The 144,179-nt window shown below is 41.2% G+C and overlaps 1 protein-coding gene and 3 long non-coding RNA genes across 10 annotated transcripts; 1 reads left to right on the top strand and 3 right to left on the bottom strand.

Annotated features, from left to right (window-relative positions):
- Positions 1-514: 514 nt before the first annotated feature.
- On the bottom strand, positions 515-14,412 carry LOC145548280 (uncharacterized). Of its 2 annotated transcripts, XR_014084474.1 has the most exons (5): positions 14,322-14,412; positions 7,877-7,967; positions 5,554-5,680; positions 1,035-1,120; positions 515-729 (listed from the first exon to the last, which is right to left on the bottom strand). It is a non-coding gene; the product is annotated as an uncharacterized LOC145548280 (long non-coding RNA). The 2 variants fall into 2 exon arrangements; XR_014084473.1 differs by lacking the exon at positions 5,554-5,680.
- Positions 14,323-87,720, top strand: satb2 (SATB homeobox 2). Of its 6 annotated transcripts, XR_014084472.1 has the most exons (15): positions 23,765-23,878; positions 40,141-40,356; positions 44,915-45,100; positions 56,187-56,313; positions 58,174-58,297; positions 58,742-58,844; positions 59,864-59,917; positions 59,999-60,591; positions 64,502-64,714; positions 64,831-64,917; positions 66,845-66,997; positions 69,129-69,323; positions 83,028-83,234; positions 86,100-87,470; positions 87,506-87,720. XR_014084472.1 is itself a non-coding variant. In XM_081598896.1 (14 exons), the coding sequence occupies exons 2-14, from the start codon at positions 40,185-40,187 to the stop codon at positions 86,595-86,597; spliced, it is 2,712 nt and encodes a 903-aa protein (XP_081455022.1). In that variant the 5' UTR covers positions 14,323-14,407; positions 40,141-40,184; the 3' UTR covers positions 86,598-87,720. The 6 variants fall into 6 exon arrangements, 5 of the variants coding, with proteins under 5 accessions (XP_081455022.1, XP_081455025.1, XP_081455021.1 ...); XM_081598896.1 differs by lacking the exon at positions 23,765-23,878 and adding an exon at positions 14,323-14,407 and having other exon boundaries at positions 86,100-87,720; XM_081598899.1 differs by having other exon boundaries at positions 23,649-23,878; positions 59,867-59,917; positions 83,049-83,234; positions 86,100-87,720.
- Positions 87,721-93,229: 5,509 nt separating this feature from the next.
- On the bottom strand, positions 93,230-99,392 carry LOC145548295 (uncharacterized). Its single transcript, XR_014084475.1, has 3 exons — positions 97,847-99,392; positions 96,122-96,377; positions 93,230-93,630 (listed from the first exon to the last, which is right to left on the bottom strand). It is a non-coding gene; the product is annotated as an uncharacterized LOC145548295 (long non-coding RNA).
- A 22,710-nt stretch (positions 99,393-122,102) lies between these two features.
- On the bottom strand, positions 122,103-142,823 carry LOC103481944 (uncharacterized). The gene is made up of 3 exons (XR_536365.3): positions 142,386-142,823; positions 125,280-125,340; positions 122,103-124,792 (listed from the first exon to the last, which is right to left on the bottom strand). It is a non-coding gene; the product is annotated as an uncharacterized LOC103481944 (long non-coding RNA).
- Between the last annotated feature and the right edge of the window lie 1,356 nt (positions 142,824-144,179).

Here is a 144,179-nt window from a genome sequence, read left to right on the forward strand (position 1 = left end):
TAGCGTTAGCATTGGTGGCAGGCTATGTTGTGGGGAACCAGCTGTAGCGTAACAGAGAGCACCGGGGAGCAGGTGAGCACGAGAGTGATTGACAGCGCTAAGACCCTGTTCCTGTCTCTGATTGGTTGTTTCTGACTGAGTGGTGTATCTCTGCAGTTTGTACTGGGAGCACTGGGAGAAGCCAACGTAGTTCGATCTTTTCCACAGATTGTCTAAATACTGTCACGACATGGTGGTCATTTTAACAAATATGTAAAAAAAACAAAACAAAAAATACTTATTTTTTTCTTTTAGAAAACTTACATTTTGCAGCTTTAACAGAGAATCAGTCATTCAGATTGCAATTTAAAATTGATTGTTTGAAAACTGATTCTTGAAACATTTGGCAGATTAAGAGAATTATCACTTTCCACAAAAAAATGTTGCATTCCCTTTGACTTTTCCAAAAGTCACACTGAATGAAATATAATGTAATATATTAAATACTATCAGTCTGGGAAAGGCTACAGCAGTCTGACGTTCAACATTCTTTAGTGACAATTATTCACAAGTTTCAGCCAATCTAGACAGTTTCCTCTTCATCAGTGATGGCAGCAATGAGGATGATGCTTCAATCTGTTCTGGCAAAGAAGGAGCTGAGTCAATCCAAGGCAAAGTTCCTGGATTGACAGTTCTTGGATTTCTCTTTTTACGTTTTTTCCTGCATTTTCCACTTGCAAGAGGGCTGTGCTGATGGGCAGGGAAATAAACATTTTGAAGAAAGTCAAGCAAAGGAGCACTATACCTCACACAAACCAAAGTGATGGAGAAGTGATGATCTGGGCTTGTTTTACTATCAAGTATTTTCATCTAGCTATAGTACAAATATCTTAGTATGCTAAAATAGGGCAAAGCTTTCTTGTAACTTATCAGCAAGACACATGAGTTCATTTTATGTCATTAATTCTTGAACATTAATAAAACGTACTAGTTCCACTGGTAGATTATTTCACAAGGGGAAAAAACATCTTGTTTTCTATATATATTTTTTTTACCTGTTTTGAGAAGGATGTGTAGATTGGTTGAAGGACACAAAGCAGCAGGCGAAGACATCGAGTTGGCTTTGTAGTTTTAATTCAAACTGAAGGATCAAAAAGTACAAAAAAATCACAGGGAAGGCAGGGAGCCAGAGAGCAACAAAAAAAAACAAACAGAAACTGGGAATAAAAAGCCAGCAGGATGAAACTGGGAAGTGATGGGAGTTAAAGGAGGATCCAACCAGGAGTGACAGCAGAGGAAGTGTTTAAAAGGTGGGAGAGTGAATGTAGGACAAATGACCTGACTGATTAGTTAACGGGTTGCAGGTGTGAAGGGAGAGAGAGAAAAAGTGACACAGGGGGCGAGAGGGAGAGTATATTGGGGACTAGGAAATTAATACAACATTAAAGAATAACTAAACTAAACTAGAGTAACAAGCAATAACTAGACACAAAAGTTAATGTTCAGGGACAACAGCTGAAAAATAGCCCTGGGCTATTTAGCTAATCCTGGCGCATTTACAGAAATGTCAGTTGATATGCCTTGTTCCTACCAAATAAATAAAAATGACAGCAGGAGAGGGAGAATGGTTAGTTGATGGCAGCATTAGCTCCACTGATGTCCTCTTCCTGGAGGGAACCACAGCCAAACAGAACACCAGAAAAAACAAACGTTAACGGTTGAAATAACAGCAAAAGAAAAAAACGAAGTTGGAGAACAGTAGGAGAAGAACGTCAGGAAAAGTGGCCTGTTTGTCCTCCAGTGGCCGAAGCCTGAAGCAGTTTACTACAGTGATAGTTGAGGATAACCTGAGCTCCTAGAATGAGGCCTGAGAGCCGTTCCCAGACTGGTCTGACCTTACTGGAGTTTTTATCCTTCCAGCTGTTCTAACAGGTCACAGCTAGGCTTCCGCAGAGAGGAACCGAAACAGGGTTTTCAGTGTGTTTGTCACATCAATAAATGCCAAGGTCAGTAAAGGACAGGAAAAAAAACGAGGACAGATTGTGACTGAAATAAAACACGCTGATGGACGAAGCCTACAATTTGTGGGATCTGGGCATAAAGCAAACAAAGGGCAGCTTTTGTAGGGAATAATGCATGTCAGCCGTATCATTGTCCCGCCGCAGCTTTGAACACTGCTGGGGACGTCCGCCGCTCCGCTGTGTCTGTCCTCTTTCTATATTAAAGCCAGTCACCTCAAAGGGAACGGCCTCAAATATTCAACAACTGAATGGCGGTACTGTCATTATGGCCGATGTGGGCAGAAAAAAAAAAAAAAAACAGGTTTTGGGGGTTTTCGTCGCAGCGACTCGCAGCCCTCCGGTTAGCCGGGACGAGCTGCTGTTTATCTCAGAGCCTTTCTGTGGCTAAACTTAGTCAGCTGTCATTATGGATCTCACTCTCTCTCCCTCATCCGCCCTCCCCCTTTCTGCTCCAGAATTTATTTATTTCTCTCCCAATTTTGCCTTCTAATGACCCGTGTTGTGTTGTTGTTTGATGGCTCGCTGGTCGCCCACATCCTGTGAGGAGGAGAAGGGGTGGCTGGGGACGCAGGAGGCCGAGCGCGGGACAAACAGCACAGCAGACCACCTATATGGATAAAAGCCACGAGCGATGGGGACGACATTCCATAAGGGGACACGGAGACTGAAGGTATGAGCAGCAGTGGTGTGCACACACTTCGTACGAACCACTTTGTGACGGCGACACCTTCACAGATGTTCTTATGAAAGCATCAAATTCTTCCCGGCAGGGAGAGGAAATGTTAGCAGGGCAGCTAAAAGTGTGTGATTCATATATGAAATCATGTAAATATGTATTAGTGAGTGCTGAGGGGTCAGGAAGGTATGCAAAGGTGAAAGCGGTCTTTGTGTTTGGAGCCGAGCCCTCTGGTGGACCCTGTTCAGGCCCGGTAGAGGGGGATCACAGTTAATAACTGTGCGGTGGGCTGTCAGAGGCACTTAGCCTGACGCTGGGCAGGCTGGGCCAGGCTGCCGTCTCCGACTCCTCAGCCTGGACTCTGGAACTCAGCGTTGAGGGAAATGGAGGGAGGGGGACAGACAAAGATGAGCACACCAACGAGCAAAACACAGAAAACACTCTGTGAGAAAACCTTTCACTGTCATTTCCATTACAAACAAGCAAAACAAAAGTTTGTCAGTATTCCTCTAATGTAAAAAAAACAACAAAAAAAAAACACATTTTCACAATTATTAAATAAGAAACAGAATTAAAATCAGTTTGAATAAATTTGTACATGTGATAGGTCACTCAGAAACATGATCCTCAAACTACTTGATGTCCTCTTCTTTGTGGTTTTTGTCAGTGGCAAAACCTGGCTGTTGATCATCATCATGTGACTCGTGTGATGCAAAAATGTGTGTCCATTGTAGTTTTGTGAAATAAACCAATTTTGATACAGCCAAAAGAATTACCTCATCCTAGAGCAAACATTTTTTTTATTTCAAAACAAGAGCTTTTTAAAAATTGGCTTGTTTTCATTAAGCAAATTTATTTTTGAAATGTCAAATTCAAGGAAGAGTTTTTGTTCATCGGTGCGTGGAGTGAATGTCTGGAATGGATTGAATGATGAGTTTTAAAAAAAGTACAAACATAAACCAGCTTAAAAACTGATTAAAACTGAGCTTATTTCAAAATATGTAATATAAGATGACTGTTTTATAGTCCATAAATGCTATTGATTATATAAAAAGTTTTTAAATAATTGTACATATTTAAATCTCATGTAAAATGGAAAAAAGTTGTCTCTTTTTGATGTTCTGACAGTTAATTGATTATAAATTGATAAGTTTGAAAGGGGCAGGACATTATAAGATATTGTATCTTCTACCTGCTCCTTTTCAAACAGAAAATATAAAATTTGCATGTCACTCGGGCAAAATAATTAGTTTTACCTTTTATTTCTTAAGTTTGTTTCATTGTATTTTATTTTGGGGTTTTTTCTTTCTTGATTGTCTTTTCTGTCTGTTTGAAAAAATATAAAAATAAATAAATAAATTGCTCAATTATGTGGTCAATGGAAATGCAGCTACTGTCTATTCAACATGAATTAAACTGAGCTTAGAAAACTGACTTAGTGTTTCCACAGCATAGCCTGCATTTCCATTGACCATAAAATTGCACAATTTGACATTTCTAAAATAAATTTGCTTAATGGAAACATGGCAATTCTGAAAAAAAACTTGTTTTTTGATAAAAAAAAAAAAAGATTTTGCCACGTGGGTGAAGGAGGTTTTATAAAAAATGGTTTATTTTACAAAATTGCAATGGAAACATTGTTTTTTGCATCATAATTCACAAGATCAACAACCGAATGTTTCCACGAAGAACCTGAAGACAGGAAGTAGTAGGCATGTTCCTTAATGACTCATCACGTGAATAAGCTTATTCACATGTGCATTTCTTATTTAATGGAAACACCACAATTGAGAAATTGTATGTAATTAACATTAGTGGAATATTGACAAAGCTTTGTGGACATTTGCAACAGAAATGCAGCTTGTGTGACCAGTGGTCTGATACAACTGGTTGGTATCTGCTGGTTTGAAATGTGTTTAGTTGCTCCTTGATAATTTACTTAAATGTACAATCTCATGTTATTATTTAATAAATTATTTATTGGGTTTTAATTTTGTTCCTCAATTGCAGAAGATTAATTTTTATTAACTGAATGATGTTTGGGGGGACCTCCTGCTGGGGGCGCCACTGTTACCTCCGCAGCGAACAAAAGCTTAATGCGGAAGAGACCTTCACAAATTTTTGTCAATCTGTTCTACAAATTTTTATCTTCAGTTTACTGATTTTCATAAAACTGAAAAAATAAAAATACACCAGTACCCAAACACCCATCAACAGCAGTCACATACACACTCACGCACACACACACACACGCACACACACACACACACACACACACACACACACACACACACACACACACACACACACACACACACACACACACACACACACACACACACACACACACACACACATCTTCAGAACAGCAACAGTTCACACAATCAGATTCCAGTGTGTTCGTCATCACAGTTTGGAGCTACTGTCACTGTATCTCCTCTAAGGATGCCATAAAAAAAATCAGTTTTCTTTAATTGTTTGTTGGAGGATCTGGTGCTGAAGTTCAGCCCACACAGTCAGGAAAACATTTCTTTACTGTCAGTGTGAATGTTTTTACTCTCAGGAAGAATTTCATTCAATAAAATCTCTTGTTTTAAAAGCCTGTTTTATTCTGGTTTTATTGGTCCTTGACCTTCACTGAGTTAAATATCACCTCCGCTTCTTTCAATAAAACAACAGTCGGAATTAAATTGTCTGCAATTCATAAATCAGGAAATCATTTGCTCGAGTCACTTAAAATATTAAAGGGAATATTGTTTGTTGGTCTTTGAATGATGTTGTTCTTTACACACATATCAGTGTGTTGGGCAACAGTCTTCAAACAGGTTTGACACTTTACCTGTCTGATGTGCCAGTCACAGAGTCGAGAACACTCACCTCCCATTCACATAAAGTCACAAGGGCCAAATTATAAATATTTGACCAGTTTTCTCCTGACAGAAGGTTGTTTTCTCAGGTGCTGTCAATGTGGGAAATGACATCTGTTCCTTTTCTTTACAGATTTCTAGATTTTGACAAAACGATTTAAAAAGAAATTCAATCCATTCCATCCATTATCTGTACACTGCAAAAACACAGAATCTTACCAGGTGTTTTTCTTTTTGTCTAGTTTCTAGTTCTAATATCTCAGTACACTTGAAATGAGACAAAACTAACTTAAAAGTATGCTTTCGGCAAGACACAGCAGCTTGTTTCAAGTCAGTAATTCCTTAATATTGATGGACAAATACTAGTTCAAGATTATTTAAATGAGGAGAGGCATTAAGTATTTGGGTTTCTGTCAGATCATTAACGTCAAATTTAACTCGTGGAAATGACATAATCAGTCAGACAAAAGATAAATGTACTCAATGATTCTGATACTTTAGTAAAATAACAAAAATAATAAAAGCAAATTGCATCATCACAAATATACAAACTCAAGTAGAATAATAATAATTGTTTTATAATTTAAGTTTTTTTTAAACCAATATTCATAAGGGATAAAATTAAACAGAACATAACACAATAATTCCAGTGATAATATCTACCGTTTATGTTCACTTGACCCCCAAATTGCTCCAACAGGCTCACTAGAGAAAAACATCTGCAGTTCAGGTTCTGACTAAAGCCAGGAGGACAGAGATCATCACTCAATGCTAGAGTCCTTCACTGCAGCTCCGAGAATAGACTTCAAAATACTGTTGACTCTAAATCACTGAACGGCTTAGCACCACGAGACATTAAAGATCTGCTGTTGTTGTATCAACCTTCCAGACCCTTCAGGTCTTCTGGTTCTGGTTCCAAAATGAGGAGAAGCAGGATTCAGCTTCTATGCACCACTAATCTGGAACAAACTTCCAGAAAACTGCAAAAATACTGCAATACGGAGTTCTTCTAAATGACAGCTAAATTTTCCCCCTTTTTTTTAAAATGACATTTTCATTGACAACTAAAACATCATTAATTATATCTTTATGTTTTATGTTTTTATCACGTGAATCACTTTGGATTGATAATTGCTCCATGCATGTTAACTTGCTCTCTCAGCTAGAAAGCAAATTGTAAATTTGACGATCCATTTATCCATACAGTGAGTGAAGATGGGCAAAAACGGAACCTGCTTTTAGACGGGAAGGGAAAAATCGACAAAGCCAACCCTGTTTAATCCCATATAGCATCTCATCTGTTTGGTCACGGCTCCTCAAGGCCTTTAACACAACCTGAGGCCGAACGCATTGAAACGAGGCTCCATCTCCAGTCATCAGCATCAGATGTTATCAGCTCCACAGCAAAGAACCACCCAGACCTCTTATCTGATCTCCCACCCCCCCCTCGTAAAGCGCCATGGACCAATGGAGACCCGTCACATCTTGAGTGGCATTTCCTTCTAAACAATGCTGACGAACAGACTGGCCTTCCTGTCTGTGAACTCCAAAGTCCAGCTCATCCCAGTTTACAAGATTAGATAACTCGCCGTTAAAGGCAGGGTGACTGTTTGCTCAGTGACTCCTCTCTGCCCTAATAGCATCTGATCTAATGGGAGATTGCTGGCTGCTTGTTGACTGTGGAGACCCGCACAGTGTCATGGCAATGGCCAAACAACACAGGGAAAACAAAGCAGGGCTGAGCTTTAGTGCCCATAATCACTGGATAAATATCAGCCTCTTTGCTTAAAGCTGCCAGCAATAAATACTGTATATAGCTCTAATTACAACCGCAATATCGTGTGTAACATTAAAACATAAGCTAACCTGACATGAGATGCTAATAGCATTCAGCACTGATTGCACAACAGTTTCTTCGGCAGCCATATTTAGTTAGAACACACTGTCTGTCCCCTTATGGATTTAATCATGTAAATGTTTCAGATAATCCAGCTAATTTTAATTTCAGGAAGATGAAATATGCTGTTTTCAAATCAGGATTGTATTTATTAGACAAAAATAAGAATAAAAATCTCTTCAACCCAACCTGCCCTGTGTAAAAAAAAAAAGAATTGCCCCTGAAAACCTATTACCTGGTTGCGCCGCCCTTGGTGATAATAATTGATATCAAAGGTTTGTGATAACTGGCAGTGAGTCTTGGACCTAGTTGTAGATGATTTTTGACCCACTCCTCTATGCAGAATTATTTTAATTCAATCACATTAGTGGATTTTACATTATTAAATGCATGCTTGATCACAGAACCATAATCTAATTTCAGTCTGAATCCTCACAATTTTATGATTCTTGGGGGGGATAAGTGACAAACTTATCTGTGGCCGGTGGTCAGTCACATTCCCTCAGGTTGTCTTTCTACAGAATGATCTGAAATAAAGAAAAAAAAAACATAATTTTAATCTAAAGATCTATAATCTTACATTCAGAAGCTCTAACTATTTTCATCAGCAGGTTGGTGCAATCGTACCTAACTTCTTTGCTTAATGGTTTAGCTTAAAGAGCGCTGTGGTCAATGCGCTCGTTGTCCTGACAGGCAGAGCGAGAAGAGGTCAGTACAAAAACCAGCAGCCAAAACTTTTTCAGCGCTGAGAACCGTCGATATGTTTATTTGTTTCAGGAGTGGCGGCCATCGAAAGAAGTTCTGGTCAAAATCAACTCTAACATTTGTGGACATGATAAAATAATCAGGAGAAGCGGTGAACATTCTTTGCAGACACGGTCACGCAGCGGAGGTTTTCATTATGGCCAAAGTTCAGACAGCCAGGAGTTAACTGTAACTTGCTCCCTTTCTAAAAAAAATATATAATAAAAAAATGACAGTTTTGACAAATACTGCATTGCTGTGTTTAGTTAGCTTTGCTTTCTGTTAACTTCACCTAAATCTGTCAGTCATTATCTTTATGGATTCCTGTGTTGTTGGTCATATCCTCGTCTCTGTTTTCTCTTCATGCAGTTGGTTTCTATCATTTCTTTGAAATATGTCCTAAAAAAACCTTCAGGAATGAGTTCTTAGCTAATCAGGTTTGTTTGCATCTCTTCCACATCCATTCTGGTTTACAGCCTGAATTTTCTGGGTTTTAGCCTCCAGAGATGAGAGAATAAAATCTCACTATATGCATAGAATTTAACTCGGCTCATAACATAATTAGTAGGAAGCGATTTCTCAGAATCAAATAGTGTTATTGTAGCAATTGGATGCAGCATAAATAATTGTAATCAGATTGGAATCACCCGTGGATCAGCATAGTGTTGTAAACCTCTATTAGCCAAATTCACACGTAACACGATCATTAGCAAAAACCTGCTAATTAAAAGAAAAATCTTTTGTCACGCTAGAAGAAATTACTTAGAAATTCATCACTAAATGACGATATCAATAAAAGCCATTTTGAGTTTCAATGAATAGTAAATGACAATGAATGAATGTTGTTCCCAAAGACACAGCAGCAGAGTGAAGGTTTGAACCACAGAGGTCACAGAACGACCCCCGACCTTCATTTGTTCCTTGGAAATTCAAAGGTGGGCTCATAGAGTCCACAACATCCAGAATGTTTTGAGCAACAGGTTTAAATTGTTTATTTAATTTTGCTTTTTATTCTACTAATTTAGCTTAAACGTGAATTAAAAAGTCGTCATCATAGCAAGCTTAGTGAAAACCGTGTTGGATTCAACTGTTAGTTGTGTTCAGAAATGAGGATGGTTTTACTTAGACATCCGTTTGCATGGACGTGGAGATATTTAAACATTAAACATTCCATGTAAAGACATAGTAAGACATTGGACTGTTATTGAATATAATATTAGGTTCAATTGAAAGGTTATTGTTATTAAATTATTTGCTGTTTTATGGAAGTAATTCCTTTGAATTCATGCAGTCATGTGATCTAATGGAGATAGAAATAAGCTTTTTCTAATCAGTTAACCTGAGCATCAAAGCCTGGCTGAACTCTACAGTGTCTGTATTTTTATAGGACAGAAAGGTTTGTGTTGCTGCCGTCTGTTTAAAACAATCACTTCCTGCTCACAATCCCCTCATCTGCTTATCCATCATTTCATAAGCATGTGCATGTTGACATGCTTGTTGGGGTCCTGTTGCAGCAGCCACAGCCTCCCGGGAGCTGCGGGGTTTATAGACGGTGGGCAGAAACGTTGGCCGTTCCCTCAAGACAGCCCTCAAATTAAGAACTAATCAGTTAGCCCCTGGAGCAGGGCTTTCCACAGAGCCCAGACATGCAGACGAATGGGCAGGCAGACCCCCAGGCTTGCAGCAGATTCATCTTACCATCCTCCCCTCTGCTCTCCTCTCCTTTCTCCCTTCTCCTCACCGCAGTGACGAGCCTGGCCTTGTCCCCTCGAAGACCCCGCTTCCTCTTTCTCTCCTCCCTCTGAGATAAAACAGGCCCGGCTGGGGTCGGAGGAAAGTGTTGGCCCTCACTTCTCTCCTTTTCCACTCTACCTGGCTCTGTCACCTCGCGCTCCCCTCCTTTCTCTGACAGATGACCAAATTTATTTCTAAATTTCCTCAAACTTGAAGCATTTCATACCTTTATCTTGCATCTTCAAAAGTTTTGTTGTATTTTCAAGCCTCATCGTGCCTTTTTATAACACAGTCAAGTAACTGTTACCTTCAGTTGTAATAAAAACTGAAAATCGTTTGTATTTCATACTTTTTCTTGTATCTTCAACAGCTTAGTTTTTTAAAGAGGCGGTATTATGTATTTTCTAGCCACATAGTGCCGATTTATAATACAGTCAAGTAACTGAGTTACCTTCAGTTGTTATAAAAGTGCATTATACCCCAAACATGACTTAAAAGAAATAAGTCTTTGGAAATGAATGCCTTCAAATTGGGCCTCTGTCTCTTTAAAAACTCCTCTTCCTGAAGCGCTGCCTTCAGGAAGTCATCCCAACACGGCTCCTCTATTAACCCTTTAACAAATGTTTTTACCAGCGTTTCACTGAGAAGAAGCTCCTCCAATGAGACCAGGTGTTGCTGATTTCTGCTGGCTAGTCTGAAGGAGCTGAGTGGGGGATGACTGCTCCGTGAGGGGGAGAAGTTTTGTGAAAATAGCCGGAGCTTTGTGAGAGCAAGCTGTTGTGCCACTCTGCTTTTCAGGAGCTTTCAACCCATAGCTTTTACTCCAGAGGAGACAATACAAAGAGATAAGATTGACAATTTGATGAGTAAAAATCAGAGAATCAGCCGTTGCTTGGCAGCACTGGACTTCTGCTTAGTTCAACTTAAGAATGAGACCAAGAGAAGCAAAGAAACCCACTCTAAGGGGTCTTATCCTGCTTGTATATTCATACTTTCAACATCATGTGTGACCAAACTGACCTTAACTTGTTTAAGCAGCAAGATAAAAATAAAAAAAATCTCCAGATAAAACGATCAAAGAGGACTCCAGATAAAGTGGTGGAGAACGGTTACAGACAGATTCAGCTGAGAGTTTCATCTCCACCCTGAGAAGATAATGAACCATATGCTCTCAGTGAACATTATTCATTACACTATTAAAGAGAGTTGAGGCACCCCAGAATGGTTGCCAGGGGTGATTCAAGGATTTCCCAAACATGAACTAAAGAATCAAATACTGCAGGTGTGTTTTTGATGAAAGAATAACATTACAACCTGATATGAAGTTCAAAAACAATGATTTTACATGGTACTTACTCCCCCTGTAAAGCTGTAGCATGTAACTTTTATAGAAAACTATCTTCTTACATTTTTGTTGAAAAATATGAGACAGGTAATATGTGAAAAAAAATGGAGCTCCTCTGCCTTCTCCCAGTGCTAACTAGAAACAACCAATCAGAGCCAGGAGGCCGGTCTTAGAGCTGTCCATCACCTTTCCATGAGATGATGCTCATCCCTCCTATCCCCTTCCCACCTTACTCTGTGCTACTCTGCAGCTAGCACAGACTGTCATAAATGCTAAGGCTAGTTAGCATGGCCACTGATGATAGTGCATAAACAGTTTTCCTTTAGCAATAAGTTGTTTCTCTGCGATTAGCACATTTAGCAGCGAGTACATGAGATTGATTGACAGTGCTAAGTCCCTCCTCCTGGCTGTGTTTGGTGCAGTTTTACAGATGGAAGTAGCAGCTCAGCGAGGAGCTGAGCTGCTACTTCAGAGAGACAGAGAGTTAGACAGATTATCTGTCTAACTCTCTGTCACCACATGGGGAGAGTTTCAGCAAATATGTAAAAAATATGTTTATTTTTATTTCTTAACAAACGTTACATACAGCACCTTTAAGTAATAAGTTAAAGTTTGTAGAGAACCAAATAATGCAAAAAAAGCGTTGTGAAATGTTTTTTAGATTAAGTTGTTTTTGATTAAACTCTTACTTTTTTACTTAGTTTCACCTGACTGGATTTCAAGAAAAAAACAAAAAACCCCCCAAAAAACCAAAAAGAAAAAAAAACACATTGCCTTTCCAGTGTAAAAACCATCAGTTTCACTAGAACGTCTAAACTACTGCTGCCCTGCACTTTGCTTCTAATACCTGCTGAATTCCCAAAACGTCTCACCCAGCCATTTGGTATGTGTTGCCATGGCACTCGATATTCTCAGGGCAATAAAAGACAAGCAGCAGTGTGAGAAATAAACAATGTCACGATATGACTTTGGAACTTCACTTAATGTGAACAAGGATCTGGCTTTCCCGTCACACACACACACTGAATGTTTTGGATCTGTGGAGCTAATGTGATGCTTTGGCAACTAAATCATTGTAACTGAACTCGGCTAATAGATGACACATGGCAGGTTCTGGCAACATCAGATCTTCACTGACTCCATCCCACCTCTCTTCATCTGCTTCATCATTCCTACACACGCACACACACCCCGACGCACACACACACGCACACACACACAGACAGAGCCCATGTGCCAAACCAGACCACTCACCATACACACTAATGCTTCTGTTCCCCACACAGAGCTCCATCAGTCATGTTCACCTCACTTAAGATCCCCATTTGTTTTCATTTCATTCAAGCATTTGCAGAAACGCCACACACACACACACACACGCACACAAACACACACACACATGCGCAGACTGATATCCGCACATGTGTGTGTGCGCGCACAGATATAAAACCACATGTAGACTGTCTGACTGAGGATGTGGAAGAGTGTCACAACCTGGATCCGGATTTTAGCAAGCTGAAACATCAGGTGAGAAGTGGAGGACTGCGGTGGAGGAAGAATTTTTATGATGTTTATCTGGTATCTGTGCTGCGATTATTTGAACAGCAGTTTTGAGGCCGCAGGGCTCGCTTTGGAATCCTGAACATGTTGATTTTAACCTTCCACAGACAATAAATACCGGCTGATTAAGAGGATACAGTCCGCTTTTTTCCAGCACACACACCTTCCCTGGCATCCTCTGTGTTACAGGGGATTAGAGTGTTTGAAATCTGAACTTTAAGGAGGTGGGTGGGCAGCGACCGCCACACTCAGAGGAGGTGTGTGACGCACAGAGAACCGTCCTCTGTCTGCGCTACCATACCTCTTCTGGCGCTGCTGCAGTCGGCGCGGCTCTCAGATGTGGCTGTGATTGTATTCATGTGGCGGCTGCATCACAGAAACATTTGGAAGTCTGTCTGTGTGAAGCAAATCCTGAAAGATCTGAGTGTGTGCTGTCAGAACGAGCAGCTAATCAAGGGCTGAATCTTAAATAACATCTTGCTGAAAGCTGACTGTTTAACAGTGGAGCTATCATGTTTCCCGGTGGAGTCCTTATTAGTAAAAAGACAAACAGCGGTTATTTTATTTGACCTTATGGAAAATATAAAAACCCAACATGATAATTCAATTTACATCAATAGTGCCAATTCACAAAAAATATCATCTCAAAGCATCTCCCCCCCCAAAAAATAAAGACAATTCAATCACACTTACATTCCTATTGATCCTAGTTATCAAACAGTTCAGTAAGCTCAATTAATTTGATATTTAAAATGATTTTTCTGTTTTTCATTTGCAGTTTCAAATAGAGAATCATAAAACATTTTCTATTAACAATACAGTGAAGTCTTTAAGTGGTTGAAACTAAAGGTCACATCATGAATTAGTCTTAAAGTCAATACACCTGGACAGAAAAGAGTAATATCTTATAAGTAGCTTTACTATTCAGGATCAGTTATCAGTAATCCACAGGATTGGATAACACCACAGATTTGACCCGATTTGTGACCCACCAGTAGGACCTGCAGCTGTACGGCTGAACACTGTGCGTAAATTTTCCTTTACATTTTAGTTTTTAAAATTTATTATTATTATTATTATTATTATTATTATTATTATTATTATTATTATTATTATTTAACCCCCTTTACTATTAACAACATTGTGGTGGAAAAAGGGTATAAAACTAAATGTTATTGGTCAGTTTACATTTGTTTATTTGACGGCTTGGGGCTCTTATTGTTATCTAAATGTGACTGTGCAGTTAAGCTAGCTAAAAATAAACAACCCTTCTGCAGTTCTGAGGCCTGACATTTTCACCACGTGCGTAGTAGAGGCGGGCTCGCCGGTTTAACAGTTGTTTTTTTTTGTTTTTGTTTGTTTTTTTCCGCGAACGGAAGAGCTAATTCACCCGGTTGTTCTACCGTGACATTTGCCAGCTCATCCAGAGCGTCGAGCTAAGACGCTCACAATTGGCTAAACAGTCAAATCTAGTCGCCAGAAAGAGTAGAGCTCTTACCACTTCACCTCCTGCTCCTGTGGAAGTCTCAGAAACACCACCTGAAGCTGGAAATATCCATCCTCCTCCTCCCAGGGATCACACAGGTAGGATTTGCTTTCCTGTCTTTGTTATTTAATGAAATATGTAAAAAAACAAAAACAAACAAAAAAAAACGCGATGAAAAAGAGTCATCTGCACGCTCCAAGGCAACTAAAACTGTGACGTTTTGAATGCTCTTGCTGCTGTGAATGCTAAGGCTAGTTAGCATGGCTACATTGATGACAGTGAGTTGTTTTTTGGCTGTTTTTGGTAGACAGCTGTGCATTTGTTCAGTCGGTAATAGTATCTCATGAAGGAGGCAGGGGAGCTCAATATTTTCACAGATTATGTCTCATATTATACTGTCAACATAGTGCCAGGTTTAACAAATATAACTACGGCTAATACATATGTATAAAAGAACTGTACTGCTGTGAATTTTGTCAAAAATATAGTTAGACATTTCATTTTACCATCCAAGCATTGGTGGTTTTCCTTTCACAAGGCCCTTTTCCAAAAATACAATCGTAAAAGGCACCTGGTATACAAACAGTTAGGAAAAATGTAACCAAATGTATTGGTAAAATTTCCAATTCATCACACAAGTCGATTTGATATTTTTTTTATTGTTATATTTGACCTTTGTGTGAATCTATGCTTCCATTGACCTGTCTATTATATTCTCTGATAACATTAAAACAGATAGAGCCTAGACTGAGCAGAATGTGAGAACAGATTGAAATTTAAGTCACAGTTCTGATATATTTTTAAGGTTCAGTACTGATAGTACCTCCGACTGTGTCATGGGGGTGAGGGTAAGTATTTGGGGTCCACTTATAGCGAAACTCATTATCTTTTTATTTTTAAGAAAAATAACACTTGTTTAGTTATCTCTGACAAACTGATGCAGGCAGGGGAGAGTTGTCCCGTCAGACGGTCAATTCCCAAAACCACACACACACACACTCACACAAAAAGACTTGGAAATGCGCTTTGCTGCTGCAGTCTGGCGGTGTTGCTCTGACTCCACACAGAATAAAACACCTGTGGATTCCAGACGACCCCCTCTCTTAAAACCACGGGACGGTGGAAAGGGCTTGAGCTTTACATCACGTTACAATTGTATTCCTTCATCAAAAACATACCTGGAGTGTTGCTTTGATTCCTTCATGCATGTTTGAGAAATCCTTTAATTTCAACATGTTAAATTACAAAGTCAAATTTCTTTTAAGTCATATTTGACGTGTACAGCATTTTTACAACAACTGAAGGTAAGACGGTGATCTAAAATGGCACAAAGTGCCTGGTAAACACATAATACTGCCCCTTTTAAGTGCGACGGGATTTTTGTGCATCCGATCCTGAAGCAGTGAAGTGTCAAACATGCTGGTCGCGACTCCAGTCTGAACACAATGAACCGGCAGCTCCTGCCCGCCCTGCGCTGGGATATAACATTTCACCAGTTTAGATTAACTCACTCTGACCCATCAACACATGTGGAAGTGACCCTCAGACGCCTCTCACAGACCCATTGGCTGAGCAGCGTATGTGTGGGTTTGTGTGTGTGTGTGTGTGTGTGACAGAGGAAGTGCGTGGAGCAGCTGATGCAGTGTGTGCTATGTTAACCCGTCCAAGGGCAGCAAAGCAATAACAAACACAAGATCACAGCACTGAGGTGACCTCTGACCCTGCACCCTCCACACAGCCGGCCAGATCACTATCACTCTGACAGTCGCTGAACAGTATCACACACACACACACACACACACACACACACACACACACACACACACAGCCACTCTAAATACTTGCCATCATGGGTGTCCCTCAATTCGTGTTTTCAATCATTGACTTCCCCTGGAGAAATCAGAGGGTCTGCTCGGCGCTGCCCCACAGTAAATGATTGACGTGTATTTTGAATGGAGGGCTCCGCCCAATCAGACAGGAAGTGTGAAGCGGAATCGTCTCCTGCGGGCGGCCGCGGCAGGACACGAGGAGCTGGACACGAGACGAGACGTGACCCAGCGAGCGTCAAGGTAGGACCTGCAGGATGACCTCTGACCTCAAACTGGAAACGCACACACACCCTCTTTGTTGCTTTCCATCTTCACGCTTCGCCCGGCGGTTTCGCAGACGCATCGGTTGCGGCTCTGCGGTAAGCCGCCGTTCAGAGGGAGGATGAAGGCTCTCAGAGGTTTTTTTCTTTGATTTGCCGGCGAATCCTGCTGGACCAACGGTTGGAGATGTTTGGGTTTCTAGTTTAGCACTTTTTTTTTTGTCCCTCTTTGCTTCCCATCAGCCTGTGGAGGCCGCAGCTCCGCTCAGCGTCTGGCTCAGTTGAGTAAACCCTGAGCTCCAAACACTGAACACACACTCCAGACTTCATCACAGAGACCTCCACTGTTTTGTAGATCGTGCCCCCCCCCTGCTCCATCCCCCCCACCTCCACCAAATGAGAATTGAATTTCTTTTTCTTTTTGTTTATGTTATCATTTTGTCGATCTTACCAGAAGTGGACCATGGAGGGAAGTAAACGGGAGGCAGAGGGGGGCTCACACACACTTTAATGAAGTATTTACAGATAATTCCAGCTGTCAAATACTTGAGCTGGATGACATAGTGCAGAGTGCTGACGTTTAGAAGTGCCCCCCCCCCCAACCCCCCCTCACCGGCCCCCTCCTCCTCGTTAAGCAGGCGGATTTGATTTCAGGTAAGAACTTGTTGCTGGGTGGAAAAGCGAGCGGCGGGGGCTTTTACTGAAAGGAAAACAATCGTTGGTGTTGCGGATTGGAGCTGGAAGCAGGAGGCCGGGCGCAGAGAGCTGCTGTCTGCCCAGGAACCCGGCCGCCCTGATGGGTTCTGGACCCAGAGAGCCCAGAACCTCCCCGGCTCTGAGCGCGGCTTTTTACTCAAAGGCCATGAAGTCATCAGGAGTCGCTGCTGATCATTTGAGTTGAGCAGAAATGTTGACATGAAGTACGAAACCCGAAGACAGGCTCTGTTTTTTTTTGTTTTTTTTAAACTTCACATTTATTTTTGTGGATATGGGAAAAATACTCTTCAAGGCTTTAAGGGTCAGCTCAGCCTCACAGCTACTGGCTGCTTAAGGAAACACGAATAACAGAATACTGATAAATATTAAAAGTTTCTGATCAGATTAATAACCTGCTGCATTTCCACCTGTTGAAATAATGATTTAATGCCTTTTAGGAATACATGAATGAATAGTAATAATATATACATAACTACACTGAGCACATGTAATAATAAATGGACACAATTGAGTACACACATTTAAATTCAGGTTATAATATTAACGAACATTATTAATAAAACCTTTATAAGTTCCTAAAAGTAAAAAAAAAAAACCAAACAAAACAAAATAGACAACAATTATTTATCCAATATCTAAATAATTATTAAATAATTAAACACATAGATATGCTTTTAATAATAATATCTGAAATATATTTTATTTCATTATTGATATAAATTATGCTAATAATTTTTTTAAATAAATAATTTATTTGTTCCTAAATCTGAAGTGACACAAAATATTTAATAAGAAATACAAAGGAATAATAATAATGATAATAATGATATTAATAATTAATAATAAAGTACTTAATTTAGGAAAGCTGTATTTTGCTGACGACGGCTGGTTTAAAGCTGCGGGTTTAAAGCTGCGGGTTTAAAGCTGCGTGTTCGCCGCCTCTCAGTGAAAAATGGAGCGGAGCAGCAATAATGGATCCGTGATCCGTGACCTGAGCATGGAAGCAATTAGCGGGCGGCCCGAAAGTGACAAATTAAAGACAAATTAATGTTCCGCGGAAACGAGATCCAACCTTTAAAAACAAGCCATTTGGGCCGTTTGGGGCCATCAGCTCCTCTTTAGTGCCGCGGCGCAGCCACGCAGAACCCGCGCAGCTCCCGGGCCCCCAGGAGCCCCGAACAATCAGACAGACACTCAACCTCCTCTGATACTTTCAGTTCCTCTGAAGAAACACGCAACTGCACTCTTTTTCCTTTTCTTTCTTTTCTTTTGTTTTCTGTTCTTTTCATTCTTTTTTCTTTTCCTTTTTCTCAATCCCGTGCTTTTCCCCAAACGACTATATTTATATATTTATTTTAAATTGAAACTTTAGTCATTATAACCCTGACAAAAACAATATCATTTGACGCAAAATTATTATTATTATTATTATTATTATTATTATTATTATTATTATTATTATTATTATTATTATTAAGTTAATATAACTATTATTTCCTTAACAATTATATAATATTAGTTTGGTTTGAATGTTTTTTCTTTTTTCTTTTTATTTTACAATTGTCAGTAACACATTTCCTATTTTCTTGTTTGATGGATAATTTTTCTTGAAACATTTTTTGCACCACATCCTTTCTCTTTTTTCTGGCTATCTCTCTCTCTCTCTCTCTCTGTGTGTGTGTGTGTGTGTGTGTGTGTGTGTGTGTGTGTGTGTGTGTGTGTGTGTGTGTGTGTGTGTGTGTGTGTGTGTGTGTGTGTGGAGACATAGCCCACTTCGTCAGATTGTGACCAACCGTGTTTTAAATGGACAGGAATGATCCCCGCAGCAGATCTGAGGCTCTGAGGATTTTTTTTCCCAGATCTGACTTTAGATTTTTATCTCGTCATCTCCCACTTTCATTTCTTTTCTTGGTTTCAGAGGAAATGATGAAAGTTTGAGCTGAACAACAAAAGGCCTCAGAAGAACTCAGACCGCCCTAACAATAAGTGACCTGTTGTTCTGATGATGTTAGTAAAACAAATAAAAAAATCTTTCCTTGTTTTTTATATTTCATAAAATAAAATAAAAAACAATTCCGTCTTTATTTATTTCTCTCTCTCTCTCTCTCTCTCTCTCTCTTTCTCTTTCCTTCCTTCTTTCCATCCACTCTCCGGAACAAACTTCTCCTCCTTCTCCCGCGTTGCTTTGCGCCACTTTGGCCTGCCTCCTGCGCAGCTGCAGCCTCTTCCTGCTCGCCACACCGCCGCGCTGTTCGCACAGAGTGATGCCACCGGCTCCATGTGACCAGGTGACCGGGAGACTCTAACCAGAGGAGCTGAGGAACAGAACGGCCCCTGAAAATGAAAAGCGCCGTCATTAATAGTTGAAGAAATGATTTATTGCGCATCAGCTGCGCTGCGGGCTGCAGCCAGAGGAGCGCTTCCTTCTTCACGCTTCATTTTGCCTGATCCGAGCCAGGCGCGTTCTTCTCCATATGATCCCGCTGACTTGTTGAATTTTAGATGAGCTTCGTGCTCTGCACAAAATCATACTCGTTCTTTCTATGAATCTGCTCTTAAGATAATAATCTTGTTATCGCTCTGCTTTTCCTCCCCGGCGGCGGCTGCAGCAGTGATGGGGCTGCAGGCAGCCCGGCGGAGGCCTTGTACCTGCGCCGCCCTGCGTCTTCCTCCGCGCACTCGAAGAACTCTGGGGTTTTATTTGATTTATTTATTTTTGGTCCCAGAATCAGCCTGTTTATTTCAGGGATCAATATTTCATCTCGGGCTCACCGCGCTGTGGGAATTTGCACGCTTGTTTGAGTTGATCTGTAGATCCACAAGAAGTGGGAAAATTAGACGGAGGGAGAGAGAGAGAGAGGATGGAGGCTTCAATAATTTACTGCCGAGTGTTTCTGGGAGGATTTCTGTTCTTTGTTTTGCGCAAATAAAAGAAGAAGAAAAAAACAGTTTCTAAATAAAACTCAGCAAACTAGAACTCTGCGGTGATTTTTTTTTGTGTGTGTGTGTATTTTTCAGTATTTTAATTCATGAGTTCTGTTCATGTTAAAACCTGAGACTCGCTGGCTGCAGACAGTCAGAGTCGGTTTTTTGCCTGATCTGGAGCTGCTAATAAATAATTAATCAAATAACGAGATATTTAAATGCAATAATAATAATAATAATAATAATAATAATAATAATAATTAATTTGTTGGAGGAAAGAAATACTCATAAAAATGAAACACAAACTTAATTTTCCGACTTGGTAAACAACAAAAATAGTTTTTTTTTCTTAACAGCCCAGTTGTTTTATGAAAATAAAACCACGAATATTTTACGTGTAGCGTCAAGTTATTCTGTTCCAGATGTTATTGTCGCTCTGCAGCGGCGCGAGGAGCTCCGTGATGACGTTTCTACAAAAATATAATAATTTTAGAAACGTCTGAAGGAGGCGCAGATCTCCGTCAGCATTGTATTCGTCGCACATTTGTCACATTAAATCATAATAATAGTGGCGCCGCAGCTTCTCTGACAGGTCTGTGCATCTTCTGCGCGCGCGGCGACCCCCGCTCGCGCGCCGTCGTGCATTGCGCGGCCCTTTGTGGATAGTTTTTTTTCCTTTTCCTTTTATTTTTATTTTTTTAATCTCAACACTAAATCATATTGGGATGGTGTGAATATTCAGTTTCTATTGGCTAAAAAAAAAATCATCTCCTCATCTTTAATCCTTACAGATTCTAAATCTTAAAATGCTGAAACATTCATTAAGTAAATGAAGAACAAAACTTTTTTTAAATTTGCTCCAATGTTTTGGGAATCAAAAATGATTTCATATACTTGTTTGGTTTTCAAATCTCATTTTGCTTCAGAGATTTAATAACTGAGTTGTTTTACATCCCAGCTCAGGAAACCATTTATGAATTGATGCATCAAGTGGAATCCCTCCTGATGTCTCACTCCAGGCATCCTGTAACTGATCCTAAATACATCTTAAAAACAAACATTTTCCCCACAATTTAAATGTTGTTCATTTGCTGCCATAGGCTTAAAAACGTGCTATTCCAAATTCTATTGATGTATTAAATAACTCAGTGAGCCGATGTGAGATGTAAACTTGTTTATGTATTTATTTAGTCGCTGTCCTTCAGTCAGTCTGTTTGTTCAGTCTAGGCCCCGCCCATCTCCACCTGGTCGCCCCCACATCAAACTCTCTGGATGCGCCCCTCTTAAGCACCAACAGAGTTATTTGCGATGCTGTTGTTTGTTTGTCTTTGGCCCCAACATCAAATTCGGATCAGGGCCCTAAACAGCCTAGAGCCGGCCCTGCCTATTCGTTAACATGAACCATTAAAAACTCCCAACAATGCGCTCCGTGTTGCCAGAAAATGCTGGTTTCCAACATGTGCAACATTTATTCCTGCTAAAGTCAGCCTACTCTACGTGCAACAATCACAACAAAAGATGAAATGTGATATTTTTTATTTTATTTTATTTTTTGTGCTGGGAGGGAAAACTCCCCTGCAGCAGCCCTCGGTGGCATTTGACCTTCTCAGGCTTCCTTATCTATTAGACACGGCGCTGTGACATCTGTCTATCACCCCACAGGTTTATGATTAACGCTGCAGCGCATCTGATGTGGACACAGTGGAGGGAGGGAGAGAGGGAGCTCATCCTGGACTTATTATTAGGCTACTTATTAACACACATCAGAACATGGACTTCAGTTTGTGGCTGTTGGATGAGACGGAGAGAAGCTGCAGATATCAGCCTGATAAGTTCATGCTGCGAAGCAGAAAACACTCCGACAAGTTTATTTCCTCTCTAACCTCAAGGTTTCTGCATGTTTGGTTACAAAAATAGTTCAGTGAGCAGAACTCAGAGCAGATCCTACGAAGAGTTTGATATGGGGAGCTAAACTCCAGTTCACATTTTCTTTCTAGAACCAGCAGAAAATAAATCGCGGAGTCACCCGGTCAGAAGCAGCTCTGTGTTTAAGAGCAGAAACCCATCAGTTACTAATAATCAGCAAAACGGGACTCAGGTATCAGCAGAAATGATTAGAGCAACAGCAGAAAATGATTACTGCCAGCATTTCACTTGTAAAACGTGTTAAATTATTTCAAAGAAAAGAAAAGTCACTCACTCACTCACTCACTCACTCACTCACTCACTCACTCACTCACTCACTCACTCACTCACTCACTCACTCACTCACTCACTCACTCACTCACTCACTCACTCACTCACTCACTCACTCACTCACTCACTCACTCACTCAAACTTTATTTCTACCATTAGGTGTGGTCAGTGAAGTGGTTCAGTTTTCTTTCCAAACAGGAAACTTTACAAAGACACACAATAAATATTAATATAACGTGACTCAAAATGGTCTGGTTCTCAGTACTTTGAAATATTTTAAAGAATAAGAAAGAAAAAAAAAAAACACAAATACAGTATCAACATTTGGATAAGATTACAAAGTAAAAAACAAAAGAAAACAATGTTAAAACTATGCTGAATCAAAGTTTTGGAAGCTTATGGCAACAGGAACAAAACTGGCTTCACAGCACTTATTCTGGTAGTTATGCTAAAAACACAGACAAAAATAAATAAAATACATATCATGTTTCTTGCGTTAGCTATGTCGATATCTCAATCAGTCATGCAGTCTAATTACTGCGAGGATGACAGCTGGCCCCTACTTCCTGCTTCCTACTTCCTGCTTCCTCTGCACTGATGGTCTGATCTCCAGGCTGCAGTCGGAGGAATCGCTTTGTCTCCTCCATCTTTAAGAAGTGGGTTGAATCTCAGAACGGCTCTGAACTTCAAGCTGTGTCAAAGATCAAGCGCTCTTGAGGGCCCCCTGCTGGCCTTAAACAGCAGCTGAGTTCGCTTATGCCTCGGGCCGAGTTGTGCCCCGCAGGGTGTCCCTCCGCCGCCGGGTCACGACCCTCTCCTGATCCGGATCAGCAGAGTTCCTCCCTGGTCACTTCCAGTAGAGATCCGGCCCACCGAGCCCCTCCGCGGCGGCTCCTCTCCTCCCCCTGGCCGTCTCTCCTCCCCTCTCTCCACCCTCTATCAGGCGCTGCAGCCGTCAGCGCAGTGGACGATTGAAAGTGACAGTGTGATTCCAAAGCGCTCTGCGCCCGCTGCACAACTGGAACTCAGACGCTGCTGTTTTAGTTTTTTTTTTTTCCCTTTTTCTTCTTTCTTTCTTTCTAATTTTTTTTTTTTTTTTACTTTTCGCTCAGGTTTTTTTTTTCTTTTTCATCTCGGACTGACCCGCGCTTTTTTTTCTTCTCCTTCTTCTTCTCCTCTCTTTTTTTTGCGCCTCCTGCCTCTTTCTCTCCCTCTTTTCGAGGATGAAGACGTGAATCCAGTCGGGCTCAGCCTGGAGACGCACAGAGAGAGCCGGCCGGAGGACAGAGAAAGTCAGAGGAACTCACCCAGAGCCGGTGCCGCGCAGTCCGGTCCGCAGACCGTCTCAGCAAGCCGCTCTTCAGCGCCCATCATCCGGCCACCGCTCCACTCTGACCGCGCCGCTCTGCGCACAAACCGCACAGATTCACACACACGTACAGACACACACGCGAGCGAGCGAGCGAGCGCGCGCTCTCGGAGAACTTTTTCTTTCTCTCCGGATCTTCTGCTCCGAGTTCAGATCTGGTCCGACAACAGAAGGACCCGGACCCGAACCAAGGTCCAGCCCTGGATTCACTACTGCTGATCAATGGACAGAGCCTCTTCGGCGGGCAGCAGCGCTACAGACACGCCGTGAACAGTGAGTGCAGAACACACACACACTCTCTCTCTCTCACACACACACACACACGCACACACACACACTGAACGATTCAGGACACATGGAAGTAAACTATAGCTGTAAATAAGAGAACAGAAGTGGATCTTCTTCGCCTTCTCCATTACTAGTGGTCTAATTAAGGTTGATAATGTAGAGACAGTTGGCTAATTCTAATTATGATCAATCTGAATCATGAGTAAAAATTGGAAATTATTTGTGGGATGATTTTCTTTTCGGAAAACCTCAAGCGATTTCGTTTAAGCCATGTAACCATAATTACATAATAAGAGTAGCTAACCAGTGATAAACGTTAACCATCCTTATTTAAAAGTGTTCATTATATATGAACCTCCGCAGCAGCATATATATTATATGTGTACATATAAATATATGTAGCCTATAGATATATGTATCTATAATGTATCTTTCTAGTGACAGATTAAATGCGTTTTAAAATGCGTCACTTCGTCACATTTTAACTCCTGCAAGAAAAACAATTAATGACCAATTATCGCGAGAGCCGTCAATCATTACAGTGCGCGTGTTTTTTAATCATTTTGTCGCTTTTTCATTGGGTCAGCGCTGGAAGTTGGGCTGAATAAATCGAATAATTTGCAGGTAACAGACGCAGATGAAGGCCTTGTGACTGAGCAGCGGTGCGTTCAGGGAAAAAAAAAAAAAAGCCCCAAAAAGCATGAGGAATGTGAAGAGAGGCGGCGGAGTGAGAGGCTGGGAGGCCACAAATGAGAAGCAGCCCCGCAGCGAGCGGACCGTCCTGTCAGGAGCAATACTCCATCCTGCTGCTTGACAAAAAAAAGGAAAAAACATAAAGAAATCATCTCTGTTATTTCTGTATTTCAATCTTTTTATTTTGTAAGCTTGCGCAGAACCCAGATGTTTTGGATCGGAGGTTAAATCAAGATGCATTTTTTTTCCTGGTTTTGTAGCGTTTAATTTTTAAAGCGCACCTGATCAGGTAAAGTGCGGACGCGAAGCTTCTTGTGAATCACGATTATTATTATTATTATTATTATTATTATTATTATTATTATTATTATTATTATTATTATTATTGTTGTTATTCGCAGGTCGTGAGACGCGCATTGAATTATTCTAAAAATACGTCCCTCCCGCCAGGCAGAATTCCTCTAAATGTTGTCACTTATTCTTACGTTTATTTATTTATTAATTATTATTATTTTTAATAATAATAATAATAATTTTATCGTCTGCTTTGGTGTTAAAAGCAGAATTCCGCTCGAACCGCGTGGAGAACCGGATTGGTCTCGGTCGGTGTGAGGGGAGGCGTCGGTCCAACTTTCCTGGCCTGCATGGCGCAGGCGAAGCGTCCAACAGAACAGGAGAAGCTTAAGCTTTTCTTTGGCTCCGAGTAGACAGCAAAGGCCTCGTGTGTGCGCGCGCCTGTGTGTGTGGGGGGTCAGTTTAGTCCTGCGCACTCAAAGTCTGATGTGAGTGTTTCTGCTATGCGATCTGTTAGAGCCCAGATTTCTGCAACCGACACAAACCCCTTTTTTTTAATCCAGCAGGTAATACTGCAGAACATTAGAGATGCGCTCCATGTGGTCACTCGGAGTCAATGTGTGTGTGTGTGTGTGTGTGTGTGTGTGTGTGTGTGTGCGTGTGTGTGTGTGTGTGTGTGTGTGTGTGTGTGTGTGTGTGTGTGTGTGTGGGTGTGTGTGTGTGTGTGTGCTGCATAGTGCTCCCAAAAATGAATCAAACCCATCGACAGTAACAGTTTAAAAAAAAAAAATCTACTACAATACGAGGCTTAATTCCTGGGTTGGGTGTCAAACTGTTTCATCAGAATGAAACTGCACCTTAAACTGCTGTTTCTATATTGGTGAGTTTTTATTTCATTTTATTTTTTAAACGATTGTAACAAAAAGCAGCGCTGTGTTGACAGCAGCCTCACGCTGACCAAACAGTTACAGAACATATTTTATTCAGCTGGATTTTCATCTGTTATTTCTGGGTGTGATGTAACCTGAGCAGCCAAAAGAAACATGAAAAAGTTCATTTTGAACTAATTGTCATTTTTAAATGCAGCTGCTCATCCAGGTGAGTTCAGTTCTGACTGATCAGGATGACTGGAGCTCCATGTTCAGAGCAACTAGTCCCGGGTTGTCAACCTTAGTCAAATAAGTAACGCATTTAAAATGCAGTCTTACATTTTACTGCATAAGCATTGCTCACATGGTTGGGACTCAGCTTAGCATGCTAGACTTTAGCATTAGCTCTGCTGCTAAACAAGCTAAATCTGCATCCAAACTGTAAACTTTAGCTGACTGATGCAGTTTTTCATAAAACCATCCAGACAGCAAACCACCAACTGCAGCTTCATTCTAACTGAAATGTTCTTTATTAATTGTTTAACTTAAAGTGATTATGCTTGATTAAAAGTGAAATACTTAGCAATATTTAACATCTTCCAAAGTCTATTTTTACAGTGCACAGAGACGTCGCTGTAGTTGTTAGTGGGAATTCAGTTAAAAACTGAAAACCTGTTTATTCATTTCTGATAGAGACGCCCATGTTTAGAAATGCATCTTGACTACTCCGATTAGGATTTTCAACTTGTGTGTTTTGGAAATGATGTGAAATTACTCAGCAGTAGAGTAGAATTGTATGAATTTATTAAATGAACAGCCGCTTTTAGCAAGCGGAGAACAGACGCCACGCTCTGCAGAAGCCGCTTGGTTTTGGCCCATAGCAAAGACGAACGTTTAATGCAAAAACATAAACATGAAAAATGAGCCTTATTGCTCTGGGTTGCAGCGAAACATAACTGAGTGTTTCCTCAGCTCAGAGTTTTATGCATTTCCCATAAAACCACGTGTAAAACAGCCAAACCTTCAGGATAACAGCAGGATTCACAGCAGCCAATCAGCAGCTCCATACGTTCCCCTCCAGGAAACCAAACTGATAGTTTCTTTTTCTTTTTTTTTTTTTTTTTGATAATCATTTTCTTTGCGCGTAGATTGTGATTCTCTCTGCTGTTTGGCTCTCAGCTGAACTTCTCTGCTCACTTTGTGTAAAACAGTCATTACAACCTGCTTAGACACCAAAACTGGAGATGAAGCGTTCAACCAGTTTAAAGTCTGTATTTTTTTAATTATTGTTAAAAATATATATATATATATATTTCATGAACTTATTAGTTTTCCTGTAGTTGAAGGGAAAGTTGAATGAAACAGTGAAAGGTGTGTACCGTAATTAATCACAGGTTTATGGCTGGCAAATGAAATTATTGGAGCACGCCTTTTTATCGCTGGCGAAGAACAGAGCCGCTGTAAACGCCGCTTGGTATGCATCAAGGTCAGGGAGAGGTCAATCCAGCTGGGCTGCAGAGAATGAAGAAAATAACAACAGTCCAGAATATTAAAATCCTCCTGTGTGATTGTAATATTGTTGATAATATGATATTGTGACGCTGTGCAGCCGCAGAAGAACCCGTCTCTCTGTCGGCTGGGCCGTTCAGAGCTGATGGAAGGCCGGACCTCCTGCAGCAGAACAGTTTGCAGATGATGTTTGATTTAGGAGTGAAATCGTTTTTTTTTTGTTTTTACGTTTACCATGATAAAATAATGACAGTTAGTGGAACAGCATCGAAATGGGAAATTACAGTTAAAACCATGTGTGATGACAGCGATAGTAAAAGAAAAAAAAAAATCCAGACCGTCTAAGACGGTTACACCACCTGAGGGAAGGAGCACTGAAACATTGGACACTTATCAAATTTGTTAATATGTAATATTCTACCTGAATATGACTATCAATAACAAAATCCTGATGGAAACCTTGATAAATCAGTTTTTCCTGCCGTCTTCCCTCGTAGCGGATGACTGGTAATTTTAACAAAATTCTGACGACCTTGATAATCGTCGTATTTTTGCTCACAGATCATGATGCAAGTCTGACTAGAAAGTTGATTATGTGGTTTGTAAACTTTGATCTGTGGAGGACAGGAAACCGGCTGGACGAGTTCATCTGACCCTTCAGGTCTGCTTAAAGCGGCCGACTCCTCCAGTTGCTGCACTGCAAAAACACAAAGTCTCAAAAACGATTTTTGGTCAAGTTTCTAGTAGATATACTTACTAAACTTGACATAAGGCAAAACTAAATCACAAGGAACTTTTAAGCATCAAATAGAATCTGGTTCAGAGTCAATAATTTTTTAATATTGATGAAAAAGTTCTAGTTCCACTTGCAGATTATTTTACTTGTAACCTGACATTTCCCCCATGGAAATGGAGCTGGTACTTTTTCATCAGTATTAAGGAATTATTGACTCCAAACATAATCCTATATCTTGCTAAAAAGTTACATATGAGTTAGTTTTATGTTATTTCAAGTACTGAGACATTTGCTCTAGAAACGAGACCAAAATGTCTCGCGAAGTTTTCGTGTTTTTACAGTGTAAGGTCGTAGAATTTGCGCTCTTTGTGTGTGTGACCAAGGACGCCTGCTCACGCTGGAGGTCGAGGCCGCCCGCCTTCCTCTCCGCCTTATCAAGCAGGACGTTTACACGAGAGCCTTTAAGGTTTCGCTTTACATCGGCAGTTCCACAACAGCCGGCCATAAACCGAGGAACAGCTTCCTTCTAATTTCACCATGTAAAATAAAACCCCTCTTCTCGTTGGTTCAGGCGGTGAAAGAGCAGAGTCCTGCCTGTTGGTGGATGTGTGAATAATGCGAAGCATCCCCCTGGAAATAAACCAGCTCTCATCGAAACGAGCTAGTAAACCAGATCCAGAGCCAGGAAATAGTCTGATCTCCACATAGTCTAAGTGAGATGCAATATCTCCGCATCTAAGTGCAAAATGTACAAAAATACAACAACAAAAAAAAACTCAGTATCTTCAGTCAGAAGCTTTGTGAAATTTTCTGTATTACAGACTGCTACAGGAGGTCCTCCTGCCCACAGCCACCAGTATCTACAACAACTCTTAAATTCTCTTTTGGATCAATAACATATTTTTGAATTTGAATTGAATTCATTTTGTTTTTATGCCTTTAAAATCTGCAGTAAATCTCTTTTGAATGTATGTGAAATATGTTTGTCAGGTAAAATCATTTTATTTCATTTGACTTTTTTAGACTTTACTGCACTGTAAAAACACTAAATCTTACCAAGTATTTTTTTTGTGAGTGTCTAGGTGCAAATATCCCAGTATCCACTGAATAGGACAGAATTAACTGACAAGTAAGTTTTCAGTCAGAAATATAATTGTTTTCATAAATATTAAGGCCCTTAATATTGATGAAAAAGCAGATTTTTTCACTGATAACAAGACGTTTTCTCTGTGTTATAAGTGAAATATTGTTGTAATGTGTTTTTGCAGTGTAGAATAGAGCGAATCACTTGCCATTCCCCTGTGCACACACACACACCCACACACACACGCACGCACACACACACACACACACACGCACACATGCACGCTCTGCATGCGTGATCATTAGACAGCAGGACTCTTAATATCTCTGCCATTCTTTTATCTGCTGTGCAGAGCTGCGCATTAACCAATAGCCTGATAGCCCTGCTATAAAAGCTGATGTGGAACAGGGAAGAGCGTCCGTATCTCAGGACATTTCCCTGGAGGCGACGCCTCCCCCTCCTCCCCCGCTAACGGCGCTAATAATGCCCTGGCAGCTCGCTCCGTCTCTGCCTGGTTTGCATTTGGACGGCAGCAGAGTCCGGCAGCGAGACGCTGGAGAGGAGAGGCGGTTCAGCCGGGGGTCAGAGGTCAGTTCTTCCTCAAACCTTCACTAGTATTCTACCTGTGTAAGGTCCCAGCTTCACCTTAGAGTGTGTGTGTGTGCGTGTGTGCGCGTGGGCGTATGCTTCCTGTCTGCCTCTCAGTGGGACTCTGTTTGAGGACATCTTCTGGATGTTTGGTTTTTTAGCCGTAGTCTGACGTTTCCTGCAATCAGAGAAGAGTTTTGTTTTTTTTTTATAAACTTGGGGTTGAGCTAAAAACAGTAAGCAGAGTCTGCCTCTGAATTACACGTCGTCCTCTGTGTGTGTGTGTGTGTGTGTGTCTGAGCACAACACATTGTTTATAGGTGTGTTTGTTGATGTGTCCTTCGGGTGTGTCCACAATCTTTTCTTTTTTCTCCATCCATCCATCCATCCATCCATCCATCCATCCATCCATCCATCCATCCATCCATCCATCCATCCATCCATCCATCCATCCATCCATCCATTTTCTGCCGCTTATCTGGGGTCGGGTCGCGGGGGCAGCAGCTTCAGAAGGGAGGCCCAGACTTCCCTCTCCCCAGCCACTTCTTCCAGCTCCTCTGCGGAAACCCCAAGGCGTTCCCAGGCCAGCCAAGAGACATAGTCCCTCCAGCGTGTCCTGGGTCTTCCCCGGGTCCTCCTCCTGGTGGGACGTGACCGGAACACCTCACCAGGGAGGCGTCCAGGAGGCATCCTGACCAGATGCCCGAGCCACCTCAACTGGCTCCTCTTGACATGGAGGAGTAGCGGCTCTACTCTGAGTCCCTCCCGGATGACCGACCTTCTCACCCTATCTCTAAGGGAGAGCCCAGCCACCCTGCGGAGGAAACCCATTTCGGCCGCTTGTATCCGTGATCTCGTTCTTTCGGTCATGACCCAAAGCTCATGACCATAGATGAGGGTGGGAACGTAGATCAACCGGTAAACCGAGAGCTTCGCTTTTTGACTCAGCTCTCTCTTCACCACGACGGACCGGTACAGCGCCCGCTTCATGGTAGACGCTGCCCCAATCCGCCTGTCGATCTCCCGCTTCCTTCTTCCCTCATTCGTGAACAAGATCCCCAGATAATAATAATAATAATACATTTTATTTGTAGGCGCCTTTCTGGACACCCAAGGTCACCTTGACATAAAAACAAGCAAATTATAAAATACATACTGGTAATAAAAAACATAAAAACACAAACAAGATTTATATATACTTTGTGGACACACCCGAAGGACACATCAACAAACACACCTATAAACAAAGTGTTGTGCTCAGATACTTAAACTCCTCCACTTTTTCTCGTACTTTATAATCTCATCTTCGGCTCCTGGTGTGTCGGTTCTTGTCATGGAAGTATAAACCCAGATTGAGGGACGGACGACTTCCCGGTAGCAGAAGGGGCCCTTCTACAGAGTTTTATCTACATACATCAAGGGCAATTATTGATGTGAGATTATTGGGAAATTTAGGGAGGAAGCCCACTACGACGAGGCATAAGGTGGTTATTAGTATCAAACTACACTGCAAAAACACAAAATATTACCACATATTTGTGTTGAGTTTTCAGTACAATAGTACTTAATAAAAGAGTCCTAGTTCCACCAGCAGATTATTTCACCTATAACAACCCATTTTCCCGTGTTATAAGTGAAATAATCTGCCAGTGGAAGTAGGACTTTTTTTAATCAAATGACAGTATTACGTAACATGAACTTTTTGAGCTTTACATCGTGTTATAATGTTATTCCATCATCAAAACATACCTGGAGTGTTGCTGTTGTTCTTTCATGCATGAAAAATCCTTTAATCTTCATGGCAACCATTCAGCTGTACAAAACGCAAGGGTGGACATAGCCCCGCCTTCAAAACGCAGTTTCCTACCAAGCGTCAGCCTCACTCAGCACTCCTCCCTCTTCACTCTCCCAATCAGCTCCTTCAGACTAGCCAGCAGCAATTAGCAAACATCTGGTGGAACATCTGCTGAGCTCATTACAGGAGCTGCTTCTCAGAACAATCCTGATAAGATTTTTTAAAGGGTTAATAGAGGAGCCATGTTGTCATGACTTCCTGGAGGCGGAGTTTCAGAAAGAGCAGGAGTTTTTAAAGAGACAGAGGCCCAATTTCAATGTGTTAAATAACAAAGTCAAATTTCTTTTAAATCATGTTTTACATACAAAGCATTTTCATAACAATTGAAGGTAACATAGCTCCTTGATTGTGCTATAAAATTTGCCTGGAAAACATGTATTACTTCCCCTTTACGTTGGTTAAAAGGGAAAAAGAAATGTCAGTGTATGGCAGCATCCCTCTGTTTCAAACCAATCAGGACTATCTAATTGAACAAATCTCCTTCACAAAAAACAACACAGAGTTCGAAAGTTCAGGTTTCCCCTCTAACTTGTCACAGGTCTTTGTTGTTTCTGTTACCGCAGCTAATCCCTTTATTACCGCTGGGTCTTTAGCTCTTATCTCTACTACAATTATGAAGTCAAATTTCTTTTAAGTCAATACTTCAAATACATTATATTACAAAATTACACACAATGTAATTAGTAAAATGGCACTTTGTGTTTGGAAAGTACATAATATTGCAGAATTATCTACTTAAAACCAACGCCTATATTTTAGTTACTTGTGAGTTTTGTCTTATTGATTTTGTGTTTTTGCAATGTATGTCAATGCTTGAATCATCTGCGGTTTCAACGTTGCCATAGTTACGCTTTATACTGTTCGTACCATTACCAGTCAATTTAAAGAGACAACCAGACGAGTGCATTGCTGTCCTTCCCCCACGTGTTGCTGATCTTAACTCAGCGACTTATAATTACACTTGGCTGTTTACTGGAAACACAGCGGGTCAAACCTAATTACACATATCCTCCGAAGTCAAGTTCATTTCAGCCCAAACTTTGTAAAGTTTGATTATTGCTCTGGCCGGCTAGGTCTGACGGTGCCTTCCGGAGCGATAAACTAGGTTATGTGTTGTGAGCCGTTCCTTATCAAACCCACGCTACGCGCAGCCCCATGTCTCCATAGCAGACGTGCAACAGCTCCTCTTATCGCCTGTTTATTAACTGCCCTCACTGTCACACACCTTGTGATTATTATGGACTCGATAGCCATCTCAGTATCTGAGTCGTGTTGCTGAACGATCAGTTTTAATAGGCGCGTGAGGTATTTACATGTGATGCACCACATACTGTCCGCCAAAGACGATCTCTGGAACAAAGACTCATTATTGCTCAACACACCAATAATAGATAAAGCAGGTTGGCATTTATCAGGCTGAGGAGGGATACGCTTATGCCATGTTTCCTCACGCCCAGTTATTAGTCCGTTCCCAGTGTTTAGAAACCATCTTATCTTTGTGAAGATTACCTACTTGATTGCTTTTAAATGTATCATGAAATATATTATGGGAATTTACATAAAAGGGTGGCTCTTCCAACATAACAGCTTTATTGAATTTTATAAACAGTAACTGGCTAATAAGTCTGGGGTCTTTCTTACGTAACATGTGATGAGCGATCCGTACAGAACTGTTAAAGTACATTTAAATGGCTGTGAAATACAGTCCACAAAATTTCATTGTGGTTCAATTCCAGATGTTTTAGAAGCTTATTCTTTTCCTGTTTAATATTTTTGCTATTCTCTAAATAAATAAAATAGGATAATTTTTTGTAACAATCCCATAAGTGTTCAAGTTTCAACCATTTTTGAGCCAAAGCTCAACAATTTGGAGGAAGTCCTGTGTTGTGCAACATATAGGTTTGGTTTGGCTATGAATAGCTATTAATAATTAATAAATGCCAAAGACAATTATTAACAAAGTTAATAACTGAGATCAAAATCACCAAGTCGGGACGGCGCCTGATTATCAGGAATTAATAACCAAACAGCTTGAGTTCTTGTTTCATTGACAGCCTGCTGGTTTGATGATATGGAACTACAGACGTAAGAATTTATTCACAAAAATAACTCAACCCACAGTTATGGTACCTCAGTCAACAAACTGTTTAGCTGGCTGCTAACTTTCAACTAAACTACGAAATAAAATGAAAAAAAAAACAAAAAAACAAATAAAACTACAAACAGAAGTAAACGTTTATTTTGAGGAACTGAGATGGAGGCCAAATTAGCAAGGCATTAAAATAATCTTCCAGTGGAACTCGTATTTTTTCCTCTCAGAAGCTCCCATGTCCTGCTGAAACGTTACTTGTAAGGTTTTTTTTTGTCTTATTTGAAATGAGATAAGATATTTGCAGTAGAAACTAGACCAAATTTACTTGTAAAGAATTGGAGCTTTTGCAGTGTTAAGAAATAAGAAAGAAGGAAATGACGTAAACGATCAACAACAACAACAAATCTGGTAAATTCATACATCACAGAATAATGTAGCTAATCATTATTAATGCTTTTAATTCATCAAGTTTTATAAGGTTTTAGATGCGACACCTAGTGATCTGCTGGTCTGTTGGATTTCCAATTGTGCAAAAATGATTACTGAGCAGACCGTGATAAAAAAAAAAAGGCAGAGTCATTCTGACCTTTGACCTGGAGGCTTTCAGCATCCAGACAGTGGATGTGCACACACATCCTTTTATATACTACTTCCAGGCAGCCGGTCCGTGTCCCAGTTTAATTTATTTAACTAATAAATTTGACAATTTATTATTGAATAAATGTAATGTCTGGAAACAACCTGGTATCAGCTAATGAATAAGTCCAGGTAGACAATAAAGCCAGGTGTCTGCAGCCACTACAGAACAGTGTCATTATTTGTAACGTTCACATATTGAGCCGTTTCATTTCTGATTAGGAAGTCGTTTAGATTTTTAATGTTTCCTGTTTGTCACTTAGTTTCTGGTAACTGATTCACCGGTGCAGACAACCAAACCTCTTCACGTTTAACCAGCTGAGACAAAACAAAATTCAAACGCGAATCAAATAAGAATCAAATGCTGCAAAAACACAAAGTCTAACAAAAGTATTTGTTTTTTTGTATTATTTCTTGTGCAGATATCTTAATGCACTTGAAATATGGCTAGACTAACTTACAAGTAGCTTTTCAGTAACATATAAGTCAATTATTCCTTAATGCTGATCAAAAGCATTATTTCTATTGGCACATTGGGAAAAATGTGGATAATAAAATCAATGAAACAATCTGTCAATCTGCCTCTTCTCACTCTGAACTATAGAAGAACCTGTTGGCCAAAGAACTGATTTCTTCATAAATTCCCATAAATCACTGAATATGTTTTGACTGAAAGCAGTTCTGGTTTATTCTCCACACGTTCCCTCCTACAGCTTCAGTTTGCAGGTGAACATTTGAGCTAAAATGATGTCTGAGTAACAGAATGAATTTGAAAATACATCAAAATACCAGTAGCGTAAAAAGGTTCCTCGGGTCTCATCAAAGTGTTCTTGAACAATTTTAATGCGTTGCATGGTGTAGATTGACACCAGAGTGGAAATGAAAACAAACCTCAGCACAAATCACATCTGTCTACATCTGGACAGGAGAAACTCCCAGCGTCCAGAGCTGTCGGATTGATCGAAAATACATCCTGAAAATCTGTAACTAATCCGTCCTCACCAACTAAAATCTCTGCAAAGCAGCAAGCAGACCGTCCACCTCCAGCTGTAGGTCATACTGCCACCTGCTGGACTCAATAAGCCTCCTAATGTAAACAGAAAGGAAACAATGCACAAAAGCTTTTGTTTTGTCTCTGCACAACACAGAGCTGCATGCTGGAGGGGGCATCTCCTCACTGGGAGGACTGTGTGTGTGTGTGTGTGCGTGCGTGTCGGAGAGCAGAACAAAGGATCTAAGAGACAAATTTAGTCGGCAATGTGTTAAAAACTAAAAGTTTTTAACATATTGTGTGGAATAACATCACAAAACCTACAGATGTAACTAAGAGCGAAGGTTTAAACGATAGGTTTAAGGTCCGCCTCGTAAATTCCTAATTCAGAACAAGTAAGAAATTATTGACCCAAAGCAAGCTCCTATTTCTTAGTTTTGTGTTTTTGTTTTTTCAACTGTGCTAAGATATTGGCAGTAGAAACAAGACCAAAATGACTTGGTAAGATTTTGTGTTTTTGTAGTGTTCAAGTCCTGGTAATGCTGTTTAAAGTGACAACAAGGTATTTTCTGTAAAGGTTGGACCACAGCAGCATGAGAAATACCAAGAAAAAGGAAAATAACAGAATTTGTAGCAGTAATCGCTGCAGAGTTGACCACAGGCCTGGCCTTCCCTCTACACTGTACAGACATAAAATGCAGCGACTTTAACGATGTGATGAACTCTTCAGAAGGTCGATAGAAAAACACCCGTGTGTCTTCTCCTGACCTTGTGACTTGGTAACGTCCGCCGGCATTCAGGCAGGACATCTTATCTGTTAGATTAGATGCCCCCAAAAAAGAAAAAAAAAATATCAACAAAATATGCAGCTTGACTCTGTATCTGCTGTATCAAATACCAGAAGAAGTGTAATAGAAGCAGGATGTGCGTAGAGATGAGGAAGATGCTGGGGATGTGTGTGTGTGTGTGTGTGTGTGTGTGCGCGTGCGTGCGTGCGTGCGTGCGTGTGTGTGTGTGTGTGTGTGTGTGTGTGTGTGTGTGTGTGTGTGTGTGTGTGTGTGTGTGTGAGTGAGTGAGTGAGTTCCAGGGAGATGAGAAGATGTCGACGCAGCCTGGTTCTGATGGCTATCATGAGCAGCTGGAGCAGGACTGGACCTGCTGCTGATACCGTCGGATTCTTTGCGGGGTTATTTGAAAATATGAAGGAGAATCAGAACGTTACATCAAGTTTGAATTTGAGCGCGAGCCTCTGGTTTCCCCTTAACATGCTATCGTAGCTAGCTGCTCTTTATTGCAGCTACGACGTTGTTAGCGGTTGGATTTATTTGCGGCGCCTCCCCTTTTTCTCAGCGAGCCTCACGCTGTGAATTAGAGCCACCGCTGTAGTCGCATGTAAACCCTCTGCTCCCTCGCTCTACTCAGCTCTTTGAACTTGTTTTCTCTTTTATTAAACTTTGCCGCCCGCATTTTTGGCCTCTTTGGCCTCCCACACTTTTTAATCACGCCGGAGCTAATGTCTTTAATTTATTGTTCATTTGGACATTTTCCCCAGGCTCCAAGCGCCTCTAAGATCATGAGTTTGTTTACTTTTTTTGTGGTGTTTTTCAGCTTTGCTGTTGTGGAAGAATGTATCTGTGTGTGTGTGTGTGTGTGTGTGTGTGTGTGTGTGTGTGTGTGTGTGTGTGTGTGTGTGTGTGTGCGTGTGTGTGTGTGTGTGCGTGTGTGTGTGTGTGTGTGTGTGGAAGGTGGAGGGACAAAAGAGGAGAATAGAGAGGAAGAGGAGTGAGAACTTTGCAAATCTTTCTACAAAGATAACTGAGGGCCGTGTGACTAACATGTTAACTTTACTGTAAAACATTCATAGCTTGTTGTATGATTAAAAAAAAACCCTCATTTTATATAAACAGGTTCTCATTTGCTGTTAGGAACTGCGAATTTCACATGAAGTGAAAGTCATCTTATCTTTGTAACATTTTTATGTAAAGTTCAATAGAAGCACCTCGGCTGTGAACACATGGTTTCACTTTAAGGTCAAAATCGTTTACATGATTCTTTAAAAAGGCATTCATTGAATAAAAGGGCAGAAATAAAACTCCTAATGTTGTCACACTCTGTTAGTGTTTACTGTCAGATTTTAGCATCAGAAAGCGGCAATGGAGACAACAAAGTGCTTATTTGAATTTTGTTCCATGATATAAAATAATAAACTGCAACACAAGCTGTTTTTCTTTATTGTGGTAAAAATTACGATCTTGGTTTTCATACAAAATGTATTTTAGAACAAGAATAATGGAAGCAATTATTTTTTTCTTTTCTTTTTGGAGGTTTTTCAGTTCTGGTTTCTAATCGAATGTAGTTGGAGAAACACGCTAAGACTGAGGTGTAATGGCAGCACTGAGTTCTCCAGGTTCAATTCCACCTTCTGCTTCATCTGAGAAATAAGTATGTAAACAAGAGCGGCTTGAATCAGTTCTAGAAGCAGTAAATCTATCTATGTTTTCGATTTGTATGTCTCTATTTAGGGCCTGACCCCACATTTAAGTGGAGAGACCTGATGCTTTTTTGAGAACTGCAAATCAGTGAGTCGGTCCCACAGCTTCCGGATTTTTTTATTTTATTTACAGAGTGTCAGATATTGCCGGGGAGCTTTTGTTTGAACAACAGCTGCTCATTTGGCCCATGTGTGCTGGCACCAAGCCGCCGCTCAGGCCTGGCAGCGCTGCTAATGGCATTACACATATTAGACGTTTGGCTGACACTTCCCAATCAGGAAACACCGAGCCTGGAGTTGACTTCTGCAGGCTCCCTGGCTGTTTACGTCAGGCGAGTTGCGACACATTTTGCCACGCCGTGGAACATGATCTGAATTCTGGAAATCCACTTTACATGTGTAGGTTTAACATATAAAATCCAAGTAATGATGAAGTTTGTGGATTTAGCATGACAAAATGTGGAAAGGTTTGAGAGGAATGGATAACTTCGGAGGCAAACGGAACCTGTACCAGTTATTCATCTTTGAATTCATAAAAAAAAAATAAAAAAATACTTTCGTAGCTTGCAATATTGTCACCTTCCAAAAATACTGTCATTTTTTAGAAAAAGTTATTATTTTTGTCTAAATCCATCTTTCGGCAATAAAAAGCTGTCTTTTTTTTTTTGGCAAAATATGTTTCTAAACACACATATTTAGAAATGTGTGTGTTTCCAAATCAGCCTGGTTACTCCTCGTTAAAGATGCCAAACTAGTCTGAAAGCTTAACGCAAGTGAAACTTCTTTTTCAAATTCGCGTTTTTATTTAAGAGTGACCTTTGTGTTTGAACAGTGGCATCTTGTGATGATGTTTGCTCTGCTGGTGGGAGCTGGGAGAGACTGATGGCCGGGGGTGGAGCTGACGGGGAGCTGATGGGGACGGGGCAGGAGGCGGGAGGCGGGGTCAGGGAGGAGTTGTTGGTTCGGGCTTGGAACCCGATGATAACGGCTAGCAGTTCTGGTTTAAACGTAGTTAACGCTGAAAAGATTTCAGAGTGTTAACTTGGGTAGCAACATGAATGTAACATTTTCATTCGTTCATTTTTTTCCCCACATTCATAATGTGTAAGGTACTGTGGGACGGCTGTCGGTCTGCAGCAACCACTGGGCGAGATGAAGGGTACAAACTGTTTATCAAAGCATAAAAACTAATTCCTTGTGCGTTTGTAACTATTTGTTCTTTGATAAGTGAAGAAAATATAAGATTAAATAATCATTCCAAATGGAGTGGATTTAACTGGACTGGACTTTGCAACGTTATTGTTGATTTATATTAACAGAGTGAACTGAGCTTGTCAATCAGCCTCATAATTACAAGGAGAGCAAAACATTCGTAGAAGTTTATGTTGACTTTTTCTTCCCTGTAATTCCCACTAATGTCAGCTTGTGAGAGATATAATATATTGGTAGGTCTTCTCAAATAAAAGATGAATGTTAAAACTATGTTTGATTCATATTATTAAAAAAATGACTAAAAGTGAGAGCTGTGTTGCTTTTTTCTGAGGAAAACCTGAAATATTAACATAATCTCTAAAGGAATAGACACATTTCACCTGCAGGTCAGATTGGAGGTCTTGTTTGTGCTTTTATCATATTGGAATATCGTTACTTTGACAAAGCTGGTAAGCAGATATTTAAGTTGATTATATTTTTGAGCTATTTTTATGGCCACTGCCACACTGTTCCTCATCTTGCTGTGGACGGTGGCATATCTCAAACATGATTAGGGTTTCAACATGACATATGTGTCTTTTTGTAGTGTGTGTACATTAGGATGAAGGATGTAAAAACAGTGTGCTACTGTCTCACAACAGAGTAAGTTACTTTTACTGATGTTACCATATCATTTGATTTATTTTTCCATAATTATCATTGCCAGCGCTGCTTAAATAATCTTCTCAAGTGGTCAAATGATTATAATTATAATTTGAAATAGGTGAGGTTATTGTCAGTTAGAGCATTTGGCATTCTGAGGTGATGAAATCCTCGTCAGTGCAGATAGAGTGTCTGCATACAGCAGCATGAGAATTAGTGATGTTATTTTGGGACAAAAGCTGTGTTCCCATTACAAGTGTGTGTAAAGCTTTGTTGATATTCCAGTAATGTTGGAAAAAAAACCATCATTTTGCAATTTCTGTTTCCATTAAATGCAATTAAAATCACACGTGAATAAGTTGTTCACGTGATAAGTCATTAAAAATTATGCCCCGTTATCATCGTCCTACCACTTCCTGTTGTCCCTCTTTGTCTTTTCCACCAGTAACATCATCATGTGATGCGAAAAAAGTGTTTCCATTGTAGTTCTACGAAATACATAAAAAAAATCCACTGGATTTCTAATTCCTTGGCTTTTCTGTTGAATCCCTTCAGACTCTTTGTCTCTGACTGGAGCTCCGTTGGGGGTGTGGAGGAGGATGGAGCGAGGAGGGGAGAGTCCCGTCGCCCAGGGCAGTCCCGAGCGGAGGGGCGGCAGTCCGGACCTTAGCGGGCTCCCACCGCCAGGAAAGAAAAGCCGACTGGAGCTGAACGGGAGCCCCACCGGGCCACGAACCCGCCACAATGGAGCCCCGCCGCGGCCCCTTGGAGGTAACCATAGAGCTGACAGAGAAATCTGATGGAGAGGTCTTCATTGTAGAGATTGAAGTAACAGTGAAGGCACTTGGTATTAGTTATCTTCTACAAATGAAATCTGCAGCATGGTGAGAAGAACTGTCATAAATGAATGAAATACGATGATTGTTTTTCATGCTTTCCTTCTGCCAGAAGGTTTTTAGCAGCGTTGTACTCCAAACCCACAGACAGCCGCTGGCTGGCTGCGCTGCGAGCCACATGGGTTGAGTTTGGCTCCGTGTTCCACGCTGTAGTGCTATGAGAGCCGTGAGCTGTTAATCTATAAGTCAGGGGGGAACTGTATAACACAGGCTTACCAAATAAAGGAGATTGCTCCATATAAACAAGATTTATACAAGTCACTCTGGGTTATCGATCCCAGCATTAACTGCGAAAGTTGTTTCCTCCTTGTGTGCAGTTGTTCATGTGAGTGCCTCCGTGTCGGTGCTGTCATGCTTTTGCAGAAATGTCTCGGTCTTTACCTGTCCTTTCACTTTATGAATAAATGTTGCATCATGAATACTTTCCTGTTCTTTTCCACTCTTTACCAGCTCTACAGAAAAAAGAGAGAGAAAGTGACATTGCTATCCCAGATTCAAGTTTGTTTTCAGTGGCCTTTAGGAAGGTCACGTCCACATTTAATCAAAATGTAAAACATTACAAAATAAGGAATTTGGCTGAGAGACACATAAATACAGTCACTGATATGTGTGTGAGATGTGAGCTTGTCCAGCGATGCCTTTAGCATACAGCTTAGCTTTGCTTATATTCACTAAGGAACAACCAGCACAGCTGTGTTGTTGGAAGCATGATCACAGCCTGTGGTATCCAGCAATCTGGCTGGAAAACGCATCACGATATAATGATTTATTTTTTATTTTTAAGCACGGTAGCAAAACATTGAAACTGCTCCCATGTACTGAGGGGTACTGTGTGTAACCTGTGACCCCTGTGCTGTCCAGGACGGTTGAGATTTCATAGTATATTGCTTACATTTCTCTTCACAAGTTCCTTGTTTCCCACGGTGGGACAGAATGCTAGCTAGCGGGTGGCTAGCCCCGTTTCCTCTCCACCTACCTGTCAGTGGCTGCTTATGGTGACTCTCAACACTCTTGGCTGCTGCATCTTGATGGGATCACAGCTTCCTGCTGAGAAGTTTCTTCTGAAAGTCTGCCTTGTGTACACGTTGAAGCCAAAGCAGATTTTAATATCAGAACAGAGCATCTCTACTTTGGATGATATCATTAACATGTGCATGTTGTCTTATGTGTTTGGTTTTTTTTCTGGTTGTGATGTTTGTATTTTGATGCATTCACACAAATAATAGTTTATTTAGTGCCAACAATGCACATCTATGATATTTAAATTTATTCAAGCTGTTTGACTCAGTTTTGAACTTTTAGCACATTAAAATGCTTCACTATCCAGTCCAATAGTTAGACTTTGTGTTCTAATAGGAAATAAATCACGGGTTTTCAAGCATCTGTGAGAGCATTAAAATCTAAGTTTGTCCATTGTGATGCATTAAAAAACACAGAAATATTGTGTAATATCCTGGAGTGTGCCCCAGTATAGGAAAAGATGTAATATTTTAGTGTCTCTGTTGGCAGCTTTGTCTTTAAACGCTGGAAAAAGGGAGACAGAAGGGTTTCTTTTATAGGCGTGTTATAAATCCTACAGCATGGAAATTCTGACTAAAGACCTTGGAGAGCACAATAATGAAAATCGATCAATTTATTTTGACGTTATGCGGTCCATTTGATGTAAATATATTTTAGAATTTATGTCGGAATAATTCTCGGACGTCGGATCTGTTTTTTTTTTCTTTTCTTTTTTTTTCCTCCATCAAAACAAAACCGTTTTCTGTGGGGTTTGAAGAGTTTGTGAAGATAATCCATCTGTGGTTAGGCAGAGTTAACAAATCGGCATGGAGGGTCGGTGACCGGGATACAGCAGAAAGAACGAGAAGACGGAGGAGGAGGAGGAGAAGAAACCATGTGGAGAGAGAGAGAGAGGCAGGAGAAGGACGGGGTTTCCTGCGCTCGGTGGAAGCCACGGCTTGTAATAATGACGGGTTGACTTTGAACACAGGAAACTCCATGTGTCGCCCCCAAAACCACACGGCTGCTGCGAGGATGGGGGCCAAACGCGCACATGTAGGCCGCGCCACACAGCAGATACCCCCGCGCGCGGAGTTACAAGCTCACACACCAGCCGCCGTACGCGGCAACACTGCGAACCTGCCAAGACACACACATATCTTATTTTAATATCTCCACTCACTCATCCCTCAACATATTAGAGGGATTAGAGGTTTTGAGGCAACATCGCATCATCCAAACCAGATCATCCAGTCTCAAGATGCCGGAGACGACGGGCGGAGCTGGAGCTGGAGATGGAGAGAGACGGAGGGAGAGGAGCGCGGGTCGGAGGGAGCTGCTCCGTGTTGACAGTTATATTTCCCTGTTGGGGGAAATTCACTTACTTCAATTGGCACGGTCCTCCAGTGTGTAATTCACTCCATGAGAGCCTGGAGGATTGGGAGCCGAGTGATTAATGAGGAGGAAATAGAAATATCGGAATTGACTGATTAAAACAATGGAGGAGATGGATCGGGGTCTCTCTCTCTCTCTCTGTGTGTGTGTGTACGTGTGTGTGTGGACTTGAACCGTTTACCATTTACTTGAGAGAACCGGGTGTGTGTGTGGGTTTGCTTGGCCATACGGTAAAACACCAGCGCCTGTATTATTAGAGCTGGGACGCTGCCTAATGCTCCAGTCCATCATTTCTTCAGGGGACTTTAAATAACGGCCGGTTGACAGGTGGCCCAAAACCAAAAGCCTTTCAGGAAAAAAGCTCCAGATTGGAGCAGAGGCATTAGTGTGAGAGCAGAGAGCCGAGGAGAGGAATTTTGGGAATTAGACTCTTCCTGAAGAGCAGGTTTCTCCACTGTTATTGACAATATGTTGCCATGGTAATCGATCCCCTTAAGCTGTTTCACTTTTGCGTCGAGATGCAAAACATCCGTGTGGTAGACCAACAGTAGCTGAGTTTTCATTACAAAAGTGCGCAAAACTTTCTCCATATTCCGCCAATGCCTAAAAATGTTATTAAATAACAAACACAATTAAAATTCCACATAAATAAACTTATTCACGCAACAAGTCTTCAAAAAATATGCCGCCCCAGCAACCTCTAACTATTTCCTGTCGTCTTCTTCCTGGTTTGCACTAGTGGCAACGTCTGGTTGTTGATCATGTGACTGGGATGATGGGGGTGTTTCCGTTGCAGTTTTTCGGAATAAATCAATTTTGATTTGGCCAAAAATCCACCTGACGATCCCATTTTTAATTTTTTTTCGAAAAATGATTTCTTTTCACGCGATAAATCATTTAAACAAATCATAATTTTCCTACCACTTCTTTTCTTCTTCATCTTTTCTGCCAGCATCAACATCCAGTTGTTGATCACACGACTCAGACGATGCAAAAAAAAGAAAAAAAGAAGTGTTTCCATTCATTTTTACCAAATACACTAATTTACAAAAACAGCCTCATTTTAGCAGCAAAGCTTTTAATCAAAAACCTTTTTTTTAATTCCTGCTTTTCCATTAAGCAAATTTATTTTTGTACTTCCAATTTCCGCGATACTGTGGTCCATGGAAATGCAGCTAATTAGAACCTGCTAGCTAAAATGCAAAGCGCCACGTGTGGTGGCGTGGACCAGCCTGTGGACGCCCAGTGACTGCAGACCATTCTTCACGGAGAAAAGCAACAATTAAGCTGTTAGGCATTCTGTTAAAAGTTTACAACAAGCCATGTTGGGGACACAGCAGACGTGAGGACTGAACCGCTTTGGTTAGATGAGACCAGCGTTGCTCTTTGACATGCTCTGGATGGATGAAAGCTTTAGCGTAGCCTAGGCTGAACCCTGTTTTGTGCACCGATAAATGAAAATGACTCAGACTGGAAGGGCATTAAGTTGTCAGTAGCCCATTCGCTCCAGTTCCAGTAAACCTTTGCGAGGCACCCGGGTGTCTGAACAGTCTCACTTGGACTCGATGTGGTCCACCTGGAGGCCGGTGGCAGCTGGGTAAAATATGTGACCTGCATGGAGAGCATTAGAGGACATTTAGCATCGTAACGGTTATTAATGCCCTAATGAGGGCAGCTGCTGTTATCACAGTGACTGTTTTGTGTATTGGCTTTGCATATCTGTGAGAGGAGTCATTCCTATGAATGCCTATCTAGTATTCCGTTAAGCAGCTGGACGGTGCTTTCTAAAACTGCTCTGTCTTATTTATCTGACGTTACTGCCTTGACTAAAGGGGGTCTAAGGTGTTCTAATACATTACAAGTGAAACCAAGAAGAAAGAAAAAAAAGCAAGTGATCTCAAGCTTCACCGACACCAGATGCGCTCCACATGTTTCTCATCTGAGGAGACCAATTTGTGCCGGGAAGATCGTCAATTAATGCCAGGCTTTTAAAGAGAAGTCCTCGTTGTTCTCTTTAACTTGTTGTCGTCTCTCCACAGGTCTGATGATTCCCGTCTTCTGCGTGGTGGAGCAGTCGGACGCGGGGCTTCAGGGCGACGGGTGTGAGGGAAGGGAGGAGCACGCCGAGTTTGTGCTGGTCAGGAAGGACATCCTCTTCTCCCAGCTGGTGGAGACGGCCCTGCTGGCGCTGGGCTACTCCCACAGCTCGGCCGCGCAGGCCCACGGTCAGTCACACACACACACACACACGCCCCGCCCCCCGCGCGCACACACACACACATCCACATCAGCTTCATTCAGGGTTTTATAATCGCAAAGTCTGTTTTATGAGCTTATGCCGTTTGGTACAGTTCATACAAGACATTTAAATTCGCGGTATGAAAAAATAGATCTTTTCTTTTGTCACTGCCTGACTTTATTCCAGGCACAGTTTGTCGGGTCTTACTTAAAGTTGCTATAGGTCCAAATTTCAGATTCTTAAAGATGCCGCATTCATCTATGCAAAGGAAAAGCTCTGGTGAAGATCGGAATGAAAGCTGGTGAGGGAGCGTCTGCAGCTGCGTTTCCATTGACCAAATAATTGATCGATTTGACATTTTGAAAATAAATTTGCTTAATGGAAACACGGTAGTCTCGCTTTTTGATAAGACGTTTTGATGCTAAGATGCGGTGAGGTTTTGTGGCCATATCGAAATTGGTTTATTTAAACGCTTTGCGTCACAGGGCAGCTGATGTTGCCACTGGCACAAAGCCATGAAGAAGAAGATGACAGGAAGTGCATCGGAGGATGATACAGGCGTGATTTTTAGTAACTTATTGCTCATTCTTGTCTGATTTTAATTATGTTTCTTATTTCATTGAAACATCCCAATTACAAAATTATTTCTTTTGCAACATCAATTTGTTTTATTTAATTGATTTTCTTTTTCGACGTTAGCGGAAAATTGACGAAATTTTGCGCACATCTGTAATGCAAACACAGCTGCTGCTAGTGGTTACTAGTGGTGTCCCAATATGGGCTGAAAGGCCACCCAGTATTATGACATTAATATAAAATGATGAGTTACTGTTTACAAATACTCTAAGGGACAAAAACCTTCATTTCTGGACTAAAAAGCTGTGAAGTGTGGTGGAAGCAGCATCGTTGTGTGTGAGTGTTTGACTGCAGGAGGGACTGGTGCACTTCACAAAAAACAGACATCAGGAAGACAGAAAACATTGATTTCAAAACAGCAGCCAGACCGAATGGGAGTCTTTCAAATTACCAATGACACTAGGCTTATTTATGAATCGGTTACTAAGGTGCTTTACAGACAACAATTATTTTTGGATAGGCCATCAAACAGCTTCAAACTCATCGAATGCACTAATAACATGCAATTTTCCTGTGTTATAAGTGAAATAATCTACCAGTGGAATCAGGACTTTTTCATCAATATTAAGGCATTATTGACTTAAAATGAGCTCCTATTTCTTTCTAAAAATTACTTTTTTGTCTTATTTCACATGTACTAACCCATTTGCACTAGAAACTAGAACAAAAATACTTGGTAAGGTTTTGTATTTTTGAAGTGTACCCTCCCGATTCCTATTGCCGCCCTGGGAAACTCCCCATCTTTGCTTTCCAGTTAGCATAAAGTGCTTTCTAACCCATTTATCCTTGATGTAAAGCATACGCTTACTCACCAGGAGAGTCAATAAACACGGTAAATGCTTGCTTTTGTTCCTTTTTTCTCCTAGAACAGTAAAATGACAGAAAACGTCTGAAAGAAGCTTCTTTTAATGAGATAAAGCTGAATAGAAACTGCATTACATATTCAGCCTCTCTGTGCTCGTCTCTCTGTGAGCTACAGTAGTCACAACTCAGCATTCAAGGCAGGACAGCGCCCCTCTCATCAACGATCTGAGGGGAGTGTGTGATGTGAAGTGGTGTGTACAGAGAGCAGACATTGTTACAGTGGCAACAAGCACGAAAAAGCTTGAAAAACACACCAGAGACACAGACAGGGGCTGTGAAAGTCATTAAAGAGTCAACAAAGAGCTGGACAGGAATGTCCTTGCAAGACAAAAATACACTGTGTGCGGGGTACGTGTGAGAATGTTTATGAAGCAGAGAAAAAGAAAAACGCTGTAATTTATTGTCGCACACATGGTAGTCATTGCAGCAGGACAGTGTCATTTACTGCTGTCTTCTCTCAAGTATGCAGAATATTCCATCTGGAGAAGTTGCCTCACAACGTTATAAAACGGGACAGCAGAGTGATGGGGGGCAGCAGAGCTGCTGGAGCTGGCTGAGGACGCTGGGAGATCCCCATCTGTTTGAAATCTCCTAACATTGCGTGTGTGTGTGTGTGTGGGTTCATGTTGTCCCTTCTAATTCTTGTTTCAGCGTGCAGACATATTTATATGCACAGATTTTGTAAACTGCAAAAAAAAGTGTCTTTCAGATACTAATTTGTTATAGCTTATCTTATTTGTAGCTGAAGCTATATTTTTGATTAGAATAATCCTCAAATCAGAATTGTAGCTTTTGCAAAACTAATAAATTGCCTGTAACTCATTAGTCTTGTTTTAAAGATCCAGTGTTATTTAAAATCAATTTTTAATTTTGTTTTTTAATTCCTTCATCAAAAAACATTCCTGTGTTTTTTGATGAACAAGGGAGTTTACAAATTCTCCCTTAAAGTATTTGTAAACAGTAATTCATCATGTTTGAGAAATCATTGAATCTCCAGGACAACCATTAAGCTGTGTAAAACACCTGAGTGGACCTAGCTCTGTCTTTGCGACGCAGCTCCTCCTCAGAACTGCAGTTTCCAAGCTTCCCCACTCGGCTCCTTCAGACTAGCCAGCAGCATTTAGCAAACAGCTGGTAGAACATCTGCTGAGCTCGTTATAGGAGCTACTTCTCAGTGAAACGCTGGTAAAATGTTGTTAAAGGGTTAATAGAGGAGCCATGTTGTGATGACTTCCTCAAGGCAGAGCTTCATTTAGGGCAGGAGTTTTTAAAGAGACAGAGACCCAATTTAGCATTAAATTACAAAGTCAAATTTCTTTTAAGTCAAATTAGATGTATGGCATTTTCATAACAGCTGAAGGTTTCTGTTTTGGCAGCTAATCCCTTTCTTAACACTGGGTCTTTAGCTCTTATTTCTTCTCCATCCATCCTGAAACAGGCTCAGCACACACACAGCCTCCACCTCTGATGTATCTTGAAATTCACCCTAACGTGTGTGTATAACCATATCGCTCTCTAAAGACTTCAGTTATTCTTTAATCCAGATTTCCAGGTCAAAAGTTGAAACTAATACAGCGGAGTTATTTTGTTGCATCCTGCATAGTTTTGCTGTTACCTGCTGAAAGTCTTGCTCTCTCTCGCTCTCATGCAGCCTAAATGTCATTCAGACACATCTCAACATGTCTAGAATGTATAATTTTGCAATACAGATTTAAGTATAGTTTCTCGGACCGTAAAGCTATAAATAATGTCCGTCCCTGGATCAAAACATCAGAACAGATATGATTTAATATAGAATGGAAAGAATGACATTTTCAGATAGACTGAAGCTGCAAAATTTGAAAAGATCTGGATTAGTGGGAAAAAAATATTTTGGTAAATTGTCCAGACTCTCTGTTCTAGTTGTATCATAATTTGAGTTATTTACATGTTATATGTGTACACTACTACTCCGTTATTGTGGGAGTTTATGTAATTTTTTGTTTAATAATGTTAAGGAAAACCTGGCATAAACAAAATAAATTTTAGAAGCATAGTCTCTTACTTCATTTTAACCCTTTATCAGAGATGACGGTTGTCAGGACAACCTGGTAGCGCTTCGGTATGGGATCAGAATTTTAAGTTTCCAGTCTCTAAATCCTCTCATTTCTCGATGCATATCAACCAGAAGCTGTTTGCTGTGCTGAGGTTCAACTCAGTCTTATAGCTACAGATGTTTGCCAAATGCAAAACGGTTACTTAGTTACTCCTTAACTTGATTAAAAAAGAAGAAATCTTGCTTTGGGCTTTTTCTGCTGCAGGTTGTAAACTTCAGAGCTGCAGTAAACAGCCACAAAACAATCACTCAGACAGCCATTACCCTACGCTAGCGGCCTGAGCAGCCCGCTCCACAGTTAGGGGAAGGTTTACAGATGAACGCTGTTAGTCACACTTGTAACCTCAGCGTTTTTGTTACCAAACGGAGGTCTCTGTCTGTCTCAGCAGACAATGTGCTGACAACTAGGAGCCACATCAATGCTCAACAATGCTCAACCCATCAAAGGCGAGGCTGAGGGAGACATCACTGAGCCGACCGGAGCGGAATTCACCTTAAAAAAACGACCAAAGCTAATACAAGAGCGCGTCCGCGCACGGCCAGCATGAAACAGCCTCTCGCAAACCTCTCTCCCAAGCATCTTCCAAATGAATGCATTTTTTTTTTTTTTTCAAACAAGCGTTTATGTTAAATGAATAATTTTTGGCTTAAATTATACATTTTTTCCCCATGCGGTCTATGACCAAAATTATACAGAGTCCTAGCTATTTTCTCCCTGTTTGAATTGTGTCCTGCATTCTTGCGTCCCAGCGGTGTATTTAAAGCACCGCGGCCTTTCTTTAATTAGCTCAGCCCAGTAATTAGCTGGAAGATATTGTTTATTTCAATTATAAGGGTTTGGAAGCTTTTATAGAGCGGATGAGAGCAGACCTGTACTTTACAGCTTCAATCAGCGAACAGTTAACGGTGCCACGTCTCACAGGTCAGGAGGGGTCAAAGCGGCGCATCCAGCTGTTTGCTGGAGGGTGGATCAGATCAGAGAGGACAGTTTGTAAACGGTCTATTGAAAGTAAACTGATGCTCCCAGTCACCAGCCACCACTGGTTGGTGACAAGACCTTCTTCTTACAGCAGGTGGCTTTTCATGAAGCCACACTCTTTTAGCAGAAGGCCCTTTAATCAAAACAAGTCAAGCTTATTCGCAGCCAGGCAGTTCAAAGTGACAGAAGGCTGACTTTGTAACTGTTTTTATGGGACTCTCAGGGTTCAGGTCTGAGTCCATCACTACGCCCAGATTCCAGGCCTCATCACTGAAAACAAACGTAACGACTTTAGTATAGAAAACCTGAAGCCATTTAGGCTGAAATGCTCTGTCTTTATTTTCTAATGCTGGTGGTCAGTTTATCATGGAGCAGCACAGAGACTCACAGGACAATCATGTGTGTACATTTAGTATATCCTGGTGACGTAACACACATGACTGTGGATGTATACCGGGAAGACATGCAAACGTTCACAGAGGACAGCACCTGTCAGGATTTAAACCCAGGACCTTCCCACTGAGAGGAAACTCTTTTAAAGCTGCACCACTAAAAACATTTTTCTGTTCAAATTTACAAAACTTGTGAACATTTCATCCAGTTTGATCGCACATCAACAGCCTGTCACCAGCTGTGGCTACTGGACAGATGTTGCAGCATTCATCAGAAATTTGACCCTTTTGGCTTTCCATACATCCAGCATTCAACCTCCTCTGCTGTCCTAGATTATGAAAAGAAAACTGAAACTTTTGGTCTTCAAACTCCTGTGTACCAGCCGTTCTGGCACTGCCTTGGTGTGAAGTGCTTTTTATTGTATCTCCATCCAGTCATTTCCTGTTGCAGTGTTTGTTGCACCAAGTGTTTTTCAATGCTCCCTAAAATGAATGCAGAATTATGGGCAGATATGGAATAAGTCCGTTTTTTATCACGGTTTTGGGATTGAAAGGTTTGTAAATACAATATATCAGTTCAAAAGATCGTCGTCTTTAATTAGTTAAATAACGACTGAATTAAACATCAAAGTTCTAAACTGAATATGTTGCTTTAGTAATCCTCACATTTTAAGTGTTTTTGATGAATTGCCTGCTTACGTAGCATTTTTTAAAGATAACTAAAAAAAATAGAAATCCCTGACAGTGTCAGTGTGGATGACAGGGATGAGTCAGACGCAGGGGGTTTCCCCCAGAGCCAGGGGTGGAACCTGGAACCGTTTTTAAATCAAGCGGCTCAGGCCGGCTGCGTCAACCATTGAGTCTCACCGTGGTGCGGGACAATGGGATTACGCACGCGCTTCCCCGTGAGTGTGTGTTCGCGCATGCATCCATGCGTGCAGGCCCCGTGCGAGCGCTGATGAGAGGAGCCGGAGACGTGAGTGTGCATTTGTACAGATGGGCACACTCAGACATGAGCCAAGCCACCAGTCGGCCACATGAAAGCTCGTCTCTGGGAGATGGAATTTTAATGTGGAAATGAGAACAATAATTCCTACTTTTAAATGCGCACAAGAAGCACAGCCCACTGATGGGGGCAGACCAAGAATGATGGATCAATTATTAATGCATCACACAGCAAGCAGGGGCTATGTATTCACTGTATGTGTGTGTGCGTGTGTGTCTGTGTGTGTGTGTGTTTGCATGCGAGTCGCTATGTGTCCACTGCTCTGTGTGCTGTCATGTGTCCTCTGTGAGTTCCTGTTTGTCTGTTTATTCACCCGTTCGCTTCCACCTAACTTGGCATTAGCTTCATGTTTGGATGTGCAGACGCTGCATGGAGCGTCTGCACATCCAAACAGTACTGTGCAGACAGACTGTACTGCACAGTACAGTCTGTCTGAATGTGTGAAGTGAAAAAAAACACCACAATAATCCAACATTTCCAATTTGGCATGTAAAATTTACCAGTTAGGCGCAGCTAGAGCAGTATTATTTAAAATGGACTTTTTTTAGCCTTACATCATGTTATAATGTTATTCCCACATCTAAAAACCTACTTGGGGTGTTGACTTGATTCATTGATGCATGTTTCAGAAGTTCTCAAACCATTCAGCTGTGCCAAATGCCTGGATGGACCTAGCCCCGCCTTCTAGGATGAAGCTCCTCCTCAGACTTCCTGAAGGCAGAGTTTCAGTAAATAAAAAAGTTTTTAAAGAGACAGAGGACCAGTTTCAAGGCGCTAAATTACAAAGTCAAATTTCTTTTAAGTCATATTTGATATATATAGCATTTTTATAACAACTAAATGAAACATTGTTACTTTATTGTCCTATAAAATGGCACTCTGTGGCTGGAAAATACATAATACTGTCCCTTTAAGAAAGTACAATTATCTGTAAATCTAACTGTGCCTACTATACTTAAGTGGTTTTGTGCATCCATCAGCCTACATGAACTGCAATTGCTCCGACACAGTTTGTTCTGATCATGGTTGCCTGTTCCCATGGTGGTCTGAGGTTCCTCAGGAGTTCCTCTGAGCCCTGAGGGAGAACGGTCCATTCTGTACATGGTGTTTTAACGATGCTCCCTCTGCATGGCCCAATTAATGAAGAACACAGCTCGACCCAGTGGAAACACAGATATAGCTGGGCAGTAAACACACCAAAAAGACATCAGAGAACAGAGCAGAGGAAACAGGAGGAAGAAACTCACAAAGGGCGATGCAAGGGAGGAGGGTGGATGACGATGGGTGGGGGATGAGGGGGCGCATGAGGAACAAGAGAGATGATGGGAGACTTCTCTGGACGCGTCTGGATCTCATTTAGAGGATAGTAATGCGATTAGCTTTGTTTAGTTTTCACAGCTCCAGCCAGTCCCATGAAGAAGCCTGTGTGTGTGTGCGTGTGTGTGTGTGGGGGGGGTGCACGTGTGTGTGCGTGTGTGTGTGTGAGTCTGTGTGTACTGGAGGTAAATGGTGAAATGTCCCTTCACATTATAGTCTTACTTTACACCACACCAAATTTAAAAATATAATGTTTTGCAAACATTTTAATACCTCTGGAAGTTCCTTACATTCATGTTGTTGACCAAAAGATTGTGCAAATTTGATTTATAAAAATACATTTGGTTAATTGAAACATGCTGATTTAGATAAAATAAACATTTTTTGAGAAGTTTTTTTTTTTTTTGCGCTAGGATGAGGCGGGTTTTTTTCTACCGTGTCAAAGTTGGTGCATTTAGCAAAACTGTAATGGAAACAATGTTTTTTTGCAACACATCAGTCACTCCAGTTAGTATACAGCAACAAAGCGCTTCTTTGGACAATGTGCATCGCAAAATTGATGAAAAGTAAAGTTTGTCAGTAGCTGCATTTTTGACAACCATAAAATTGCGCGAATTGGAATTACGAAAATAAATTTGTTTAATGAAAACACAACAATTTTGAAAAAAAAAAACCTCAAATTTTTTGATAAATAGTTTTTTTTCTAGGTTGATGTGATCAACAACCGGATGTTTCCACTGTCGGAAACGACAAAAAAGACGACAGGAAGTGGTAGGAGGATGATGGTGCTGAGTGTTTTTTAATGACTTACTGTGTGAACAAACCGATTCATGTGACTTTAATTTAATTTATTGTTTAAGGGAACACTATAATTGTGAAATTGTGTTTTTTAAACATTAAAACAAGGTTTTCAGCAAATTTGTAATTGAAACGCATGTAGTGGAAAGCTTTGAATCCACAGATCTTCTGTACAATGAGTGGCTTCAATTTCATTTATGGGCGTTTGTTGCTCCAATGCCTCAATAAGACACCAACTTCTCCTCTGATGGCCGATAATGAGCCCTAGTGCTGAAGCATTAATATATATTATGATTACATCTGTTGCCCCCATGATTTTCACGTGAACAAATGTATCCACATGTGATTCTTATTTAATGAAAACTCTGCACTTGCAAAATTGTGTTTTTTCGGAAAAGGTTTTACGCACATTTGTAGTGGAAACGCAGCTACTGTGTTTCATGGAGATGCCATGAAAGGACCACTGCAAAGTGGGACTTCATTTTGAATTTTGAGGGTTTTTTATTACAACAAACATTACAATTAGCTATATGAGGAATATCTTATTCATGCTGGTGTAAAATATACTTAAAATACATTTAAATTTGTGGTTGTGAGATGACTAATAATGTTGGAAGTTCAAAGGTCATGGATATTTTTGCAAAGCGTTGTATGTTTCCAACAACATTTCATAGAAGTGCTTCATGCTGAAGGGAGTCTGAGGCGTAACGGTTCTGATGTTCTTTGCGTTTCTTGCAAACAAAATGTGTTTTATGGTCACTCTTTAATCATAACACGTCACTAGTAATTATTTTTTGCGCTTAAATAAATAAAGAACTGGTATTATAGTTGCCCATCAACCACAAATATTGGACTGCTGCCTTTAAGCCACGCTATAGCTGCTCTAAATAATATTCCCCCCTTTTTAATTTCAGAAAGACAACCATAATGCTGAATTTATTGCTAAGGTTGCTTCAGATCTCAGTCTGTGTGGTCTGGTGACATTTTCTAGAAGCGACTCTCGACGCTGAGCAGAACTTGCATTGCTGGAGTGTTTTAAGATTTATAGAGCACAAATACATTTTACAAGAATAAAATCATAACTTGATCATCATTTAAACATTAAAAACTGAATTCTTAAAATGCCCATTTGTGTTTGCTTCAGCTGGAATACACTCTGTAAGAAACATGTTTCACTGATTTAACGTGAAACATTAAACGTCCAATTGTTTGGCTCTGGACTTTAAGTGGGCCACTCTAACACAGGACTGGGCAATCCTGGTTCTTGATCCTGATGTCTCCCTGGTCCAACAGTCCAATAGCTGAATCACCTCCTGAGTGCAGTCAAGTTCTCCTCTGACCTCATTATTTGATGCATCTAAAAGTTGCAGGACACTGGCCCTGCAGGCCAGGAGTTGCTCACCGCGTGTTTTCAGGGTGAACTGTTAGTTTTCCATCACACACAGTCTTCTACATTAGTCTCATTTAATTGTCTCCCTATGCCATAAGTCTTGCTATGTGACTTATGGCAAACTGATCTCTGCAGCTCCTCCAGAGTCGCCACAGGTCTCTGTGCTGCGTCTACCATTAAAGCTGCAGTATGTAATCAGTATTGAAAAAGAAAAGTTTTTTTTTTTTACATATTTGTTGAAACTGTCACCATGTTGTGACAGTTTCCTCTCTGAGCTGCTATTGCCATCGGAAGAAATGCACCGCTCAGTCAAAACAACCAATCAGAGCCAGAAGGAGGGACTTAGCGCTGTCAATCATCCTCATGTACTCACTGCTCAATGTGGTAATCGCAGAGAGACAATGTACCATTAAAGGAAAACCGTTTATCTACCGTCTGCGCCATAAGGAAAGGTGATGGAACGTGGTGGTAAACATTCCCCTTTTTGGAACCTGCTGCAGGCATGAAAATGAAAACACATCAGTAAAATGTTTAATCCTGTGGTGTATTCAATTGAGTATAGGTTGAAAAGGATTTGCAAATTGTTGCACTCTGCTTTTGTTTCAATTTTATACAATGACCCAACATCATGGAGTGGGGACGAGATGAGTGAACTGGCTACTGTTTGGTAATCTTATATGAATTTATTCACGTAAATGAAAAGTTTTCATTTATAGAAAAAAATACATATGTATATATTTTCATAAATGAAAGGTGCAGGAGCATCAGTCAGTTAGAAGCTGACAGTCTGGAGCAGCTGTTGCTCATGATGAGCTTAGAAATGTTTTTCATTTGTTTTTCAGCAGTTTCCACTCACAGCATATTAGGCATGACTGACAGTTTTTGTGGTTGTGTTCAGGCACTTGCAGCTCTTGCTTCATATCGGGGGAAAATCGGGGTGTTGGTCAGATATTTCAAAAATACTTAGTGACTGGAGCCTGTGAGGCCCACAGACCCCGCTGGTGTAATGCAGCTTTGTGTAATATTTACGCGTGTGTGTGTGTGTGTGTGTGTGTGTGTGTGTGTGTGTGTGTGTGTGTGTGTGTGTGTGTGTGTGTGTGTGTGTGTGTGTGTGCGTGTGTGTGTGTGTGTCACCACACTGTAAGCTTTCTTCCCAATTTAGCATGAAAGTTTTGTAAAAAAAAAAAAAAAATCTGGGTGGTAATATTTGAGAAAGAAACGTTTCTCAGACAGATGGTTTTAATTAACTAGACAGTCAAAGTGCTTGTTTCTAATTATTCTTTATTGTTTTGTTTTCCTCTACTTCAGGCTATTAAATTTACGTTATTCTTGAAATTTCAATAGAGTCAAGTCATCGGCGTAAATGCACAAGCTTGGAGAAAAATCGGAATACTCTTGGTTTTCAGAACGATACAAAAAAATAAAAATACACGCCAGCAAAACTCTATAAATGTCTCACCACAGAAATAAAAAACTCTAATGTTATCACAGGGTTTCTAAAGATTATAAGGGAATGCGCCTCTCAAGTATATGTGACTATACTATATGAGGACTACATGTTAAAACTTGCATGGATCCTCTCTGTTTGTGTCCAGGCATCATCAAGGTGGGACGGTGGAACCCTCTGCCCATCCACTTCCTCACAGACGCACCTGAAGCGACCGTGGCAGACATGCTGATGGAGGTCTATCACATGGTCACGCTGCACATTCAGCTGCAGAGGTCAGACTTCCTCCTTCCAACCAGCACTGGTTTCAAAGGCCCGTAGGATCGCAGCTGGAGGTCAGGTTGTCAGTCTGCAGGGCCGACGATGAGACGATGTGTTTTTCAGACGCTAAAGCCCTGATGGAGAACTATCTGCTATCTGTCTGCGTCAGGTGTTCACCGGGGTTGAAGGGGTCAGGGGCGTGGGGGGTCTGTGCTTCGGTACGTCCTGGTTCCAGTGAAGAAATGAAGCAGCATCCTGATGAGCAGATAAGAACTGATAAACTCCACATGAGAGGGTTTATTTGTTTCTATTGTCGTGGCACATTCCAGCTAGGCTTGTTTATGTGTGTATCCAAAGCAAGGGCAGGGCTCCTGCGCGGCTATTTTTCTGACTCATTTATTTAAAGCTGAAAATAAAATAGCTAAAAACACAAAAACAACAAAAAAACAAAAACAAAAAGAAGGTAGAAAGAGAGAAGTTCACGATGGGACTCTAAGGTTAAACTCTCCTCTGACTCCAACTGATGGCAGCTCGACCTACTTTCTGACTCATTTTGACTAATTATTTATTTGACCACTTGGGGGCACTCAGACTGTGTTTAAAGGGGTAGTCTTCTGTCAAATTGACTTTTTTGACCTTTATATCATGTTAATGTTATTTAATCCTCAAGAACATAGCCAGAGTGTTACCTTGATTCTTTTATGCATGTTTGAGAAACTCTTTGATCTCCATGGCAACCATCCAGCTGTGCAAAACCCCTGGGTGAAGCCAACAACCTCTTCAGAGCTGCAGCTTCCAAGCTTCTGCCTCACAGAGCGGCCCTTTCCCATGACTCCCCTTCTCAGCTCCTTCAGACTAGCCAGCAGCGATTAGCAAACATCTGATAAGTCGATTATGTGAGCTACTTCTCAGAGCAACGCTGGTAAAAATGAGGTTAAAGGGTTAAAAGAGGAGCCATGTTGTGATGCCTTCCTGAAGGCGGAGTTTCAGACAGAGCAAAGCTTTCTTATAAAGAGGCCCAACTTCAAGGTGTTAAATTTCAAAGTCAAATTTCCTTTAATTTTTATTTGATGTATATACAGCATTCTTTTAGCAACTGAAGGTAACATAGTTACTTGGTTGTGCTCTAAAATGTCACTCTGTGGCTGGAAAACACACAATGCTGCCCCTTTAACCCATTAACTGTCACCCTCAAAACTCTTGCATGTCATCTAATATGTCAATGAGGACATCTGTGGCCTCATGAGAGTAAAGGGGTTTTAAACTGTGGAATTGTTATTCCAAGATGGTTATTTATGACAATAAAAGAGAAAAAAAAACAAAAACATGTCAAATGTTTTATGCAGTATGCAGGTCAGGTGTGCTCTGTAGGAGACACAACCACTGTTTACCAAACTTTCTTCTCACTCAGTGCTCAAACAATCTTCAAACGAACTACTGCCACCTACAGGACTGGAGTGTACATCTAGTGTATCTGCGCTGGTGTTCTTCCCTCTTTGAAGCAGACCGTTTGTGGTTCTGACTCATCCACAGTTCTTATGATATAGACTCCTCTCACTGTTACACATGGAGCCAATTTAAAATATTACAATATTCCCAATATTTCAAAATGCTCAATTAAGCAAACTTGTAGTGTCAAAACTATCAGTTTTACAGCATAAAGGGATTAGGGACATGAACATGTTGCTTTAAGGAGCAGCCTTACATTTGTTTGCCTCTAAATACTTTTAATAATTATGATGAAGTGGTTCTCCTAACACGCCCTGTGTAATGATGTAAAACACGTCCCAAACGATTAGCGTGACTGATGCGTTTGTGTCTATGGATAGCAATGAATGATGTGTGTCTGTGTGTGTGGTTTTGATTTGTTGCAGCTTTGCGAAGCTGGAAGATCTGCCCTGTGAGCAGTGGAACCACGCAACTGTCAGGAACGCTCTGAAGGAGCTGCTGAAGGAAATGAACCAAAGCACTCTGGCCAAGGAGTGTCCTCTGTCTCAGGTAGGCCGTTCAGGAGGAATCCACCTCCAACCGCCCAGGAGACGGGGTTCTGGTTACTGCAGCCGGTTCATGCCAAGCACCGTCTCCTCAGCCAGCTACAAGTGTGGCACCCGGCCCTGCTCCGATAATCTGTGCAATGTGTTTGCATGTTGTGTTTAACGCCATCTCTGGTGGGGGTGTCGATGGCTGCATTAATTGCTAGCATATGTGTGTGTGGCTGGAGATTCCCCTTCTGCACTGTGCTGGCTCGGCTTTCCATGGGTGGCTTCCAGTCATGATTAATGTTTCTCTGCTTCTATTGTGTGTGTGTGTGTGGGTGTGTGTGTGCGCGTGTGCGCGTGTGTGCGTGTGTGTGTGTGTGAATGCCATGTGGGTGTTGCGTGAGTCAAAGCATTTCATATGTTGTTAGTTATTATTTATCTTTTTCCCCTCTCCTTCCCTCAGAGCATGATTTCCTCCATAGTGAACAGTTCTTACTATGCCAACGTCTCCACTGCCAAATGTCAAGAGTTTGGACGTTGGTACAAGAAGTACAAGAAAATCAAAGGTAAGGCCAGCAATCACGCAGTCTGAAGGGAGATATGTACTTTACGTTCTATCATAATATTTTGTGGTAATATTGTGATGATGATAAGAACTCTTTATTACTGCTTTTTCCTTTTTTTTTTAGCTAACACAGCAATCACAAATACATCTCTTGAAAAACAAACTTGTTTGTAATATGCATCTTTACGATGCCAGTTACATAAAGAAATGGGTTTTGATTCACTAAACTGCACACAGTGACTGCTTTTAATCATGTCTTCAAATGAATTGATATTTATTGGGAATTTCCTTGAACAAGCAGAGGAGAAAATAGTAAAATTAACAATTCTGTGAATTCAGACAGATTTCTTTTTTTACATCATTAACTGAAACTTATGACAACAATAAATAGGAATTCTTATCATGATAAGAAATTTATCACGATAAATGATAAATGATGCGATAAACGTCAACATAATTTTAAATACTCTTAAAATGTCAAAGCAAGAGGATGTCAACAACATGCAATGCAATGCTTTCATATTCCATGAGATTATTATTTTTACCATGATTCTTTAACAATATATCCCAAAATTAACTGAAGTAAGAATGAGGAAAAAATTAAATGCAGATTTTGATTAAATGAAAATTTTGTTTTTTAGGAAAGATTTTTGATCTGCAGTGTCCATAAAGCTTTGATCTGGTGTCCGATAATGTAATATTTCAGAATTCTAGAAAATATGACAGCAAAGCTGTGAGACAGACTGACTGCTGGTAAGGCAGGTTCCATCATTTTAAAACAAGAGCAAACACTTTATGTAGCTCATATAAATAAATTTTTTAAACAAGCTTAGCATTTTATAAGAGCAGTTAGCATGAACGTTATAGCAGGTCCTGTGCAGGCCCTTTCCTCTACTCTGAGATTTACTCTGAACTTTGAACAACCACCTCACCGCAGTGGGAAAACGTTTTTCTAAATTCAATTTATGTTTGTAATTCCAGTGTCGACGCAGCTACTGACTCTCTGCTCATTGTTTTAAGCAGGGGATTATCTGGAGAAGATGTGGGCTGGTCGCGACGCCGCAGACATTAAAAGTAAGACTTTAACTCTCTCAGGTCGCTTTCGTTTTTTTTTTCTTTTTCATGCTTGTTTAACGTTGCCTCTCCTGACTCCAGTTGAGAGGGACAACATGTCGGACTTCTGCGTGCTGGGGCCGCGGCCCCCGCCCCACCTGCCTCAGCTCAGCCACCTGAGTGCCGGCGGCCCCCTCCTCAAACCCGGATCCGGGGACCCTCAGACCCCGTCGCAGCCGCTCCAGCAGCCCCCTCCGCCCCCTCCGCCCCAACAGCAGCCATCGCCTCATGGTCCCCTCCACCACAGCCCCCCTCTCCGCACAGGGCAGGTGCCTCCTCCTCCCCCACCGCCTCCGCCGGGTGCGCTGCAGCCCCTGCTGGGGCCAGGTGGGCTCCTCTCGCCGCAGCTCTCCCCACAGCTGGTTCGCCAACAGCTCGCCATGGCCCACCTCATCAACCAGCAGCTGGCCGTGAGCCGCCTGCTGGCCCATCAGCACCCTCAGAGCCTCAACCAGCAGTTCCTCAACCACCCGCCCATCCCCCGGGGTTCCTCCAAAGGAGCGTGCGACCATCCCGGGAGCAACCCTTCGGCCGCCGAGGTGTCCTCTGAAATCTACCAGCAGGTCAGGGATGAGCTGAAGAGGGCCAGCGTATCCCAGGCCGTGTTCGCCAGGGTGGCCTTCAACCGCACACAGGTATGAGGTCTGGGGCATCGGGTGGCTGTTACCATGTGTTTCACTGAACAGATGAGTGGATATAACCCGACTTTAGTCAAGGTTTTGTTAACACTCTGTTGGTGAATTAAAATGTTAACTTTAATCAAAAATATTCAGTTTAAATAAGCTGAGAAATTTTGAGGTAGAAAGGTTTTAAAAGTTAAAGGGCAGTGTTATGTGTCTTCCCGGCACAATTTGTAGCACAATCAAGTAACCATGTTTCCTCCAGTTGTTATAAAAATGCTGTATATTTTACATGTGACTTAAAAGAAATTTGGCTCGATTTAACACCTTGCAGCCCTTCATAAACGGGGTCCTGTGGTTTAAGAATCTCTGCTCTCTCTGAAGCTCCGCCTCCAGGAAGTCATCACAACATCTCTCCTCTAGTACCTCTAGTAACATTTAACGACATTTTTACCAGCTTTGCAATAAGAAGTAGCTCCTATGATGAGTTCAGCTGATCAACAGTCCTACCAGGTGTTTGCTAACAGCTGCTGTCTGGTGAAAAAGTGAACAAACCGTGACTGCGCGACAGCACTTTTCTTTTATTTTAATTTTACTTAAAAATACTTATTTAAAAAGAAAACTATTTGACTGAAACAGCTCCAGGGTCTTGGTCTTAAATTTTTTTTCTTTGCTCAATTTTTGACAGAAAATATAGAAGTCACGCTCACTAAAATTACACAAGTTAATGTTACACAATCAGTTAAATTAATGGAAGCTAATGGGAACTAGGAAGCAACACATTTGCATATATTTTTCTTAAGTAGAACAAATTAGGCTTTACAGTGTATGATGCTCTCCGTAGCTTCATACTGCTGCATCCTCAGCCGCTGAAGACATACAGTGGCTCATCCCAAGTATCAGAACGTCTATAATGGAAGGACTCCTCTCTCCTGTCCTGTGGTCCCTGTGATTAGCAGCAGCTTGCCGGGTCATTGGGTCCGCTCCCCCGCGTTCGCAGCAGCACAAACACCTGATGCATTCAGGCTGCGCTGAGCTGGTTACAGCACGCCCCATTAGACCAGAGTAACAGGAGGAGGCTCAGGGAGGCCAGGTGTGATGGAGGGAGGCAGCTTTGTGTCTGTTTATAGAGCTGCACTTACATGTGAAGTCACCCGGTCACACGCTATCAACAACACGTTTACCCTTTTTTAGTTTTTCATATTCGGATTAGAGCATCGTGTTAATACCTGCCTTGTATTCAGGGAACATCGATGATCTCATCAGAAATGATGGCAATCAACAGTTTAGAAGCCAACGATAAGCAATTGCAAGATTTATTCATTAAAAGACATTTTTTATTGGAGTCCAGCAGGTTAAATGTTCTCAGCCCAAATGATGTATATATATTTTTTGAGTACATCTTTGAGGAGACTCCTCCTGCGCAGATGTCCACTTTGTTCTGTTGTTAGATCCAGCTGAGAAATCCCACTGGAAGCTCTGTTTCTCCACCAGACTGAACAAGTAATTGGTTTTGCTCATTGCTAATACACAGGCCTGTCACAATGAATCAGTTAATCAATTAGTTGCATGATATATAAAAGCAAGCTCAGTAATTTGTATTTGCATAATTTATGGTTTTCTCTTTCTACCAAAAACTGGATGACAAAATTCTTCAGGCTGGTGTTTTGGTCTCAACTAGACCTCTTTTTTTTTGAAGGACAATTTTGTTTACAGAGACTTTATAATCCATTTATTTGTTTTTTCTGATTTTGTTTATTTATTTTGGATATTTAAAATGTCTTCTAGTTCCAGCATTAAATGGTAGATGCTCATTGGAATTTAAAGTTTATTGAACTTTAAGAATGTGTCTTTGTATTATTATGCCATTACTATTATATCACTTCTCATTTAGAAACAGGAGGCAGTTTTAGCTGAAAACAGGATCAGATGCTAAAAGTGCTACACGTTGTTAAGATTATTGCTTAAATTACTATCCAACCAATTAAAATAAAGTATTTTCACATAAATACTTACTAGTTATAAAAATAATACAAAAGTAAAAAATGACTAAATAATCAAATGGATCAAAAGGAAAGTAAGTGGACATCAGTAATGTGTTTATGGTAAAAGCTAATCTGACTTACTTACTTTAACTTTACAAAGTTGGAGTGTAAAACTAGTCAAATGAACGACATTTAAAATATTACACTGTGTGATATTTGTTTTAAACAAAGAAATCCTAGAACTGAAATAGTGGTTGAGAACAATCTGTACAACTTAAGATGTTTTTGGTTAGCATTAATCTATCAAACTGGATTCATCAAATTGACCAAAATCCCCTGGATTCGGTCCTGATTTTCCTCCATTACTCATTAACTGCAACCCAGTGTAAAAACTCAAACTTTTCCAGTCGGTGCAAACATTAACACAGGCATATTCTGTAATATCCTAATTACATCAACCCAAAAGCAGCAAGTCAGATCTTAAATCAAATCATAAATCTGCTTTGACCAGTGAAAACCTGATTGGTGCATGTGTAATAATAATAATGGAGGTTTGCAAAGTTGCTCCAAGGAAAACCGCAAGCTGTCTGGCCCCATGTCTTTCTGGGGGAGATGAGAACAAAGACTAGAAGTTTGGCTCCTAATGCCTGGACACATATCTGGAAAAACCTAAATTCATCAAATGGACACAAACGAGCATGTTCCATTCTGAGAACGGAGCGGGGTTTGATGAGTTCTAACACGAAAATATCAAACACACAGCGATTGGTCTGTCTAGTCAATAGCTCATCAAAACCAAAGACTGCTTTAGTTTCACACATTGCTAAACAGTGGAGAAGCGAAAGCAACTAAGTCAAACGTTTCATAAAATATGAAAGACACAGTTCAGTTTTTTCAAAGCTCATAAGCAGGTGGTATGTGTCACTTCACTTAGCATACATTTATATTGATTGGTTTGAGTTTGATTCAGGCCCACGTCAAAGTTCCAAACAACTCAAACTCTTAGTAGATTTTGCGAGCATTTGCTTTGGGGAGTTACGTTAAGAGAAGCAGATGCTAATTGGTTTGGCTTTTGGAGATTAATCAATCAACTTTCTGTGTGAAATGCACAGAGCGAGGAAAATATAAACAGTTAACAGCCAAAATACCTTTAGCATGTAAAAAACAAACATTAAATCGTTACTGATTCTTACCTGGCTACTTTTCTACTGTATTTTCAGACAGAAGATGTTTTCCCTTTTCTGTTTTCAGAACATTTTAAACAAAAAGGTCATCAGCCTATGTGCAAACGTGACCACAGGTTAAAGGCTCACAGATTAGTGTTCTCACATAAATCACTGCAACCTTTGCTGAGGGTTGAGTTTCAAAGGGGCAGTATCACATAAAATCAACTTTTTCAAACTTTCCATCATGTTATTATGTTATAACCTGATCAAAATCATATCCGGAGTTTTGACTTGATTCTTTCATGCATGTTTGAGAAATCCTTAAATCTCCCATGACAACCATCCAGCTGTGGAAAACACCTGAAGGGACCGAGCGCCGCCTTTTAGAACCGATTCAGCTCCTGCAGACTAGCCAGCGGCAATTAGCAAGCACCTGATGGAATTAATTATACAGACTACTTTACTATACAAAAACGTTGTTATAGGGTTAATAGAGGAGTGATGTTGTAATGTCTTCCTGAAAGCAGAGTTTCAGAAAGAGCAGGAGCTTTTAAAGACACAGAGGCCCATTTTTAAGGCATTAAATCAACAAGTTGATAACAACTGATTGTGCTATAAAACAGCGTTATGTGGCTGGAAAACAAATCATCTTTAAGACACTCCAAGTCCTCCTGGTCTTTTCCCCTCAGTACTGAAACCCTGAACTGTCCCTTTAAATATTCTAAAGGTGGGCAGTGGATGACAGTGGCGATGTGTTTGGGTTGTGTTGGTCAGGGCTTGCTGTCGGAGATCCTGAGGAAGGAGGAGGACCCCCGCACAGCGTCCCAGTCCCTGCTGGTCAACCTGAAGGCCATGCAGAACTTCCTGAACCTGCCGGAGAGCGAGAGAGACCGCATCTACCAGGAGGAGAGGGAGCGCACCATGAACCCCTCAGTGGGGCTGCCCTCCTCCAACTCCACCAACCCCGGAGCCCAGCGCCTCACGCAGGTTAGAAGTCTCCTCCGACCTCAACAAACACGAAAACAGAGATTTCTTTCTCTTTTTTTTTTACATTTGAAGTGATGCAAACGTTGAACTGGGCCTCTTTGTGTGTTTGTGCATAGAAAGTGTGGGAGAGGAGCCTGGACGACCCAATAGCCCCGGACACCTGGGCCTCCATCTGGAAGAACAAGACGAAGATCTCCAACTCTGTGAGTTATCTGCCATCTTTAATCTGACTGCTGCCCAGAACTCTGACCCCAAGCAGCCTTAAAAGCCTCCAGAGGAGCTCGCAGTAAACAATAAAGCGGCATTCAGCATGCTTCCAAGTTCACCCAGCAGCTTGGCAGCGGCGGTGATAAGGCGCCGCCTCTGATGTCAGGGCATATGCCCATTCATGGCCGCAGCCATGAATATGTTGCCCTGTTCTTATTATGGCTATGTAAAATTATCTTAGCATGGTTTACACTGAGGGAATGTAAGCGAGCTGGTCCGTGCACGTCTCGCGGACGACTTCAAACGCTGTGTATACAAGCTCTGGGAGAGCCGGCCCACGTCAGCTCGAACAGAAACAGCCCAAAGAGACAAAAGAGGGGGTTCTTAATGACTTGGATCTGTAAACACGGGTCATGTGGAGACGTGTGCCGCAGATGTGCGGAGAACGCGGCGCGTCTGCTGAGAGCGGCTCGCCTTGATCGTCAGCTGATAGCCTTCCCCTCCCGTGGTCCCACTCTGCAGAGAAATGTCAGAGTGGTTTCAGAGAGGAAATGGGCATCAGGTGATGAAGAGCAACAACTCCCATCGTCAGTCTCTCCCTGAAAAACATTGTTTTTATTCCTACCTATTGATTGATTGGTTGATTGATTTTGTCTAAACGGGACAGCGCGTATTAATGTTGTCTTAACCATTGGAGATTGCTCCGATTCGATATTGATATCTGTATTGGTCCCGATTTTGAAAAAAAATCTAGATTGAATATCCATGACTGTCAGGTTCAAACACTAGACATTTCTCACACACTGCAAAAAACAGAGACAAAGAGTCAGTAAATAGTTTCTTACTCGCGAGGAGAGTGCTCAGAGAATGCTTCAGTTACAATCTCCGAACAAACACTCTGAAGTTTCTCTGCTCACCTCGCTCTTTTATTAGATTAGGAACGCCCTAGTTACATGAAAGCTTCAACAGCTAAAGGGGGAGGAAAGCACATTCTGTTGAAGCTTGACACAGCAAACTCTTATCCATATAAGATAACTGAACAGCACATTCTCTTCGAGGCCGTTGGGGTGGGTTCCTGTTCTGCAGTTTATCTTCTGCAACACAAGAAGTGAACAAACAACAGACAGAACAAACTTCTAAAAGTGGCATAACACTATAAGCTTCATATAAGTAAGATTAAACAAATAATAATTCTAACAATGACGATGTAACAGATCCGTAGGAGCAGATCTATTCAGTCTAATTCTGTGCTTTGTGTTCTGAGTGAACACTCGGTTTATTATTATCCAGAATTCCTACTTCAACTTGAGCCTTTGGAAAGAGAAGGTTTGAAAGTATGGCCTATTGTTTTTGTCAGTTTCAGTTTCCTTATTAATTATTTTACATTGGCTGTAAAATAAATCATGTCCTCCCCCTCCTCCTTCTCGGCTATGCTGCAGTTAGCCCAGCCTGATGTGAAAGCTATGGCTAGTTAGCGTAGCAGTTGATGACAATGGACAAACAGTTTTCCTGAAGTAGTGAGTTGTTTCTCTGCCATCAACACATTGTGAGTACATGAGGTTGATTGACAGCGCTAAGCCCCTCCTCCTGGCTCTGATTGGCTGTTTTTGATCATTGTCAGATGGCAATAGAAACACAGGGAGGAGGTGGAGCAGATTGATCTATTCACAGATTATCTGTCTCATATTATAACGTCGCAACATGGTGAGATTTTTAATAGATATGGAATAAAGATATTGTTTATAAAAGTTACATAGTATTGCTTTAAAGGCTACACAGGTGGCGCTCTTTCTAATGGTAACAGACAGTGTGTTTCAGCACTTACGTCCTTTAACAGGTCATTCTGTGACAATGGAGGCTTTCTAAGTTTAATCTCACACTCCATCACATTGTGACCCTGCACTGTTCTTCTCCCCCACCCAGCCGAAGCCGTCCGGCCCGGGCCCAGACCTGCCTCTGAAGCTGGAGTCGCTGGTCAACATCACGTCGGGCATCTACGACGAGATCCAGCAGGAGATGAAGAGAGCCAAAGTGTCGCAGGCTTTGTTTGCCAAGGTGGCCGCCAACAAGAGCCAGGTGAGCCGGGAGAGGAGGTTCCGACGGGCCGGGGGGTGTTCTGTCTGGATCAAAGTCCAAAAGATATAAATGAGTCCAAAAAAAATCCACTTGGAGAAAACTGCTTTGAAAAGCTCCTAAAGCAACAGGTGGGACAGAGAAGATCCAGAGCTGTGATGAGATGGACTGTAGAGCTTTACATGTGGCTGCAGCCTGTGGCGCTGTTTGCAGTTTTAGATGTCGACCTTCCCAATACTTTAAACTCTCACTGGAGGATGGAGTTTGTGTTGCTGAAAGTGGGAAAAAGCCTCCATGCTCTGTGCAGCTTTAGTACGCAGGAGGCCGAGTTACTGCATCTGTTCTCTGCAGCAAAACAATGCTGGAAGTTAACCTGAAAATAGCTCACATGAAGACATTCTAGTGTGGAGAAAATAAAAAGGAAATATGTGTATTTAATTATGTCATGTTAGTTTTTGAGGAGAAGATTATTGGAGGTTTTCTGTTGATGCCTGACATTTCTGAAAGCTTCCTTATCCATACTGTGTGACCCTGCAATCCGAAACATTAATATTTAATTGCGATTTCATGGAACAGACAAAAAAAAGTGTTTAATTGTTCAGATGAAGGAAATTATTTTTCAAAATTATTTACAGACGAAGTTTTGTGATAAGTGGTGTGGATTTATCGTGGGTGGAAAACTCTAACAGCTTTTCCAGTTTTGCACATGTAAGGACTAAAAGTGTTGCCTGACTGAACGGAAAACGTCGATGAACTTTACAAACCAATCATTTTTATTCAGTCACACAGTCGTCCTCCAAATTTGAGTCTGAACTTTGACCTTTCCTTGGTGTCCATGATGCTGAAACTGAACAGCTGCATTAGACACAAGTCGACTTTATTTACTACCTAGTAAGGATTCACCGGTTGCATGTTTCTGACCGATCACCGATTACCAGAATATTAAAAATCCTGAGCTGCCAATTCCGATTTTGGCCGATACCAATTTATTTTTTGTCTGAAATGTTGCTGACTATAGCAAGAAAGTCGATGAGTTACCAACAGTGGGGGGTGATTATTGTTAACTCCAAACATACAGACATGACCTGGTGGGCCAGTCTGTCAGTCAGACCTGTCACAGCAGAGCAGAAGAGGATAGTGGTTGATTAAAATACCTTTGCAGAAGTAGATAGAAACTGGTGAACAAGATCAGCTTCATGTGTAAAAATGGGCAGATCACCAATTTCCCAAAATTAAGAAAATCGGCCAGCTGATAAATCGGTGCACCCCTAATACCTGGCTGACTTCTGTAGGCAACTTATTGGATTTGATTCAGGTTCGACAGAGTAAGTGGGGCTGAAATAAATAACGTATCTTTGGGCTTTTCATTTGAAAATAATTTTAAAAACGTATCATTTTCCTTTCCTTCTCAATTATGCACAGCTTTGTGTTGGTCTGCCTCACATGATCCTTATTAAATACATGAAAGTTTGAGGTTATAACCTGATAGAACGTGAAAGAGTTCAGGATCTGAAGAGTGAGCAGCAGCAGCGTCTGGCTCAGAGACGGCCGTCTAGATGCATGCATGCGTGTGTGTGTGTGGGTGCATGCAGGACATGAGTCTCCTCTGTGTGTTGGTGATGTGCTCCGTCCCCCAGGTCGGGGTTGTGGGGGTCCGTGGGGGTGGCGGAGGGTCACGGCTCGGTGCACCCATCTGCTGCAGCTGGCCACGAGGACGGGGATGATCAGGCTATTAGCGGCACATGCTGCCCGAGCAGGCTGGCTGAACACAGCAGCTGGCGGCACAAACTGGAGCAGTCTAGCAGACATAATTCAATCCTCTCCATCTTCCTCATTAAACGTCCCGTAGATCCACGACTTTTCCGCTCAATTTAAACCGTTACTTCGTACTTTTTTGTGAGGGTCGGTGAAGTTACCCGTAATAGTTCCCTTACCCTGCAGCAGGAAGCTGTCATGTCACTGTGAGCTGGTTGGAAAAAAAGAGAGAACTTCAGATTTAAAAAATGTAATCACAGTAGGTGTGTGATTAATCGCGATTATTCACAATGCCTAGAGTTCCTGTGGAGGGGTTTTTAGCAGCAAGTGATAAGAAAGTGAACGCTGCAGGTCTGAAAGAAGCCCCTCTCCTCCACAGGGCTGGCTGTGTGAGTTGCTTCGATGGAAGGAAAACCCCAGCCCCGAGAACCGCACCCTGTGGGACAACCTGTGTACCATCCGGAGGTTCCTGGCGCTGCCGCAGGCTGACAGGGACCTGGCCTACGAGGAGGAGTCCCGACACCATCACAGCGAACGGCTGCACACCGTCCTCCACCTGCCGCAGGACGCTCAGGTAAGCTCTCCTCACTGTGTGGATGGACAGGCTGGTTGACTCTGGATCAGGCAGCAAACGCTGGAATATTCATTTCTGATTGGTTGAACCTCTTGAACTCTGATTGGTTCTGAAGCTTTGAGACAAAACACCCATTTACACCGACTGGACTGGAAGAGAAACCAGGGTTGGAATGGTTTTGGGTTTTCCAGTTTTATTTCATTCTGACTTTTTTTCTTTTTTTGTCTAATTCAGTTAGTTTTTAAAGTATTTGTTTGTTTTTGTTCGTTATTATTACTTAAATATTGTTTAGTTTCAGTTTAGTTTGTATTAGTCATAGCAGTAGTTTTAGTTTATTTTATAATTTGACCTTTTTGAATTCTGCACCAAAAGAGTAACCAAATTGGGATTATTAATTCACCGACTGGTTATTGAATATTACGCAGAAGATAACATTTTCAAAAAATTGACTTTGAACAACCAGCTGACTGTTTGAAAACTTTTGCTTTTTTTTTGTTTGTTTGTTTTGCGGAGTACCATGAGGAGGAACATGGAGAACTGTAATTTATCGGCAGCTGATGTAAACTGCTTATGTGGAGGAAAAAACATTCACATTAGTTTAGTATCTCTATGATTTCAAAATGTTTTAGGATATAGTTCCAGTTAGTTATAGTTTTTCCCCATGAATAAAGATTTTTCTTTTGTGAGTTAACAAATGTCTTCTCAATGTCAGGTTTTCTTATCTCGTTAGTTTTAGTTAACTGTAACTTTGCTGCCATCTTGTTTTTCCTCCATGTCTCTCTTCAACGCCTCCTTTGCTTTTTCTTTTTTTTCCCCCAAAATATGAAACTTCTTTTTTTCCTCTGGATGTGTCCACCGTCACGCAGCTCATTTGTCATTATTACCCTCATATTTATTCTGCATGTGGCCGTTTGATCTCATGCACATGTGTTTGTGTGTCCCTGCGTGCCCCTCTGGAGCCAGGAATAAACAGTGTTGCTGGGTGGTGTGGCATCAGAGGAAATGCCCCATTAGTTTATGAGGAGGGTGGGGATCAGGGGGGATCGATGCAGGATGCATGCTAACATGTCAGCCCCTTTCGCTGCTGCGACCCTCCCACTCACACACAACATGGAGATCGCTCACTTTCTCCCACTGAAGACCCTCCTCATCCTCAGCAAACAGACCAGAAAGAGACATTTTAACACCAACCTGCATGGATGAATTTGAAATCATCTCTGAACGTAGCGTGAAGGGAGTGAATGAAGTGAATGATTCTGCTGCTGGAAAAAGGGTGGAGTTAAGAATAAGTTTATTCTTCTCCCCACTCCTTTGAACGTGTAAAAATTATTATAAGTTACTCTTGTTCTTTTGCTGTCTTCTTTAAAATGTATTTTCTTTATATACAACTTTGTTTTAGGGCTGCGACTAACGATTTTAGCAAATGATTCATTTATCTGTTATTCTGACGAGTAATTGGATCAAGAAATTTGCGGATTTCTCATCTAACTATTTTTGTACATTAGAAATGCGTAAGAAAATGCAAATCAACAAATAACTAGACATTTTATTGCATTAAATGCAGTAACAGCATTCCTTTAGTGATCATTTGATGCAAAGGAACAATCTGCAGCTAAAAATATCCTTGTGTCCAGCTGTTTATCTTTAGGATTAACTGATTAATAAATGGACAGTAAAATATGCTATGGAGATTTTTATTTAAGAATTTAAATTAGGTGAAGCTTAAAATGCCACTTGACCAGTTTTGGGTAGAACAGATTTACAGAAAAATACATTTTTTTATCTTATATATATTTCCATCATATTCATCACAAGTGGAAAACATTCAAGCCAGCTACCAGTTTTCTCAAACCCAACTCTACCTGTAGCATAGCTGCATAAGCGTCAAGCATGGTGGTGGAGGGGTGTTGATGTGGGCCTACATCCATTGAGTCAATCACAAAATGTTCTTGAAGCCAAACTTGTCCAGAGTCAATGTAAAAAAAAAAGAAGCTAAAAAGCAAATAGCATCACAAACAGAACAGTGATCCCAAACATAACCGCATATCTACAACAAAACCTGGAAATAATGAGTCCTGCAATAGACTAAAACATTTATAAAATGCTGAAACTGGAAGAAATAGGTTCCTTAGCAAACATCCTTCAAAAAGGAGAGGACTACAATTCTAGAAAGTCACACAGAGGAACTTATTATTCATGAAGACGGTTCTACCAGGACGAACATCTTTGCATCTCCACGAAACACCAACATTTTAAGATTTCAGCGTCTCAAGTCATGCAGATCGCAGCGCCGCTCGCTCCATCCATCTGTTTTATACGTCTGTAGAAACTGTTGTGCAAGAGATCAGTATCCAGCCACTGTCACTGAGATCAGTCATCATGTTGTGATGATGATAAAGAACAGGTCTGGGCAAGTCGCTCCATCCTGAAAAGAAAAAAAAACAAACAAACAAAAATCGTCAGGACTTAATCAGATTCCCTCCTTTTCCTCCCCCAAGTCTCAAAAAAGTCAAACAACCACAGAAAGACGTGTCACTTCCTTTGTCAGGGATCTCAGTATAGATGGAAGGGTTGTTGGTTAGCCTGAGTCCAGCTTTATATGTGTTTAACCCGTGAATCCATCCGATCTCCAGTAGATCATTATTCCACATGCACTGGTTCACTTTTTACACTTCCGATACGATACCGATATCTGAGGTTTAGTATCAGCTGATATCGATATGACACAGAAAAACAGTGAATTGACTTAAAGCATTTATTTTTTAAACACATACGTTAATGTAGTGAATTGCAAGTTTATTTGATAACTGTGCACCAGGTCAGCACAATGAGGTACACCAACAGCTGCACAAGCTTGGTCAAACATGGACAAACTGCACAACTTTGATTTGTTCAGTCATTCAATCAAAGTTTATTTATGCAGCACATTTCTGCAGCAAGGCAGTGCTTCACATAGTAAAAACACAAAGTTTTGAAATCAGGAGGATAGCATCCAGTTTAAAATTAATAATAAATAAACAACAACTGATAAAAACAATGTAAAAGTTACAGTGACAATCCTTCTTTCAAATGGCTCAGAAAGTGAAATCAAAAATTCTGAATATAGTGTAAAATAAATAATAAAGTATGACACAAAGCACAGAATCAGACTGAATAGATGTGCCCTTATGGATCAGGCACGTTGTTACCGATAGATCTAGAGTTTCTTTCAGTATCAGAACTGATACAGATGTTAGTATCGAATCGTCTCGACCACGTCTTACAAACCAAAAACAGGCAAATGTTCAAACATCACATCTTCTGATCCAGATGCTCAGCATCGCTGTACCATCCTCTACCTCTGCTGTGGTTCAAAGTTCAAAGTGATGCTCTTGTCATGTATTAATGAGGAACGAGATCTGTGTGTGTGTGTGTGTGTGTGTGTGTGTGTGTGTGTGTGTGTGTGTGTGTGTGTGTGTGTGTGTGTATGTGTGTGTGTGCGTGTGTGTGTGTGCGTGTGTGTGTGTGTGTGTGTGTGTGTGTGTGCGCGTGTTTGCGTGTGTGTGCGTGGGTGGGTGTGTGTTCCACTGCGGGCCCCACACTGGCCCCATGTTTCACACAGTCTGGTACTGATCCTGGGTGGTTCCGGTGTTCTGCGCCGAGGCAGATCCACATAAAAAATGAAAGCGCCGCTGCGACTCTGAGGTGAAGCTCCGCATCGCTGAAGTGTGTGTCTGAACACACTTCAGTGTGTCCCTGGTGTTCGGTGTGAGACGGTCCTGTGTGTCGGGGGGCTTTGAGAAATCACTGCCTGCCAGATTGTGTGTGTCAGGTCTGCAGGTGCCGTGTGTCGGTGCGGCATCACGATTCTTCAGAAACCGTCTCCACAGCCCTCACAGCAGCAATGTTCGTCCCGCTGCCAGTGTGGTAAAGTCTGCCCTCATAAATAATTTCTCTTTTGATTTTTGCTCCATTTATTTTTATTTCTTTACTCCAGTTGCGCTGCTGTTTATGTGCGTGACCTCTTGTTGTGGAAGAGAAACTCTGAAGTAACAGACTAGAAAAAGAAAAGGCAGCATCTATGAGTCTCACTTTAGTGGGACGGTGTGCTTCAGAAGACGAGGGATTTTCTACATACATTTCCCTAATTACTCAGAAGTTATTTTAGAAATATACTACCTTTACACAATTTAAAAGGTTGCTGGTGGGGGGCGGGGCCCTGGCTACCCTAGAAATTTGATTGGCCACCCTGTCACCCCTACCCAAGCTGTCAGTTTGTTCATATCGTATCGTATCGTATCGTTTTATAAGAAATATGCATTTCTGTCATAAATTATTAGAAATTATTCTTTTGTTGTTTTACAATTGCCATTAATATTTTTTTTTTGGTGATTGTTTCGAGTTTGTTTTTTTTAAGGGCATTACATATTAATGAACATTTTCATTTAAATACATTATATTATAGCCAAGTGACTAATATTCATTTCTTGTCTCTTCAGCAGGTCGATGTACATGGTGTTTAATAATAACAATAAAAAAACAGCCTCAGATTACTGCACCAAAAAACTTCATGCAGTGGAAAATGGGAAACAGTTTGTAATTTGTAGACAAGGTTTCAATCATTTTGACTTCAAACAGATAAGTAAGTTGAATAGATTTAGCATAGCGTTGCTAAAGACAGAGTTGTATACAGTTAAGCTGCGCTACGCTAAACAGGCTAATTGTGTGACAAGAAAAACGATCCATTGTAACAAACAAATCTACTGCACAGTTTTCACAAGATAAAGAGCTTCATGTGTTTTATTTTGGGTAAATAAATAGTTTTGTTGTCGAAGTTTTTCCCTGCTGTTCATTGTGATGTAAGACTGCAGATCATTTACGTGAAAGGACAATTTTAATGTGCTGCCCTAAGAAAAAAAATATATATATATATATAAAATTATAATTAGATCCCACAACATATTAACACTTTTCCTCATAAACCCCACATCCAAATTAACAAACAGCAAACATATTAAATCTCATTTTTAAAAAAAAGCTAAAGTATGAAGCTAAATGTCGGGAAGAATGTGAATTGGAAACATGTTGCATGAAAACACGATTACATGAGACAGGAAGAAGCAAAGTGGTTAAACCAACAGGACTAGCGGCAGCCATGTTGAAGGTCTTCAGCTCAAACAAGCGGATGCTTCACTTCAGTGTTACTGTTTAGCTGAAGCTGAACTATGACCACAATGCACACTCGTTATGTTTCTCTGTAAATCTCTGATGATTTTACATGACAGATGATTAACAAAGCTATTAAAACGTCTGCTTTACAAGTCAGCTCTTTGCAGTTTATTGTGGCCACAGCATTGGTGATGGACTTTAGCTGGGTGGAGGCTGTGATTTAAATCTCTTTCCTATATGTAGATAAGATGTTCTGATAAAAAAGGCCTTTAATATTGTGTGAGTTTGTACAGTCGGCTATATTCTTATGCTGCCGGAACATGTTGGTCTCCTTCCTGGAACCTTTTGACTTATAGAAATAATAAAAAAAAGAAAGGAAAAAACTCCTGGTTTCTGCAAATTACAGTTGCAGAAAATAAATCAATGTGTCATTATAATCAATGGACATGACTTTATAGGAAAGCAAATTCAAATGAATTCTGATTGGAGTGAGTGTTTCTCTTTGATTTGTATTTATAGCAAATTGTGCTTTGATAGAGTTCAGAACATCGACACTAACAGATTCATACGTGAAACAAAATAACCCTCCCCGATGTGAAAAGGCAAAAAAAACAAACAAAAAAAACTATGTTAAACATTACCTTTTGACTTATTATTACAGGGCTTAAACTCCAACTGGAGCTTATTGAACACCAGGTAGGATATTTGACAACATTCATGAATCACCATCAGGCGTTGTAAAGTACAGATTATGACCCTGCTGACTTCCCATAGCTCACAGAAAAACCTAAAAACCTTTTAACTTCACTGACTGAGAACGAGCCGCTGAAGGGTCGACGCTACGTCGCTTTGGTTTGGATGTTTCATTACCGTTTTATTTCATTGTGACTTTATGTTTGACTAATTCAGTTAGATTTAATTAATTTTTAGAGCGTGTGCTAGTTTTTATTACATAGTAAAAGTGAAATATTGCTTAGTTTTAGTGTAGTTTTGTTTTAGTTAATAGTAGCAGGTTTAGTTGTTTCATAGTTCATTTTTAGATGAGAATTGTATTGTGAGTATGAATACATCGATCCAGTAATGAACACTCAGCAGGAGATTCCAGCTTCAGATTCAGATGCAGGTATTGTTGAACAACCAGCTTCTAACAACTTTTGCTGTCGCCATTTTGTGAACTAAGTTCCAGCAGGAGAACCGTAATTTATTGATGGCTGACAGAAACTGCTGGTGTGGGGAAAGAAAAATAAATCTATTTCACATCTGATCAAAAAACTAATAAAAAAGCTCATAAACACCAAAGCAAAGACTATCATGTGTAATTTAAGCATCTTTTACTTTTATAAACACATTTAGCTATAGTTTTCCCCATGAATTACATTATTTTTTTTTTTTTCAGTTAACGAAAATGTTTTCTCAGTTTCAGTTTTTGTTAAACCCTTCGGGTTTTCTCTTTATCCGCTAATTTTCTGTTGTGACACTCTCACTAGACGCTACACTTTTATTTGGGAAAATGTGTTAGGGACTGGAAAGCATTGATTTTTACAAGATTTCCTTCTCCTAAAACATTGGTGTAATGTCTGCACACCTATTAACAGCTTCAATTTAGCGTGTCGTGAACTTTAAATCACGTGTTTTAAAAAAAAAGAAAATGCAGGTTCTATAATTTGGATCTTTGGTTACTGCATCTTATCGTTTATGTTTTCCATTTGAGGATGGAGTGTTGACGCCATGTGTGTGTGTGTGTGTGGGGGTGTGCATGTGTGTGTGTGTGTGTTGTGTCCGTGCTTGCCTCAGTGTGTTTGCCTCAGAGCTGTACCCCGGTGGCCTCTCGCTCTGCTGCAGGGTGGAGTCTGGGCTTTTTGGTGAACCACAATTAAGTTAATTCTTTAATTGCAGATAAATGGAATGAATACCACACACAGCGAGAGACATGAAAAGGACAATGCAGCAAAGCCTAGCATGCAGAGTGCGCATATACGCAGCATACGGGATGGAGACCCACACCAGCCTGCTTATGATTTTTAATCAGAGAAACTGTGTGTGATGTCAATAAAACAGGATGTGGTTTAGTCCAGACTACGACAGAAAGACAGAAACAGGCCTAGACAGACAGACAGACGGAGGATCTGGGGAAAATGAAGCAAAAATTAACAGCGAAGGTGAAGTCATGCCAAAAACTAAGAGAAAAGTGACTCCCCCCCCTCCTCCCCTCATTATATATTTATCTCCGTGTTAATGGTGTCTCTGGTGGTCACACACCCCCCCCCTCCCCACTCCATCCCTACAAACACACACTCACACATCCAGGCAGGCAGAAACACAGGGAGCGTTAGCTGCCCTGGAGGACCTGAGCTCATTAAGAAAGAGATAAATGTTTCATATTCTATAATTCTTTCATAGTTCTGCGTCGTAATTTGCCTTGATTTACGTTTAAAAGAAAACTTTCTCATTTCATTGCAGAGCACTCAGAATGCTGCCAGGAGGACAGGAGGGTGTGTGTGTGTGTGCGTGTGTGTGTGTGTGCGTGTGTGTGTGTGTGTGCGTGTGCGTGTGTGTGTGTGTGTGTGTGTGTGTGTGTGTGTGTGTGTGTGTGTGTGTGTGTGTGTGTGTGTGTGTGTGTGTGTGTTACGGGGAGTAGAGGAATGGGGGAAAAAAATGGATTTAAAGAATATTAAATCCCACCACAAGGAGAGACGGCTTCACCACAAAGTTCCAGGTTTTTGTGGTTTGATTGGCTTGATCTAAAAGTGACATTGAATCTTTTTTTTTTTTAGGCATCTTAGAAGCAACACTTTGAAACTCCAGTGGAGTCTGGTTAGTCTGGAGGTTCATGAGTGCTGTCTGTTCTGATTGTCCCACAATTGTTCCTGAGAGAAAAGTAAAGGTACCAAACAGACCTCAGGAGCTCAGAACAACATGGACTTAGTCAAGTTTCTTTAGATTAATCAAATGATACACAAGCAGACTCAGGAGTAAGTCTTCCATAAAATATGGAGTTCTCGGTAAAGATGTAATGATACACCCAGAGATCAAGAAAATCCCAGTTTTGGTTTTCACAAATTGAAAATGTTTCACAAGTGAGAAAAAAAGTTTTTAAATGGCTTGTAGTCATAATGATTTTTGTATTTCTGCAGAAATAACTTGTTTCATGAATCTCAAAATGTGGTAGAGTTTTCCTGTTATGGTGTGACCATTCTTTTGGTGTATTTGTTGTTGCTACAACGCCTAGCTAATGTTATCCACATAACAATCACTGACAGAAAAGAATTGGTAAGATTTTGATCAGAATCCACCTCTACAAGTGGTAATACCAGCTATCTAAAAGGGAATAGTTTTCTGTCACTTCTGTCATCAGAGAAGTCCATCCAGATGCTGCCATGTTAACTTTGGCTCAGATTATTTATGTTGCCAGCTCAAGCTGCCAGTCACGCTCTTTAAATAAAGCCTGACCCACCGTCTCCTCTAGGTCACGCGAAGGCAATGTAGAAAACTCGGATGACAAAATGTAATATTTGCATATCAAATAAGCCTCGCTGTGGCCCTCCCCTTGTGCCTGTTCTCAGTCTCACTCAGTTCAACAGCAGACAAGGAGCTTGTGCCTGCATGTGTGTGAAACAGCAAAAAAAAAAAGGAAAAAATGAGAGAATGTTTTGCAACTGTGACTAAGATCCCATTGTTTCTGTTAGCTTTTAGTTTCTTCATGTTAATACTTTAAAACGGCCTTCTCTTCAGGCTGGCCAGCAACATCTCAACAAGGCCGACCTGCTTAAAGGTCAAGGTTAGGTGCTTGTGGAACAGCATTTTTGGCATTCCATGAAAAAAAGACAAAACATGCCTTGAACAGTTTGTAAGCATTCTTCAAATACTGTGGCTAACCGACCATTAGCCACTAGCATTGTTGAAATTAGCATCTGCTTCAGAGCTTCCTGCTAGTGCTGGTTCTTTAATATCTAACTGCATCTGAGCGTCTCTAGATGAAAATCAAAACGTGCTACTCCAGAGCTACTTCCTTTCTTTCTTCAGAGTAAAAGTTAATAGACAAGGAATACAGTAAGGAACCAAACCCGCATGCGGGGGTTATGTCCTGTGGTCTGATGAAATTACAATGGCGTCTCTGCCAGTAATGTCAAGCGATATATTTGTAGGAAGATTCGGGAAGCTTTGAAGTCTGAAGACACCATCATGTGGCTTGGATGTGACAACTTGGTGATGTGTGGGAGTTTTTGGGTGTTGAAAATACAAAAAAAAAAAAAATTATGTGGCCGAATGACCAAAAACAGGAATGTTTAGTCTGATTTAAAGTCATACAGAGACACAAACTGTTATGTCTGTGGCCGTAGATCTCCATGTAGTTGTCGTGGGTTCGATTCCCGGTGTAGGGCCGTTTGCTGCATGTCTTCTCTCCCTCCATCTTGTTTCCTGTTTAATAAAGCATCTAGTTGCAAAAAAGGTTATTTTTTTAAATGATAAATGCACACATGAACTAGAATTTCAGTAAATTGTTGGTCAAAAGTTGGTGAATTAATTTTTTAACTTAAGGCCTGCATAAATACGTATTTATTATTAAATTTGTCTTTGTTAAAACAGGAACATGAAGGTAAAACCTCATGAACGTGAGTAGGAAAACATGAACGGCTTCTGCCACGGGCGTGTACAATTCTTCTTTTTTTTTTAACCAAATGAACATTTTACATTCCTCTGAGCTTTGAGCATGAGGCTTTTTTTTCCTGAAGTGATTACTGTGGATCTTCTTGTAGCTCTGATCTTTCTTTGGCCTTTGCTGCAGAGGTTTATAAACCAAAACCATGATCTTTACATAACCTTAACACAATAGTTTTTATTCCTAAACTTAAACAGAGTTTGCCCGTGTGGATGACAGGTCAGTAAACAGTCATTCTGTGACTCAGTTTTCCGACTAACAAATGCCTTTTTTAAAGTCTGAAACATGTTTTTCTCATTTTTGGGGGGGCAGGAAAAAAAAGAATGAGAACATGTTTAACAAAGCAACCAGATTCAGAGGTCCTGTCTCCCCGGCCGTCCCGTTGCTCGGCTACGCATTTAGCTAGCTGTTTCAGCGGAGTGTGTCGACCTCAGTGACACGAGGCTCTCGCTTTTTTTTCAGTTTCCAATTAAATCTACCAGAGAGAGCAGACATGTTTAATAGTTTTCACCTGGTTTTCGTGTCCCCACGTTTAAACTTCTACCCCATAAACCACGCAGATTTTCTCTATAACACAACACACACATACACACGGCTTTGACAGGTAGCCGTACATATTGAACCTTATCATTTTTCATAATGTTATAAACTCTAAGTTTGACATATGTTAGTGGAATGTTGTGCTAAAGATTAAATGTTTCTGAGGAAAACTTGCCCACACACACAGATACTTGAAAAGCTGAAAAACGTATGATATAAAAATTTCATACCAGTCGATATGAATAATTATTGATTAGTTGTTTTTTTTGTTTTAAATATCTGAAATACTGACAACTGGTGGCGTGACCTCTCCTGTTTCATCCACGTTTTTCTCTCCACGCCGTTGGTTTTAATTTTTCAGCAGTTATGAGTCACTGTGGCGAAAACTGAAGCTGCTGCTGCGCATGTTACTCAATAGGGTGTTGCTCGGCAACCAAAGAGTGAGTTTCTGCCACCAAGCTTGTTGAGTTGGCTGTGAGAGGTTGAGCAGCTAAAGCCTTTCCTCTGCCTACGTCCCCCAGAATGCTGTGCGGTTCTGGTTTGGATTTCAGTGAAATGACTGAAAACTCAACCAGACGGATTATCTAGGATTTAATAAAAGTACATTTTTCTGTGTTGGAATCTCATTTACAGCAATAATACTAAAAGTTAAAGTCATCGTATTCTATATATAATCACCTTCCTTAAATTATGTAATTTTTTGCCAAAAGTGATTTTTTATTAATTTTTTTATTTTTTGCTTACAGAGGTGGTGTTTCTGTTTTTTTTTTTCCAAAATAACTTTTGGCAAAAAAGAGAGACTTTGCCCAATATTTTAGCAACGTGATGATATTGAATATTTTTTATCAGATTTATTCTCCAGTGCTAGCTGCTTCTATACTTTTTACAGGAATTTCTTACATTAAAGTTCAGTGGGTGAAACAAATGAAGATGCAAAAAGCCGTGCAGGATAAGATCTGTTTCAGGAGCAGTGTTAGGGTTCCAGGAGGTCGTGGAGGATTCTCGGTTTCACCGACACCTCGAGTAACGTGGCAGTAGCGCCCCGTCTCACTTCCCGTCCTGAATCAGGAATCGGGAGAGTCGGAGTGAAGGAGGAGACGGGGGTGTCTTTAGAGCGGGGCTTGCTGCGCTCTGCTCGCTAACATCATCATTAGCTCATGAGGGAGACCAGACCTCACCGCCGATGCATGCCTGCGCGCGTGTGTTTGTGTGTGCGTATATGTGTGTGTGTGGCCATTGATCCAACGAGTCCCCATATGTCAGCACGAATAAGCAGAGAAGTGACGAAGGCGTAGGGACAAGGGCTGGCGGGTCGCGGTGCATTTCACCATCCTCTCCATGATTTACCCTCAATTAAACTATTAAGTGTCTGGGTTAGCTGCAGGGGTGGGGGGTATGTGGATGTGTGGTCCTCATTAAGGCGAGGAAACACATCTACTTTTTCATGCCTCATGCCTTTAACTGTCTCTGTTCTGCTCTTGGCCTCGCCTGCATTCTTCAAGCCTGTTTTTAGATGTTTGAGGGAGCAAAACAAAACAAAATCTGCATTATGGAAGGAGAAAAGAAAGGAGGGAAAAGAAAGGAGTGAATTCCTGTAAACTGGTCATTCCCTTCACCCGGAATATAAAGCCCCCGCGAATAAAGTGGAGCAGTTTCATGGTCTGGCCGGCCCACAGTATTATTTAAGTAATACCCTGTTATTATTGAAGAGAGAGGGAGAAACGCGAAGGACTATTATCTTTATGTGGGTCCTTTAATTTTAATGTGCCACAGATTTATAGCTGGGCATTCCAGTGGGGACGCCCCTCCCTGCTCTTTAAGACAGCGGGGCGGGCCGGGACCACAAGGCTCTCACAACAGCCACTACCTTCTGACAAACAACCAGAATCCCCGACATCCCTCCCAACACTTCATCCTGGCCTCCTCACAGCTGTCAAACAGCCTCAGCTGCTCCTGACAGCCAGCACACCTACCCCTCCAAACCCCCCCTCTAATACTCCTCTACCGCTCCCCCAGCCAGCCCCCTCGGAGGCTACGGGTTAAACGCTGCTAAACATTGAGCTGCTTCAGTCCTAACCCAGATTACTGAATAATCTGAGTTGATAAAAACACACATACACTCATACTCCACCTTTGGTGTGAAGTATGAGAAGTGAGAAACCTGCTTTTGAAATCATTTTCTAAGGCTGAACAAGAATCTTTCTGATTTTTAAAGCTTTTATTTTTAAAAATGTTTTTTACATGTTTGTAAAAACTGTCACCTTGTTGTGATACGAAGCAGATAATCTGAAGAGATCTCTACCGCCTCCCTGAGTGGCTGTTGACTCCTGGTCAAAAACAACCAATCAGAGCCAGGAGGAGGGGCGTAGCGCTGTCAGTCAACTTTGTGTATGCGCTGCTAAATGTACTAATGGTGGAGAAACAACTCACCGCGACAGGAAAACCGTTTATCCGCCATCATCAGTGGCCATGCTATAACTACATTAGCTGGGAATGAGCAGCACCACACAGAGGATGATTGACAGCCCCGAGACGCACATCCTGACTCTGAATGGTCGTTTCTAGTTAGCACTGGGAGAAGGCAAAGTAGCTATTTTTTTCCACATATTATCTGTCTCACACCATCCTGTCTTAATCTTGCTCAGAGGTTAAACTTTGACCTTTCTGCCTAGACGTTTCAGGTTTTCTACATTTATGGGTTTGGTTCTGGTATTCTGCTTTCCAAAAATTAACATGTGTCTTATTTTTATCTGTTATGACCACATCTCACTTCTAACTGCTGGGAAAATACGACAACGTCAATAAAATCTTACATTTTGTTTTGAAAGGTCTTTCATTCTAACTATCTCACATGTATCTGCAGCTCAGACAACTGCAGATACAGCTAATGCTGATGTACACATCATTATTTTGTATGATTGTCCTTGAACACGCTTTCCCCTCGTCGGCCCTCAGAGGTTCTGAATGAGCGGGTTAAATCGTGATGGGGCTGTAAGACGCTTCCTGGCGGACCGCTGGTTTGTGTTTCACTACAGCTAATCTTACACACATTAGGTCAAAGGTTTACTGGACAGAGAGGCGTTTAAATGCAGCCCTGGAGCTGGTTAATGGTGCTTGACGCTTCGGAGCTGTGAAACACTTGTTCTCACCTTTTGTTCACCCTGCAGCCCTGACTACTGTGTACCAGAGGAGGGGCAGTTAATGGATGTTTTCTAAGATGGATTGCATCACAGCGTGTTCAACATTTTCTCAAAACATGTCATTTGATCTTGGATTTAAACCCACGTGATTTTCATTTTACTAAATGGATTTCTGGTTGGGTTTTTGATCAGGGGTCACTGTGCCCCGTTAATCAGCTCTACTTTCTTTCTCGACAGGCACTTCACAGGCCACCCCCGCTTCCAGTAAAGGAGCACCACTTGTCTCCCATGCGCGAAGAGCCGCTGCCCGCCCAAGCGAATGAGGAGAGGTCACAGAACTTGGGAGTTGGAGCAGCAGGCGGATGTCCTCCTGGTGCGGCCAGCAGCGCCGGCGGCAACAAGAAGCCACGATCACGCACTAAGGTACACTCACTAAAAGACCCTTTGACTCAGCCGACATCTTGTGGTAGGGGTCACACAATGGATATCTGGTGCGACAAACCAAAACAAAATGGCGCTAAACTGACGGATCAAAGAAGGAGAGTGTTGGCGTATTTCCTGGAGTATAAGTCACGTTAGCCAAAGGCTACATCGTGAAGAGGAAACAAATGGTTACGTTGTGTTCAGATGCTTTTCAACAAGCTCACAGGAACTTTTGACTTCGGCATGGAGGTCTGGTAGCAGATTGTGATGCGCCGATGTCCCTCCGCTAAAATAGGAGTGTCAGGGACAGAGGCACTTTGCTAGCGAACTGCGCAGCAGGGCGGAGCCCAGACACATTCAGTGTAAATCCGGTGTGATAGAGAGACATCTATATTCATCTCCTTGGCAACTACAGGACATAGCCTCACTGTTCACTAGCCCTCTAAGTAGCCAGTTGTGGACTTAGCAGTGGCGCAACTACACATTATTCAGGTGGATGCGAAAACATAGATCGGCGCCCCCCACCACCCAACCTCCCGAGGGAAGGATCGTCAGGGTGAAGGAGCGACGCTCTCCAAACCCCCCCCCCCCCAGGCGACGATACGTGAAGGGTAAAACTCGATACATTTACCTCGTTATGTGCGCGAGGTGAAGGAGCGTTACACGCGCCGAAGTGTATGGGAAAACTAGAAAATTCCTGCAGAAATTTTAAAGGGGCATGCCAAAGTGTGCCCGTCGGCTTTGACGCAGCGCTATGATGTTAAAAATTAGCATTAATGCTAAAGAAAGCTGCAACGTAGTCAATAACCTGTGGAGAGGCAGAAGCATGTTTAATAAACTGTAGTTGTACCATTCATTATGTTAGAATTGATGCATAAGCTAAAATTAGCCAATATGCTGGCAGTAGCATGTGGAGCAACACGACCATGTTGTTTTAATTTTACTACTGTATTCAGTATACTAAACATGTCTAATTAATGAGAAAATTAGGTAAAAGCTAACTTTAGGTAAAAGTGCTAGTGCACTAGTCATAGACAGTGAAATGCTAACTTTTGTACAAATGCTAATGACCTGCCTTGCTGAGCATCACCGCTCTTTTCCTACGAATCCTCTTCTGCTCTCTCTGTCAGGTTTGTGATCTGTAGCATCGCAGGCGCTGCGTCTGTGCCGCTGGTTCCTTAAAGGAGCAGCGACGTTATTTTCTGTCCATAGACTTTTAATCAACTATTTATTCTTATTTATGTCAGATTTTAACATGGGGGGACATATGTGTAATGGTTATAGTCTTGAATCAGTAGTATAATGCTGAAAACACAAGAAGTTGTAAATACCAGTAAACCCTACAGTGCAGTCCTGGGGAGCTGCAGTTCCAGACGCTGTTCTGTTGCTATGGTAATTAATCCCCTGCAGCTGTGAGAGCCAAAGAGCGGGAAAATCCTCTTCAGACACAGTTTCTATACTTGGGAGACACCAGGCGTCAGTCTGAAGGACCCTGACAAAAAGCATAAGCCCTAGCAAATTTTTGTAAACATTGTACATGAGCATGCATGTGTATCTATGTTATGACCAACTTTCAGACCAATAGGGCGATATTTATGCCTGTGAGGGGGATTTAAAAAGGGTTTTTGAGTCAGCCATAAACAGTCCTGTGTGTGTGTTTCATAGAGAAAGATTACTGATTCTGTGAGACACAAAATCTCAAATTTTTTCGTTTTTATTAATTTATGTAATCATTTTAACTCCGATCCCCAATAAAAATAATAGCAATAATGCCGGCCTCGAGCCGCACGATTTGATACCACTTTTGTGGGTGGGCACGCAGCGGTACGAGCCGCATTAACGGTGATGGAAGAATAATAAATAATAAAGAGGCGTTCTATTGGGTGTAGAACAATAGGTGCCTGCCATGCAATGCATGGAGGCAGTACTGACTTGCTTCGCAAGTCAGTACTGCTCTCCTTATGCATTGCTATGGCATGCCCCTAACAATCATCGGCGCGCCGCCCCCTCCAGACGGGGTTTTGGCGCCCCCTCTGGTGCTGCGCCCCTATGCGTTGCATACCCTGCATACCCACTTTTTGCGCCACTGGGACTTAGTCCTCCATTTTGCTTTCTGCCCTCGATTAGCTTCCGACCTTAGTCTAAGGAAGGACTTGACGGTTCATATTCATATCCGTCTGAATGAATTATCCTTTATCTACGTCATGAAGAGGACAGAGACATACATAAGTCGCACCTGACAATAAGTCGCCCGACAAGGCAAACTATGAAAAACGTGACATTTTTAAACACGCAGATAGAGCTATAATGTAGCTTAGATCAAAGGAGTGGTCTTCTGTTAGAACGGCCTGATCAAAGTCTGTCTAAATCCAGTAGAGAATCGATGGCAAAATGTGAAAATTGATGCTCATGGACACTCTGTCCAGTCTGACGGAGACTGAGGTATTTAGCAAAGAAAACTGGGCAGAACTCTCAGCTGATAGTTGAAGCAGACGTACTTCAAAAGGTCTGCTCTTTACTTTCTGTATAAAATGTTCAAAACCTTTTTTTATTTTTCCATTCACTTTAATACAATATAACTTTGGTTACAACACTTTGTAGTCATTTCAACAAAATGCTAAAATACAAGCATGAGGTAGTCGGCGAGGCCAGTGGTGAAGACTTGATTTGCATTTCGGCATTTCCCAACAGTTTTCTATTCTGACACAAAACCCCAGCTGACAGCCCCAAGTCTCAAGGCTCACAGCAATTTTATTCGCCAACAACTTTCCATGCAGTGAATTCTGCACTCCTTCGTATCGGTCTGTCTCATAAAAAGTGAAAACTGATTGGTTCTTCCTGTTTGAATCGGCCGTTTCCTTCCAGATTTCCTTAGAGGCCCTGGCCATACTGCAGAGCTTCATCCAGGATGTGGGCCTGTACCCGGACCAGGAGGCCATCCACACCCTGTCTGCGCAGCTCGACCTGCCCAAGCACACCATCATCAAGTTCTTCCAGAACCAGCGCTACCACGTCAAGCACCACGGCCGCCTCAAGGAGCTGGGCGAGGGGGCGGCGGCCAGCGGTGGCGTCGACGTCAGCGAGTACCGGGACGAGGAGCTGCTCTCCGGCTCCGAGGACCCGGAGTCCAGCGAGGACGGGGCCGAGGAGATCTACCAGACGGCAGAGGGGAGCAGCGGCAGCACGGGGGGGCTGAACCAGCCCCCGACCTCCTCCAGCTCCACCCCCAGTCAGTCGTCCTCCGGTAACGGTGTCGCTCTAGAGGAGGGCAAGGACAAAGGGCCCGGCCGGCTTGGTGGTCCTCTGGTTCCGGGCGGCTCCTCCTCATCCAGTCCTCAACAGCAGACTGACTACCAGAGGTAGAAACCGAGCGACGTCGCCAGATCAGGACGAAACTGGAGAAGAAGACTCTGGGAAGTTGTCATGACAGCAGCAAAGCGACGGCGTGAGGCGTGGATGTCCGTGACGGCACACTGATCTGAGATCCCACTCGTACATGACTCAAACAGTTCATCGTGACAATCTCCCATCTGTGGAATTTGTGAATTTACCTCAGAAACAGACTGCAGGTTTTTTTAGAAGCGGTTTGTGTAACTGTGACCAAATGACCACAGAACCGTTTTATCGTCCCCCCCGTCTGATCCTCCTTCTGATCACTGAAGTCTGAGCACACCTCACCGGGAAAGTCCTCACCTGACCGTCAGGTTCTCTCCCCTCAGAGGCGACGGGAACCTGAGGCTTTCATCCGTCCTCAGGAGACGGTGACGTTGCTTTCGCCTGCCTGAGAATGCACACAGACAAGCTTTAATGCGCCGAGGGAGGAGGTCAAACGAGACTCCAGAGCCCCCGGTAGTCCTGTCTAGCACTTACAGTTCACACGGACTCACTGCTGTTAGGGGCGACCTTCTGCTCTCCCCGAGGGACAGTCGGGCCTGACCCACCTTCCTGGCTCCACCCGTCAACGTGTGGTGGAAGGAAAAAGAAAAAAAAGTACCCAGAAGGTTTAAAGACAGAGCCTAGATGTTCAGCAACCAAACAATCAGTCACTTTATGTGCGGTAGTCGTCCCTCCTCCCCTGCCCTCCCTGCCCACAGTCCCTGTGTTTCACCACACCTACCCGCACTTAAACGTCACCAAGCCTATTTATTGCTATCTTTATCCATGATTATTATTATCATTATTTTTATTATTGTTGTTATTATGGTTAGAATTGCTGTCACTGCGTGCTATTTCTAGGTTTTATTTCCATGGTTTGAAGCGGCGGTTTCCAGAACTGGGCGGCTGTGTGGACAACGGACAGTAAAAGTTTCGGTTCCGCCGTCAAAAATGGGGGACGAGAAAAAAAAAAAAAGTCTGCAAGGCTGGACAAAAATAAAGAGAGGCAGTTACTGATGTTACTGGGTAAAATGAAAATGTCCTGTCATGTTGTGTTATGCCATTTTTTTTTTTATTAGCTGTGCCCCCTCCCCCTCTCCAAAATAATAGGAAGGAAAGTATCCAGAGTGCTTCTCTTTTGCTGCAGTTGATGACAATCTACTTTTTTGAGCTCTTAAAGAAAAGTGGCAGGTTTAACTCTGTTGTTAGCTTTTAATGTTTGTAAATACCCAAAAATGGGATAAATTGTTTTTTTTGTTTGTTTGTTTGTTGTTTTTTTTTCTGAGTGTTTTTAAAAATTTGAGCCAGTTCAGAGAGACGGAGGACTCAGTGAAAACTTTCAACAAGGCTATTTAAAAAAAAGTCACACACACACACACATACTCTTCTTATTTGATGTCTGGTGCAGTCCTGTAAGCGTTCTGTATGTTTGAAATACTAGCATGGATACCATCCGGTTCGACGATGGTGATTGGCTGCTGCCCAGCGAGCTGCCTGTCCAGTCAGTGCTCTGTGTGATGATGATGATGTTGTGTTCTTCTGTGTGACAGGAATCAGGGTTAGACTCCAGTAAGGAAATCTTTGTCCATAAATGTTGAAGTGAATTAAAATTTGTGCATTCAAAACTGTTTTGTTGTTGTGACCTCCATCTCGGGGCAGCGCGGGCACACACACATACACACACATACACACACACGATGCAGGACACATGACCGTGCACACACACTCACACCTAAGGGTGACTTGCAGTTTTCAGTCAACCTAAAAGTCGCCCATTCATGCAGAGGGAGAACATGCAAACGCCACACAGAACAGAAAGACTCCAGGCTGGGATTCAAACCCACCAATCTGCTGACATGAATCATTTAATATTAACATAAATAAGTAAAGCTGTAAGTCAAACCTGCATAAAGAAATCATATTTACTGATGTAAATAAAAAGCTTTTTTTTTTTAGCATAAAGCCATGCAAAAGTGATCTACCTGTTAACATTCTGTTTTGTCCTTCAATATTTCTGCTCATCAGGCAGCTGTACGTAATATAAAGGATAATCCAAAAAAAATTAAAACGCGTTTTCAGATGATTTAATTCATTAAGGGAAAAAAAGATCCAAACCAACCTGGTCCTGTGGGGAAAAAGTGATCGCTCCCTAACATGGTTGTTTTGCTCCGAGTAGCAACAACTTCAAACCTTTAAGATCAGTTAATTAGTTTTTATTTCACTTTGAGGGAATTTCCACTCACTCTTTTTTCAGAATTTCAACTTAAGAACATTCCACCACATCACAATTGAAAGTGGTTTAATTTCAAGTTGTAGAACAGCCTGGTCAATGTTGCAGACTTTGACTAGGCTATTCTACAGTCTTCATTCTGCTGTGCTGTGTCCCACTCGGACTTGATGCTCTTTCTATCAGTGTGTTGAACAACACAACCTACAAGGACTTTAATCTGAAGTCACAATAATTTCTCCTTTTCCAAACTACAAGCACTTTTTTTCATATTCTTAAAGATATTAAATTAAAACCAAACTCTGTTCATATAATTCAATTTACAGAGCAATCACTTTAATGTGTGGTCAAAAAGACAAATCAGTCCCATTCGTGTGTATAGATATTGTTACATAGAAACCCATTAAGTCCGTTTCTGCTGCAAACACAATCCGATTCATTCCAATAAACTGAAAGCATAATCACGTTCTAATCCAGTTCCATACAGTAACTCCATATTATTACATCCAAGTCATCTGATCCGGGATGTTTATGTTTATGGAGAGACTTTTATCCCAAATGACAGAAAAAACAGCCAAGTTAGTATTGGAGCTAACAATTAGCTTCTTAGAAGGAAAACGACCAGCATGGCTCTGTCAGCAGTAACGTGGGAATAGAGAGAACTGTTGATCTGCTGCTGCAGTAGAAGGGAGACGGATGAAGACAGATAGTTCATTTTCTGCAGCGCAGGTCATCCCACCATCATGGAACAGTCAATATAGAGTCTGCTGTGCCTCGAGTGTGGTGTAGTGACCCAGTAATCCTCTATGAAAACGTTCAAAAAGGTTTGTAGAGTTGGGCTACGTTCACACTGCAGCCTGAAGTGACCCACATCTGATTGCTTTGACCTCATGTATACCTGATGTATCTGATCAGTTAACACAACTGTCCGAACAACACAGATCGGACTTTTCAATGCGACCCAGGGACACTTGGATACGTGTCCCTAAAGCTGATACATTTCTGATATTTTCAGATGTGACCAGAGTCTGAACAGCCAGGTCACATTTACTGCACCCGAACGTCATTGATCAACTTGATAAACGTCTCTATTGTGCATCCATGCTCACTTCCACAACCACTGACCACGCTCTCTATGTGTGAGTGGTTCTTGCTTACATCCTCCACTCCAACACTTCTAGGTTGTTTGAGGTTTATTAGATGACATACAGTACAAGTCCCAGGGGGAAATCATGGTCGGAGATGATGTGTTTCGATCCATGACAGCATATCAGAGACAGTTTGAGATTCATGTGCAGAGCCTTTGGGAAATCCTGTGGCAAAGAGAAGTGTGACCAAGTCAGGATATAAGAGAAGTACGAATAGAAGGAGCGCGGTCTCCCTGTGATGCTAGACGAAGGGATACCCTGGTTGACAGTGTCAAATGTAACCGAAATAGGATGAGAACAAGTTGAGCGGGATGTGTTAGAGTAATCTATGTAAGGGAGACCAGTCTTTGCAGCAATACAGAGAAACCTCCAGCAGAACCAGGACCAGGCCCAGTGTGGCTGGAAAAGCACTGAAAGAACTTCAAGAAGGATTGTCGAGAGCTTCACTCCACACAAAGTTAGCAACAGCGCTGCTGGATCTTTAGCCCACAATGTGTGAGGAGATGATGCATGGTGTAAAAAGCCACAGCTCAGGAGGGACAGTTATGTTTCCAGTCAGGAGAAAAGTGAGACAGGACATGTTGAACGTTTAAAACATGACCGGCTCCAGATGCACCCAGACGCCAAGCTGCAACAAGAAAACAATTTACCCGACAGCTTCATTATGACAGTCATTTGCATCAGTGGAACAAACACATTTCAAGCTGGCTGTGTAATGAGCCTGAGGTGTCTGGAGGTGTTTAACCTGCCGCCGGGAGCCGGATCAGGCATTCTGCGGCTCTATATGCCCATCTTGACTCTTTCAGTAAACAATGGAGCCTGAGTGCAGCTGATGAGCCGGAGGGTAGAGGTCTTCCTGCAGACCCGGCCCCACTCAGTGTGTCCTCTACGCTTCAGGACAATCAGCTCATGCTGTGATTCTGTCTGTGGACTGACTCTTCCTGCTGAGAAACTCTTGTGTCTGAAAAGTATACACACCCCTTTCACATTTGAGACTTAGAAGCAAAAATTTCCCAAAATAATTTCCGAAAAAGTGAAAGCCACAAGCCGATTGTATGTTTTGTGTAGTCTGCTAGGTTTTTTGACTGGCTTTCTTGCATCTCTCAGCTAAAGCTGCCGTTTGCAGAGACACTAAAGAGGATCAACATGATCTCATCCTCATCTCTCTCTCTCTCTGTTGCACTGTCAGCTGTCTCTGTCCCTTCCAGCGCTCACACCCTGCATGTCTTATGGCACGACCAAACACGTCATGACTTCTGGAAATAATAATAATTACGGCGGTACAAGAAAAATAATAAACAAAACTACAATCCTTTAAGGAATATTACAATGTTTATCGTACAGTGCACATGGAAAAGAGATCTCTTTTCTGCCCTAAGGAATATTTTTGGAACCTTGTGGTTCAAAGTTTTATGGTCTAATGAAACAAGGGCGAAACATTTGAGGCATAATTCCAAGATGCATGTTTGACACCAAACAGCTCTGCACATAAAGAAACACCATGTCCACAGTACAACATGGTGCTGGCTGCATCATCCTGTGGGATTACTTTGTTTTTGTCACATTGGATAAAATTATAAACAGTTCTAAACACAAATCTGTCCTGACCTGAAACCAAACAGTATCAGATAGAACGGTACAGATGAGGAGGCATTATACCGTTTGTTTTAGGATTACAGCCTAAAAGACAAAAGCAACAAAGGACTGACTCCATGAGTGGAAAATGAAAGTTTTGGAATGAACTAGCTAATATTCATAACTATATCTGACAGAAGATCTCTGGAACGGCCTGAATGCGGCTTTGGACAGGAGACATCCTCACAGTCTGAAAGACACGGAGAAAATAATGAAAAGACGCTTTAACAAAGTTTGGGGTAAAGAATATGCACACTAATGCAATTAGGTTGTGGAGCTTTTTTCCTCTTTTTTTTCTTTTCCTTCCACAGATTTATAGGATTGTAGAGGATATGTGACGGATGGAAGGTTTGGTTCAGCATGCTCTCATTAAGCTGGTGTGAACACTGTTCAGACTCGCTGACACATTCTTATAGCATCACAGCACCACTGAGCAGAATACCTGACCAAAGCAACAACAAAAAAAGACTGTCCTCCAGAGACCAAGCGGCCGTCCCTCCTCTCCTCCGCCGCTGCTTTAGTGTCATTTTCATAAAACAAAAAAACCAAATTCTGTCGTTGTTTCTAGCATGAATCACCCGGCTCTGAGAGTTTATGTTTGGCTGTCTGAGCAAACCCCAGAATGACTTTGTTTGATGATGTTCAAAGCCTGAGCAGCGCCTTGTCTTTTGAACAATGTTGTGCATTGTGTATAAACTGGAAGAAGGTTTGGCTTGGAGGAGCGCAGTGGGAGGGGTCACGGGGGCCGGGTGAGTGAGCGCCGCGGCCGCAGGAACCAAATATTGCTCCACTTGTACACAATCAAAGAACACCAGGGATGGAACAAAACAAAAAAAAAAAACTACAAAAAAAAAAAAAAACAACCCAAGAGGTCGCTGAGGGAGGGATTTACTGGAACCGTTGGATGACAATGCAGCTTCCTGTGTTTATACAGGGCGAGAACACACTTTTAAAAAGCCTTATTACCCAACACGGGTATTCCAAGAAATTAAAAAGCCAAACTTCAAAACGACGAAGGCACTGCCTGGCCCCGTTTCACTCAGACCGCCCAAACTAATCAGCCTCCAGCTAAATAAAATGAAATATTACGCAGCATAAAGCTAATAAGTGGGCAGCGGCTCAGTCTGGATGCTAATCCTATTCAGACCCGCCAGTTTCCTCTGCAAGCAAACTCAACTTGACATGAAATAATATTACGGGAGGAGGCTGTTCTGTTCCGTCAAACCCAACAAAACTGATCAACATGTTTTCCCTTTAAAGCCCATCAACCGGGACATTATGCAAAGCGAGGCGTTCGAGGAGACGTCAACTTCATCTGGATGGAAATGCTCTTCTCAGTCGACACATGCCTCTGAAGCAAACAGAAGCTCGCTTCCTGCTCGCAATGGGATTTACTTTCAGCGATGACGTTTAGCGCTGCAACAATCTGCCTACACACAAACCAGTTTCAGTCCGGAGGGTTTAATATGAAGTCGGCTGTAGTTGCCTTTACTCTTCTGGGAAGGTTTTCCTGGAGGTTGAGCAGAGTGCTCCTCCACTGAAAGATAAGTAAACAGGTGACCCAACTTAAAAAAAAAAAAAAAAAAGTTAATTTGCTGCAAGTCATCAACTTAAGTTTATCCAAGTAAATGTATTGAGTTCAATAACTTGTCATGATGAACAAACATAAATAAGGTAAGATTGGAAAAACTCCATTATCCTTTCTAGTCATCCTTACAGAAACACATTTGTGAGGTCAGACACTGATGTTGGCTCTTCTCTAATTCATCCCAAAGCTTCACTTTGCACTCCAGTCAGATGTTCTTCTGAACCAGACGCCTGTTCGGACTGCGGCCATTATGTTGGAGCACAAAGACGGCATCAACAAACCCTTACAAGAAGGTTGAAATGTTCCTGCGTGTCTTAGGTTGCTGAACCACTGGAATTCTTCGAACTCCTGATAGCAACCCAATGTTTCACGAATGTCTGTGGAAGCAGTCTGCAGTATGCCTCAGTGTTGGATTCTAAACACCTGTTGAAATGGAAGTGAACGGAACATGTCAATTCAATGATTTAGAGGTATAAGGGATAACTTTTCGCAGTATAGTGTGTTTGTGGGATCACTGTAAAATCTGTAATACATTTATAAACAGGTTTTTGAGAAATTTGAAGGGGCATTATTAAGTTTGTTTTACAGGGGCATAGTGCTTTTTTATTGCACAATAAAATAACTGTGTTACCTTCAGTTTGCTATATAAAAAACATAAGGAAATGTTACCTTGTAATTAAACACCTTGAAATTTGGTCTCTGTCTCTTTAAGAACTCCAATTTCAGGAAGTCACCACAACATGGCTCCTCTATTAACCCTTTAACAATGTTTCACTGAGAAGTAGCTCCTATGATGAGTTCAGCTGATGGTCCACCAGGTGTTTGCTAACTGCTGCTGGCTAGTCTGAAGGAGCTGAGTGAGGGAGTCACAGGGGTGGGGGGGGGCTGCTCTGTGAGGCGGACGCTTGCAAACTCCAGCTGCGAGGGGGAGCTGGGTCTCAAAGGCGGGGCTAGGTCCATCCAGCTGAATGGTTGCTATGGAGATTAAAGAATTTCTCAAACATGCATGAAAGAACCAAAGTAACACCCCGGGAATGTTTTGGATGAGGGAATAACATAACATGATGTGAAGCTTTAAAAAGTTGATTTTCTTAACGCTGCCCCTTTAAATGAAGCGGCTGTCCGGTCTCTGACAGCGTTGCAGTCTCTCTGCGCTGCGGTTCTGTGGTAAGCACCTCTGGTTTTCATTCAGTACCATCCGCCCCATTCTCATTCCACCTCACCTCTAAATCTCCTAATTCAACTCATTATTCGCCCAATTGGTGGGTTTCAGACCCCCCCACCCCCACCCAAACACACACCCTGCCTGGGGTCTTCCAGAGCTGGTAGTCATTAACAGACATGGTTGCTGATGCAGTGGAGGGGTGTGTTAGCAGGCCTGAACCCTCTCTCTCTCTCTCTCTCTCTCTCCCTCTCTCGTCCATGCAGTGCCATAAAACACCCAAGCAGCCTGCAGGGTGTCGCTGCAGTTTAATCAGCCTCCTGGCGTTTGCGCGGCGGCTCCGTCAGAACCAGGCCCGGAGGCAGCGCTGCTCAGCTGAGACAGACATGCAGACAGACAGTAATGAACACAGCAGACCACCCAGAGGCCTGCGGTTAGCCGGGATGCTGCGCTGCCGTCTGGGTGTGTTCGGCTGGAGAGAGCAAAGCTTCAGTTCTGATGAACCGGGGCTAAAACTAACGGATTAGAATGAGAACAGAAATAAGTAAAAATGGCAATTAAGGGGGGGAAACTAGAACTAACTGAAACTATATGATGCATTTATAAAACTGAACTACTTATAGATAAAATATCCTTTGACTTCATGCTATTTATTAGCCTTTCTAATTGATGTAAAATAGATTTATTTTGCTGTTGGCAAATGTAGTTCTCCATTCTTCTGCAGGCACCTAGTTCACAAAACGACAAGCCTTTTTTTGATGAAAAATGATATCTTCTGTGGAGTATTCATCACCCAGTCAGTGCTCACATAACTACAATGCTTTGACTTTTTTGAATTCTGCACCTAAAAATTAAGCATGAAAAAACTAAAACTACTATAACTTATTAAAACTGAACTAAAATTAAGCAAAAGTTCACTAATGAATAAAAACTAGTAAGCTCACTAAAAAATGATTAAAAGTAAAATGAATTCGAGAAAAAAGTCAAAAGAAAATAAAACTAAACTAATGAAAAACAAAAAAATGTTATAACCCTGACGCTATGCTTCATTAATTGAATTATTACTTAACTTTAAAGATCAAAAGTTTCCAAATGTGAGGCAGCCCCACCCGCTGACTCTCCAGACACTGGAGAAGGTTTAGATTGAGGAATACAAAGGATGTTTTATGTATTTTCCAGGCACATAGAACCATTTTATAGCTCAATCAAGGAACTATTTTACAGATGAAACCAGATATTTACATACACTGACTAAAAAGACACATTCACACTTTGTTTCCTCCCTGTCTGAAGTTAAGTTAGAACAAACATATCTTGTATGTTTGAGCTAAAGCTCAGTTAGAACTATTTCTGTTTGCTAAATGCCAGAAAACCTGGTGAGAACCTGTAACCCAAACTCAAAAGGTTTTACCCAAGTCATAAAGCTTAAGACGATTATCCTTGATACTGACCAAATGTATGAAAACTTTTGAATTCAAGGAGATATTAGAAATTATTACTAAGTCACTATTAAGTCAAACCAAGAAAGGTTTGGTCTGATTTAACTTCAGACACTGATAAAAATATATGAAGTATATGTGAAATTTTGGTTTGTTATAAAAATGCTGTACATTTTTAAAAAATCTATGTTGTAATTTAGCAACTTGAAATTTGGCCTCTCTCTCTTTAAAAACTCCTGCTCTTTCTGAAGCTCCGCCTTCAGGAAGTCATGACAACATGGCTCCTCTATTAACCCTTTAACAACATTTTTACCAGCATTTCTCTGAGAAGTAGCTCCGCTGATGCTTGGTTCCACCAGGTGTTTGCTAGTTGCTGCTGGCTAGTCTGAAGGAGCTGATTGGGAGAGGGCTGCTCTCCCAGCAGGTCTGATTTAACGGTTAGAAACTTCCGGGACCTCGGAAGCTTCTAACCTGAAGCTCAGAGGCAGAGCTTCGTCTTTGAGGGCGGTGCTAGGTCCACCCAGGTGTTTAGCTCAGCTGGATGGTTCCCATGGGAGGTTAAAGGATCTCTGAAACATGCATGAAAAAAATCAAAGCAACATTCCAGGTATGTTTCTGATGAGGGAATAACATTATAGCATAATGTGAAGCTCAAAAAAGTAAATTTTCTATAAAACGTTTTGCAACAAACAAACGGTTAAAAGCATAGATTTTTGATTTACGGTCCAGTTTTGTTTTCTGCCAGAAGCAGCTCAAAATATCTGTTGGAAATCCTCCCACAGTCAGAGTGGGATGATTGAGTTTTGTTGGCCTGTGCTTCTGCTTTTTGGTGCGTGGAAATGAGGCAGAGAGAGATTGACAGGTGTCTGGATACCCAGGGCCCCTCAGACAGCTGTGAGGGCCACACTGCAGGGCATTAGGCCTGATAGAGGGCTGATTAGAGAACATTAGAGGTGAAGGAGGGAGACGGGGCACAGCTGCTGCTGCTAACTATTATTACCCACAAAGCAGCGCCCAGAGGGAGGCCGGCTGCAGAGAGGGTTCACACACCTGTGGCCTCCTACTGTGCTCAGAAGATAACCTTGCAGACAGTCAGGAACATTAATTGATGGTCAATATGTCCGCTAATCAAAATCAACATCCCAGATGTTGCAGCGCAGCACAAACCAGAGTCCCTGCAATGCTTCAAAACTTCACATTTCTAGATTTTTCCAGCAGTTTGTACAATATTCCAGGCATTTTTCAACAAAACCACTGCTTTTAATTAAGTAAATCAGTGTTGAAGGAAGCCATCTTTAACAACATTTTTACATAAGACCCAATCAAAAGCTTTTTACTGAAGTTCACATTTTAAAAGTAGGAGCAATGAGAGATATTTTTCTGCAAGTTTATTATACATTAAAGATAATAACTTCAAACTCAGTCTGTTTCCAGGCTTTCAGGATTGCACAGAAACTGATAGACGCACCTGTGCAGGCCTGGCGGCCTGGACGGGCATTGCCCACCCACAGAGTCATCCGTGCCCCCGAAGCTGTTTGTTGTTTTACCTTAAAGTGGCCAAATCTCTGTTATTCCTATATCGATTTGATACAGTAGGGGCATCCGCACTTCCTATATCTGTGCCTTCTGTGACTATTTTCAGCAGTTAAAACTGTTTAATCCGTTGTTAACACGTACTAACCTGTTTTTCCGAGCCGTTTTTAAACGCAACATGAGCGCTGAGACGCTCGCGCTGTGCGGCACCAAAACGCAAAGAACTTTGTATCGTTTCCCCCCCCATATAACTAACCGACTGAGTTGAGTAATGCTGTTGGGTGCTAATGTTAGCTAATGGCTAGCTAATACCAATACAGCACATTGAGCTTGTTAACATGTAGCATGTAGGCTATTGATGTTGTTGTCTATATTCAAAAGTGTGTGGTAGCTACTTCTTACATTCACCTGTGTAAATTTTTGGGGAAAAAAGGCATTTCATTTTACCCCCTCCCCCTCAAAATAAGCCGATGCCCCCCCCCCCTTCCTCCCAACCCCTGTTTACCTCGTCTGGTGCGCAGGCTGAGGATAGAAGCAGAAGAGCGGCTCCGCAGTCCGCCGCCAACACCAATCCACCCGGCGACCTGAAGCCGCCGCTGACGCTCAGTTGTGCCGGCGAAACGGAAGTGAGCAGCAAACAGCAGCAGACACTCAATTAGTCAAATGTTACGGAGAGATTAACAACTTCTTGTCAGGGCTTAGCTTTTCATCTCGACTCGTGTGAATATGGCTTGTGACATTTCGAAGCGATCAGAACACTTTCAGATGTTGTCCCGGGAAACGGGAAACCACAGTCATGTTAGTTTTACTGAGCATGTGTGTTCGAGAGGCCGCCGCAGGCTGTAGTGCGGCTGTTTCCTCCATAAAAAAAAAGACTAAATAAAAATAAAATAAAAAAAAAATCACCACCAGGCGGATTAAAAATGCGCAGCGGTCGCGTGGGGTCAGCTCTGTCTCGTCGAGTCTGTGTCTTTGTCAGAGCAGATCTTTGATAGGAGAAGGCAAACAGCTGCTCTGATTAAAAATAAATCACACTCAGCATTTCTCTAAACCCTGGAATAACTAATCTGGACTGGGACATGAATTATGCATGGGGGCAAATGTAATAATTTCATCCATCAAAGGATTTGCTTAAACACATTAAACTGAAGTCCTGAATACACTCAGAGAAGATTGTTTCAGCTCTGCGCCCCTTGTAAAGATATGAGTTCAGGAAGTTGCAGGAGAATGAAGTCCGTCTGCAGGTATATGAATATATGAGCACAACGTCGATGCTGTGGCTTGATTTATGTTCATTGAACTAAAAATAAAGGTTCTCTGTCGGAGCGTTGGGTCATAAAACAACAGACCTACAGAAGCAGGGAACATCAAATCCTTAGGAGGCAGCCGTCGCCTCTCCTCTCTGCCTGGAACAGCTTGGACGGCCTGAGGCTGCGGTGGCAGGAGCCCTGACGTAACGGCCGGTCAGAGCCGGGCGTCCAGGGCAGCCAGAGGCCGTCCCCGGGCGCCGGAGGCTGCTTCAGCCGCTGCTGATGCTCCGCGACGCAGAAGATGGAGACAGGAACCAATCAGATTGCTGCAGATGTTCAGAGTTAAGTTGGGCGTCAGAAGCGCCATGCACGCGCGGTGTTGTTCATTTGTAAATGCTTTTGTCAAACACTGTGAAAGCTGCAGAATGTACCTTTACATGCTGCATGTTTGTTGACACTGTCACTATGACGACATGAGACAGATAATTTGTAAAAAAAAAAAAAAAAAAAAAGGTTCTGCCTTCTCCCTGTGCAAACTAGAAACAACCAATCAGAGCCAGGAGGCGGGTCTTAATTATGCCAATCAGGCCATTGTGGGTGCTGCTCAGCCCTCTTTCCTTCCATCCTTTTCTCTCTGCTCGGCTGCAGCTCCTCCCTGTTTTCCTTTGATGGTAAGTTTTTTCCTCCGTCATTACCACATTTAGCAGCACTTTCACAAGGTTAATGGACAGCGCTAAGCCCCTCCTCCTGGCTCTGATTGGTTTCTTCAGAAGCCAATCCTCAGTCTCCTTCTCCTCAGCACTGAGGAGAAGGAGATTCATCTTTTCACAGATTCTCATTTTATGCTATGACAACATGGTGACAGTTTTAACAAATATGTGAAATATATATATTTATTTATTTATTTATTTTTAATAAAAGTTACATACTGCAGCTTTAATGAGGTTAATGAGGTACGATAAATTTGGGTTGTAATAAAATCCAGTTCATAAAAACTCGTCTCCAAGAGAGATTTAGAAGTATCCAGTGTCAGCAGATCTAATTTTTAAAGGCAGATCCATGAAACCTGCTGGATTTAGAAACATTGGCAGTTTTTTGGAAATCTCAGAATCAAGTTATGGATCTGATTAAAATTAGGCACAACATTGTGACCACTGAGAGGTGAAGGCAATTCGTTTCGGCACCTGTATGTGGGTCAGATGTATCAGGTATAACATGTGACCATTCTGTCTACATACCTGATGTGTTAGAAGCAGTCAATGACATCCTTGCTGTTTCCAGTCTGCACAGGTCTGTCCAGGGAAGGACCAGCAGGTCATAAAGACCGCCAATGCTCGGTGTTAGGAGGGAAGATGTTAAATGTTGACGTCTGTTCTGTCATATTAACGGGATAAAAATCAGTCTCAGTATTGATCAGCCTCACATGTTTAAAAACTGCACTGAATGAGAAATAGTTTTCCTCAGACTTGCAGCTCCTATAGCATATCTTACAGAAAGGAATGAGATTTTGTGCCGTGTGTCATAACAGTATGATGGCTGTTTACTTTAGTCTGAACCAAGCCGGGTTCTGCTCCAGGGTTCCATCAGCTCTTTCCCCGTTGACTGGAGGAGAAGAAGTCTGCCTCAGCTGCAGCAGCTGCTCTGTTCTGTCTGCTTCCCTCTGCAGCCGGAGGTCAGGAGAACCGGCTCAGCGCCTCACAGGTTCCTTATTGCTGCTCTCACATCTTCTTATAATGTGGTTCTTTAAAAAAAACACCAGGGGTCAGAAATCAGCCTGCTTCCCTGCATCTTTAGTTTTGTCAAAGTTTTAAAGTCTTACAAAACCTCTGATTCAGAGCAAGTAGAGGAGAATCTATTAAACCTCACAGGATGAGTTTTAGATTATAAAAATGAACGATTTGAACCCAAGGATGTAGTCGGAGAAGGGTTCAGCAGAAGAAACAGGTCGGGGAGGGGGAAGAGAGGTGGAGAATCGTCAAACAGGTGAGAAGATTAAAACGTCCTGGGATCACAACGATACTTCCTCCAACATGTTCCGCTGAGATCTTTTACCCCCAATGCAAACTGTGAGAATGTGGCAGCAAACTGTCAGTCAGTAACTATTATTTTCAGCATCTGTCAGTGTTGATGGTGAATTCTCATTAGGCATTAACTCCCTCCGTATCCCAGCGGCTGGCCTGTGCTGCTTCAATGGACACCTGTCACTTATTCTCTCTGCTTGTTTATCTTAATACACTGCAGCCTGCTGGCAGGTCGCTCGCTGCCTCCCCCTCTGGTCCCCGGCTGTTCATGCACAGCAAAGATAAACAGGAATCATTCAAATATTTACTACTGTGAAAATAAGTAATACGTGCAGGAAGTGTGTGTGTGTGTGTGTGTGTGTGTGTGTGTGTGTGTTAATAGAGTAACGCGAGGACGCCGAGCATGTGATTCCAGCACTGCGTGTGTTTCCCTCCCTGATTTATCAGGTTTTATTGCACGCTTTGCCCAAACTCTCGTGCACATCTGGAGACATTACCGTTGGCACACAGTGAATTCAATATTCATCACTGCAAGCTGTCACATAATGGGCTTTTTCAGTAAAAGAAAAAATAGTCAAACAGCTGACAGAGCAGTTAGCCCGCAGCACACTTCCTGTGCTGATGGCAACATCACATACACAGTGGCTTTCTTTCAACAATGTTAAAGCTCTTTCTGAAGTGTCTGATTCCAGCTTTCTGCTGAAACTCAAACATTATCTTGGCAAATACACTTCCCCAAGTGCAGCTGAGCTCCTAGAAGGCCCTGTTCATTTAAAGGGACAGTATCATGTATGTTTTAGGCATATAGTGCCATTTTATAGCACAATCAAGTAGCTATGTGAACTTCAGTTCATAGAGCTATAACTTCAGTTGATATATGCAGGAAATTCTGTATCAAATATGATTTTTTAAAAATTTGACTTAAAAATTTTACATCTTGAAATTGGGCCTCTGTCTCTTTAAGAAGCTCCTACTCTGTGACATTCTGCCTTCAGGCTCCAACAAAGCTTCATCATGTCGCTAACAGCCATTCCTAGGAGCACTGGACTGAGAAATAGTTCAGCAGTTCCAGCTGTTTGCTAATTGCTGCTGCCGCTAGTTTGGAGGAGCTGAGTGGCTGGTTTCATGGGAAAGAGGCAGAGGTTTGTTTTAAGCACAGTCATCAAGTTTTCAATAATAATTAACATTTATGTTAATTAATGTAATTTAATTAACATTTATTTATTTGTTTGTTTCCAGTTGTTTTACTTTGATAAAGAATTTTCTAAACATCTTTCAATTTTGTGCCCATTATTAGTGGATAAAGTAGAAACAAGCAATTACCTTAGAGTAATGCAGAATGGTAAATTCATCTTTACAATAAGGCTCTCCTTACCTAAAGAATAGTTTGAAGTTTTGTTAATAATTGAGCTGTAAGACATTATAGATCATTAATAATTGTTTTTCATGCCTTATGAGCAAAAGACAAAAACTAGTTTATTTTCAAATATCGAGCCAAATCTCTGTTTTAATGCACATTTCTAAATTAAACATTTCACACTAAGTTACTGCCCTGCAGGCACAATGAAAATTTGTAAACATGATTCTTCAGTGTATAACATCATACGCTATCTATGCAATATAAATATTCACAACTATTTATTGTAAAGTTGTGAAGCTACCTATCGACCAGTACTGAGTTAGTCTGAACTGTTTCATTTAAACAGTTTAAAATATATTTGAACAGGTTTGGCTCACTGTCTGTCCCTTTATTTATCTTAATTAATAATTAACTACCTTTTAATAATTTATAAATTGTTTGGAGATTATTTAATAAGAAATGTATTAACTTTTTATTAGCCATTTATAAGGGGAGCCTTATTGTACATTGGCACCAAGTCCTCTAAAATTCATGTTTTATAAGAAAAGCAGAGTACCGAGGACAGAGTGCTGGAGGAAACTTGAACTAAGGTTGCCTTTTCCTAAATAATATTTTGACATTCTCTATTCCATATTTGTCATTTTAAGGTTACCTTTCTGGTAGTTTCAGCCGAAGGACCAGCTGAATGTTAGCAGTGCCTACTTTAGTGTGTGTACGTGTCTCACTCCAGGTCTTCCCTCTGTATCAAAGTGTGATATTAGCTCACCTGCTCAGCAACAATGGCTGCCATCTCCACTGTCACGCTAAATTAACACACACTGGACACGTACACACACACACACACCCTCACACAGGGAACACCACTGATTGGGTGATGACAGTGGTGATATGACTGCAGTGCTGTCTGCAGGGGAACCAGGCTTGTCTGTTGATGCCAGCCAGGATAACATTCACAACTTTGCACAGAAACCTTTCATCCCTTACATGGATTGCGCACGCACGCACGCACGCACACGCACACACACACACACACACACACACACACACACACACACACACACACACACGCACACACACATGCACACTCATCATCATCATTTTCACTGGAGATCTGCAGAGGCAAGCTGAGTGGAAGTCTGGATGGTATCGTGTTTTGTTGTGATGGAGGTCTGCTGGAACTCCATGAAGTGTGTCATTTTGTGACAAAAGTGAAGAGGAACAAAAATGAAACAGATTTACAGAACCTTTTTCTTTTTTTTTTAATTCAAGCAATATCCCAGACCTGGTTAGAATCCAAACCAACACTGTTTTTGTTTACATGCCGCTCAGTTTTTATTGAAGCTTCCTCCAAAGTGAGCTCAGGATCTGGCTCAGCGTACCATTAAGTTACCAGTGTACTGAAACTTCACTTTCTATGCGAGATTGTTCTGTTCTAATCGTTTTAAGTATTTTGTGACTGTTTGGTCGGTTGTGACACATGATTTAAATCGAACAGTTTCTGTTTGATGATGAGTTACACGTCTTTGAGTCTGGTCCACCAATTCAACTTAAGATCAATGTCTGGTCTGCTGGTAAATGGAGGAATTATGAAAAAGGTCTGGTTCTCAGAAGATATCAGGAACAGAAGGAATCATGCGACTGTGTTTCCTCCTGCTGATTTTGATTCATACCAGGTTAGTGTGTGTTGCTGGTACAGCCGGGTTTCCTGACGTGATGTTGTGCAACAGTAAGTTTGGTTTGACCTTAAATAACTATTAATAATTGTCAAAGGCAGTTGTTACCAAAGCTGGTAATTCTGATTAAAATGACCTATGAGGTCACCATGTGATTACAGCTAAATTAGCCTCTACAGATCATCTTCTACAATGAGCCTCTATTAATTATTGTTTTACTAATATCTGAATGGTGAGTGAGGTGCGTGTGTTATAGAACCATAGATGAAGGAGTGAACTTGTGCATTGAGTTTCTTAAACTGCGAATCCTGGACAAAAATACAGAATCAACACAGACGACTCCACCTCCTACATGAATTAACGCTGTGCATTCTGGGATGGAGATGTTTTTTTTTAGGGGGGATTCTTTTTTGTTCTCTGTGTGTAGTTCAGTCCTTTTTGTTCCTCCCACTGATTGGGTCCAACACATGGTTTATTTACTGAATATCAGCAGACCAGCATTTGTTAGATGTAGGTCTAAGCCTAACAGTAAATTACAAACCTGTGCTGTGCATCTACTTAAAGCGTTTGAAGACTTTGTGTTGTCTTTTAAATGTGAATAGACATTAAAAGAAAAATCACAAAGCCACAACAGACAAAATAACCATGAAACAATTATTATTATTATTATTATTATTATTATTATTATAATACGTATTATTGTTTTTAAAATAACAGTATTATTATTTTATTATTATCAAATATTATTTATTAAATGTAATGTAATTTAAAGTGAAATTAATCATTTCATTTCATCTTAAATTAAAATTCAATCATTTTAATTTATTATAATTAATAATAATAATAATAATAATAATAATCGTCGTCGTCGTCGTCGTCATCATCATCATCGTCGTCGTCGTCGTCGTCATCATCATCATCATCATCATCATCATCATCAACAGCAGCAGCAGCAGCAGCATAGCAAAGCTATATTGATGTTATGGTGTACTATTACTGTATTTTTTATGTACTTACCTTCAATTATTCTGCTGTCTGCAAAGCAAATTCAATTTTTCTAACCTAATCTAATCTAATAATAACTCATTATGATTATGATGATGATTATTCATGATATTAAAACAGTCATGTGTTTTATTATTAAAACACACGATTGTTCATAGAATCTCAATGTCAATTTTATTCATAAAGCACTTTAAAACCTGCTACCAAGTGCTGTACAGTATTCATGAAATTATCAAATCTGTAGCAAAAACGTTAGCTCAGGTTATTTTCTTTCTGCGTCTGAGTTTCTGTTCCACACAGTCACTCCAGTGACTGATTGAAACGCTTGCAGGAAAACACCATGTGAGCCTTCTTAATAAACTGATGTTCTTCCAGGGTCCCTGCAGGTCAGCCATTTTGGTCTCTAATGGTTTGGTTTGAAGACTGCTGGGTAAACTGATTGAGGACCTCTAAATTACTCCTCCACTCTAATTTCTTACCCCAGCCCTGTTTTACCTGCTAAGCCTCCTATTTGCCCGTCCAGTCTTTTCCTCTGCACTCCCTCTCTTCTCTTCCCTCCCGTTTCCACTTCCCCTCCTTCTGTTGCCTTTAGCTCGGCAGTGCCAGTCAGGGGGGATCAGGCCTCCGAGCCTGGCCTCCCAGACAACTGCAAACAATTAGGGAAATTAGTGGCTCCAGCATCACCATCAGGAGGCCTGCTTGTTTATAATTTAATCGGGCCGCATGTCAAAACAGTCAGGGCTTGAGAGAAACAAGATGCGTCGGCAAGATGAAATTCAAACTGCCAGCCTGCTCAAAATATTAGGAGTGTTTGCTTAATAGCGTGCGACTGAGTGGGTAAGAGCAGAGCGCGGAGGAGTGCAGGGCCAGGGAACGGAAACTAATGAAAGAAAGAAAGCAGCACAGGGAAAAAAAAAGAAGATTAATTAATTTAGATTTCTGTAAAATCCATTCCATGTTTTAAGTTAAAGCCTTCTACAATTTTGGCTCCTCTTTACTCCCTCCGCTCGGGCATTTCACTTAGTGCCGCTCTGGGACTTTCAAACACTTGGATCTGCGCCGCCTTTTAAATTCATTATAAAAGCTTTTTGCAAACTAAATACAGAACGAGGGCGAGAAAAAAAAATACTGCCACATTCATCTTTTAGCCCCCACGTCCCCCCCCCCCACCCCCTTGACAATATATAAATAAACTAGAGTGACCTGATTGAGATGTAAAAGGCAGGGAGTTAGCACTGGGACCCATACATTACTTCTCAACATTAACAGTAGTCTACTCAGCCAACACATGGCGGTGGGAGCACGGCCCCCCGGGCAAAAATGTTCGGGGTAAAACTAATGCCCCCACTCGCCTGGGCAGACACCGTTGAAGCCAGAGCTGTGGTGAGCAGGCCAACGATACGTCCAGAACTCCAACATATTTCACATCCACACTCGCAGATTGCGGTATCTGTTAAGGTACGGAGTCATCATGTTGAGACCACTTGCTCATTTTTCCAGCTCAGATTTCCTCAGCACTTAAAAACTGGAGTGCAAGTCAAACATTTCTGCTTTTTGCCCCAACAAACCAAAACATGACAAGAACAAAACAAATGGAGAAATGTCGAGGAGAGTCCGGATTTTCCCTCTCAGCTTTTTAATACACTTTGAGGAGTAAACACAAACCACAACGACCAGTTAGGTTTCATATTCTTTGAAGGAATGTTTTAACTCCAATAATCCAAACTGAGTTTATTACAACTAGACACATCATTAAAAAACCATCAGACTCTAAAAAAGAAGTTCTTCTTGCTCTTGTATTTTGCAGTCCTAAAGTCAGTTCTGACTCAGAAACTCTGACGTAATTCAACTTTGAAGTTCCTAAGGTGTATAAAATACCATTCAATAAACTGTTCAGATTTGCAAGGCACTCCTACACCACAGTATCAACTTAATTACGCAGCACTCTGCCCCATCTGTAGACATAATTCATCAACCTGCCTCAGTTCAGTCAATAGTTTGTAAGGCTGCACTCATACAAATGAAAGAAACAAAAACAAAGACATTCTTGATTTTTTGACTTTATAAAATAATTTTGAAAGAGTTTTCAGGGATAATGTGCTAAATGATTTAAAATTCTTCTAGTGTGAAAAACTAGTAGATATGTTTGCCTGCTGAACTGCCTTGAACTGTTGGTTGGCTAAAGTAAAAAAAGAAGAAACTAAGTCCATCAAGGTTCCACATTTAATTGTGATTGGTCAGGTCCACAAAGGAAAACTCAGTATCTTATGATGCTCTCCGTCCCCTTACTGGAGATACCAAAGTGTCCTCAACAGAAGGGAGTTGTAGTTCCTGAATAGGAATCTCCTAGCTCCAGACGGTTGATCCTGATACCTGCCCATACAGTATACTGAGTGTTCTCTATGCGTATGAGGAAAGTAGTCCAAGTTCCCAATGGATGAGGGAGCTACCTGCATTATCTCTAAGGGACAGACAGCCAACTTCATGAGGAAGTTCTGTCCATTGACCTTGTTCTTTTAGTTTTCTATTGTGGATGAATCAATATTTCAACACCATTGGTTTTAAGTTCAGATCCATCTTCGTTGCTGCTAACTAACCTCCTACTCTTTTATCTTGGCCCATCCTACCATCTCTTGTAATTGAGACACCAAAATAATTAAAGTCCTCCCCTTGAGGCTGAGACATACCTCTCCGATTGTGAAGCCTCTGGGGGGGCAAGGGAAATCCTGAGAGTGAAAACTCTTCTGGCCTAACGCAGCCAGATCCTTGGTCAACCCATCTGTTGAAGCATCAGGTTTCACAAGACATCATTTTCTATCTACACCCACTAGCAAACAACAAAACTCATCCATATACAACATAACACCTACAGTACTAACAATCCTTTACTCCTCCACTCAGTCTATCCCTCTATTCCCCCTCAACTAAACACAGCACATGACAAACACTCAAAGTACTGACGTAGCCTACCCAAGCAATACGCCTACACCCAGAGGAAATGCCAGCCATATTCCATTACACCTTACATAGCACATGCAAATCAACAGGTTGTTTCCAGTGGCGTCTTGGAACAACTAACTCCACCATGCATTTTCCATCAAGATAGGATGCCTTGGCCCGACAAAGGGATCTGATCTCGAGTGAGCATCTTTGGGACCCAATATCTTGTGAAGTCATTGGGCAGCAAGGGGAGCCCTGAGAGTGAAAACTCCTCTGATCTAACCCTGCCTAATCCTAACCCTCAAGACAATTGTCCGTCTCACACGGCTGAGAAATTTGACGTCATTCCAAGAATTTGGAAGCAGTTCCTGCTCAGTTGACACCAACGCAGCAGGGGACCCTGACACCCCTCCAGCAGCACCCTTGCACAGGATGCAACAGGGTCATAGACTTTCTTTAGATCCACCAAACACATATGGAGTGGACATTTACACTTCCATGACCCCTAGAACCAAAGCAACCTGTGCATACCATGTTGTGCAAATCTGATCTTTATGGAGGAAAACTACTGATGAAAAGACAAAGCCATAAAATCTTTGTTGCTACAGGGCTTGCATGGGACACACAATCTGTAAAATAAAGTGCAAAACATTTTTAGCCTATGGTATGTTTATCACTCCGCATATTAACACATGAACAACATGGTTAAATGTGGTGTTGCCAGCACAATGCTGTGGGAATGCTTTTCTTCAACAGGAACAGAGTTGACTGGAACTTAGATTAAAGCTAACTCCAGGTCAATCCTGGAAGATAACCTGCTAGAGCTGCAGAACACTTGGAGCTGGTTAGGAGGTTCACAACCTGTCGACTGATTCTCTAAATGCTTAGCATTAGTTTATAAAATCATGTCATGCCTATTGAAAAAAGTGCTAGCTGAAGCTGATCTGAGAGTAGATGCCGGGTGAGGGATGGGACTCTGACGATGAAGGTCTCAGTGGAGCATCATTAAGAAGATGAGGATCACAACAAGGCAGTAATTGGTGATAAGATGATGCATGGTGAAAGTGATCCAGAGCCAGGAATCATGATAACAAAAGTGCAGACCAACAAACACGCAGAGCACCGCATCGACAGACAGGCCAGCGAGCCGACTGCGAGCCTGGCAGACGTGCAGAGTCCTGGTCAAAGAGCATTATTTAGAGGGAATGACTGCATGCTTCACGGCACCAAGCAGCTTTCATTACGCCGGCCTGCTTGTCTGCTAATGCGTGTGCTCCCCCGACTACTTGAGCCAAGCAGCCCCACAGACACACAGGCCCTGACCATCAGCCGCCAGTCCGCGCAATCAGCCGCCTGCTATCAGCTCTCTAATTGGATCAGTGGCACGAATGTGATTACAGCAGGCGTATTTATTTACATAATAATTATTACCGCCCTCCCTGGAGGAGCTGGGGGAGAACAGCGAGGTCTGGGGCAGAGATGAAGGGTGGGATAGAAGGAGAGAGGAAGTGAGGGAGGAGGAGGTGGACAGTGAAGAGTCTTCCTGTTGAGGAACAGAGAGATGAAGGCGAAGACAAGCAGCCGCTGGAAGAAACTAGAGAGAAGATCCGGGAGCATAAATAGATGGTTCAGATATTCTGAAGGGATGTTCTGTAAAGTTGCCAGCAATAGTTCCTTTACCTGCAATAGGCAGATGTCATAATACAGCAGGTTATTGTAGCGCGTAAGAGCGATGGAAGGCTACCAGATAGTTAGGGGATACGCCATGTAGGTTGACTTTGTCTAATCTAAGATATCTGGATTCGTTATATTAGTGACAAATATGAGGATCAGTGATGTCCAAACGTTTTGCTATGACGGCCAAAATTTGTCCCAAAAACCATCTTCTGTAGTCTTCGGCTACTGCCAGTTCCACTTCTTTGGTGGAGGGCCCATGGAAAGGGGGACTCACATTTCCTTTTTGGGCTGTGCCCAGGCTCCGTGGGCAGAAGCTCAGCCATCAGGTGCTTGCCAGCATGCCCCACCTCCAGGCCTGGCTCCAGTGAGGAGCCCTGGTGACCCGTGTCCAGAGAAGGGAAAACCGTTTCCTGAGTCGCTGTTCCTCCACAAAATTTCCCAACGTACATATAACCTGGAAAACCCCAGCAATGTGCCATCTTAGATTCCATTAAGCAACAGACAGGACCGAATCCTAAAGTAAACTTCAGTTTTTGTGGACGCTTGGTGTTCTTGTCTCAGTTTTCATAGGCCCTGCGTTAGGCCCAGAAGACTTAACGCATTATTAAGAGTTTTTGTGAAGTAAGCAATATGGGACTATAGCAAAGGCTTACCAGGGCAGCAGTGGCAGTCTGAGGGCCCAGAGGACTACTCAGCCGCCTGCTATCAGCTGTGTCACTGATACCGTGTGAGAAATTAAGGTACCGTATGAACAATGAAAATGTTCTAATTTGTACAAAAGGAGGAGGAGTAAACAATCCAGGTTCGCTCACAAGGATTGAGCTAACCTGGAAGGCTAACTGCTAGTTGGAAGGATCACCTTCCTTGTTTTTGCCACAGGCAGCACAGTGGCGCAGTTGGTAGAGCTGTTGCCTTGCAGCGAGAAGGTTCTGGGTTCGATTCCCGGTCTTTCTGCATGGAGTTTGCATGTTCTCCCTGTGCATGCGTGGGTTTTCTCCAGGTACTCCAGTTTCCTCCCACAGTCCAAAACATGACTGTCAGGTTAATTGGTCTGTCTAAATGTTTGTCCTGTGTGTCTCTGTGTTGCCCTGTGACAGACTGGCAACCTGTCCAGGGTGTACCCTGCTTCTCACCTGTAACATTTATTATTTGATTATTGTTTTTTTTTCTTCTTTTTCTATAGAAGCTACATCTGGTCTGGCGTTCATCCTGGAGGAATGAATGCTGCTAGTCAACAGGTCCATGCGATCCCCTGTGTCCTTTTTAAACTAAGTTGAATAATGAGCTAAACTCAATGCACTGATTCATAGGATCAATGGGAAATGACTTTTTGTTTTTGTGAAGTGTCTTGAGATGACGTGTTGTGAACTGCTGCTAGAGAAACTGAATCAAACTGAATTGAATTACAGCTGGCAGCATTAACCAAAGTAACTTAATGTAGTAACTAATGTTGTTCTGCTGACAGCATCAAACTTGGAGAGTTCTTGTATAAAGTGGTGAACCCAATTTGATTCCTACTCACTTTTTTTTCAATCTCCCATGGGGTGAACTATCCCTTTAAAGCTCGGTTCTCTTTGCCCTGATCAGTACTTAACGACGCGGTGCCCACGTAAGCGAGACAAAAGACCCTAAACGACGGTCATTTCCTTTTGGATTAGAGCGGCTCGGTGATGGAAGTTTGTGTTTGTTGCTTTAATGCGAAACTCTAATAAACAGAGAGAAGAGAAGAAGAAGAAAAAACAGTTCTTAGTCAAACATCAAAATGTGGTTTTATCAGCAAATGCTCCCCTCCCACCCTGTCCTCTGCTGGAGCCAGCTGTGTCGGTGTCTGACTGTGTGGTCTGAACCCCCGCTAACCAGATTAACGTTCAGGTTAGGACAAAATGGATCCAGCTTCAGCACTCAGTCATGATGCAGATTGGCTGAACACCAGACCCCCACCCCACTCTGACTCCTAACATGCTGCGTGCATAATGACATTCAGCACAAACAGATAAGCAGAGATTAATTCTCTGTCATATTTTCTTCGAACGGCTTTCTGCTACTCTCGCCGCAACACGGACTTCCCATTCCGCCGACGGCTATGGAAGCATAATATATCTGCGGTGTTTGGGAAAAAAAATTTAGATATATTTTGCCCCCCCCCCCCGCACCCCCTTAGAGTCCTTCCCCAAACTCAATATAAATACAGCACTCTGTTTCAATAACAGAGGCGGACAGACAGAGAGGGAGCCGGAGTGAGACGGGCAGAGAAGGATGGAGGGACTCTGGGGACTTGGCTGCGTTTACGTTTGCTGCCATTGAAGTTGTCCGCGGCCTGGCTCCGCTCGACGCTTTAATGGTGCTTAATCACGGCGCTCCTAAAATAGGCCATTATATCAGCGCGGGGCTCTAGAATTACAGCGAGCCCTCAGGGCCCGAACAACAGAGCTTTTGTTAATAAGCTGCCATTAATCAGATTCCATTACGGAAGCCACCGGTCCAACAGGCGGCACCGCGGCTGATAAATACCTCAAGAACAAAAAAACAATTTACTCACCTAGTCTAAACCGCAGCTCGTGTTATGTGTGTGTGTGTCACTCTGTCCGTACGTGTGTGTGCTAGCTTAGAGGTCGGGTGGGACAGGAACCATGCAAACTGACTAAAGACACCCAGAGGACTGGTAGCAGAAGATAGAGATTAATACCAGAAAGTCAATATTACAGCGAATGTGCTGCTGACCTCACACTCCGAGGCTTCGAAGGTGTGCGTGTGCGTGTGTGTGTGTGTGTGTGTGTGTGTGTGTGTGTGTGTGTGTGTGTGTGTGTGTGTGTGTGTGTGTGTGTGTGTGTGTGTGATGCAGCTGTGGTGGTGATGGACAGCCGTCAGACAATCACTTTCATCACAAAGGCTCCTCCGGGGACACGCGGCAACCATGCTAATGGCAGGGGAGGCTAATCAAATATCTGGCACGCGGTGCTAACAGCAGCAGCCGCTGCGAGTCATTGATCTACTCTTTTCAATACTTCTAATTAACTGGCTGCTAACACAACCATAAAGCTGACAGACTATGAAAGCAGCTAACAGAAACATGTGTAGACCGCATTACTCCAGGAGACCTGGAGACATGACTCACGCTCAAACTTCCTGAAAACATTTCCTCTCACTCTCTTTACTCATTACTGCCAGTCCTGTTAATCAGTTGTGTCTTCCTCATCAATTTCCCTCCCCTCTGCTCCCCCATCTCACTTGTGGGGTGGAGGGTGGGAATGTGTGTGTGTGTGTGGGAGGGGGTGAGAGGGACGTCTCCCCTCACCCCATTTGTCTTTCTTCCATCAGTCTGAGACAGATGCAGGAGTCTTCTCAGCAGACAAAGCTGCTAATTTCATTAATTATGAACCAATGTGGAGCAGTCTGTGTGGAGCAATGAGTAGATGTGAGGGTCCCACAAAACAGCATCTGGTCCACTGCGGCATCCAGGGAAACAGGAGAGTAGACAGGAAGGGAGGAGAAACGGCTGAAAGATTGAAAAGTAAGAAAGTTTGATTTCTGTTTGAATAGCACTTAAAACGAATAAGTGCACAGCTGAGATGTTTTATGTGAGGATGAAAAACCGACTAAATTAAACACAAGTAAATATTACCATAGAAACGAACCATGTTTCTATGGAGAGTTCCTGTTTCTTCTTGAAATGGAAGAAAATACCTTTAAATTGGCAGTAGTATGTATTTTCCAACCACACAGTATCATTTTATAGCACAATCAACTATCTCTTACCTTCAGTTGTTATAAAAAAAATGCTGAATATCAGTGGTGGAGAAAGTACTCAAAAAATGTACTTAAGTAAAAGTACAAATACACAGACAAAAATTTACTCAAGTAAAAGTCAAAGTACCACATTAACATTTTACTTAAGTAAAAGTAAAAAAGTACTGGTTTTTAAAAATACTTAAGTATTAAAAGTAAAAGTATTTGCTGAATGCATTGCCTAATCACTAATATCATTAAGTGTACCGATCATATGATCATATGATCATATGCCACAGATAAAGCATGTTTTTATTGCGTTTATTCTGTAACATAGTTTAGACTTAGATATATGATTCTATGCATCATAATTTCAGGGATGGAAACATCTCGTCTCCTGTCCTAACATACCATGAACTTCACTTTTTTTTTGCCACACATTTATTTTGAAAGAAATCCAACTGGCAGAGGAGGACATGGAACCAAGGAGCCACGTAGCAGAGTTGTAGTCTGGACCACTGAACCCAAGACCAAATCAAAACCAGCACCCCATGCTACATGACAATAAAATTAAGTGCACCTATCAAAACTGCTTCTCAAATTGATCTGAAAGATTCACTTTCCCACCTAGATATTAAATACTTAGAGCTGAAATAAATTTAACCAGTATCAATTCAAACTCTTCTTCATTCTGTTTTGCTTTCATCTCTGTGCCACAATACACAGGTCTCCTGCCATCCCTAAAAAAATAACGCCCTGTGCGGTTGCCCATATTGCCAATGTCAGAAATAATAATTGTCTGTACCATTAAACACAGCAATTAACAACACTCAACTATGAACACTGTCCAAGGCCCAATAAGCAAGAAGTAACCAAGCAGGAGGAGCACCGTGACTGTTCTCATCCTCCCTCCTGCTGTAATGTCTGCCACCATGACAGGAGATGAAAACAAAGAGCAATGAGCATGCTCTGCGTTCCTACGTTCTTGTTTTATTTATTCACCAATTAAATATAAAAATATTTTAATGAAATAAAATAGCTACTGCAGTGTACCCAGAGCATTACAAGAACAAAGAACGGCTCTCACTGAGGCTTCAGCACTATAGGACTTGGTCAAGATCCGTCCAGAAGAATCGGATCGTCCATGAATGTCATATTACAATATTGCACTTTGGTCACAGCATTGTCCCATATCTGCGACATGTCAGTCATCCCAGATGCAACATGTGTCTCAGTCAATACAGCTAGCTTTGCTAGCATCACGGCCACGGAGCTTACCTTTCTTTAAGCTTCCCTTCCAAGTGACGTTAAAAATTGGACGAAGTCCCCACCATCTGTGAAAGCGAAGCGCTGCTGATTTTACATGTCGCCATATCTTATGATTTATGCACCGCTTCCGTACTATTATATTACTGACGCTCAGAGGAAACCACTGCGCATGTCTTGGAGCTCCGCATGCGAGTAAAGGGGGAGCCGATGGGTGACAACAGACACGTAAGTCACGTTATTGCTCGGATTTTACGGCGCCACCTTAAGTCCCTGATAAGTCCCTGAACTTCACATTTTAACGAGAAAAAAAAACACACAATGCGACTTGGATGTAACGAGTAACGCGACAGTTTTGTAGAAATGTAGTGAAGCAGAAAGTACAGATACTTACTGTAAAATGTAGTGGAGTAAAAGTAGAAAGTATCCATTATTAAATCTACTTAAGTAAAGTACAGATACACGAAAATTGTACTTAAGTACAGTAACGACGTACTTGTACTTCGTTACTTCCCACCACTGCTGAATATATCAAATATGACTTAAAAGAAATGTCACAATTTAACACCTTGATATTGGGCCTCTGTGACAGACTGGCGACCTGTCCAGGGTGTACCCTGCCTCTCGCCTGATGGAGATAGGCACCAGCAACCCTCCCGACCCCACTAAGGGACAAGGGTGCAAGAAAATGGATGGATGGATGGATGGATGGATGGATGGATGGATGGATGGATGGATGGATGGATGGATGGATGGATGGATGGATATTGGGCATCTTCTCTTTAAGAACTCTTCAGTAAGTCATCCCAACATGGCTCCCCTATTAAAACTTTAACAACATTTTACCAGCGTTGCAGTGAGAAGTAGCTAATATAATGAGCTCAGCAGATGAGCAGTTCCACCAGGTGTTTGCTAATTGCTGCTGGCTAGTCTGAAGGAGCTGAGTGGTGGGAGGAGGGAGGGCTGCCCTGTAACAAATAAATGCATGTCACACTTTTCAAACTTTTATTTATAAGAAATGTCTGATTTTCTCTCCAATGCATGATTCTGCACTGCTGCGTGTTGGTCTGTGACAGTCGTGTTTCTGGTCTTTAAGAGCCAGAGTGTTGCAACTTTTCAATCTGACTTGGTCCGACACACTTTTATCAAATTACTGAGCCGACTCCTCAGCATGCAGTCAGGTTCTACTGAGGTTCTACTGTCTAAAGCTTGTGGGACAGTTGTCTAAATTAGAAATGACCTGTTAAATACACTGAGGGTTGTCATAATGTAGTTAGGTGTGAAAAGGGTGCGTGGGTACATCACACAAGACGAATTTTCCCAAAACAGAGCATACGTGAGCGCTCCCAAGTAGGCGGGGCTTGTCTCTCCGACGCCTGAATAAGACGCTGACGACTCCTCTGATTGGCTGATAGATGATGAACGCTAGCACCGTGGTGAGATATGACTATCTCATGTAACTGTTTACATCCATCGCTACCATGATATTAATGGCTTATCACGTGAACAGGCGAGTGATTTTAATTCACACGCCTATCTTATTTAAATGAAACGCCGCAACTGCGGAATTGTGTTTTTTTTTCCACATTAGTGGAATACTGACAAAGATTTGTACTGTAATGTAGTGAAATGATTCTCCATGCATTCTGTGGACCACTCCCTCCCAGTAGTGCCCAGTCACACCTCCCCTACCAGACCAGGAGGCCCTGGTGTCGCGCTAACCTGCTCCGCCGGTGGCTCTACCTGCTAGCGCGTGTGGGGGTGTGCGTGTGTGTGTGCGTGTGTGTGCCTAACAGGTGCGCCCCTGCTTCCTGCTTCCTGCTTCTCTTTCCTGCTCCATCTTTCTCTCTCAAATCTATACGAACACACACAGCCCTAATCAGTTGCGCTTCACAATCATGTGATGACGCAGTGTGTGAGCAGAGGCCCGTGTGTTTTTACTATTAATACTAATTGTGTGTGTAAACTGTTTCACGTCAGCTTGCTGTTCTACAGGAGCTGCCCTGCAAATCAGCACAGCCTGTGGCAGCTGATGACTGTGTGTGTGTGTGTGTGTGTGCGTGTGTGTGCGCGTGTGTGCCTGTGCGTTTATTATTTTTTTCTCGTGTGTGTGTGAAACATGAACACATCCCCACTCTGACTGAGGTGTGTGAATTCATGTGACACGTGCGTTTTGGCCGTGTGGGAGCAGCGGCAGCAGTCGGTGGTGTGCTGTGTGTGAGGCCATGTTAGAGGACGAGCCGGCTCGTTAAATTGTACTCATAAGCCAGCAGTTAAATGCTGGTTAATGATGCTCCCAGGAACCCTGAGGAACAGACAGCAGAGCGACCTTCGGACTCCACAGAGCGTCCTCAGGCTAATCCCTGGTCATAAATATCTCTGGATTCATTCAGCACGTACACACAAGCTGCACACATACACACGCACACACACTCACGTGTTTTCTTTTTGCATTCTGTCCACTATAGAGGGGGATGCTTTAGTCTTTAAGAAGAATCGGTGCTGGTTGCTACAGTTGCTGCTGCACAGACACTCTCTCTCTCTCTCTCTCTCTGTCTCTCTCTCTCTCACACGCACACACACGCCAGTCCAGCATCTCCACCGCCCTGGCCACAGACGCCTCGCCATGCCTCATGATTAGCACTCCCTGCTCCGATGCCTTTGTTTTTCTGCTTTGTTTGTTTGCCACTGTGCGATGATATTTCTGTGGAATCTAGCGTGATTGCACCACAGGTCAGCGACACCCATCCATTACAGCAAAGAGGAGCCTTGTATTTAGACTGCCTCAGCGGCGGCTATATTTATCAGTGCATGCCTGGCCTGGCCCAGACGCGGGCCCCGCCACTCCACTTCGCTGCTGAGCTTTCCCAGCGCATTCCAGCGACCATCATGATACGCTTCAGAGACGGCCCGAAGATGAACAACTTACTCCACAAAACCACGTCGTCACTACTTTTACAGAAATCCTGTTTTTTTTTTTTTGTTTGTTTTTTTCTTTGATCCAGTATCTATGTTACAGGTCAAATGAGAGCAAAAGGCAAACCTGGCTTTCTGTACTAAGCAAAGAGATTTTACCAATCAATGAAAAGAAGCATTTCTTTACCGGTGGTACGACCTCCATCTGCAGCCAGGACCCTAAAGTCCACTTAAAGGGACAGTAATATTTAAAATGGACATTTTTTAGCTTTACGTCATGTTATAATGTCACACCTTAAACAAAAACATATATGGATTGTTGCTTTGGATGTTTCATGTATGTTTGAGAAATGTTTTAATCTCCCATGGCAACCATTCAACTGTGCAAAACGCCTGGGTGAACCTAGCTCACAGAGCAGCCCTTCCCTTGACTTCCCCACTCGGCTCCTTCAGACTAGCCAGCAGCAATTAGTAAACACCTGGTGAAACTGCTCATCTGCTGAGGTCATTACTTCTCAGTGAAACGCTGTTAAAAATGTTGTTAAAGGGTTAATAGAGGAGCCATGTTGTGATGACTTCCTGAAGATGAAGTTTCAGAAAGAGACAGAGAGCCAATTTCAAGATGTTAAATTACAAAGTAAACTTTGTTTTACATTATCATTTGTAAAAACAAATACATCTACAGATTACTTCTAATCTCCATTGCGGCTTTTTCATTACTTATCTCTGTTTCGCCACTGTAATGTAATGAAAATATGAATTTTCAGCATGTTCAGATGTTCATATATGAGGAACCATTTCCATTACAGCCCCGGTCTGCATTGGGGGCAGTTCGCACGCAGCTAAAAACAGGAAGCTCAACCAGGGAGGTGGAGGAGCAGAGGTGAATTAAGCAGATCTTCACTTTCACTTAAAAACACCCTCATTATGTTCAGTCATGAATTATTTTGTACCAAAACACTAATTTTGCATTAAACTTACAGTACGCTGATTGTGCATCGCAGGAATATTCATACACTCGTGGGGATTTTTGATCCGCCGTGCTGTTTTTTCTTCTTTTTTTTTTCTCTCGTTTTAGTGAAGCTCGTCTGGCACAAAGAGCGCACGGTGAATATAGGTCACATCCACACTGCGCTCAGGATGGAGCTGCAGGTCTCTAAGCGACAACACCACTACCAAGGGAATCCCCCCTCTGCAATGCCTTGGCTGGTGTACACACACACGCACACACACACTGTCACAGACTTAGCACACCATGCTGCTATTAATACAGCCACAGCCATTTTAATATTTAATTGCGTTGATGGACTGCATCTGTGCTGCTCTGTGATGCAAACATTATTATACATACTAAGTGGCTTAATTGTAATTAGAGCTGAAAATTTAATTAAACTCAACAATAAAGGCGATCGGGCCTTTTTTTTTCTTTCTCCTCAGCAAATGCTTTCTTCTCCTTCACTGGGTTTTAACCCGTTCAGAGCTGCAGCTGCACTTTTAACACATTCTTACATGGATTCTGTGGCATTTTCAGTCCATACAGATCAGAGGTTCAGACTGGAAGCTGTTTCTGTTTGAGCCTGAATGTAACTCTAGTGATCAGAGAAAAAAATGACATCTGAATGTAGAGTAGAATAAATCTATTTGTATGTAAATTTGATGTCATTTGATTATTACTGCATATTTAGTACTTGGATAACTCAGACAGTGTCTTGTCCTTACTCTATTACTCTATTACTCTACTACTCTCTTACTGTATTACTGTGCCCTGCTCCACACAGAATAAACAGAAAACACTTTTCTTCAATACAGAGAATTCCACATATACAGTTTAGTAACTTTAGTCACAAAACTCTTTGATAGTCAAGTAATAATCACCCAAACTACTCAGTAAAAATGAAAAACTAATAAAGTATTAAAAGATAAGGATAGACTGAAACCAACAATCAATAAAACAAAGCCTTCATAAGTAGATGAGATGTTGTTGATTTTCCACACAGGTTTTTCATTGTGACTTCCTGTTTAATAAATAGTGTCAATAGCTGTATTTCCATTGAGCATAGAAAATGTTCACTTGAGAAAATTTGAATTACACAATTAAATTTGCTCAATGGGAACAGGAAAATTAACAACAAAAAAATGTTGTTTTTTGATAAAAAAAAAAAAAAGTTTTGGTGCTGGGATGAGGAGGTTTTTCAGTTCAAAATTAGTGTGTTTCACAAAACTACAAAGGAAACACGTCACATGATCAACAACAGGATGTTACTGAGGGAAGCAGGGAGACCATGTGTTTTAATGTCCTATTTAATTATCTAATTTAATGTCTGAAAAAACTTATCCAAGTGTGATTTTAATTGTTTCTTTCACAGGTACACCAGAGTAACAAAATTGTGTTTTGTCACCACTGATATAATACCCACAAAGCTTTGTACATGTTTGTAATGGGAATGCAGTTCGTGTGGAACTTGTTGAATGTTTTGTGAAAAAAAAAAAGTAAAAAATTAGAACTTCATGGAGAATATTTTAATCACGTCCTGATTGTAAAACTCTGAAAACGAGTGTAGGCCGTACTTTATTCTCACCATGACTGTAAGTTATTATTAATGGGCGACATTTTAAGTCAGTTATCATCCCTGACTTTAGGCCGACCTTGCCCTCCTGCCCCACTGTGCGGCTGACCTGGACGACTTCTTGAACGTTGCCACAACTGAACCTTATTACTCCATTAAAGCTTTGGCAAACATCTTCAAGCATTAAAACACTGATACTGTTTAGACATTAAATATGCATAATGTGTTGCAGACACAAAACCAAGCCTACAGTTCTCTGCCATATATTTTCAAAAAGCACTGATGTTCCTATTTCACTTGGAGAGGCTTGTTTAACTCAGACTTCTCTTTTGTTCATCTTTCATCAACAAATACACATAAACTTCCTCCCTGAAGCAGACATATAGTTTACATCATGGAAATCATGTATAATTAAAACCAAACCCATCCACTTAAAGTGAGACTTTCCCAACTTTTTAAACAAATATTCCCCTTTCTGCTTTTTTCCTACATAATCAGGCTGTCAAGACACTTTCTATGATTCTACATTTTGGTTTAAAATATTGCTATTCTGAAACCACATGGTGGAGTAGACAGCAAGTATACGTTTAAAGAATGTGCATTGCAGGTGAAACATGAATTGAAAACCCATAAACAGTTCAGACACCAGCAGAGGAACTCTGAAGAAATTATGGATCTCATTTATAAACGTGGTGAATGTCACTGTCCACACAAAGGTTGGATCTATCAAATGCAAATTTGACAGGAGAATTTAAGGTCTCATTAGATGCGTTTCCATTGGCAATATAACTGCATATTTTGAAATTTTGAAAATAAATTTGCTTAATGGAAACACGGCAGTTTAGAAAAAAATCTCTTGTTTTACAATAAAAATGTTAATTCTATTTCTTATTTAATGGAAACGCTGCCTTTGCAATCTGGCGTTATGTCGATATTAACGTAGTATCAACAAAGTTTTGTGCACGTTAGCAATGGAAACGCAGCTCTCGTCCCAGACACACACTGGCTCTGGGGGAAACTGGTGACCCCGATGGTGAGGAGGGGAACTGCAGCCGCATTGCATCATGATTCCTTTCATACCTTTAATTCCACCTCACATTCAACTTTAATCATAAATCCACTTCATCATAAACAATCCCAACAACATTGTTATTTATGCTTCTGCTGGTGAGCCGTAGATGTAACTAAGGACCTTACAAATAAAAAAAATGCCAACTGGCTTGGCTATGAACCAAAGAAAACCTTAAATCAAAGTCAGCACAACATTTCATCCAAGTTTTCTCATCATCACATTCCTCTCCTTGGCTGATCATCAGAGTGATTTGGACCACAGATTAACACTTAAACTGTGACGAGGTGTGAGGCAGTCAGACTGATTGCTGTAAACATTTAAAAGCCGTGGCGACACTTGAGCGTAATGCTGCGCAATGGATGCATTGGTGCTGCAGGAAGACCTTGAAAACAGAAGAATCAGGAGGGAATGCATATTCAGGGATCACCAACATTTCCTGCCTATTAATGCCATATTGACTGTGATTCCTTATTCTTCCATGCGTGTTTGAGGAATCCTTTTATCTCCCGTGGCAACCACTCAGGGTGTTTTAACACCTGCTCATACAAGGCAACGCCTTTTTCCCCAAAGCTCCTCCTCTGAGCTGCAGTCCCTAGACCAGTTCCCCACAGAGCAGCCCTCCCTCACTCAGCTCATACAAACTAGCGGCAGCATCAGTTAGCAAGCAGAAGCGTTGTTGTGATGACATGCTGAACGGGGAGCGGGGAAAAGAGCAAGAGTGTCTTAAAGACACAGAGCCCAATTCTGAGGTGTCAGAAACAGCTATGACGGAAAGTCAAATTTCGTTGAAGTTGTTTTTTTTATATATATATGCAGCATTTTCATAACTGAAGGTAACATAGTCACCTGACTGTGCTGTAAAATGGTTGTATGTGCCTGGAAAACACATAATACTCTCCGTTTAAACACCTCACAGACTCAGAAAATATTGAACTTTGACCTAACCTTCCTGCAGCAACAACGTCCACATTGAAGAGTGTTGTTAATGCTTACTGTGATACATTCTCAGTGAATCTCTTGTTTTTTTTATATGTCTACTCTATTGTCTCAGGTGTGTCCTATAAAACAGATCTTAAACATTTAAACTGATTCAACTTGTTTACTGAAAACATATTATCAACTATATTTCACTTTTTAGATTTTTTTTGTCTATTTCATGAAAGTGAAATTATTAACAAACTATCTTGTGTTGTTTATATTTCCTCAGTCTAATCAATTGTACCAAACCACTAGTTGGTTCCTGTAAATGCTACTACTTTGTGTTCCAGTTTAAGTGGTTAATGTGTTTTTTAATCAAAAAACAGAATAATAAAAAAAAGAGTTCTATCTGCTTTTTACTATTGCTAAGCCTGTAATTCATCCACCTCATGAGGAAAACGTCTAGAATCCAGTGAAAGTAATCTGGACTGAAGCTTTAGAGCATGAATTAATGATGCACAAACATAAATAGCTAAAAACGTTCAGTGTCTCCTCATTTATATTTCCTGTCAAATCTCGCAGATCCCCCCCCTCCCAACAAACACACACACACACACACACACATTACAGCAGTGGCCGTCTGTTGATGTGTGTATTATTTATCAGGAGTGAGGCGAGTCGGTGCGGATTGTTTGTGGCCTGGTGTGTAAACAGCTGTGTGTTGCTTGACATGCTTTTGCACTCTCAGCTCAGCGCTAACTGGGTCTGCTGGTGGTGATCAGACTGGAGCCAAGGCGACAGGACAGCCTGCCAGGCAACAACCACCAGCCGGGCACCACCCCGCCATGCCCTGCCCCGCCCCACCTGCCTCAGCCTCCCCCAAACACACACACGCACACACACACACAGGGCAACAGGCACTTAAATTGTCACATAAATTGACAGAACATCGTATGGATGAATATGAAGCTGAGCCTGGGTAACAAATCAACACGGCTTTGCGGTGATACATAAATAAAGAAAGAAACCTGCAGTCCGTCTTGCTTTCTGTTTGGTGGTACATGTCGCCTGTCAGCCTGCTCCGTTTCCAGCAGGGGCAGGACTAAGTTTTAGGGACAAGCAGGAGCTCAGGCCCCCCAGGAGACACACAGTATGTGAGCAAACGTTTTGGGCTTTTGCACAGTTCCACCAGGTGTCTGCTGTCCTCTCAAGCAGCAACAAAAATGCAAAAATTGCTTTATCATTTTTAAAGGGGCAGTATTGTGTGTTTTCCAGCCACCTAGTGGCATTTTTCAGCACAATCACATAACTATGTTAACCTCAGTTGTTAGAACAATGTTGTGTATGTCAAATATGACTTAAGACATTTGATTTAGTAATTTAACACCTTCAAATTGGGTCTCTGTCACTTTAAGAAACTCCTGCTCTTTCTGAAACTCCGCCTTCAGGAAGTCATCACAACATGGCTCCTCTGTTAATCCTTTAACATTTTTCTTTTTTTTTTTTTAACCAGTGTTTCACTGAGAAGTAGTTCCTATAATGAGTTCAGCAGATGAGCAGTCCCACCAGGTGTTTGCTAATTGCTGCTGACTAGTCTGAAGGAGCTGAGTGGGGGGTGGGGGGCATCTCTATGAGAAGGAAGCCCTGAAGCTTAGAAACTGAAGATCAAAGCTGTGTCTCAAAGGTGGGGCTAGGTCCACCCAGGTGTTTTGCACAGCTCAATAGTTGCCATGGAGATTAAAGGATTTCTCAAAAATGCATGAAAAAATGAAGGCAACACTCCAAGTAGGTTTTTAAAGAACATTCATGCAAATTTTCATGCTTGTATCACCTTCTGAACAATTCTAGCCATATTTAATACCGTATTTTTATCGTACCGTATCATAAGCCGCTACTTTTTTCCCAAGCTTATAGTCTGGTGCGGCTTTTCTGTGGATTTTTCTTCAACCACCAGGGGGCGCTTTAGCAGGAAGTGAATAATTCGATTCAAAGTCAAAATTGTAAATCAAAGAAGAAAGTGCTAATTTTCATTTAGAACAAGAACATACTAGCAGCAGACAATGACAGAGAAATTTCTTCAAACTCATACGATGCAGCTTTTAAGTTGAGGGCTGTCGATCTGGCAGTACAGGAGGGAAATAGAGCCGCTGCACTTAAGCTCGTGAACGAAACCATGGTTCGGCTTTGGAGACGGAGGGCAGAGTCCTTAATAAAGCCAGCAGATTTATGAGGACGCAGCCCTCTGCTGGGTCCTTATGGAAAACCGAGAGCTGCGGAGATATCAGCGGCTTATAGCCCGGTGAGGCCTATATATGTATGTTTCCAGTTTTATTTTTTCTAAAAATGTGTAGGTGGAGCTTATGGTAAGGTGCGCTCTATAGTCTGGAAAATACGATACCTAAACTATATGAAATAAAGGGAAACTGACACAATTATGTGATTATTTATTTAAGCTCACCACCCACCAATGAAAAGCAGAAATAATAACAACAAAGAACCACCAAATTATTTATTGGGGCCTGAGAATATTTTTCTAGCCTCCGTAAATTAGGCCTAGTGACGCCACTGGTTTCCAGTGGTAATGACAAACACTCCCAGTTTTAGCTGATGACATAAAAATGTCACTCAAAGCAAGAGGAAATGAGAAAAGACAAAAAGTAGATCATTTCTAGATATGCCTGAAGCCTAATGCTCTTTGTTGTGTTCCCACTTTTTTCGAATATAGTGATTTTTTTTAAAGCAGGAAACATTTCCCTTCTTTCTCTGTTATTTTATTTTATTTACATTATATTTGAAGTGAATCTGGAACTGTTCATACCTGTGGAGACAGATTACTTTTATTCTCAGGCGACATGCATTCAGCTCATCTCCCTCACAGACCGCTGCAGTTTGGCCACCAAGCAATCAGACCAAACTCCTCCAAACAAGCAGGAATTCTGTGTTCCTTCGGTTACATCCCAACTTCACAGGCATCTTTTTGTCATCAACTTCATTTAAATTGACACGGCGAGCAGTCGTTATCTTTAAGTGTCCCTAAGAGCTGAAAAGGACTGAGGGTGACTGACAGCGAGAGAACAAGAGGAGAAGATTAAAGAGCAAAGGCGGAAGTTCAGTCGGAGGAGCAGAACAAAAGCTGGAGAGGCGGTGTTTGGAGAGAAAGATTCAAATCGATGTGGGGGCTAATGTATTCAATGCCCACTCTGTTTACAGAGTGCAGAGCAGGCCTGATGATATCCAGACTTTTTGGCCACAATCGAATAAAAGCCCTCCACCAACTGCTGCTCACGTCTGAGAGACTGGAGTCAGAATCCTCCAAGAAAGACAAGCTGCTTCAGCACATAAACAGGGACTCGCTGTTATTCACCCATTAAGGTATGAAGCATTAGAAAAACCGAGCAACACATTTCAAATATCCAACTTTAACAAGGATGTTCTGCTTGTCTGAACAGTTTAGGATGGATCTACGGTCCACACAAAACATGTTCTTTACTGGGGGGTTTTTACACAATTGTTCGTAGGAAATGAAACTTTAGTCGATTCTGCTTACTTTGTGTTCCTTTCAGAAGGAGCTGTCTTAGGGCCTCTTTCAGAAGCAGAAGTGGAGCCTCCTGCACAACCAATAACAATACAGCAATTAGTTTTCATATCTTTCTAAAATAATAGCCTAAGTCATTTTATACCAAAAAAAAACAAAAAAAGTTTTTGGCAAAAATCACCACCTCTTTATTACCAAATAGTGATTTAGACAAGAAAAAAATAGTAGTTTTTGGCAAAAAAATCACTTAGACCATTATTTTGGGAAGTAAACAAAAAAACGCTTGTCTTTTCCAGCCACAACAGTAAAACCAGCTGACCACACATGTTGGAACTTTGCTTGGGTTGCTAGGTGACGGCACAGTGGCCGTCGACTCTACAATCAGGAAGTTTATGAAACGACTTATTTTCCAAACACACAAAAAAGAAAATCCACCTATTACCAAGAAAAGCACTTGGGCTGTTTTTAGAAGCAATAAAACCCCAAAAAGAAGTATAAAAACATGCAAAAATTTAATTTTGAGCAACAGATCCCCTTTAATCACAAAAACCTTTTTTCTCCTCAGCCTCTGAAGGGGATCAGACCGTCAGTTCATGTTTTGGCATATCAGTTCATCCTTCTGTATTTCGTTTCTTAGTTTATGCTTCCATTTCATTTGGTGACTTGAAACTAAACAACATTTTTTTAAAGTTGGATCAAACGTTTTATTTTTTCAGTGCACTCAGCAGCGAACCGGTCTCACTTTTGAAAACGTTTTACGACAAATTGTTTGTCCATCTCATACGCCGCCCTTCTTTATCTTGATCTCAGCAGCTGATTTACAAAGCAGATAAATCTAATGATAAGGCGGTGCAACTCACCCATCAAACACACCAGATGGAATATAGGTTAATTTTGTATCAAGTCATAAATGCCTTCACTTCACAGTCTAATCATGGCTCTTGTTCCCAAGCACAACAGCTTAGATAACAAAATGTTTCCTCATAGCTAATTCCATGAGAAAAGCTTCACGTTTTGCATCTGTTGAGCAATTTGCTCAGCAGATCTTCCTTTGTATGGGATTGTGAATCAGATGCACATGCAGACTCTGGTGTGCAGATGTTAGCATTTAAAAAAAAGAAGAAAACTGGGCACATTCAGTGGCTCCAGGCAACAACAGGGCAAACTATAGATGTTTTAACCATAACAAGAACTTTAAAAGGTCAGTGTTACGTAAAATTTATATTTTTAAGCTTTACAAGTAACTGCAGCTCCTCCTCTGAGCTGCAGTTACCAAACTTTCTAACCCTATGACTCTCCGCTCAGCTCCTTCAGACTAGCCAGCAGCAATTAGCAAATACCTGGTGGGTCTGAGCTCATTATAGGAGCTACTTCTCAATACAACGCTGGTAAAAACGCTAAAGGGTGAACAGAGGAGTCATGCTGTGGAGGCATAGTTTCAAAAAGAATTTGAGTTTTTAAAGTGACAGAGGCCTAATTTCAAGGCATTAAATTACAAAGTAAGATTGCCTTCAAATTGTATTTGATATATATAGCATCTTTCTACCAAATGAAGTTAACATAGTTACTACATTGTGTTATAAATTGGTACTATGTGCCTGGAAAACACATAATTCTGCCCATCTAAATGTCACTTTTCCCTATGGAGTGGAGAATTGATGTAGTTCTGGTCTTTTTATGTGTCAGTCTTTCCTTTGGGTAAAAAACTAGGTGAGTTGAATGGAAACGAAAGACAACAGGATCAACTTCTACCCCAAAATAATATCTGCCATCCCAAACTGAGACCTGAAAATATTAGTCTGCCCTCAACTTTAAATGACAAGCCTGAATGAACAGGACTGTAAATATTCAGAGCAGTCGTATCGAAGGTGAGCCAGCGAACAAAGCTCTGTAATCTGAACAGATCCAGGAAGTACCTTTCAGCATCATTAGCTAATTGAATCCAGTATTGATCCTCTATCAGTAATAAGTGATATATGGGGCTCATATTAGTTTTATTAGGTTAAATAGGCAGCCATAAGGTCATGTGCATAAGACATTTCATATTCAGTCATAAATTGATCTGCCATCTTTTATTAGATTGGTGGGCTGCAGTTGCTGAGTGGCATTCTTATTAAAAGCCGAGTGTCGCTAATGCAGTGCTGCAGGAACTGGACGTATTTTCACAATGAATGCTTTTAGATCTGTTTTTTTTGCCAAATTAGTTTCAATATACCCAAAGTTCACTTTCGCGTTAGCTTTTCAAATTTGGAGGTAAATGAAACATGAGCAAGTCTAAGAATATATATATATATATTTGAAGAAAATGTTATTGCTATGATAAACCCTCACCTAAAAATGAATCAGCAAAGTCAGAAGAGTGACTGTAACATTTCCACCTGACTTGACTTGTTTTCAGCAATCTGTGGTCAGCACCGGATAGACTTCAATTTTATTAGTTGAGACTCTTTAAAAAAAATAATAAAAATCTCATAAAGAATTACCCTTCTGATACCATCGTTGTAATTTCAGTCATTTTTTATTGGCTGGTCAAGGTTTAAAGCGCGTAATAACCAGCGCAGCAATGTGTTTTCTATGTTTTTATGACAGTAGAGTGTGATGTATTGGCAAACGACGGTGTAGTTAATGACAGCGCTGTTTACGAGCGGTGTCACTTGTCAATGCGGCGCGAAGCCACACTTTGACCTCTGATGGGGGCAACACAAATACAGAAAATTGTCGGCTGCTGTGTGTGTGAGCGGGAACGTAGAGTTGTGTGTGTGTGCGTGTGTGTGTGTGCGTGGCCATAATGTTTGACGTGGGGCTTTAATCAGCGTTGCTCAAACGTAATGTGGCCATTTGTAAGCATTACTGGATTAGCGTGCCCAATTATCTGCCATCGTCAGCACTGATATGAACGAATGCCGAATCCATAACCTGGACTTAATAGACGTATGTTGGGTTGATGTATCACGCTACTAATTTTGTGATTACATTTTCAGTGACCAGACCTTTTCCTGTCTGCTAATTGCAGCAGGTTAAGTAGGCAACAAGGCAACGTGAATCTATTGGGTCCTGTTCCAAACGCAAGCTCTGTTTCTGTGTGTACCCATCAGTCCTCAAGGATCTGCACTATGTGTGTGTGTGTGTGCGTGTGTGTGTGTGTGTTTGCACATCCATCCTCTGTGAACTCTCGCCTTATCCTATTGATGGCTCATATGACCGCCCTCCATAAAGCAAGCATCACCATTAAAATGAAATACATGTTCAGCAGGTACTTTTTTATAACTCCAGTAAAAATATAAGTGTTTTACAGCGTTATTGTTTTCAGGAGGTGGGTAATGACAGAGAGGAGGAGGTATTTTATGGAGATTTTTATGGGGGTCTTCTCTTTATGGAGGATCTGGTCGTTAGAGATTCTCACGCTATCGTTTGACCCGATGAGACCAGGAGCCTCGTTGGTAGAGTTTTAAAAACAAAGAAGATGTTTGGATGACTCGGTTCAAATCTCACGCTTCGCTCACAAATCATTTGGGATGATTGGCAACCATTTCAATTTTTTTTATTATTATTATTTGCAAATATGATAGGGATACACTTCAATAGTTTAAATGCAGCAAATGATGGTTCTACAAAGTTTTGAGATAGGATGCACGTACACTCCACACTTTTCAGAGTTTTCCTGAATCTTTTCCTTCCACTTACTTCACAATTGTCCACTGCTTCACTTTGTGTTCCACTAACAGATAAAATGCAGTGAAGCTTGTGTGAAAAAGGTAGTGGAGTTTGAATCGTTTATTTCACCTCAATCATAATTATCCCTTTTTCTTCTTCCATATATCGGGATTCTGATAAGACGCTCTGAGTTGTTGGACATGTCTGCCTGTGGTGCATATTTACAGGTGTCTCTCTGCTAGTTTATCTGTACCAGACAAAAATCATATCAATAACTCCAGCAGCTAGGCAGACGATATCAAAAGGAATGGAGAAGCCCCTAATGCTTCTATCAATGTGTTCGTGTATTTTTCACCAAAGAAAACATGCAGTATTTAAAGAACCCTCGTAAAACCAGCTTCCAAATCTGCATGAATTAATGACAAGCATCAATGATCAAACCTCTGATTCAAAGCGAATGCATTAATCAGCATTATTTAATTTATACTCATGCAAAATGAAACAAACCGATAGATGATTATGAGTGTCCATCATTAGCATTAGTCTAGCATTTTTAAATTATAATAAACACTTATTCATAAGGAATGAGAGCTGGATGGATCTGAGATGAGCGGATTCTGAGAAAAGTTCAGGATAATGAGGGATTGACGTCCGCTTCATAAAGTAAGTCATTCACTAATTTATACAGCTGCTTCTTCGGTTTCTCTGCCACCTTTATGTTGCGTAATCATTAACAGGAATGTTTAATGAAAAACCTTCTAAATACTGAAAGCTTGAGAGTTGAGATGAAACGGTTCCAATGTTCTCGGCCAAATATGGTTCCCAGTTTTGAGAAAGATCTGACGGAAAATAACCAATCGTGTTGTTTCTTCTCCAACTCGAAGCTGGGCTCATCTCCCTGTGCATCTCTCAGGGTACTCCTATTGTCAATGTTTAAGAGAGTACTGTGTTTTTTCCAGTTAAATAGTGCCATTTTAAAGCACAATCAAGTGTTACCTTCAGTTAATACAAACACACACACACGCACACACATAGACACACAGCGCATATCCTTTTAAAGTTATAAATCTTATGAATTCTGGTCATTAATGAATCAGGAATTCACTCTTACAACTTTCAAACTGAGTCAGATGGTGACGTTTACTCCTGCTCTGCGCAGAAGCTGCAATAGAAACATGCGCAAAACTTTGTCAATATTCCACTGACGTCGAAAAAGCTACATTTTGCAATTGCGGTGTTTCTATTAAATAAGACGCACAATTAAAATCAAGTTTATTCACCCAATAAGTTATTAAAATATGATCCTCCAACTACTTCCTGTCCTTCTTCATGGTTTGCACCAGTGGCAACATCTGGTTGTTGATCATGTGACTCGTTTGATGTGAAAAAGGTGTTTCTGTTGCAGTTTTGCCAACTAAACCAATTTTGATAAACCATCTCATCCCAGCACCAAAACATTTAATTGAAAATTTTGAGTTTTTTAGAAATTGCTGTGTTTACTTTAAACAAATTCATTTTTTTTTTTGTAATGTCAAATTACTCAATTGTACGACAATAGAAACAAAGCTGACTGTTGGCTGGAATATGTGGGCGTAGCAGAGTGGCGAATCACAGTACAATCCCCTGGGTTCTAAGTCATGATCCGATTTGCACAAACCTGGATGTGAAAGATCTTTGTTGAACTCTAAAGAGTTCATTAGTTTGATTCCACAGCGCCCACTAGACGAGAAGGACCTCGCTGCAGCAAACAGATAGGGGCGGGGACGGACCACTGTCAGTCTCTTACCTTATTTGGAAGTGGGACCATTGCACTCCGAAAGTGAAGGGGGCGCTATTTCCTATATTATCCGCGGTCTCCCGTTTTAATTTTCTTTTTAAATCTGTGATATAGCTTTATCTTTAGGAAGGAGTGTCTCTCTCAGCATATATTTGAACTTCTCTCTTTTATTTACATCAGCGCAGCTCACAGTTTTTAAACAATTTCCGTTGCTTTCTGTGTACTTCTAAATCTGCTCCTTTTTCACATCTTTTCGTGCCTGCTAGTGCCTCTAGTGGTGTGGGTGTGGTAGCACAACTAATATAAATACATTACTAAATCAGAATACCAAAGTCTTTATTATTTATTATTAATTCTCGCATAACTGGAACCGCAAAAAATATAAAGTCCCTCACAAAACACCATACCTTTTAATTTTCTTAAGAGCTAATAAAATGACATAAACAATACCTGAAAGCGGTTCCAGTTTCACTCGATGGCCAACCTGTTGAAACTGTGGCAAATTTTAAATACCTTGGATCATTCCAGGACAGCTCAATTTTGCTGAAAACACTGGCTACATTTTTTAAGAAACATCACTCTATCTTTTAAGAAGACCCAGTGATCTTGGGGTTACCTAACAAGTGCAACTCGTGCAAAACCTCTGGTTAGCTAGAGGTAACATTGGCTAACATTACCTCTAGTTAAGTAATGTTAACATTTTAATAATGAGTTAAAATGTTAAAACTTAAAAATGTAACTTAAGTTTTAAGTCATCTCAAGTTTTAATTGTTGAGGGCTTTAGCTTTTCATCTCCTCGGTTGGTTTGGTCACATGAGCTGCTGACTAACAGACAATCTTTTAAGAATACTTGGAATAGCAGGAAAAAGTAGGTAAATAGTGGTGAAACCAAAAATAACTCTGTCTAAACTGTTTAGAGCATCCATCCTCTTTTTTCGTCAGTTTGAGCTCATGAAGGCGTTACTGTGTTCCTTTGGTAAATAGAGAACATTTATTAGAAGTCATTCATTGACAGTGCAATAATTCTTAGCCAAATTAAATGACAACATTTACCTGTAGCATGCTAAGTGTTTACTTGATGCACAAATTGTTAATATTGTGATTATATTAATGAGTTTTATTTTATTGTTTAAGAGTCAAAGAAAAATTTCCACCTTGGAAGACTAAATAATTTTATCATATTTTTTCCTATATATAGGACTCTACCAACAAAACAAAAATGTGGATTATTGCTTGTTTAACAACCGTGGTTATTCGTCTGTGAACCTAATTAATTTGTTCGTTACTTACTTTTGCTCAATTAAATTTCTTATGTATACATTTTATATGGTATTTTTTATTGTTGATAATGTTGTTTTTCATGTCTTATTTCTTTTCTTCCTCATAAGTGATGGAGATATATAGATATTATTTATAATGTATAAAGATGTTGTTTATGTCACCTAATTAGCTTTACATCCTGAAGAAAAATATGGTATTTTAGAAGATAATTTATCTTTCACGTTGCCAGTAATGGCGAAATTAATAGTAAATAATAAAGATTTTGTGGTTTTCTCGTTTAGTGACATATTTATATTAGTTGTGTTACCACCCCCATGCCACTAGAGGCAGTAGCAGGCCCGAAAAGATGCGACTAAGAAGCAGATTTAGAAGTACACAGAAAGCTACGGAATTTGTTAAAAGCTGTGCGCTGCGATGAAGTAAATAAAAAAGAGAAGTTGAAATACATGCTTAGAGTGAACCTCCTTCCTACAGATGAAGCTATATTGCAGATTTCAAAAGAAAATTTAAACGGGAGAACGCGGATAATACAGGAAATAGCGCCCCCTTCACTTCCGGAGTGCAATGGGCCCATTTCCAAATAAGGTAAAAGACTGACAGTGGTCCGTCCCCGCCCCTTTCTGTTTGCTGCAGCGAGGTGTACGTGACTCCTCCAGGCTCGTGTACGTCGTAACAATGAAATCATGTCCACTAACAGCTGATAACCCCCAGTACGTGCTCCAAAGCCTACAGGAAGTCCTCGCCATCAAACAGGAAGTGACAGTAACTCCTGTCTGAAAGGTCAAATTTCAGCCAAACTTTCGAGGTTTGCTATTGGACTCAGACTGAAAGAGACTAATGTGAATTAGAAGGCTCTCCAAATGCGTCGCCAAGTGGAAAAGTGTGGGAATGGCGTCATAGCCTCGCCAATGACGAGTTTTGCCTTTGAAAGTTTCTGTTTATTTGTCAAACTGTTTTGTGGGCGATAAAGTCTGAGTGATAAAGACTAAAATCAAATATTTTAATGTAATATTTCAGATTCTTCTGAGTCATGCTAACCGACTTTATGGTCTTTTCTGTTAGTAGATGCATCTCGCCTCTTCTAGCACATGACAGGGTGAAATAGACAAAATAAAAATCTGCATTAGTGTTGTCTTTGTGTGGATTCTTGCAGCTTGTTTCTGTCCGGGTGTGAGCAGATGCCAAACAGGCCTGCGGTCGGCTGCCTCCTCCTGTTCTCCTTCTGCTTCTATGTTATTGTCCAGTCTGTTTACACTCCACACACTGCAGTGGACCAGAAAAGGCCCTCGTTTGGCTCGGACAGAAGGCGCCTCTGTGGGTCAGCTCTGATTCGCGCTCCCTCCCTTCCTGTACTTGACCGCAATCCTAGGACAGGCCTAGCCTCTGCTGCAGGTCAGCGTGAGCGCTGACTGGAAGAGCAGAGCGTGGGAACCGGCAGCTGGAACGGCCAGCAGGACTGACGGCTGCTATAGGACAGGTAGGAGACGGGAGAATGTTTCTGAGGAAAATCCAGGTAAAACCTCTGAGTAGTCCAGAAATATGTTCAATATTCCTCTAATATTGAAAAAAAACCATAATTTTGCAATTGTGGTGTTTGCATTAGATTAAAAATATGCATTTAAAATCTTGCGTGAATAAGGTTGTTCATGCAATGTCATTAAAAAAGCAATGCCATGCCGTCATCCTCCTACTGCTTCCTGTTGTCTTCTTCTTTGTAGTTTGCGCTAGTGGCACAGTAGTGTTGATCATGTGACTTATGATGTGAAGAAGTGTTTCTATTACAGTTTTGCTAAATAAACCACTTTCAATAAAATATAAATAAATAAAAACTTGCAATCAAAAACCTTTTACAAAATAGGGTGTTATTATTAAGCTATTCTTTTTTCCAAGTGCCAAATTTTGAGGAATTAAAAAAAAACTGTATTGTAGTTTTGCAAAAAATAAAAACATTTTTAGCAAAAAACAAGTTTTTCCAAAATTGGCATGTTTCCATAAAGCAAATATATTTTCAAAATGTCAAATTGCTCAGTTATATGGTCAGTGGAAATGCAGCTGAAGCTTCACAGTGGCACACACACACACAAACACACACACAAACACCCGCACACACACACACACACACACACACACACACACACACACACACACACACACACACACACCCCCCACACACACACACGAGAATGAACAACACGACTGGATTTCACATTTGGAACTGGGAATATATAATGAATCCTCTCAAATGAACATTTTCATGAGTGACAGTAACTTAACAATCACTCATGATTGTTAAAAAAATGAACATCGTGTGTTCATTTTTACACGATGAACTTGAACGCCGCACAGTTGTCTGGCTGACTGATTACACCTCATTGTGTTTTTGTATGAAGAGCAGATCAGGCTCTTTCTAGAGACGTGTTATTAATAATTCTCTCCCAATAATCAGAAGGCTCAGTGAATTTTATATATCGCGTTCAGGCATGTCTGTAACTATGAGCGAGTCAAACCAACGGTGGGTTTGTACAGAAACCATGAGTTCTGCTCCCTAGCAGGAAATGTTTGAAGGAGAAGGTCTGACCATCAGTCTGTAACCTTAAACTCTCTCAGGCTTGGTTTGTGTAGCAGGACCAGAGGATCCCATCAGCAGCTCCACCTCTGGATGCTAAAAACATTTGGCTTTGGAATGTTCCACTCTGAATTTAAATGCGGTGAGGCCTTACACAGGCCAGTTATGCTCAAAAACCCTCCAGTGTGGCTAAATTAAAACAATTCTGCAACAGAGAGATGATCAAAGTTTCTCCACAGTAGTAAGTTATCACAAAAAGTGTGATGTCAGGGGTGAAACGCTGCAAAAGCACAAAATCTTAGCAAATGTTTTTGGTCTAGATTTTGGCTTAGCTATCTCAGTGCTCTTTAAAAAATACAAAACTAACTTACAAGTAACTTTTCAGCAAGAAATAGAATCTTGTTTAGAGCCAATTATTCCTTTATACTGATGAAAAGGTACCAGCTCCACTGGCAGATTATTTGTAACGAGACATTTTTCCCATGTTATGATTGTTATATATTAAAGGAGAAAATGAGCGAACAGCAGATATAGCAGAGATGAGCACTGTGAGGTATTCTGCCGTTTTGTCTTATGACCCTCACAGAGGAAGGAGTTAAACGTGAGTTATAACAGCACAGATTTTCTCTTTAAATTATGTAAGAGAGGTTAAGAACAGCAGGAGTGTTTAAACGGGATCTTAATGAAGAGGAAGGGGTGATTTACAAAAAAGATGCAGTTTTTGTGGACAAACTCTTTGTTAAAAATTAGCTGCTTGACACCTGGAATGGATGAAAAGAGCGTTAATGGAAATTTTGCCATATTAAACGAAGACTTTGTATATTCAATATGAAGAGGACAGCAATAAATTGATATGAATTAACTTGTTAAGCTATTTTAACAACTAAAGAATGATAGAGACTGTGAACTTCTGGACTATCAAGTGTGGAAATTATTCATTTAATTTCCAGTGTAGATGGAGCTCAGAACTGATTGTAGAACCAGAGTTTCCATGAGAAGAACAAGGTCTGATGAGGGTCTGCAGTTCTAATGGGCTGTACTAACCAGCAATGCAATTCATTCATTCATTCATTCATTCATTCATTAATTCATACAAGCCTGAGGTTATTGAAAACCCTGACAAAATGTAAATTAAAATAGTCTCCAACAGAAAAATGAGGCATCTCTCAAAAGATGACAAAACAATGTAAAAAGCAAAAATGAATTTTAAAGAAGTTTGTTTTTGTTTACATTTAATTTTACATAAAAATACAAGCGGAGCATTATTTATACTCCTCATTTATGAACAGAGAAATCTTTCTTGCCATCGCAGCAATCAGACCCTTGTAATCCCTGACCGTCTCCACGTGTTTCATGTTGAAAGGCCTCCATACTGCAGGTTCCTCTATGTTCTCCATCCGAGTCCCTCTAAGAAACTAACTGAGTCTCTGCGAAACGTAAATGCTACTTAAGGTCAGAAGAACCGTTTTGGTCAAATGAAAAGATTTCCTGAAACCTAAGGCTGCCACCAGCGTGGATTTATGGCTCTGAGCTGAGCTGTATGAGTGAAAATAAACTGGATAAAGTGCCTTGTGAACATGTTTAGTATTTTCTGTCAGGTGTGAGTTAATACTGATGTGCTCCAAAGTGGAAGCGCCGCTCAGACCAGGCCTATAAACCTGCAGACATGGGCAGTGACTTAGCTTCAATCAGATGGGATTTGCTTCACTTTACTGTGAACTGATTCGACTTGGAGGCGTTTTGTGGATATGTGTTAATCTAAGTGTTGTGTCATTTTTTTTACTCCATGCTTTAATAGTTTGATTAGTTTGGCTATTTTTTGACATCACCTGTACCTGGTTTATTTTAGGCTCTAAGGCAGCTCCATTATCTGTCCTGTTTCGTTAAATACGCAGAAATATTCTCTGTCCACCAGGAAGAGTCTGTGAAAGTTTGACTGAGGCGACGTTCTGCTTTCATCGGCTGAATCTGGAGCCAAACAGACAAATTAGTTCATCTTCTACAAAAATCACGCAACTAGCTTTAAAGACAATGTGACACATTTTAAATGTTTTCTGTTAATTAATGATGTTGTCAAACTAACCACATACTGTATAAGGATATTAATTTAATAAAAACAATTGCAACTCATGTTACAATTCTAACTTCTTGCGGGTTTTGAAGCCAAAATAAAAGCCTGGAAAATCTTCCTAAGATTAATCTAAAATTGAAATTGAATAAAAAAAAAAATTGCTTTGAATTCAAATTCAATATAAAAGGCAAAACATAAAGAATATTTTTGAATACATAAATTAAAATAAGTCCGTTTTGCATGGTGTTTTGCATTTCATTCTTTAAATTCTGCTCTTACTTCTCTTTTGTCAAAGCAAAAGTGAGGCGATCTAAAGTTAAACTGCCAAAAGAGGAAAGTGTGTGTCAAACACTGACATGCATGCTGAGGCTCCATAACATCCAGTCATGTTCGCTCTGCAGATCAGCGATCCGACACCCACCAGACTGAACACTGAGATCTGATCACACACACAGCCTCTCAAAAACAACAGGCAGGCTTAGACACACACACACAGGCTGGGAATGTAAACGCAGACTCACTGAGAGATGTTCCACAGCACTTCTATTTCTCCTATGTCACACACACACACACGCACACACACCCATGCAGACAGACTGAGGCCTGCAGGGTGAGGGTCAGGGCCTGAACAGCCAGAGGTGAGGCGACATCGTTAACGAGGATCTCTGCAGACTTTACCAGGCCTCTACTGCTCCCTGTTGGCCGCAGAGGGAACAGCAGGTCATCTCCGTCTCAGGCTGAATGATTTCAATGTGAGCTTCTCCACTGACGTTTCATCTTTCTACAACAGGTAAGGTAACTATTACTAGTGAACTCTTCACACAATCACACTTCAGAATATTCCAAACTTACCTTTAAAATACTGGAATCCAAACTTTTTGTCACGTCGGCCAAAGTCGTTGATTCCAAACTACTCAAGGGGCAAGAAAACGAAAAACAAGCAAATAAAGCTGTCCAACTTTTTCATTTGTTTTTTTTTGTTTTTCTGTAAGAAAGGGATGTTATTCATTATAGATTAAAAAAACGAAAAAGAGATTTTTCGTGTTTCTTATATTAAAAGAGACGTTTCTTCAAATATTCTGGACTCACTTTGCTCCATTTAGCTAAAATTATAAAAGCTATAAGTAAAAGCTAATTTCAGCAATGGTTTCTGGGTGGACTTCATTCTACTTATTATAAAAGCTTGACTATAAAAAACTAACACATGTTCAGTGTCATACTTAGCATTTTCCATTGTATAAAAATTTTGTTGGTAATAATTCCACGCTGATTACAAATATGTCTCCATCTGCGTCAAGCACCTGAGCTGAACAGGTCAGATTTGTATCATTGTTAAATTGCAGCTGGGAGGTGGAGGACGCACAGTTTCAGTTCAAGGGCCACAAATGGCCCCCGGGCCACACTTTGGACACCTCTGCCTTAAAGCATGCTAGGCTTTATGTGCTTAAATTAACTCATGTCTGACAGTGAAAAATATGACATTAATAATTTCAAAAATATGCCGTCTCACTTCAGGAATTCTGCTCACATGTTGCTCATATCACTGAAAAATAAATTGTTCCAGTAAAATATAAATATAAATATAACTAGACATGCATGTTTTCTGTTGTGCTGACTTCTGACATGCACCATTCGGATCCAACAGCAGAAGTCTAGAGCAGCAATGAGCCAATCACGCAGCTGCTTTGTGCAACATGCTTATGTGTTCTCCATAGTGCCATTTTTTTAGCGCAATCAAGTAACTATTGAGTTATTATAAAAATGCCACATACATCAGACATGACTTATAATAAATTTGACTTTGTAATTTCACGCCTTAAGGCTTAAAGAGCCTCTGTCTCTTTAAGAAACTTCCTGAAACTCCGCCTTCAGGAAGTCGTCACAACATGGCTCCTCTATTAAACCTTTAATAATGTTTTTACCAGCGTTGTATGGAGAAATAGCTCCTATAACGAGCTCAGCAGATGAGCAGGTCCACCAGGTGTTTGCTAATTGCTGCTGGCTAGTCTGAAGGAGCAGAGAGGGAGAGTCATGGTGGAGGTCTGCTCCCGGAGCTGGAAACTGCAGCTGGGTTGTGAATGAAGGCGGGGCTAAGTCCACCCAGGCATTCTGCGCAGCTGAAAAGTTGCCATAGAGATTGTAGGATTTCTTAAACAGCCATGAAAGAATCAAGCTAACACTTCAGGTATGTTTTGAATGAGGGAGTAACACCCTAACATGATGTAAAGCTCAGAAAGGTTAGTTTTACATAACACTTCCCCTTTAAGAGCATCTGACGCTACGTGCAGCTGCTGCATTAGGTCAAAACCTGCTGAGCTGTTTCTTAAAGGACCCCCCAAAAAACTGCAGACAGTTTATTTGATTGCTGGTCACGATCTGTGGTGCGACTGTGGAATAACAAGTCCCCGTCTCAGAGAGCCCCGCTGCCCTCCGCGCTCATCCAGACACGCAGCTCGAGTTACAGCCACCGACCGCCGCAGCCTCTTATTCAGGCCTCGCTGCTGTAAACACGCCGCGTCTCCGTGCTTCGCTCCCTTTCATCTCATCCTCCCTGTGATTGTTGTGGAGAGGTGATCTGGAGAGGATAACCCCAACGTACACACACACGCACACATCCCTACACACACACACTCGCTGGTCCCCACTCCGGGAAGGCCAGAGCGTAGATATGCACTCTCCAGCTCAAATATAAACACGGGACCCATGAAAGGCTGTGTAGTTGTTTAGATTTTTATAACATGCAACGCAATCAGCAACGCTCAACTCTGCAGCAAACACTCAGCCACAGTCCTATAGAGTTACATTTAGTTATGGTAGAAAGTGGTGGCAGACCAAACATCTGGAGGAACCTACCTGTCCAGACTGAACCCTCACCACGGCGTACTTAGCTCATTGTAGATATAAAAAAGGAGTACATTTCTGCTAATATATATATATATAAACTCAGAAATTCTGAGATTAATTTGAAAAAGAGTTTTTAGAAAAAAACTTTGAAATGCCTGAGTTTGTAAAGTCGAACATTTGGTAAAACATTTGTTCAGAAATCTCTACATTTATTTCTAGAACATTTCTGAGATTAATCTAGAACATTTTGAGTCTTTGGTAGGACATTTTTGAATTTTCAAGCTCCGGAATTTCCAACATTTTTCTAGAAAATTTCTGAGATAACTCTCAAAAATTCTCAGCTTTTTTTTTTTTTTTTTTTGGCAAAAATGCATTCCTCCCCTTCTTTATACATCAATCAATCAATCAATCAATCAATCAATCAATCAATCAATCAATCAATCAATCAATCAATCAATCAATCAATCAATCAATCAATCAATCAATCAATCAATCAATCGAGTTTATTTCTGTAGCACATATCAGCAGCAAGGTGGTTCAAGGTGCTTTACACAATAAAACCACAACATTACAAAGTTATAAAGAAGACAACAACAGAACAAACAATATATATACCAACAGAACACGATGCTACTTTAGAGCCTCAACTTCTGTTGTTTAGGTTCCTCAGTTTGATTAATATAAAAAAAAAAATACTGTGGACATGAATAAACATTTTTGAAAATATGCCAGCTAAAATTTAGCTAATAATTTTCGCCCTTTGGGGCAAATGCAATGAGGACTACAGCATTAAAATACAATGTTGCTGCATTTTGACACATTTTCATGTCGACGTAAAAATTGTCAGTCGTAGAAAGTGACAGAGAACATTTGGTGGAGTGTTAGGATCATGTTTCATGACATAATAATAATAATAATAATAATAATAATAATAATAATAATAATAATAATAATAATAATAATAATAATAATAATAATAATAATAATAATAATAATAATACCACCTTTGGCTTCATCCACATCAAGTTTTAACACACTTTATATAATAACTAAAAATGAGCGACAACATTACATTTTCTTTGCGATGTTTTTGTTTTGACATACAATCAGCACCTGGACTGTAAGTACCCTGGTTCTGATGCTTGTTGTCATAATTTGTGGTTTTAAGCGTTGGACTGGACGTCCTCCGTTCTGTTTGTTGTGATAAAGGAAAAGATGCAAAACTTTACAAATGTCAAATAGAGCAGTTCGTGTCCAAACACACAAAACAAAAGAAGCTGCAACATCATTTAAAGATACTGCACATAATATATGAATGATAGTTATGATATTAATCACTGATTGATATAAAAGCTGTTATAAAGCAGGAAAGTCCTTAATGTGTAGAAGGAATGGATTATGCCTGCTTTTAATTTTTTTATTTGATTTTTTTTTTTTTAAACAATCAGCTAAATGATCACAACATAGGGTTCATATAGGACCATGGAGGACATTATTAACTTACACATCAAACATTTTTGTAAACTGAGTTTCTTCCCAGTGTATATTCCTGCTTCATGTTTGTGACATTTCACATTTGTCTCAGTAGAAACCTCCACATAGAGGGGAGGAGCGAGTCTTACTGGTTTCAGCTGCTTGTCGCTTTGCCACATAAACGCCATGAAGTTTAAAACGTGGTGGAGTTTTGTCTCTGGCCCGAATGTTTTCAGGTGTGTTGGAGCTTCGCTGAGCTGAATGATTTATGCTGTGAAAATCTGTTTTTCCCACTCCCAAAGAGTCGCTCACTTTAACTCCCTGTTTAACGCGTGCACAGAGTTCAGCCCAGCTGCTGCGGCTTTGAAATTATGAAATCCGTCCCAGCCGGACAGATTTCATGGAGAAGTTGACATGACAAAACTTCTTGAACAGCGAAGTAGACGGAGCTCCAAACACTGAATCAGCTGAAGCAAAGTCTTTGAAAAGACGAAATAAAAAAAGAGTTTAAGTGATGATGTGACGACCTATTTCAGAATAATGCATGGAACTAAACATTTGTAATAAGGCATGACTGCAAAGGCCCCAAACCATTCCAGCTTTCAACACCCAAAATAATTCTGTTGGAGGCATGAAACTTCTTATGTATGATTATTAAAGTCATTTCTTTCTTTATTTTTGTTTTATTTTCAGGGGAGGACTTTGAGACCCCCTCCTGAATCATTTATGACCCACATTGGATCCTTGATCCCAATTTTAGGAACCATTTACATGCTGGTTGGTTTCCTTACACAAAATAATTTTACCAGATAAGCACAAATCTTAAAATAATATAGGTTTTTGCACTTTTATACATTTTTGTCACCAATTAACTAAGAATAAGTTAACTATGGACATATTATATATTTAAAGAAAAAAACATCTTAATTGAAAATGCTAATTTCATTTAAGTTGATTTTCACTGTGTCTTTTGTGATTGTCATGTTTTTGATGCTTATTAACATTTAATTACCTCAATATTAGTAAACTACCGATTGTTAATTAGAACTTAATTATAACCAGAGGCTGGGCAGTAAATCAGTAATCTGTTTTACAACCAGTATCAAAAGATAATCTTATATCTGATAGAATATTCAATATTCAATATTTTGAATATCCACTGAACTGCGATCCAGAATCCAATCACAAGGCATTCTGGGGGATGTAGGCAGAGGAAAGACTTGAGCTGATCAGCCTCTCACAGCCAGTTAAGTGACTCTTTGGTTGCCTAGCAACAACCTGTTGAGTAGCTTGCCCTGTGGTTTCATGGTTTGTCACCTTGCCTAACTTCTTAAAAATAAAAAAAATATGGAGTAAAGCGAAACTCTGGATAAAACTTCAGATATTTGCCAGATATGTAAAACAAAACAACTAATGAACAGTAATCAATATCAGCTGATAGGAAACACTTACATGGTGACGTAAGAGCCGCCGGCCTCAGCCTCTCAGTCCCTCAGCTGCTGGGCTGACTCTGTGAGAGGCTGGTTGCATGCATCATGTTCATTTACATACAGGGACTGGCGGTGTGTCACCATGACAACCGGCATAACACAGTGTCTGGTGGTGCACATAAATCTATATTTCAAACTGGGGATGTACGATATATCAGCACTAATGTGGGCATCGGGATACATTAGTCATTTTAGCGTGTCGGTACCATCGGTCCGATAAATAAAACTGGACCAATATAAACAACTGATATTTCACTTCTTGTTGTTGCCTCGGTTTGTAGTCATGTTTTCCCCACAATGTAGTGAAATATTGGTAAATATCGGTAATCGACTGATATTAGTCATTTTTAACATATCGTATCAGTCAGTAAAAGGATTCCAGGATTTTTATTGTCATACTGTTTCGTGACTGGTGAATGAACAACAAATATTTAGTTTTGTCTTGTTGCTATCTATTACTGATCATTTTTCCCCAAAGGTGTCCAAACCTATATATATATATATATATATATATATATATATATATATATATATACACAGAAAGAAGTGGTAAAACATTATCTGGTTAAGAGGAAAACAGGGAGAGTGTGTGTGTGTGAGGTGTGTGTGTGTGAGGTGAAGGTAAAAAGGTAAAAGAAGATATTGAGTCAGAGTGATTCGGTGACATGTGTTATTTATTTTCCTCGTGTAAACAATGTGCGAAGGCAGACATAATCAATAAGAAACTCCAGATTGTAAATAGACGGCTCTAATAGCCTAAACACCGGGCGCTATGGTTACACTCCCAGACACGCATATCACACTACACATGCACAGATGATGGACAGACGGATAACAAAGATGTCAGAGTGCAAGAGATGATACAGCGCAGAGAGAGAGAGAAAGAGAGAGAGAAAGAGAGAGGGCGAGCGAAGGGGCCGGCTCAACAGGCCCCCTGTATTTACCAATAAAGGGCCCTGATGAGAAGATAAACACACAGGAGACAGTCTGGGGGAGAGGCAGGGAGGGAAGGAGAGCAGACTGGAGCGTTCATCCCCTCCATGGGTCACAGGACAGAGTGAGACGTTACAAGAAAAGTGAAAACACATCTGAGTTATTGATCTGCTGCTGCCTCTTTTTCTACAGAATGCAGTGGTATCAAAATGATCTGTTATATAAATGCAAACATGAAATGAATAACATTACGTGGAAAGCTAATGTTATTCATTATGTGTAGCTTTTGATGACAACTTGGACTGAAGGCTGATTGAGTTTTACTAAAGACCCCTGACTTCCTCTCCACCGGGTCACTGAGACCGCCGGCTTCACAGGACAAGAGCAGAATGGAGGCAGGTTTGGTGCCTCAGGGTGTCATTGTGAATAACATATTTTTTAAAAGTGTGAACCAAAGAACACAACCTGTGCGCTTGTACTAAAGGGTTTGAAGAGGTGCAACTGTTGTCTTTTATTTGGGAAAGAAAAATCTACAATTACATAACCACAGAGTTTTTTCTTTGATGTCTATTTCACAACACATAAATAGAGTTGAACTGAGTTGACTTGAACTGAACTGAACTGAACTCAACTCAACTGAGCTGAATTGAACTGGTCAAACAATTGTTAGCTGAAATAACCAGAGAGTAAATCTCCCTGCTGATGACTGAAATCTTTGTAGGCGCAGACAGAGCTCTGCGTGACTTGGCATGAGATCAAATAACATTATTATTAATATCAGATCACTGAAGTGCATGTTTGAGATGCAGATGCTTAAATTTTG

This window comes from Poecilia reticulata, chromosome 2, assembly GCF_904066995.2.
Source record: "Poecilia reticulata chromosome 2, P_reticulata-male-v2, whole genome shotgun sequence".
In the NCBI taxonomy this organism is placed as follows: Eukaryota; Metazoa; Chordata; class Actinopteri; order Cyprinodontiformes; family Poeciliidae; genus Poecilia; species Poecilia reticulata.

Coding starts and splice junctions, on each gene's coding strand:
- satb2 (XM_081598896.1), top strand. CDS start 40,185: ATGGAGCGAGGAGGGGAGAGTCCCGTCGCCCAGGGCAGTCCCGAGCGG. Junction 59,918..59,998: donor CGACGCCGCAGACATTAAAA/GTAAGACTTTAA, acceptor TCCTGACTCCAG/TTGAGAGGGACAACATGTCG. Junction 64,918..66,844: donor AGACGAAGATCTCCAACTCT/GTGAGTTATCTG, acceptor TCCCCCACCCAG/CCGAAGCCGTCCGGCCCGGG.